Below are 144179 nucleotides of genomic sequence, written 5' to 3'. Positions count from 1 at the left end.
ACTGGACTCCTTGTGGATGTACACCTTTTCTGGGGTGCATTCTGCCTGATTTCGTTGTTATGGATAACAATCAGCAACCGCACGAAACTGAGCCGGTGGAGGAACTCCTGGAACGAGACGGTATGCTGCGAATGTTTGGGCATGACAGTTACTTCGCCTTAAATCCAGTCGAGTCCTTGTGGCATGTGTTGGGGAGACGTACCACAGCGCGTCAACATGCACCGACCATCACCCAGCAGTTGTCACCGACGGTGTCAGGATGGAACGCCATGCCACGATGAGTCCTTACCAACCTTGTGGCTGACATCACACGGGAGCACGTTGCAGGAGACGCATTTAGTCCTTAATGGCCACTGAGCCTATTGATAACTATGCCTCGCCTTTTGTAATGTCCAAGTTTCATTGAGATATGTTTCTTGTCAGTGACACCTAATGCGAAAGTGACTTTCCCTTAAGTTCTGCACACTAGTATCTATCGGTGATTTCCTAATAACACAATTTTCCTTAGGGATTTGTGACAATATGTTTATTTATTACTGAAAGACTGCACTAGACGCATAAGCAATTGTGGCAACAGCAATGGAGACTTCTCATGTTTATTACAAACATAATTTCGGTTTAAATACCATTAATTAAGCTCGTATTGTTTTATAAATTTCTATGGATTCATAATAGGTTAAACATTTATCACTTACGTTAGAAAAGTTTGCATTCGTGACGGTAATACTCTGTAGCTATGTGGTTCAGGTATAAAGCATAAGTAATCAGTTGGTTGAGTACCAGAGGAAGCAAAGTGTTCACAAGAAGTAATGGTTATACAACAAAGACATTATTCAGTGCGCCAAATCACTGAAACCAAATTAAATTCATGAAGTTCAATAATTTCATTCAAGACAATATACAACAATAAATTTACGGTGGTAAAAGTACAGTCATTGATAGTTATACTAGCACTCATTGTTCAAAATATTAGTAAGTCCCGAAGTACTACACTGAAATATTCCTAAACCCCGAATAGGTTCACATCAAAATGATGCTATGTCACAACCAACTAGTAACTCAGACGGTTCACCGGCCATGCGAACTTTACCAAACCATCTCATCCACCAAGACTTGTCCATCAGAAGCCCCAAAAAATACAGTGGTCAAAATAAGTGTTGCATATTGCTTTGTTGTCAATAATGGACGTAACAGGAAAAAATATGGCTTTATTCTGTCAGATACGGGAAACTAAAATAAAGAAGATAAACACATTTCCATTTTAAAAACACTTACAAAAGATTCCACTGCAGACACCACAGTTTCTTCTCACTGTCTCCTTGCGTACCACATAGTTTATGAACCAAGTAGCCAGCTTCGTAACTGGACACACTTTTGAATGCGGTTAGGCATACTCCTCACCAAATTTTCCAGATAAGACTGTGGGATATTGCTCCATTGCTCCACAGCGGCCTCTGTGTGGTCTCAGGTAGGACAGGACGATTGCCATCCGCTCGTTTTAGCGTGGCTTATGTGTTTCCAATGTAGCTGAGATCTAGAGAATACGAGGGCCGCTCCATCCGACTGTTTGTATGCTCCACTAGGAAGTGTTCACAAGATTGTGACGATTCAAGCCCCTATTGACCGTCCGTCATTGCGAATACCGCTCCAGTATGTTCACCAACAGGAGCTACAATGCGTGCAAAGATGTCGTCTCGATACTTATTGTTATGCGCAGATATCGGTCGTGCACACCTTTTTTCTTCTGCGGCCGTTACGACGATCCTCAACTGATACTTTCGCGAGAAACTTGTTCCAGATTCTAGAGACATTACTTTGGCTCACAGCAACATTCACTACGACGTCCGCTTATCTCTTTCGCTGCCCTATTGGAGTGAAGAGTGATCGTACGGAGCCTCTGATCGTACATTATTGTTGTTCAAACCATCCTGAAGCAACACAACTCTCGTGATGATATACTGCATAAATACTGCAATGTTAACAGGTGACGCGGTTGCCGTAGACTGCACATACTGACCCTTCCGGTAGAAAGCTTCCGCTAGAATTACATTACAAACCAATTTCTTAATATCACAACTTGTATCTGGATCAAAACTTCCAATTTTAAAGATTCGGCAATGTGCAATATTTATTTTGATCTTTGTATTTTGAATGCCTATTTAAAAACTAAGACATGTGACCACCCACTCGAGTCAAGTGCGCAAATTACCACTAGCCCACCTTTCTTACGATTGTATATTTTACATCCTTTACATACATTACATATAATTTTATATAATTTACTATTTGATATAACATTACACATACTAAAATAATATAATGTCCATCTTTTATTTACACTTTATACGTCATAAACGGAATGGCAAAGCAGTAGTCTAAATGAGGTCTTTATTCAGCTTTCCGAGTTTACCCGACCGCCACGAGAATTCCATGCAGCCAGCCCACTGTAGCCTTTCGGTCAAATACCTCTGCACTCTTCAGGCTCTGTGCTGTGATATGGAACGCTGCCCAGTGCCGGCTTACCTGCCTGGGTCAGCCATTTCACTGCAACTTGCTGGCCTCACGAAACTCAACGAAACCCCGCCGTATTAGAATGCCTTACATCTATTCTTCCATGAAATCCAGACTGCCGTACACGAAGGCACCCAGGTTGATGCCATGTTTCCCTGACTTTTGGAAGGCATTCGTTACAGTTCCACAATGTCAATTAGTGAGCAAAATATCAGCTTTACGAGCATCGGACCAGGTTTGTGACTGGATTCATCCCATATAGTTCAATATGGCGTCCTTAACATCGCAAAATCGGCCGATATAAAGGTGATTAAGGAAGTACTTCAGAGGGGTGCAACAGAGCGTTTACCGTTTGCAGTATACGCACGTGAATAACGCCAGGGTACTCCCAGACGATGCTGCTATGCAAAGGGTGATTTAGGTGCCCCTACCACTGACTTTTATGCCACTCGCGACGCCTTCAAGTCACATATGTATGACTTTTATGTTCTGTCACCCAGTATGCACGAACTATTAGTCTTACAGTAAAAAAGAAGAGGAGCTTTTTGTAGGAAATGGTTAAACACGCAGTTGAGCTTGAACGTGAACAAATATAGCGTATTCCGCATAATTAGGCAAGAGACTAATTAGATTCCGATCAAGGTAGTAGCGACAAGCAGCTGGAAAAGGTACCAACATTACAACACCTTGTAGTAACCATCCGGAGCAGCCCGACCGGTTAGCCGCGCGGTCTAACGCGCGGTTTGCCGGAGTGTGAAGGAGTGCCTGATACTCGGCACGGATCCGCCCGGCGGCCTTGTGTCGAGGTCCGGTGAGCCGGCCAGTCTGTGGATGGCTTTTAGGTGGTCTTCCACCTGCCTCGGCGAATGCTGGCTGGTTTCCCTTATTCCACCTCAGCTAACTACACTCCTGGAAATGGAAAAAAGAACACATTGACACTGGTGTGTCAGACCCACCATACTAGCTCCGGACACTGCGAGAGGGCTGTACAAGCAATGATCACACGCACGGCACAGCGGGACACACCAGGAACCGCGGTGTTGGCCGTCGAATGGCGCTAGCTGCGCAGCATTTGTGCACCGCCGCCGTCAGTGTCAGCCAATTTGCCGTGGCATACGGAGCTCCATCGCAGTTTTTAACACTGGCAGCATGCAGCGACAGCGTGGACATGAACCGTATTTGCAGTTGACGGACTTTGAGCGAGGGCGTATAGTGAGCATGCGGGAGGCCGGGTGGACGTATCGCCGATTTTCTCAACACGTGGGGCGTGAGGTCTCCACAGTACATCGATGTTGTCGCCAGTGGTCGGTGGAAGGTGCACGTGCCCGTCGACCTGGGACCGGACCGCAGCGACGCACGGATGCGCGCCAAGGCCGTAGGATCCTACACAGTGCCGTAGGGGACCGCACCGCCACTTCCCAGCAAATTAGGGACACTGTTGCTGCTGGGGTATCGGCGAGGACCATTCGCTGAAGCTGGGCTACGGTCCCGCACACCAGAGGTGTCGCGACAGGCGTGAATGGAGGGACGAATGGAGACGTCTCGTCTTCAGCGATGAGAGTCGCTTCTGCCTTGGTGCCGATGATGGTCGTATGCGTGTTTGGCGCCGTGCAGGTGAGCGCCACAATCAGGACTGCATACGACCGAGGCACACAGGGCCAACACCCGGCATCATGGTGCGGGGAGCGATCTCCTACAATGGCCGTACACCTCTGGTGATCGTCGAGGGGACGCTGAATAGTGCACGGTACATCCAAACCGTCATCGAACCCATCGTTCTACCATTCCTAGACCGGCAAGGGAACTTGCTGTTCCAACAGGACAATGCACGTCCGCATGTATCCCGTGCCACCCAACGTGCTCTAGAAGGTGTAAGTCAACTACCCTGGCCAGCAAGATCTCCGGATCTGTCCCCCCTTGAGCATGTTTGGGACTGGATGAAGCGTCGTCTCACGCGGTCTGCACGTCCAGCACGAACGCTGGTCCAACTGAGGCGCCAGGTGGAAATGGCATGGCAAGCCGTTCCACAGGACTACATCCAGCATCTCTACGATCGTCTCCATGGGAGAACAGCAGCCTGCATTGCTGCGAAAGGTGGATATACACTGTACTAGTGCCGACATTGTGCATGCTCTGTTGCCTGTGTCTATGTGCCTGTGGTTCTGTCAGTGTGATCATGTGATGTATCTGACCCCAGGAATGTGTCAATAAAGTTTCCCCTTCCTGGGACAATGAATTCACGGTGTTCTTATTTCAATTTCCAGGAGTGTATGTCGGCGATTTCTGGGCAAACAAGTTCTCCGCTTACGCTTACACCACAATTACTCTACTACGCAAACATAAAGGTTACACTCGCCTGGTGTGAGACGTTCCCTAGGAGGGTGGGCAGGAGGCGAAACGCACAACAACCCTGAAAGAGTGGTTCGGTGTGGGGCGGCGGAGGGGTGAAGTGGACTGCGGTAGTCGTCGTGGGGTTGTGGACCACTGTGGCTGCATCGGGGACGTAGCCTTTCTGTCGTTTCTAGGCCCGCGGCTAACATACAATACAATACAACCGTCCGGAGCGACCAAAAATATGTTGTAGAAAAACAGACACAAGGCTGAGATTAACTGGAAGAATATTAAGGAAATGTGACTGAAAATGTTCAAATGGGTGTGAAATCTTATGGGACTTAACTGCTGAGGTCATCAGCCCCTAAGCTGACACACTACTTAACCTAAAGGATCCACACACAGACCCATGCCCGAGGGAGGACTCGAATCTCCGCCGGGACCAGCCACACAGTCCATGACTGCAGCGCCGCAGACTGCTCGGCTAATCCCGTGCGGCCTCATCGGCTTAGGGAAGGGTGGGGAAGGAAGTCGGCCGTGCCCTTTCAGAGGAACCAACCCGGCGTTTGCCTGGAGTGATTTAGAGAAATCACGGAATACCTAAATCAGGGTGGCCGGACGCGGGATTGAAGCGTCGTCCTCCCGAATGCGAGTCCAGTGTCGAACCACTGCGCCAACTCGCTCGGTAAATGTGATTCATCGATGAATTGTGTTGATTAGGAAACACTTACGAGATAGAATCTAGAATATTCCGCATTGGGAGTCTTATATAGTTGCATTAATAAAAGAGATGTAGAAGATCTTAAGAAGGGCGGCGTTTTTTGTCACGCGATCTTTAAAAATAAGTACGGGAACACTGCCTGTTATGTATCATTAAGAGCTTTGCTGTTGAAATTCTGAAAGTGTACTTTTCAAGAGCAGTCAGACTACATGTGACTTTCCTCCACATATGTCACACAAAATGATTGCAACAAGAAAATCAGAGAAATTTGAGTCCATAAGGCGGGTTATACTGTATGCAAATGGTACAGGGAAGAGGGAAACTGAATTTGTAGTGGTATCAGAAATACCAACTGATACATCCCTTGGCGTACTGCGAATAAGATATTTATTTTAAGAGGTTCGCTACTTGATACGCAATCTGAACTGACTGGTTTGATGTGAGCCATCTAGAACTAGATGTGAGCTACTTGTGTGGTGGAACTAGTGGATTACGGTACAGGATTTTCGGTACAGTGTCATACTACTGTGACCATTTTACTCATGACTGAGGTTTGTGCATTGTGTACTAATATGCAGTGACGTTATATTGAAGTATCAAGAGCGTATTTTTTGTAGTGCACTGAGGTATTAAGTTCCGTAAACGTATTTTAAAAAAACGGTGAACAGAATTGGAGTGCATAACTGTGCTGGAAACCGAATATCGTCAGTGAAGAAACAATACCGCGTAAGTAGCAAAATAAGAATTTTACACGAGAGACTAAAAACTGTCTAAAATGCCTAATACATTTCACAGCGCTGCTAAATTTACATCGTAGCACTACAAGGAAACATTGGATCAAATAAAAATGTGAAACAGGAAAAATACGATTTAGAAAGCTTAATTACGGGACATACGCGGAATTGTTTCGGTATTTATGCGATGATTTGTTACTTACGTGGTATTTGTCAGTCTCCCTTCACGACTTGACACATTTACTTTGGTATCTGGAGCTGAGAAAGCTGGTAAGAACACCTTTTGGAGCATTAATAATTTTTTATCGAAAGATTTCATAGAAACATTTTAAATAAACATAATGTTCACATAGTTCCGATAATGTCTGCACATTTCTTCAAGAAAAATCCTAAACGTCACTCAAAGCAGCAACAGAGAATTGCACAGCATTGATACTCGTCACAGAGTTACCTCCGCGATAATTTTCATTCATAAGGAATGTTGTCATAATAACTATGAAAATCTTTGGGAAGAACAGATTTAAGTTGTTGTAAATGATCCCATTTGGATTTCTTGATTTTCTGTCTTTCGGGAAGCAAACATCTCCAAGAATTTTCCACGGACGCCTCGGTAATTCTTGCCACACCTGGTTGAAAGAGCACTTATAGTAAATAATACCATTTGGGCGGTACTGCAGTGCCCTCAGATCGGTAACTGTAGGCACATTTTTTACAGCTCTTCCAGGCCTAATTGAGTGATACAGCCACAAACTTTTCTCTGCGTAGTTGATGAAAAAGGCAATGGCTGTGGCTTTTTTCCTTCTTCTTTAGACATCATAGCGTAGGAAGTGTAACTTCATATCCTTTAAGCTTGCACTCAATGTAACTGTGAACTGAGTCACATTCCATCTGCGTATCGCCTTTCTCCAAAAACTTTTGTGTAACCAATACTCCAGTATCAAGTGCTAATCATAAAAGAGCATTTGATAATATCACATTTCTATTCTGATATATGCAGCCGTCAGAATACAGAATGACTTGAACGCGATTTTACTTAATCGTTCTGGATAGGGTGTCCACGATGCATGAGGCAAAACATGATGCAACCAAATTACCTTGCGTTTCATCGAACCAATAACATACTGCATCACGACTCTGTAAATTATACATTGTACAGTTATGAACAGCCAACTTTGTTTTATAATAAACTGCACTTGCACTTAAAAATGGAGCTGTTTTCACGGCCTGTAAGTCCATGGTGTACACTGAGCAGAGCTTCTGCTGGGCTTCTTTGTTGTCAGTATCTTTTTGCATCCTTGCGTGCTCTTTCTGTTCTGTGTGTTGCTTCCACACGTCTTCACTCAACTTACCAAGCCTGCAACTACAACACAAGTCGCACTGGTCTCTCTTGGGGGAAAATAAGCTGATATCACCATCTTCAAAAATCAAGTTAAAGGTAGCCCGACTTAATGGTGAAACCTTCTCCGCATGACATTTTTCCACATAGAGTCCATACAGTTGTTGTTTGGATTTTAGAATAGGCTCGAGGTACAACTTCGAGGAGGATTTCCTGCAGTAATGCGACGGAAGTTTCGGAAGAGAGTCCAGGAATTCTTTCATGAAGGTTCTTTCATCGTTCTTCTTCGTCTGTTTGATTCGAGGTCGTGACGATTCTGTATCAGGACTCATCCCATGTCTGGAATTACCCAGCCAATATCCGACAGTCCATTCTTTAATCCCAAGAGTACTGAGAAACATCTTTTTGCATACTTAATGTTTCCCCAGCTCATTTGTCAAATGATAAATGAGCGTCCCTTTTCTCCTGGATTCGCCAGTGTTCTTCCCTGGACGTTTGGTTGGAATTACGCCCACAAGGTTGGTAACGTAAACCTTCCTTTGATCCCATGACATCGTTTCCCAAAATATGTTAAATACTGCCTGCCTATCAGCAGCAGAAAACTAAGACACTTCCTTTGAAAGGATTTCTGGCACACCTTCGAAGTACATGTTGGACCTAATTTTCGTGCCTCTCTTAGAGTATCATGAGTGATTTTACCAATTCGACATCTTTTGTATCCAATATACGTCTGTTCACGCGTTCTCAGAATTATATTGGCATTTTTCTTCCAATCTTCAGGATGTGGTTTAAACTTCCTTTTTCTGTCACTGCTTACGTCACCACAAAATTCTTGGCCTTCACTGTCAGCATCATTATTGCTCTCGTGATCTTCCGATAATTTATCTAGAGTGTTTGGCAAACAATGAGCACCATCGCACATGAATGAGTGTGAAGTACTGTCGTCTGTAGTGGAAACTGTGACTGTGGTTTCATTTTGAGAATTGGTGGCTACAGCCACTGAAATTTCTAGGTGGAAAAATATTTATAAATTAATTTAGAGCAGACAAAGATAAAGCTCAAATTCATGTATTTATGAGAACGACGGCATCAGTAATACTATTAACAATAAGCCCAAGAACATTTACCTGCGTCCTTAGATGTTGCAGGAACAGTAACCGAGAAACCCATATACGAAATTAATTCATCTTCGGTAAATGTAACTTCAGCGTTAAGACTTTCCTCGCCTGTTGTTAGTTCTGCATTTACGGTAGATCCTACAAGAAAGTAGACAGTCTAGAAATCTTTGGCATAAATGAATAAAGCACAGAACGAGTGCAGTGGGGGCGTTCTGATTTATATCACAATAAGACACTTGCGGTGCTACTAACATTCAAAGGTGAATAATAAAATATTTTTCTTACCGCTGTCAGTCACTCTCAGCTTTCATAAGCTGATTTCAGTTGAGAAACAATTTCTTCTTCGGCAAAACGTTCGTCATCTATTTCGCTGTCCATTATCACGAATGAATCTACACTCATGGAACCACTTTCGAGCACTGTTAAACACGTAATAAGCCAGTAACAATGTGCTGTGGCTGCGCGCGCTTTTGTATTTACGCGATATTGTTTACAGTATCCATAGATTGTAGATACGCGGTATTTAATTCTCTACAGTTCACAGTTAACACTCTCTGCCCTACCTTCCTATTCATAACGAATCCTACTTCCGCTATACCATTTTCTGCCGAAGTTGATATTATCCTATACTCATCTGACCAGAAATCCTTGTCTTCTTTCCATTTCACTTCACTGATCTCTACTATATCTAGATGCCTTTGTATTTCCCTTTTCAGATTTTCTAGCTTTCCTACCACATTCAAGGTTCTGACATTCCAATGCCCGACTCGTAGAACGTTATCCTTTCGTTGATTATTCAATCAGTTTCTCAATATCATCTCCCCCTTGGCCGTCCCCTCCCAAAGATCCGAATGGGGGACTATTCAGGAATCTTTAGCCAATGGAGAGATCGTCATGACGCCTTTTCAATTACGGGTCACATATCCTGTGGATACACGTTGTGTATCTTTAATGCAGTAGTTTCCATTGACCTCTGCATCCTCATACCGCTGATCATTGCTGATTCTTCCGCCATTAGGGACAGTTTCGCACCCTAAGGGCAAGAGAGTGCCCTGAACCTCTGTCCGCTCCTCGGCCCTCTTTGACGAGGCCGTTAGCAGAATGAGAGTGAGTTCTTATGCCGGAAGTCTTCAGCTGTCAATGATTATTATCAATCAAAAGTTAAATAGTGGTGGGTTTCGAACGAAAGACTGAGCATGGTTTGGTTATGAATCAAAGACGCTACCCCCCTTTTTTTATCTCATTTTGTTCTAGATAGTTCGTTGAATTTGTTCGTGGCAGACGTCCGATGATACCCGTTTAGGTTCTTTGTTCATCCGTTCACTCAGTTTTTTTATTACAGAGGGTAGCTACCACTATGACCGAGCTCGCTGAGCTACCACGCTGGCTAATTTGTTTGTAAATACAGTAACTGCAGGTGCATCCACACGATCTGCGGGGTGCCTGAATTCGCGCGCCGGCCGGGGTGGCCGAGCGGTTCTAGGCGGTACAGTCTGGAACCGCGCGACCGCTACGGTCGCAGGTTCGAATCCTGCCTCGGGCATGGATGTGTGTGATGTCCTTAGGTTAGTTAGGTTTAAGTAGTTCTAAGTTCTAGGGGATTGATGACCTCATAAGTTAAGTCCCATAGTGCTTAGAGCCATTTGAATTTTTTTGAATTCTCGTCCAATACATACATAATAATATTGTTAGTTAGTTACTTAGTTAATAAGTTAGTTACATATTCCACAGGTAATTTAAACAACTTTTTCATCCAAATAATGTAGAACGAGTCCGTTACAGGATAGGCATGTACGATTAGTGTCAACATTGATGAACACGTTGTGATTTTATTCCTACTAATGAAACTACACATAAAAATATTTTTTTTACTAGTTTCCAGTTTTTAAGTAGAAATTTCTCAATGGAATAAAAGAAGTCGTTCAGTAGAAATGATTGTAAGTTAGATTTAAGCCTTGCTTCGCTATCTATCAGACAATTTATGTTACAGGGCAAATGATCAAAAATTTTTACTGCTGTATATTCAACTGACTCTGCGCCACTGACAGCTTTAACAATCGATAGCAAAGATCTGCTTACAATTCCATTCTTTTAACTGTTACGCCACGGGAAGCAGACGACAGAATAGTCTCTTTGAATACATGACTCCATATGTTACTGAATAGATAATTTTGTGACTTTACTTTTCATTCCAAGAATGTCGAAAAAGACGAATATAAGCGCTTTCAGAAAATAAAAAACTTGCTGCTAAAATTATTAGCTAGACGGCGAACATCTGTAAGCACATTCTTGGAAGCCTCCTATCCTCTCTGCGGTATATCTGTTGGTGTCCTGGCGATGTCGCAGTCAAGTGCATAATCTGTGTCATGAAGTAAACAGTCCTTAGCACATGGGGCATATGTGAAGGCAGGCTGAGCATCGAATATCTCACATTTATTGACATTATGTTCCACTTGCACCATCTGAAGTCATGACCTGGCCCGTTTTTTTATGCTTATATTGACAAATGGTCCGATTTCTCTGCCTTTCTACAATGGCCAATTTTTTTAACTGTTGAATGTACACAGTCCAGTCACATTAATGTGAGTACGAGCTATGTTCGACGTCAGTGTGCAGGCTGCAGCACTAGCAGTGGAGGGTGTGTAAAGCGTGTCGGGAGGATGCGGAAAAAAGTGAATTCGCTGTCGTAATGCGGAAACGGGGTGATTTGTGTGACGTCCAAAACCGTGTGATCATTGAGTTTTCGGCCAAGGGTGGAAGCATTTCCGAAATGGCTGTGTGTGTAATCTGTTTGCGTGGCGCTGTGGTCAATGTATACTGTGCGTGGCAAAATGGCGCTATCCAAAACTGGTACCAAGGCAACAGTGGTGAACCAGGGGCGTAGATGACAGGGGTGAATGACGGTTGTGGAGACCTCAACTGGCTAATAGACATGTAACAACTTCGCATGCAAAATCACATTCTTTATTCAACAGTTATCATGCGACTCTTAGTGGGTCGCTTTAGGACACTAAAATGAAATCTCTTTGGAGCTCTTGGAGTATTTCTATATCTTCACCGTGGGCCGTGGTAAAAATTGCTGTTTTGAAGATCGCCCGCAGCGCGTCGTGTGAAGCAGTCGCCCTCCGTTTCTGGCGGTGGCGCCGCTGTGGCAATCGCAGCTTTGGTGTCTCCCTCTGGTGGGAAAGGGGAAAGGTTGCCTGTTCACGTGAACATAAGGGGCGCTATGAGCTCTCCAATCGGTCAGTCTGGGTCAGACTTTCGTACCCAGTTTGCTAGTCTGTCTCTCGTCGGCATTTGTTAGGCAGTTAGTGTCTGAAACTTCCTGGCAGATTAAAACTGTATGCCCGACCGAGACTCGAACTCGGGGCGTTTTTGGTAAACATTTTTGGAATACAGTGACCAATAGATTATTATATTTTGACTAAAGTTCAGTCTTGATCACACCATTTATGTCTCAATGACATAGGTAACCGATTTCGGTTATTTTTACATAACCATCATCAGATCTGTGGATTAATTTTAGGAAATACTAGAAACCAATCTTTAAATAAAATGAAAATTTCTAATGACGTCAAATTTTTTTTGACAAGATAAAATAAAATTAATTGTACCCCGGGACCTCTGCCTTTCGCGGGCAAGTGCTCTACCATCTGAGCTACCCAAGCACAACTCACGACCGGTACTCACAGCTTTACTTCTTCCAGTATCTCGTCTCCTACCTTCCAAACTTTACAGAAGCTCTCCTGCCAACCTTGCAGAACTAGCACTCCTGAAAGAAAGGATACTGCGGAGGCATGGCTTAGCCACAGCCTGGGGATGTTTCCAGAATGATATTTTCACTCTGCAGCGGACTATGCGCTGATATGAAACTTCCTGGCAGATGAAAACTGTGTGCCCGAGCGAGACTCGAACTCGGGACCTTTGCCTTTCGAGGGCAAGTGCTCTACCATCTGAGCTGTCTGTCGTTCGGAGCTGCCTCTGTCATATTTGTCGGATTTTGTGTGTTAACGAATTTATTGCTTGGAGTGTAACGGCCTAATTCCTGAAATATGTTTTGATCTTGCCTATCATCTTGAGAGGCGGTATCTGTGTACTGTAGAGCAGAGGTCTCCAAACTTTTTAGCGTGCGGGTCACATTGACTCCTCCACGAAGTCATAAGGGCCAAGATCTATCTAGTGGGGTTACGATCACCGTAATGTAAGGCTAAACGAAAGATGCAATCGCAAAAATCTAAGGTTGTGAGAATAGCTAGCACTGAAACGAACTACGATTTTTATTTAATTACATAATTTTGATTGGTGGACATACCTGACCGAAGTTCTGGCGTATTTTGTTCTGGAAAATTTCACCGACAAAAAAGTATGTCACTGCAAAGTTAACGAAATCTCAAAATCATTGTTAGCAACACTATTACTGCAAGACGTAACAGAGTATGTCAACGCATTGTTACTTCAAGCGGCGCAGCCTCGCGTGATTAGCCGAGCGGTCTTAGGCGCTGCAGTCATGGACTGTGCTTCTGGCTCCGGCGGAGGTTCGAGTCCTCCCTCGGGCATGGGCGTGTGTGTTTATCTTTAGGATAATTTAGGTTAAGTAGTGTGTAAGCTTAGGGACTGATGACCTTACCAGTTAAGTCCCATAAGATTTCACACACATTTGAACATTTATTTGAACAAGCGGCGCAACAATAAGCTTATTTATGTAGTCTTCTAGCGAGTAGCAGAGCCAATGTCGCTGTGTATTGGTCGCGATAGGCCTCGAAACTCAATTGTTGGCAGTATAGGTACCACCTCAAATATTTAGCGTCCCGGATACCGGGGATGTCTGACCAGCTAACGCGGGCCGGTTTGCCGGCCCTCGCGGGCCGATTTCGGCCCGCTTGCCGTAGTTTGGAGACCCCTGCTGTAGAGCATCTTAACTTGTTTGGTCAACATTGTAGAATTTTATATAAGATTGCATTTTATGGGCTTTGATTTAAATGATCATTTTAGTGTATAAAGTTGCCACCCTTTCACCTAAGACTTTTCTTAGAAGTCAAAATCAAGTTGCGCTTTCGGTGGCAAAGTTAATATTTTAGAAATGGCTCTGAGCAGTATGGGACTTAACTTCTGAAGTTATCAGTCCCCTACAACTTAGAACTACGTAAACCTAACTAACCTAAGGACATCACACACATCAATGTCCGTGGCAGGATTGAAATCTGCGACCGTAGCGGTAGCGCGGTTCCAGACTGTAAGGCCTAGAAACGCTCGGCCACCCCAGCAGGCTAATATTTGAATTTTAGTGTTTTGTACCATTTCCATCCCTCCTACGGGGGTGCATAGTTTGTGTGCTTGTGTAAATTGTTAAAACTTTTAGTTAAAGTAATCTGGTGGGTTGCACATTTGCACCAGTGTGGTCTTTCAGAGGCTGTTGTGAGCGGTCGTAACTACGGCAGTGTCAAAAGGGAGCGGCAAGGTTCTCTCCCCGGAAGCTCATACACTGAAAACTTGTTTCTTTCTGCCTCTGAATAAATTGTAACTTGATATTTAAAGGGTGCTTTCTCATTATAATTTTAAATCTGTTTTTTTAATGCTTTTAGGCACTATTAAAGTGAATAAAATTCCCATTTGTTAAAGGAATTTGGTTATAATTTCATCAGTTACTCCCTGGGAACTACTTCCACGCTTACATAGTGTGATTAAATGTGTTAATGTCCTTGATGAATCGCTAGTAAATAAAATAAATTCTTAAGAATATTCTTTGAAAATAAATCACGGTTCATACCGATTGTACGAAGTTCATGACGTGATAATAGCTCAGTGAAGTTGTGAACACACGATTATATCTTGGGTGTTTTTATATTCATACTGTACGATAGATCGGAAGCTGGACGACACTTCCCAGAAGCGTTGAAAAGATTTAGCAAAAACAGCGATCGACAAGTGGAAAATAAGTGTATTTGCTGCAAATAAGAATCGCAGGTACCTCCCTGCTGACAAGAATGTGCAGTTTTCTAAGGGATAGTACAAAAATGTTTACCGTGAATTCAACATTAAATATTAATTATATTTATTACGGTGGCACTTTTTGTTTGTTTGAGATGTTTAGTAGACCTGAAATCCATGAAGTTACTGTAAAACTGTGTCTCATTCAACACTTCCGCCAGGCAAGGAGCGCTGTGTGTGCTAAATTGTAAGAATGGCTTCATCCCAGGAGAATGTCTTGGAACAGTAGTGTGTAAAGGTAGGAAGAAGGAAACAGCATGGTGGAATGACACAGTCAAGGCAGCCTGTAAAAGGAAAAAGAAGGCGTATCAAAAATAGCTACAGATTAGAACTCAAATAACAGAGAAAGTTATGTTGAAGAAATAAACAAAGCCAAAAGATAATTGCAGCATCCAAGAAGGCAAGAAGGAATCTTGGGAAGACTTTGGAAACAGGTTGGAGACTTTGGGTCAAGCTGCTGGAAAACCATTCTGGAGTGTAATTAGCAGTCTTCGAAAGGGAGGTAAGAAGGAAACGACAAGTATTTTGGACAGGTCAGGAAAACTGCTGGTGAGTCCTGTTGATGCCTTGGGCAGATGGAGGGAATATTTTGAAGAGTTGCTCAATGTAGGTGAAAATATGATCAGTAATGTTTCATATTTCGATGTGCAATGGGATAGGAATGATGATGGGAATAGGATCACATTTGAGGAAGTGGAGAAAATGTTCAATAGATTGCAGTGCAATAAACGGATGGGGTGGATGAAATTAAGTCGGAAGTCATCAAATACAGTGGAATCATGTCTTAAATGGCTACACAGGATAAATGAAATGGCGTTGGAGTCGGGACAGGTTCCATTACACTGGACGAAAGTAGTAATCACACTAATCTTTAAACATGGAAACAGAAAAGATAGTTAAAACTACAGACGAATCTCTTTAGTCAGCGTTGTGGGTAAAATCTTCTCAGGTATTGTTGAAAGGAAAGTGCGAGTATTAGTTGAGGACAAATTGGATGAAGATCAGTGTGGGTTTTGGCCTCTTGGAGGTTGTCAGGACCAGATCTTTAGCTTACGGCAAATAATGGAGAAGTGTTACGAGTGGAACAGGGAATTGTATCTATGCTTTATGGATCTATAAAATGACCGAGTTCCTAGGAGGAAGTTATTTTCTGTTCTACGAGATTATGGAATAGGACGCAAACTTTTGCAAGCAATTAAAGGTTCAAATGGCTCTGAGCACTATGGGACTCAACTGCTGTGGTCATCAGTCCCCTAGAACTTAGAACTACTTCAACCTAACTAACCTAAAGACATCACACACATGTATGCCCGAGGCAGGATTCGAACCTGCGACCGTAGCAGTCTCACGGTTCCGGACTGCGCGCCTAGAACCGCGAGACCACCGCGGCCGGCCAAGAAATTAAAGGTCTTTACAGATATAGTCAGGCAGCAGTTAGAGTTGACTGTAAATTGAGTTCACGGTTCAGAGTAGTTTCAGGAGTAATACAAGGCTGCAACCTATCTTCACTGTTGTTCATATTATATATGGATCATATGTTGAAAACAATAGAGTGGCTGGATGAGATTAAGATATGTGAACCCAAAATAAGCAGTCTCGCTTATGCGGATGACTTAGTTGTGATGGCAGATTCGATTGAAAGTTTGCAAAGTAATATTTCAGAGCTATATCAGAAATGTAAGGACTATGGTATCAAGATTAGCATCTCCAAAACGAAAGTAATGTCAGTGGGAAAGAGGTATAAACGGATTGAGTGGCAAATAGGAGGAACAGAGTTAGAAAAGGTGGACGGTTTCAAGTACTTAGGATGCATATTCTGACAGGATGGCAATATAGTGAAAGAACTGGAAGCGAGATGTAGCAAAGCCAATGCAGTGAGCGCACAACTACGATCTACTCTCTCTGCAAGAAGGAAGTCAGTACCAAGACTAAGTTATCTGTATACCGTTCAATCTTCCGACCAACTTTGTTGTATGGGAGCGAAAGCTGGGTGGATTCAGGTTACCTAATCAATAAGGCTGAGGTTACGGATATGAAAGTAGCTAGGATGATTGCAGGTACTAGTAGATGGAAACAGTGGCAGGAGAGTGCCCACAATGAGGAAATCAAAGAAAGACTGGGAATGAACTCTATAGATGTAGCAGTCAGGGCAAACAGGCTTAGATGGTGGGGTCATATTACACGCGTGGGAGAAGCAAGGTTACCCAAGAGACTCATGGATTCAGCAGTAGAGAGTAGGAGGAGTCGGTGTAGACCAAGGAGATGGTACCTGGGTCCGGTTAAGAATTATTTTGAAGTAAAAGGCTTAACATCAGAAGAGGCACCAATGTTAGCACTGAATAGGGGATCACGAAGAAATTTTATAAGGGGGCTATGTTCCAGTCTGAACGCTGAAAGGGATAATCAGTCTTAAATGATGATGATGATTATGATCCGAGGAGAAAGCTCAGTGTGATGTGTGGCTAGCAGAAAGCAAATCATCGATTACTGTGCAGGGAAGTTTATGTTCCATTACGGAAAGAAGAATGGGTGGAAACGTTTTTAGCGACGGGGTCGGTTCAGAAAAGGACAAGTAGCGGCAGACAATCTGTTTCGGAGAAAACTGTGCAGACAATTCAAACCGCATTCACGAGGTCGCCACAGAAGTCGATTAGGCCAGCTACGCGGGAGCTTCAAGAGTGCAGTACCTAACGTGGTTCACAAACGTCTTAAATTCTGTGTGTATGAGGTCCAGAACCAGATGATCGCCCAAAAAAGTGAAGTTTGCAGTGGACACGCTGAACCGTATGGATTAGGACAATGATTTCTTGAAGAGTGTATTTTTTTCTGATTACATTACGTGTTTGTGGCTAAGGTACTCGCCATAATGTCCATATTTTGGTATCAGAGAAGCCTGATGTTGTAGGAGAACGCATTTGGGACAGTCCAGTGGTTAATGTGTGGTGTGACTTAATGTGTGATGGACTGATTCGCATTTTTCTTCCTCGAAAGCAGTGCAACTGTGTTGTAACGGCAACCGGACCAGTCGCGGGGTTGAAGTGATGGCAAATGCGGCGGGACCGTCGGAGCGGCGCGCAAACAACAACACAATGGGAGAGGACTGACACGACCAACGAAGGACCTTACAATAACAACAATAACAAAAGAACGGAGTCAAGAATACCTGACTAGACAATCACGTCCACTCATAAACAAAACAGGAATGTAAATACGCTGTCTAAGGCGGGGCGATATATCCTGAGACGTACGCAAGGTTAGACTGGCAGGCTGAGCTTTTTTTTTCCTTTATTGTAATTTCATTCCCCTGCCCCATATGGGCAGGGGAGGGCTGTCAGCGGCACAATCCGCCGCTCTTCAGTCGAGTGACACAACAACTAAAAAAATAAAATAAAATGATACATACATAAGGAGATAAAAAAGGGAACATAAAACAGAGAAATGGAAGAAAATGGACGTAAAAACACACAGACAAGGAGACATTCATGGGGGACAATTAAAAAAGTCACCAGAACGTTAAAAAAACACAGTTGGCGATTCTTAAAACACAGAAGACACTGAATGCACATGCACAGGTTAAAGGTCGGCCACAGTATTAAAAACACTTCGGAACAACACACTTAAAACTCACTCAGAACACACATGCTGAAGAATAAAATTGCCAGGTGGGACCTGCCGAGGGAAAGGTCCGAGGGGATGGAAAAGGAGGTGAGGGCATGGAGCAGCTGGTGAAGTGGCGGGATGAAGAGAGGCGGGGGCAGCAGTGGGTTCACGAAGAGGCAGGAGACACGTGGGTCGGGAGAGGAAGAGGGAAGACAGGGCAGAGACACTGAAAGGAAGCCAAAAGAGGAGGGGGAGTAGGAGGGGGAAGCTGCTCAGGAGGAGGGAGGGAGAGGAGAGGGAGCCCTGAGGAGGAGGCAGGAAGATGGGGTTAGAGTTGGTAGGAAGGGTAGATGTCAGGGCGAAGCTCATCATCCGGGAGGGACAGACAGTGGAAGTTGTGTTGGGAAAGGAGATGGAGGGTGTGGAGATGGAGAGAGGGTGGGACACAACGGTAAAGGCGCGGCAACTGGTTAGAGGTGGAGACACCAGGGGGTGAGGGGGATCAAGGCGACGGGAAATATACAGGGTGAGTCACCTAACATTACCGCTGGGTATACTTCGTAAACCACATCAAATACTGACGAATCGATTCCACAGATGAAACGTGAGGAGAAGGGCTAGTGTAATTGGTTAATACAAACCATAAAAAAAGCACAGAAGTATGTTTTTTAATACAAACCTACGTTTTTTTTAAAATGGAACCCCATTAGTTTTGTTAGCACAGCCGAACATATAAGCAAATACGTAATCAGGGCCGTTTGTTGCATTGTAATAGTTAATTACATCCGGAGATATTGTAACCTAAAGTTGACACTTGAGTATCACTTCTCAGCTGTTCGATCGTGTGTATCGGACGGCACCGAATTACGTAGGGATCCATAGGGAATGGTGATGGACCTTAAGTACAGAAGAGACTGGAACAGCGCATTACGTCCACATGCTAACACCTTTTTATTGGTGCTTTTCACTGACGCACATGTACATTACCATGAGGGATGAGGTACAGGTTCGACGGGCGTTTCATAGGACGTGGAGGACGCATAAATTGCCCAGCCCATTCTCCTGATCTTACACCTCTGGACTTCTTTCTGTGGGATACGTTAAAGGAGAATGTGTACCGTGACGTGCCTACAACCCCAGAGGATATGAAACAACGTATTGTGGCAGCCTGCGGCGACATTACACCAGATGTTCTGTGGCGTGTACGACATTCATTACGCCAGAGATTGCAATTGTGTGCAGCAAATGACAGCCACCACATGGAACATCTATTGGCCTGACATGTTGGGACACACTGTATTCCACTCCGTAATTGAAAACGGAAACCACGTGTGTACGTGTACCTCACCCCTTATGGTAATGTACATGTGCGTCAGTGAAAAAGACCAATAAAAAGGTGTTAGCATGTGGACGTAATGTGCTGTTCCAGTCTCTTCTGTACCTAAGGTCCATCACCGTTCCCTTTGGATCCCTACGTCATTCGGTGCTCTCTGATACACACAATCGAACAGCGGAGGAGTGGTACTCAAGAGTCAACTTTAGGTTACAATATCTCCGGATGTAATTAACATTTTACAATGCAACAAACGGCACTGATTACGTATTTGTTTATATGTTCAGATGTGCTAACAAAACTAACGGGGTTCCATTTTTTAAAAAAACGTAGGTTTGTGTTAAAAAACATACTTCAGTGCATTTTTTTATGGTTTGTATTAATCAATTACACTAGCTCCTCTCCTCACGTTCGGTCTGTGGAATCGATTCGTCAGTATTTGATGTGGTTTACGAAATATATACAGCGGTAACGTTAGGTGACTCACCCTGTATAGCGTGCGGATGTATTCAAGGAAAAGGGAAAGTGGGGGAAGGGGATGCGCGTGGGGGACGGAAGGCGGATGCGGAAGGCGAGGGGGAGTGCATGGCGTTTGAGGATTTGGAGGGCTTTATGGAACCGGGGAGGGGCGGAAATCCAAGCGACGCTGGTATAACAAAGGATGGGGCGGATCAAGGATTTGTAGGTGTGAAGGATGGTGGAAGGATGCAGACCCCACGTCCAGCCAGACAGGAGTTTCAGGAGGCGGAGGCAGTTGTGAGCTCTGTTTTGGATGGTAAGGAGGTGGGGAGTCCAGGTGAGGTGGCGGTCGAGTGTGAGGCCAAGGTATTTGAGGGTAGGAGTGAGGTGGATAGGACGGCCATAAATGGTGACGTAGAAATCATGGAGGCGGAAGGAGCACGTGGTGCGGCCTATGATGATCGCATGGGTCTTGGAGGGATTAACATGGAGGAACCACTGGTTGCACCAAGTGGTGAATTGGTCAAGGTGGGTTTGGAGGGTACGTTGGGATTGTTGAAGGCTAGGATAAAGGGCTAGGAAGGCGGTGTCATCAGCGAACTGGAGAAGATGAACAGGAGGGGGAGGTTTGGGCATATCAGCAGTGGACAGGAGATAGAGGAGAGAGGAAAGGACAGAACCTTGGGGCACGCTGGCAGAGGGGTAGAAAGTGCGGGAGTTGGAATTGTGGCAGGCTGAGCGAGAGGGAGGCGCTTAAGTACTCTATCAGGGACGTCGCTATTGGTCGCTGCAACCACGTGTTCCACTGTGGCGTCCTCACTCTAAATGCGGGCAAGGAGACGCGCGCCGCCACAGCTTACAGCGCGACGTTGCAGAGACCTCTAGGGGTCTTCGACTTCCATGACGTCTGGCGGGGACTCAAATTCCGCGGCGCGCGGTACCAGAAAGTGGGTGCGTTTACCTACACTTGTTGGTCAATTACGCTATTCCGCAGCTACAGAATATGAATGATACTATCATCTGTCAGCATGGGACTTCCCCTCATTGTGCTCTAGGAAGTTCGCGATTTTCTTAATGAAACTTTCCCCTACACTTGGATTGGCAGAAATTTCTTGATCTCCGAAATCAACTGACATAACTCCCTTGGTATCTTTCTTTGGCGGTATACGGAAGACACTGTATACATAACAGCTGTGCCTGACATAGTGTCATTGAAACCAACGTCAGACATGCCACTGGCACAATCACATCAGACATGTTGCAGAATGTGTGGCAAAAAAATGAATACCAGCTTGATATTTTGTCTGTTACATGCTAAAGTGATTTAAATGTTGAAGTGATTTAAATGTTGAAGTTGTAATGGTACTTGAATTACGTAACCATTACAGCACCTCACCTCAACCTCTCGATACCAGCAATATTCTACTGTGTTTCTGTAAAATAGTTAACATGTTTTTGTGACAACATTCAGATTTGATTTCATTAATGTAGAGGTACTTCAATACATCGATATGTAAATATAGCAATGATATTATTCCTATGTGTATTCTTTCTTTTGTCACTATGATCACTGACGTACTTGTAACTCTGCTTTTTGGACGCGTAAGCGGTTATTAGAGATTCAAGCCTTGTTCGTCATGTTAAAAACACGCAAATGGTAGTCAGATTATGATATGTGAACTTTAACAGTGAGGAAGATATTTTCAAGAATGTTTAATATTGTGAAGTGATGTTGTGGAACGAGTTACGTGATATTGGAACAAAAGTAATAAAAAAGAAGTGTAACTCAAATTCGGAGTGCTGATTACTTTTTTACATCACCATTGTCCTAACTTGCAAAAGTTTAATCTTCAAGAATGGTTTAGGAAACACATCTATAAAACTTTTGAATATCGCAGATAACACCTAGGCGTCTTTGCATCCGAGCTTGGAATCATCACTACCTAGATTTTCGACGATTGAGCCATGATTTCATAACTAGACTAGTGTGGGAAACACGAAAAGATGAGTGCCTAGATTATCCATTATTTCAAGAAATCACTTTATTAACTGTGCTCTAATGACACCTGACACATAATATAACTTTGTTGTTGCCCGAAAATGCAATTATTAGCAGCGTGAGCAACACTACAATCATAATTAATTTTTGACCTTTGTTGTGGTATGGTTGTTAGAAAGTGTAATACTTTAAAGTTTAAAACTTAAAGACTAGAGGCATCTATGGTACAACACATATTTTATTTACTGTATGTAATAAAGTAAATAAAACATGTTTTACTTACTGTATGCAATAAAGCGTCCTCCCCCCCCCCCCCCATGAACCATGGATCTTGTCGTTGGTGGGGAGGCTTGGGTGACTCAGTAATACAGATGGCCGTACCGTAGGTTCTACCACAGCGGAGGGGTATCTGTTGAGAGGCCAGACAAACGTGTGGTTCCTGAAAAGGGGCAGCAGCCTTTTCAGTAGTTGCAGGGGCAACAGTCTGGATGATTGACTGATCTGGCCTTGTAACAATAACCAAAACAGTCTTGCTGTGCTGGTACTGTGAATGACTGAAAGCAAGGGGAAACTACAGCCGTAATTTTTCCCGAGGGCTTGCAGCTTTACCGTACGAAACCTTTGAAAATGTTGACTGGAATACTCTCTTTCAAATTCTGAAGGAGGCAGGAGTAAAATACAGGGAGCGAAAGGCTGTTTACAATTTGTACAGAAACCAGATGGCAATTATAAGAGTCGAGGGACATGAAAGGGAAGCAGTGGTTGGGATAGTGTCTTGAAAGGAGGATATAAGATAAACATCAACAAAACCAAAACGAGGATAATGCAATGTAGTCGAATTAAGTCGGGTGATGCTGAGGGAATTAGATTAGGAAATGAGACACTTAAAGCAGTAAAGGAGTTTTGCAATTTTGGAAGCAAAATAAGTGATGATGGTCGAAGCAGAGAGGATATAAAATGTAGACTGGCAATGGCAAGGAAAGCGTTTCTGAAGAAGAGAAATTTGTTAACATCGAATATAGATTTAAGTGTCAGGGAGTCGTTTCTGAAAGTATTTGTATAGAGTGTAGCGATGTATAGAAATGATTCATGGACGATAAATAGTTTCGACATGAAGAGAATAGAAGCTTTCGAAATGTGGTGCTACAGAAGAATGCCCAAGATTAGATGGGTGGATCACATAACTAATGAGGAGGTAGTGAGTAGAATTGGGGAGAAGAGGAGTTTGTGTCATAACTTGACTAGAAGAAGAGGTCGTTTGGTAGGACATGTTCTGAGGCATCAGGGGATCACAAGTTTGGCATTGGAGGGCAGTGTGGAGGGTAAAAATCGTAGAGGGAGACCAAGAGATGAATACACCAAGCAGATTCAGAAGGATGTATGTTGCACAAAGTACTGGGAGATGAAGAAGCTTGCACAGGATAGAGTAGCATGGAGAGCTGCATCAAAGCAGTCTTAGGACTGAAGGCCACAACAACAACAACATGCAACAAAGAGTTACACTGTTTTGTTACCAGACTCGTTGTATTATTATAACCTGCACTGAGCAGTTACCTTTTCAGTTTGTTGTGGAACAATTCAGTCTGGAATGCAATAAAATGTTCCGTAAGAATTACGACCAACAAGCGGGGATGTCAGTAGGTGTGTCAGCAGGTGGCGCCAGTCATTCCGGGGGCCGGAAGCCAGTGGTAGGCAGAGTCTGAGGAACGGCAATTTGCGGAAAAACGGGGCGCAGCTGTGCGGGCTTCCCCGCTCTTCCCCTCCCGTTCCCTCTCCCCTCTCGTGCAGTGCCGGCGACGGGCCGCCACCGTAATGCAGTTTGCGGACGCAAAAAGAGGAGAGGCCACCCACCCCACCCCACCGCGGCACGGGCAAGAACTGGCGCGCCGTCCAATCAACTAACTCTTAATTGCTGCGGCCCTCCGAATCCGTCGCGCCCCACCGGAATCCACGTTCCTTGGCCGGCTGCCGGTGCCGCTGCCGGGTCCCCCCGGCGGAAACGAGCCCACAAAAAGCGCGGCGCCGCGCGCCCCTAGCAGCGTGTCACGCACCCACCAAACCCACTTACCCTTGTTGGCTGTTTGCTTCTTACCCCGCTGAGCCGTGTCCGTCTTTTTGTTAAGTGTCACAGGCCTGCAAACGCCGCCCGCTTCCGCGCAATTACGGGCCGGCAGAGCACGCGGCTCTTTCGCCGTGCACGTTCGAATTGCGTTTAGCGCAGTAATTGCGTAGTTCTCGTTCCTCCGGGCTCCGTCAAACGGACGATAATAGTTTTTTGGCGTCCCCTCAGAGCTACCCCATGTACTTAATGGCGTGCTTCTGAGTCTTCAACAGAGCCGTTGATTCAATTTTTATGGGCAATACTAGGCCAGAAGACCGGCGTTGCTCAGGTATTTGTTTCTAGCTGTGCCGTACCACGCACCGTGTGGCAGTTCTTCACGCGTCTCACTGATTACGACGTCACATCTCGTGCACTACACTACTGGCCATTAACATTGCTACACCACGAAGATGACGTGCTACAGACGCGAAATTTAACCGACAGGAAGAAGATGCTGTGATATGCAAATGATTAGCTTTACAGAGCAGTCACACAAGGTTGGCGCTGGTGACGACACCTACAACGTGCTCACATGAGGAACGTTTCCAAGCGATATCTCATACACAAACAGCAATTGACCGGCGCTGGCTGGTGAAACGTTGTTGTGATGCCTCGCGCAGGGAGGAGAAATGCATACCATCATGTTTCCGACTTTGATAAAGGTCGGATTGTAGACTATAGCGATTGCGGTTTAAAGTATCGCGACATTGCTGCTCGCGTTGGTCGGGATCCAATGACTCTTAGCAGAATATGGAATCGGTAGGTTCAGCAGGGTAATACGGAAGGCCGTGCTGGATCCAAACGCCTCGTATCACTAGCAGTCGAGATGACAGACATCTTAACGGCATGTCTCGATCCCTGTGTCAACAGATCGAGACGTTTGCAAGACAATAACCATATGCACGAACAGTTCGACGACGTTTGCAGCAGCATAGGCTATCAACTCGGGGACCATGACTGCGGTTACCCTTGACGCTGCATCACAGACAGGAGCGCCTGCGATGGTGTACTCAACGTCGAACTTGGGTGTGTGAATGGCAAAAAGTCATTTTTTTCGGATGAATCCAGGTTCTGTTTACAGCGTCATGATGGCCGCATCCGTGTTTGGCGACATCGCGGTGAACGCACATTGGAAGCGTGTATTCGTCATCGCCATACTGACGTGACGTGATGCCATTTTTTACACGCCTCGGTCACCTCTTGTTCGCATTCACGGCACTTTGAACAGTGGACGTTACATTTCACATGTGTTACAACCCGTGGCTCTACCCTTTATTAGACGGCTACGAAAGCCTACATTTCAGCAGAATAATGCACGACCGCATGTTTCAGGTCCTGTACAGGCCTTTCTGGATACAGAAATTCGACTGCTGCCCTGGCCAGCACATTCTCCAGATCTCTCACCAATTGAAAACGTCTGGTCAATGGTGACCGAGCAACTGAATCATCACAATATGTGAGTCACTACTCTTGATGATCTGTGGTATGGTGTTGAAGCTGCATGGGCAGCTGTACCTGTACACGCCATCCGAGCTCTGTTTGACTCAATGCCCAGGCGTATCAAGGCCGTTATTACGGCCAGAGGTGATTGTACTGGGTACTCATTTCTGAGGATGTATGCACACAATTTGCGTGAAAATGTAATCACGTGTCCGTTCTAGTATGATATATTTGTCCAATGAATATTCGTTTATCATCTGCATTTCTTCTTGATGTAGAAATTTTAATTGCCAGTAGCATATGTGTCTTATAGTAATAAAATACTAGCTTGGCACCCAATGCTTCGCTCATGGAGATTGTACTTTCTGCACAAATTATTTTTTCTCTTTAATAGAATTTTCATGTCATTCACAAAATGCCATACCTTCTAAACTTTTCACGGTAATTAACTCCCCTGGGCTCCAGCCACTTGTTTCGCACGAGAAAAATGGTCATGCTGTACAAGGCTAAAAGTAATAGAGGAATAACATCCGTTTCAGGATCTTTAGGGTAGATTGCAGTTCATATGAAGGCCAAAGAAGCATGATCTTTTCCGAATGCACTTCTGATAAATAAGTGATTCCGGTGGCTGGAGTCCAAGGCTTTAATTAATCATACCTTTTACGTTCTTGTGGTGACATTTCCACCGAAACGTTTATCACTTAACACATATTTCTACATTTGCACCTCATTAGGGGTAGAATTTCCAAAAACAGCGAAAGACGTAGTCGTTATTTCTAGCAGGGAAAAACCAAATACAAATTCTGTTGGATTTAGTTTGGAAAATGCTTTCGTAATGAAGTAATTTCATAAAACATTTCGTCCCCTATTTCTCTCCGTCGGGGATTTGAATTTCAAAAAACACTGATACACATATTTTGTATTTCGAACGGAGAAGACCACTAATAATTTTCGTAGATGTAGTTTTAAAAATACTTTAGTAGTGCGCTGATAATGATTTATCTTCAAAAACTTTCACCCAGTACTGTATCTCTTTTGAGGCTGAATTTCCAAAAATGCTGAAGCAAGTATTTTTTATTTCTGACTGAGAAACCAAAAGCACTTTGCCTAGTCCTAGCCTCAAAATTGCCTTGATAGCGACATTTTATCCCCTGTTTCACCCACTTAGATGTGGAAGTTCGAAAAATCCCGTCTTAAGCGACGCCTATAGTATAAGATCAATACCCACTCCAAATTTGAAGTTAGTATCCTCAGCAGTTTGGGGTGGGCGATGATGAGTCAGACCGTGAGGATACTGCCTTTTATATGAATAGATTGCAGTTACATTCAGAGACTTATGTGAACACTGCCTGCGAAACATATTGAGAATAGATTTAGTATCAAAGAAGTAATAAATTTTGAACTTCATGCATTATTCTGGAGTTTTTCGCGCATCTTATTTGTTATGACGTCATATCTCGTGAACTATGTGTCGTACAGTGTTATAATTTTGCACTTATATTCAGTGCTATATGTGCATACTGTCTGCAAAAAGTGTCGTGAATACAGTTAGTAACAAAAAAGTAATAAATTATAATGATGTGTCTCATGCGATACTTTTACTGCGTGACCAGTGAAAAAGTAGTGAGCTGTAAGCTTTTTTCATTTAATTATTTTATACGGGTTGTCATCGAAAAAAGTAGTAAAGGTTGGAGATTTTGTATACAGTTCGTAGCAAGTCGCTGTGTTGTCTTATTCTCAAATTCTGGGTAAAAAAATCTGGGAGTGCACGACGTGCAGGCTACTTTGCGTTTGCACCTCCACCCCACCCGTTTGCCCCTTTGATAGGTATTTGGTTCTTATCACCACAGCAATTGTTGCCTGACAGTAAGGTATACTTAAGTGCACGAAGTTTGGTTGAAATCGGTCCGGCAGTTTAGGAGGAGATGTGGGATACACATCTGCACATACACGCACACACATATAGTGCGTGTCCCGCAAAACACCAACCAACTTTAGTAACAGATTCCTTACACAGAAATAAGTAAAAACGCCTAGTAAATATGGGCTTTAAAATGTGTACCTTTAGAGGTATGAGCCCTTGTTCATCTTCAATGCTTTCAAACAGATCTACTGCATGGTCTTTGTTTTCCATATTTTGCTAGGAGAAAGTATCGATCAAAACAAAAGAAAAAATGTATAGTATACATGAAGCCTAAAGTGCATACTTTAAGAGCTTTGAACACTTTTTCATTTTCGCTAGTTTGAAACACATCTCTTCTACCGAACTTGTGTTGATAGATCGTAAAGTGTGCACTTCGAAGCCCAGATTTACTAAACTTTTTTTCTTGTTCATACTACCTGCTCCCAAAATATAAAAAGCAAAAAGCTTGCAGTAGAAGAGATGTGCTTCGTAGTAGATGAACGAGTGCTCATATCTTGTAAGGTAAGCGCTTAAGAGCCCTTGTTCACTGAACTTTTTTTCTTGTTTTGGTGTAAGGAATTGTCCAAAAGTTTGTCGGTGTTTTTTTGAGACACTCTGTATACACCCAATATATGTGTACGGTTTCCTACATTTATTACGTAACCGCAACTTACAAAAATTTATTGTAATTCAAATGGTCATGATGAATCGGGTACTGAAATGAAACACTGCTTCGTTCAGACTTAGCTTATTACAAAGCCAACACATGAATTCCACGGGGATATTCATATCTTCAAAATCTTTCACGAAGATGTATCGTATTCTGTGCTGTTTTGCACAATATATCCAACATACATTGTCCAATTCCTTCATCTAGTGTTCCGCCAGGTTTGTGCTCGGGTGACGAGATGATGTTTTTTAAGCATCGCCTGCCAGTCTTGAATTGATATTGTGGCCCGTTATCGGAAATTATGCTTCTCACGTGCCCTATCTGAAGCAGAGAATGTTTTCTTCAAGCCTTGCCACTGTTATTCCCATTTTCCAATTTAGAGGAGTCAGTGTGACATTTTTGACGACAGCTTGACGACAACCATAATGCAGCAAAATCCCCATTGGATCTTAGGGAGGGGGTCCAATCAACTCCATCTAACTGTTTCAATTTGTTTGCCATTACCAAGTACAGTGGGGTTTTAACATCAATGTGGTGTGCTTTGCCTTTTGGCAAGACTTTTGTATTGACAATATCTTTCGTATCCTTTTTTCCATGTTGTTAAAATAGCACAGTTTCTGCAAGTTTGCATAACACACACTTTGTCCGAAATGGCCATATGTGAAAAGCGTACGCCAAATAACTTTGCTTATCAGCCCCTATGGTATACGTCGTCGCCAAACAAAATCATTAATCTTGTTCTGCTGGAACAAAACTCCCTTCCTTGAAAGGTAAAACTGCCGGATGGTAGCTTGTGACTTCTACTTCCACTTTTGTTTCAATGTGACAAACGCAAGGTGCCTTTCTTGTTTATTCCTAATATCCTTCATGCTATTGATCAACTAGTTCTCAAATACAACTTCCTGCGAATAGTGTAAACTGAAATGGTTTCCTTTTGAATCATCACTGCCATTTTCAACAAGGTCAGCAGGTGAACGAGATAGCACATACACAATTAAGTTGCTTTTGCCTGGTACATGCTTAATCATAAAGTCAAATTCCTGGGGGATGAGAAACCACCTGGCCAACCTTCCATGGGTTAATTTCGCAGTGAGAAGAATTTATAAAGCCTTGTGATCCATATATAATGTTATTTTTTTCCCGAATAAAAAGAATCGAATTTTTTGAAAGCCTCACATGATTTCCAGCGTTTCCAGTTCGGTTACTGGGTAGTTCTTCTCTTCTATGGTAAAAACTCAGCTATCGAATGCGATCGTTTTCTGTGTGATTATCCCTTTTCTTTGTATTCTTGGAATAACGTAATTACAAATCCCTAATAGGTTCTGTCTGAGGTCATACAAAATTCTCGGGAAAGGTCAGAGTGTACAAGAATCGGTACATTAACTAGTGCAATTTTGAGAGACTAAAACTCCCATTCTGCATCGTTATCCCAGATCCAAGACGCTTTTTTCCCCATGAGTTGACAGGGTGGTGAGCTGCTGAAGTATCAACACTGATGACTTTTTTTTTACAAACAGACATTTATGCTTCCAAGAAATCCTCTGCTGCATCTTATTTGAGGGCGGTGCAAACTGTGTGAAAGTCTCAGTTTTTTCTGGGTTTGGGATGTGCCTTCAGCAAAAATGATGTACCCAATGAACTGTACCTTCCTGGGCCGAAAACGTGATTTTTCTATGTTAGCCATCACACCACGTTTTCGGAATGTCCACAAAACACCCTCAAGACTGTTTGGTATTCATTTCATTTTCTTTCGGCTGTTAGCAGATCGCCTATATAACAGGGAACTCTTTGTCTCAGTGCTTCTCTTGAAATACAATCTAAACCAGGAATGAATGCAGATGAATGCACTTTGAACCCAAATGCCAAACATTTAAAGTGGTAACAACCCCCAAATGCTCGAAATATGACTATTGTCTGCACTCAGGGTGAAGTTTGATCTGCCAAAAACTGGTGCATAAGTCTGTTGATCAGAAAACTGACACCCCCTGGAAATTCTATTGCATCTCCTCTATTTCTTTTGCCTATTTGTCCTTGGGTCAATAATTGTATTGATTTGCCAGGGTTCCAACACCAGTTGAATGGAATCATGCTGGTTTTCTACTACATGTAGAAGGCTGTTGTATGTCGACCATGCAGTCTCCAGAACCCCGTTTCCAACTTTATCCGAATTTCTAAAGAAACCTGATGTCTGTATGCAAGTGGGACATCATACAGAGGCACGAAAAATCGACAGTGTTCGGTAGTAGAAGTTCTTTATTTTTCCAGGCATTGGCAACAATACCTCAGAATTCTATAATAAAATATCACACATTTCTTCCCTCTCGTTATCCCCCAGTTTTAGCGTACACTGAATTGTCTGCTCTATTGTAACATTAACTTCTTGTCTCAACAGTTTTGTCTCTTCTAGATGGACGTCCCGATCATGTCACATCCGTATCATTTCTCCTTCTTCTATTATATCAGAGAAACTAAGTTTCAAATAATTCTCTGGAATTTGTGCCTTGATTGCTTGTTGCTCCTCAAACTCAATTCGAATTATGAGTCCCTTCTGTAGGACATCTTTGTCAATGTCTAGTATGGCCTTTTCATTAAGGAAATCCATTTCAATCATAAGATCGATTCCCAATTCTGAGACCACCAAGAATTTGGCCTTCTAGTGTGTGTCCTTGACATACAAATTCGAGTCGAGTTGGCCAAATTACTTCAGTGTGTTTACTTACGAACGCTCCATTAATGCTCGTTGTCTTGATAGACAGAATCTGCCATCTTTCAAATGCTGATTCCGATATGGCAGTTATGCGGCTTCTTCTGTCTGCAATGCCTTTTAACAATAAGCCTCCTACTGTAATTTCGATTAGGGGCTGCGTATCGTCTGTCTGATCTTCTCTTTTTTTTCTGACAACAATCTTCCCATATCTTCATACTCTAACAAGTTAACATGGGTCACTGTGATGTTCTGTGCGAGTAAATTTCGAACTGTATCTGCTCCATTAATCAGCTGCTTCGTGGGTGGTCGTTTCGATCCTCATTCCTTGCATTTTGGGGCCTAATTTCAACTATATCTGCTGGTGGGTTGCTCCTGTTCAGCCCACACAAGTTTCTATAATCATCTTCCTTTTTTTTATTACGCCCGCCGTTAAAATCTTCCCAGTTTCCTCATGTTTTGGGTGCTGGTCTGATAGCCCATTCTGACCATCTCTTCAATCATTTTTGGCTGACTGTTATTATTTTGGGATTCACAGGCGTATTCCAGCTCTCAGTGAATACTTTTAAACGCCTCTGTATCGTCTCCTCATCTATCTGCTAGAACTTACTGGTACCGGATGGAGAGCTTCATATAACGAAATCGTGAAATGTCACTTGAACTCCATGTTCAATCTAGAGACTGATTCTTCTTCATTTCTGACTCTGAAAGTTTCACTAGGCTTTGGAATCCTGATGACTCCAGGTCCCTGTACATCATTATATCCTGCTTGAACTTATCCTGCGTCTGTTTCGACTTCTAGATGTCGAGGAATGCCTCTCTGAATTCCTCATACGATAGATAAGTGGCCGCGATATCTCTCATAGTAACCACCACCGAACCCTCCATATGTCCACAAATAAATTCAAGCTTGTAGCATAATGGCAAGCGGGAAGCAAAGATTTAGTATACTGAGCTATCCAGGCTGTGGGATGTAGTGTTTTTCCACTACCCCATTAGATTTGAAAATTTTGCACCAATATAAAATGTTTGTTTCCAAACTCAGGTCTTCAATAGCGTGTGCGCTCATTCTCATTTCTGTGACTCTCATGAGGTCGACATTTTGTGAAACATCGTCCCGTCGTGTGTCATGGCCGTCCATCTCGCTGCTCCCATACGCGACTGCTCCGCTACTGTGGCATGGACCGCCGCCTGCGTAGCACACGCTCATGGTGGGCAAACGTAACTAGATCTCTGCTGCTGGGATTCAACGATATTTACCGGTTCATTAATATCGGAGTGAGTGCCAGACCTATTCGTCTCTGGCTCGATGTGCCTCTGATGTTCCCGTCCCCCTTCTGTGTATTAGCGCCCTGTATTTCCAACTTTTTAGACGGCCACTGGTGTACATAATATCCTTCATGATCTAAACTTGTCGGTCGGCGATACCGCTCCTCCTACGTCTCCCTTGTCTGCTGGTCTTTCAGTGTCTGTTTTCCTGGATGTGGTAAGAACTCTCCGAGTTTGATGGGCGACACGTTGGGCTGTCCTAGCATAGTTCTTGGCCACCAAATAGTCTTCCCATGCACGAATTGCCTCCATTCTAGTAACAAGAGAATCCATCCCTTTTTGCTTTTTCTGTCACCTCTTTTGCTTTCCCTGCTTGCCTCTTACACGTAGCTACCTCTCCTAGCCCACCCTTAATACTTTGTGTTAACCTACCTTCGAATTCTGCAACCGCTCCTTTTGTTTCTTCTGCTTCTGTGCATCTGTCTTCTGCTTCTCTTTTCCAGAACTCAAGGATGATGTCCGTCGCATTGCTACTTTCAGTATTTGCTCTCAGAGACTGGACTACCCTTCTATCGTTAGTCACTGACGGGTTTCTTCTGTGAACTGCTACATCAACATGACATGTGTCTTGCAGATCTTCACCTTGGTTTGCTTCAGTGTCGGCTTCAGAGTCCTCTAAACGTGATACTGAATAGTGCCTATTATGTACCACTGAATTTGATTTTTCCTTGGGAAAAAAATAATCTAGTCTCCTGATTCGTCCCGATGTATATTAGGATTGTTCTCCATGGTAAGGGAGCCCGCTACTTCGCGTTTTGGATTCGTCTCTCACCGTGCTCCTAGTTATCGTTCAGACGTCAAGCAAGCATCTTAAAACAGGAACCTACAGTGAGAACAGTTCCTCTAAATGCCTTCGCTATTCAAACACGCCCAGACGATAACTCTCCGAAAATTCATAACGCCGTTGTCATATCCAATAATCAAAGAATACACGTGGTGCAGAAAACACAAAAGACAAACATACGAAAAAAATTGGAAACCTGTGGTAAGTCCTATGGGACCAAACTGCTGAGTCATAGGTCAATATGCTTACGTACTACTTAATCTAACTTCAACAAACTTACGCTGAAGGCAACACACACACCCACGCCCGAGGGAGGACTCGAACCTCCGACGGGGGCAGCCGCACGAACTGTTACAGGGTTCCCAAGACTGTACGGCTACCCCGCGCGGCGAAACATATAAAACATACAATAAAGTAAACACCTGGCAAGAGAGTAGGTATATTAGTACATGTCATGCCAGAAACTTACGGTTGTATTGTATAGTATTGTATTTTATGTTCACCGGGGACCTACGGAGGGCCTCCGTTCCCGCCACAGCTGCAGTGTTCCACAGCCCCACGACGACTACCGCAGTCCACTTCACCCCTCTGCCGCCCCACACCGGACCCAGAGTTACTGTGCGGGGTTCGGCCCCTGGTGGAACCCCCCCCCCCCCCCCCCCCCCCAAGGATGTCTCACACCAGACGAGTGTAACCCCTATGTTTGCGTGGTAGAGTAATGGCGGTGTACGCATACGTGGAGAATTTGTTTGCGCAGCAATCGCCGACATAGTGTGGCTGAGGCGGAATAAAAAGAACCAGCCCGCCTACGCCGAGGCGGATGGAAAACCGCGTAAAAACCATCCATAAAGTGGCCGGCTCACCGAACCTCGACTCAAGCCCGCCGGGCGGAATCGTGCAGGTGCTCCTTCCCATTCCGGAAAACCTTGTGTTAGACCTCTCGGCTAATCGGGCGAGCAACGCACGGTTATTGGGAATCTAATTTGCTCACAATCTATGAAATGTTAAAAAGCAAACGCTACCTGTCTAACAGCATATCATTAGAGCCTAGCTGTAAGGTCCTCACAGACGTTCCCAATTTATAAAGATTCCTATCTTTATTATGTACCCTCAGCTAACAAAAAAATTTATTATAACTCAAATGATCAAAATAAACGTTGTAATTGAATGAAATATTGGTCCTTTCAGACTTAGTCTTAGTCACACGTGAATTCCTAGAGTTAGCATACAGATAAAATTTTTAAAAAATACAAAGAAACAGGAAACAAAATACACGGCGAGAGATGACGTTTATGGTTGGCAAAATTATTAAAGAGGAAGGGGGTCAAGCCAAGCCAAAACGATGCCTTCCTCAAGGAAATAGCAACAACGCTTTCTGACTGTATGTGAGGTACTGGTCGAGACCGTGAACCACTAGGTGAACGTCCGTACGACATGGGATGGTTGAAATGCAGGACTGAAGGTCAGATGGACTCGCTGCAGTGAAGGCTAAGTCTTCAGAGATTGTTTACTGGCCCAGGCTGCCAATACGCTCATCACTGAACTGCCCAACAGGTGATGTGGACACTGGCCGTAGGTTCGCAACTGCAAAGGGTACGGCAGGCGTACCATCGCACCGAGATGAGCAGAGAATCGTGGTTGGTGGGCCAAAGAAACAAGACTGTCCTCAGTGGTGGCTCTCAGCCAATTTGCCTAGCATACAGCGTACATCGACTGAACTTCCCAGACCGTCCACCGAATGGCACAAAAATCCCTTCTCTCTTCCCTCCTCGACTCCAAATCCACGTGGAGTCACCAAAACATCTGCCCTCCAACGGCCAAGCTGCTCGCGCTGATTGCGCCAATGGCGTACTTGCAACACCCGCCTAGAAACAGCACAGCGGTATTCTTCCATTAAGATAGGTTGCCTCCAAAATCTATCCCCTCTCCCGCTGAACTTGGCGCCAGAGAAACGTGCGTGCATTCCACGCCTGTGGCGGACAATTCTCTCCTTCCCAGAGCAATCATACAGCTCGGCGCCCGTCTGTCAGTCTCACACCGAGGTAGACAAACTCCTCTCACAAGCAAAGCAGTCAACCTTTTGTAGAAGTCCGGATGTTTTCCCAGAAGAGCCTATGGCTGTTTCTTTGACTGCTGCCACCCTGGCCACGTCTCCCTGGCGTCTTCGACGACAGACAAAAAAATCTAGTAGCACAACTATTACTGTTAGCAGCAAGCAAACTCTGTAATTCCCTGACGTACATCAATTACTTGTCCTGATGCTTCGCTACATAGCTGAAATTGCTGCAGTTCCTCTGGAGGTACTACGTAATTAACAAGGGGTGAACGATAGCATGCCCAAAGGGTCGCCACCTTTAAGGATGTATGGATATCGACACCAACTTCATGTTCTTCAGGTGCTGCGAGCTACATTTGCTATGTGTAGTGATGAGGGTTGTACCTAGAAGATAGTGTACACGGGAATACATACTGCTCTTTGACTGGTACTTCAGCTGTTGACTGATTTTAGAGTAACGTGAAAGAATTCGCGTTAGAGATCGCCATACGCAGTTTCCGCCATTTTCCGCAGCTTTTGCTGTCGTTAACAGACGTGGTAGTGTTTTGGCAGAATCGGTAAATATTTCACGCACCTGCACATTTAAGTGCTGCATAATTTATTAAAGCTACTAAGAACACATTGTTAATTCATCAGGTACAGTATTATATAGTGTGATGAATGTGATATACTTTGAAATATATTTGTACATCATGGAGAAAGTCAAGCCGCACTTCATCGGTCGTGCACCACCTTGTACCCTGCCGCCCGAAGTAGCCGCACGGTCTAAGGGCATCTTGTCATGGTTCGCGCGGCTCTCCTCGTGAGGTTCGGATCCTCCCTCGGGAATGTGTGTGTGTTTGGTACTTAGCGTAAGTTAGTTTAGGTAGTTTGTAAGCTTAGGGACCGATGGCATCAGCAGTTTGGTCCCGTAAGATCTTACCACAAATTTTCATATTTCTTGTAACCTGAAAAAGGTCTTTTGCCATAGTATGTGTGATTTTTGCAAATGAACTGAGTTTCTTTAATGCCTTAACAATTTTACCTCTCTTGAAAATGGAAGTTTGTGTTCGCTCCCAATATCTCCTACTTCAGAATGTATTTAACTTGTAATTAGTTTTTGATAATACATCTGAATAATTTGTTTTTTCGTATTCATTATTGGTCTGTAATACAGTGATAATGTAACAGACAGACTATTCTACATATTAGGCTGGTGCAAAAGTTCGTAGCCTTTTTTGTTTTGCATGTTGGTATTCTGGTTGCTTTCGGTTTGTTCATCGATTGTCGTTTTTTATTTGTAGTTCGCTGTTTTTTGAGTATAAATATTGTTATTTTGTCATTTGGAGACAGTGAGTGGAGCTGTGGACGCTAGAAAATAGAATGCCACGTGGAGAAATCGTAACATTTCCGACATGTTCTTGTAGACGAGGACAGCAGCTGGGGGGGGGGGGGGGGGGGTCGGATAGCGCAAGCCAAAGAAAATGGTTTTCGCGTTCGAAGGAGGATCGTTGTAGCATTTGTGACTCTCCACGTTCAGGAAGACCTTCGGCGTTTTAATAAAGATTGCTTCAACGCATTAATCCACAATGGTCCACATTAGTGTAGTCTAGAACTGGATAATGTGATGAACCGTGAACATTCTACCATCGTACGACACAAGCATGCAACGGGAGGGTTCAAAAACACAAAAATCAGCAGGTGGCCACTGTGCGTCTTTGGTCGCTTTTCATCAATTGGCTCCTGAGCAATAGCGACCATTCCTATACTGTATCATTGCTAGTGAGATGGTGTCTTTATGTTGACATAAGGAAAAGGAAGCAATTTCTGAACCAGACAAAGCAGGAACTCGCCGTACAAAGCCCTGAGCGCTTCCACAAAAGATAATGTTATGCATCTGGTGGAACAACAACGGTGTGGTGTTCTACAATTTGCTTCTCCGAGGTGTAACCATCACTGCTGACATTTGTTATCAACTGAGGTGTTTTGCAGACGCAGTCCAAGAATAACGACCAATAAAACTACGTAAATGAGGTTACTCCATGTCCGCGTTCTGCTAGGCTGACAAAAAGCACTATACTGGAACTTGGTTGAGAAGTCATTTCGTGCCCACCTTATTCATCTGATCTTGCGCCCTCGCGTTTTATCCTTTCCCGCTCTCTATCGAACAAACTTCAGGGAACTTCCTTTCCGAATGAGAATGCGCTCCGAACATGGCTCGACGTGTTTTTCGTCTGAAAGCTACAAGGTTTCTACAGTCAAGGAATCGGCAAGTTACTCCAGCGTTGGCAGATTGCTCTATATAGTGAAGAATAATATGTTATTGATGACTGAAGTCTCTGTTATGTGTATCCCTATGGGAAAACGCAAGAACCTACGCACCAGCCCAATAGTAATGGCAAGAATTTTTCAACTGCTGAGCTTTCAAATTTCAATCGACGTTTGTTCCTAGGTACGTGACCTTCTTGTACGTTGGAACATATATTCACACTTGGGAAACCAGACTAATTTTTGTAATTTCAGAAAAAACTAAAACACATAAATAAGTGAATGCCATAATTTAAAGTGGAATAAGAAAATATGTTAAACTTTTATAACAAGACCGGCTGAAGGCGAAAGTATGAAAAATTTTACAAGGCGGATAAGATGCCTATCATCTCGACTGATAGTGATACGAGGCCGTTGGGATCCAGCACGGCGTTCCGTATTACCCTGCTGAATCCACCGATTCCATATTCTTCTAATACTCATTGGATCTCGACCAACGCGAGCAGCAATGTCGCGATGCGATAAACCGCAATCGCGATAGGTTATAATCCGACTTTTATCAAAGTCGAAAACGTGATGGTAGGCATTTCTAGTCCTTACACGACGCATCACAACTGCTGTTTGTGTATGAGAAATTGGTTGGAAACTTTCCTCATGTCAGCACGTTTTAGGTGTCGCCACCGGCGCCAACCCTGTGTGAATGCTCTGAAAAGCTACTCATTTGCATATCACAGCATCTTCTTCCTGTCGGTTAAATTTCGCGTCTGTAGCACGTCATCTTCGTGGTCTAGCACTTTTCATGGCCAGTAGTGTAAAACAAATAAGTTCCCCTTTCGAACTGAACAATTTGGCAAGAAACAGAAACAATCAGTCGAAATCCAAGCTCTGAGACTAACTGCAAGGATTACATACAAAATCAGTGTCCATACATACATAGACTACGGTTCTGTTTAGATTGGACTAAAGCTTATGAAGAAGTCTGGTCTGAAAGAATAATTATAAAATGAATGGTAAGAACTAAAATCTCCGATTGTTATGTTAAGACTATTAACAATTTCTTTAGGAACAGTCGCGTACACCTACATCTACGTGACTACTCTGCCTGCAGAGAGTTGATTGAACCACCTTCAGACTATCTCACTACTGTTCCACTCTCGAACGAGCGCGCGCAAAAAACTAACACTTAAATCTATTTCTGCGAGCTCTGATTTCTTTTATTTTATTACCCCGATCATTTCACCCTACGTAGGCGGGCGCCAAGAAAATACACTAACGGAAAAATGTCGCAACACCAAGAAGGAGTTGAAAGACATAAAAAAAATTTAGGCTGTTTCTACATCAGAAATATGATGTGTACTCAAATTTCGATGTAGTCAGTGGTCACAGGAATATACGATCGCAAGAACTCCGGGCTCCGAATGGCCACGTGGCACTACCGATAGGCTCAAATGGTTCAAATGGCTCTGAGCATTATGGGACTTAACTTCTAAGGTCATCAGTCCCCTAGAACTTAGAACTACTTAAACCTAACTAACCTAAGGACATAACACACATCCATGCCCGAGGCAGGATTCGAACCTGCGACCGTAGCGGTCTCGCGGTTCCAGACTGTAGCGCCTAGAACCGCTCGGCCACCCTGGCCGGCGCACTACCGCTAGGGAACACCATCGTGTTCAGCGCACAGCTCTGGCACAATGTACTACATCTGCAGTAGCATTTTGAGCAACAATTGGCAACACAGTAACAGCGCCAACTTTTATAAATCGGTTATGTCAGGGATAGTTTCGAACCAGATGCCGTGTAGCGTGTATTCCAATGACCCCAAACTACCTCCATTTGTGGCTTCAGTGGCGTCAGCCGAGCGCGCTTTGAAGGGAAGGTTGGAAGTCTGTTATATTTTCTCATGAAAACTCGTTCTGCCTTGGTGCTAGTGACAGTCGTGTGTTGGTTAGGAGACCAGTCGAAGGTCTGCAACCAGTCTGTCTGCGTGCTAGATAGACTGGTCCTACACCTGGAGTTATGGTCTGGGGTGCGATTTTGTATGACGGCAGGAGCACTTTCGTGATTATGCATCGCACTCTGACTACAAATTTGTATGTCAGTCTGGTGATTCGACCTGTTGTGCTGACAGTCATCAACAGCACTCCAGGTGGTGTTTTCCAACAGGATAACGCTCGTCCACATACCGCTGTTGTAACCAAATATGCTGTACAGAGTGTTGACATGTTGTCTTGGCCTGCTCGATCACCAGATCTGTCTCCAATCGAGCACAATATGGCACATCGTCGCACGAAACTGCAGCGCCATCCACAACCAGCATTAACCGTTCCTGCATTGACCGACTAAGCTGAACAGACTTTTAAAACTGACGTTGGTCACTTCTAAAACACAATGCATGTACGAAACCACCTAGCAAACTAATACTGTGTGGCGGACCGATACTCTAACTCGGGACCTTTGCCTTTCGCGGGCCATTGCTATACCATCTCAGCTATCCAAGCACGACTCACTAACCGCCTTCACAGCTACAGTCTTCTGTGAACTTTGGAAGGTAGGAGACGAGGCACTGGCGAAAGTGAATTATGCTTGGGTAGCTTAGTTGACAGAGCACCTGCCCACGAAAGGCAAAGATCCTGAACAGGAGTCTCGGTCTGGCACACAGTTCTGCCCCTAAGTTTCATATCAGCGCACTGTCCGCTGCTGAATGAAAATTTCATTCTGGAAACAATGCATGTACGTTTGCATGCTTGCATTCAACAGTCTATTCGTTATATTGGTTATTAATGTACCATCATTTCACATTTGTTATGTCTTACCTCACACCTACATTAACCTGTGATCTTGCAATGTTAGATCTCTTGAGCCGCTATGATCCCCTTCCTGCAAAAACACATTAGCAAGGTCAGAGACCGACAAGAAGCTGAAAAATGCATTGTCCGTCAAGTGATCCTCAGAATGACTTTATTTTTAGTTGTGCGCATGATATCAGGTCTGCCATCTTGTTACCGAGAGAAAATGAGAAGTTTTATACAATTATTGTTGATGCAACTCCTGATTCAAGTAATTTTAAACAAACTTTTATCTTGCGTTACACTTATTGATAAATATTAAGCAAATGAACTGCTTTTGGATTCGTAAACTGTAATTAGAAAACGAGAGCTGCTATTGCACAACTAATTCGATCAACACTTACATGAAACGTTCATTTCCTATCAGGGAATTCCGCGGACAAGGCTATGATATATCTGCAAGAAACATTTATTTCCTTGTTCGTCCACATCAGTATTATTTAGCTACATTGACAACCTAATGTGTACTTTTGATCTGATTTTGTAATCACTGAAATATTATCACATAACACCCAACTACACAGAAGTGGCAACACGGTAGGATGCTGAAATTTGTGCTGGAACTGATTTTTCCACTTGTGATTCTGTGCTAAGTATATAATCACACTCATAAATTAATGATAATACTGATACATGATGAAACAGCGCTCTTGTGGGAGGTTTGCGGGTTTAAATCATGTCGGTGTATGACCATGCGGTGCATTTGACCTGCGGTCTTCACACGGTGGCTCTGGCAGCAGTCCACATATGCGAAGTGTGTTCGTGCATGTCAGAGTACGGTGCAGCGAGTAAGTGTACAGACGTTTTCAGACGTGCTAATGGTGACTGTGTGTTGAAAATGGCACAAAGAACACGTATTGATGACATTATGAATGGTAGAATACTAGGGCGACTGGAGGCTGGTCAAACACAGTAGGTCGCAGCACGGGCCCTTCGTGTGCCGCAAAGTGTGATCTGAAGGTTATGGCAACGATTTCAGCAGACAGTAAATTTGTACAGGGATTACAGTACGGGACATCCACAGTGTACAACACCACAAGAAGACCGATATCTCACCATCAATGCCCTCAGACGGCCACGGAGTACTCCAGGTAGCCTTGCTCGGGACCTTACCGCAGCCACTGGAACTGTTGTCTCCAGACACACAGTCTACAGACGACTGAACAGACATGGTTTATTCGCCCGGAGACCTGCAAGGCGCCTTCCACTGACCCTGGTCACAAGGAAGTCCTTAAAGCCTGGTGTCAAGAACACAGTACATGGTCTCTGGAGCAGTGGTCCCAGGTTATGTTCACGGGCGAGTGCAGGTTCTGAACAGTGATTCTCGCATGGTTTTCATCTGGCGTGAACCAAGAACCAGATACCAACCTCTTAATGTACTTGAAAGCGACCTGTCTAGAGGTCGTGGTTTGATGGTGTGGGGTGGGATTGTGATTGGTGCACGTACACCACTGCATGTCTTTGACAGAGGAACTGTAACAGGTCAGGTGTTTCCGGACTTAATTTTGCACTAGTATGTCCGCCTTTTCATGGGTGCAGAGTGTCCCACCTTCCTTCTGATGGATGATAACGGACGGCCCCACCGAGCTTCCATCGTGGAGGAATACCTTGAAACCGAAGATATCAGGCGAATGGAGTGGCCTGCCTGTTCTCCAGACCTAAACCCATCGACCACGTCTGGGATGCTCTCGGTCGACGTATCGCTGCACTTCAAACCCCTACGACACTTCAGGAGCTCCGACAGGCACTGGTGCAAGAATGGGAGTCTATACCCCAGCAGCTGCTCGACCACCTGATCTAGAGTATGCCAACCCGTTGTGCGGCCTGTGTTCGTGTGCATGGTGATCGTATCCCACATTGATGTCGGGGTACATGAGCAGGAAACAGTGGCGTTTTGTGGCACATGTGCTTCGGGACGGTTTTCTCAACTTATCACGAATACTATGGCCTTACAAATCTGTGTGGTGTGTGTTTCCTATGAGCCTATGTTATTAGCGCCAGTTTTGTGTAGTGCCACGTTGTGCGGCACCACATTCTGCAATTATCCTTAATTTGTGAGCATGAGTGTATTTATAGTCTACTGATAAAGATAGTGCAGTGTAAACGTAAAGGCCGGATGTTGAGCATAGACTCATCTTTACGTTTCTAACCACATTTGGTCTCATAGACTTACGTAGGTAGTGAACAATACTGACGCACGCAATCCACCTAGGCAAAATGTATCTCTACAGGCGGGGCAAGTGCAAGAAGGAGTCGCGCTCTGACAGTTCCGCACACACTTAATTGTGTGTATGTTGTTGTTGTCTTCAGTCCTGAGACTGGTTTGATGCAGCTCTCCATGCTACTCTATCCTGTGCAAGCTGCTTCATTTCCCAGTACCTACTGCAACCTACATCCTTCTGAATCTGCTTAGTGTACTCATCTCTCGGTCTCCCTCTACGATTTTTACCCTCCACGCTGCCCTCCAATGCTAAATTTGTGATCCCTTGATGCCTCAAAACATGTCCTACTAACCGATCCCTTCTTCTAGTCAAGTTGTGCCACAGACTTCTCTTCTCCCCAATCCTATTCAATACCTCCTCATTAATTACGTGATCTATCCACCTTATCTTCAGTATTCTTCTGTAGCACCACATTTCGAAAGCTTCTATTCTCTTCTTGTCCAAACTAGTTATCGTCCATGTTTCACTTCCATACATGGCTACACTCCAAACAAATACTTTCAGAAACGACTTCCTGATACATAAATCTATATTCGATGTTAACAAATTTCTCTTCTTCAGAAACGCTTTCCTTGCCATTGCCAGTCTACATTTTATATCCTCTCTACTTCGACCATCATCAGTTATTTTACTTCCTAAATAGCAAAACTCCTTTACTACTTTAAGTGTCTCATTTCCTAATCTAATTCCCTCAGCATCACCCGATTTAATTTGACTGTATTCCATTATCCTCGTTTTGCTTTTGTTAATGTTCATCTTATATCCTCCTTTCAAGACACTGTCCATTCCGTTCAACTGCTCTTCCAAGTCCTTTGCCGTCTCTGACAGAATTACAATGTCATCGGCGAACCTCAAAGTTTTTACTTCGTCTCCATGAATTTTAATACCTACTCCAAATTTTTCTTTTGTTTCCTTTACTGCTTGCTCAATATACAGATTGTGTGTATAGATAGTAATAATTCGTGTAGCTCAATGGCCTGGTGCAGTGCTGCTAATGGACTCCACTTCGGCGACTTGTGTGTGCCAAAACTATTCCGATTATCCAGCCGGGAGTAGGGGACTTACTGTTCAACGTGGAATTCGAACCATGTGGTGTTTATGGCGACTCCTGAAAGCGTTGATATACGAAAGCTAGGTTCAAACGTAGACTGAATGTTGAGAATCGACCCCTCGACCTCTCGGTTTCCATGCATCTGCTTCACCGCTTTCTAATTTTTTTAAGGAATCAAGTAAGTAGAGTGGGCAGTTTCAGACACGTGGAGACGGAGAGGGTGGGTTTCGAAACCCGATGCACGGCCACGATGCCTACCACATCCCGCCTCTGAACCGCCCCTCCCCGTCACATTTATTTTCTTGTTTTTGGAACAGGGAGCAGGTCAAACAAAACATCTGTATTCTTAAAAGAATAAATACAACGAAAAGGCCGCCCTTAGAGAGAAACTAACATTAGACGCTACTTTCGGGTCTACTAGCGACATGACGTCTAAGAATCCTTCTACCCCATGGGTGCTGAGTGGGTGGGGATAGACATGCGGGGCCTGGCCACGATACCCCCGACACCACCATTACTGGGAAGGAGTGCACGAAAGGAGGACGGACGCCAAGGAGAAGGGGACACTGGAATTGGGATTGGCCTGGTATAGTACACAAGAGAAATGTGGACGTGTCCATGCGCCTAGCCTGCGGTGGGATACGAGATATAAATGTAGCGCGGGGAGTCTCAGACGTCAACAGGGGGACGGGAATGGCGACCACCATCCAGTTGAGCGCTGGGTGACGTGAAAATCCCATGAAGGTAATTGTACAGTAACGTGTAGTAACGCTGGCAGTGCTCGATTTCATTGTGGGCGCTTTATAAGTACTGTCAGAAGTCAAGGTGTGATTTATTGCCATCGGTATACAGGTATCTGATCGTCCACACCTTAACACACAAAGGAACGTGATTTTTGGCGCTGTGGAAATAAATGTCCTCAGGATGGGTAAAAGTCCATGGGTTAATCGAATCCGGTGGAACACGGAGGTAGCAGGCAACTAACTGCCGACCCAGTTTACAAACGTTACGGGTGGCAATGCAACTCAGGTGATGCTGGTTGTTGTGCACGAGGTGGAAAATTGTAAAAAGCGTAGCTTCCGACAATCCGATTGCGTCAAGACGTTGATTTGGGGTGCATTTTGCACATGCGAGATGGTACCATGTCCCCGGACACAGGAGAGAAGGAAAGGCTGGTGGATATGACGCCAAACTATAGGCCACTGCGTCGATGGATGTTTGAGTTTGACATTGTTGTGAGATGTACAACGCAGTAGTGGAGTGCAGAAATCTTTGGTTTGAGGAAGGCACATACCTGGTGAGTGAGTGTTAGTGTAACTGAAGTCGACGATGTAGTCAGACATGTGCGCCAGACGGGAGTGATGTAGCCAGCCGGCGCCAGCGGGGATAAGGACGTGGGCATAAGAATTTCCATCAAGCTGCGGTTATGTATGGTGGCCGTGTACAAAGGCACCGCTCACAGTCTAACCTTGGCTAGGCCGAGGCCTCCGGCTCCATGGGAGGAGTTTCGTAACGGACCTTATAGGACTTACCGGCCTTAAGAAAGTACCCGAAAGCGTGTCCAGTGGCTGACAGTGGGAGCTCGCGTGCTATGTGGATCGTCTTGGACGTCACGTGTTGATTGAGGCATTCGACGATTTACGTGGAATCAAGTCTGTGGACGAGATATTTTCGCACCGCCATGCAGCTAAGTTGGAGGGTGTTGCGAAAATTGGGGCATCGGAATGGCAAACGGTGGAGGCGAAAATGATGCCAAGGTATCGGAATTTCTGTACGCACGGGAGAGGTGCTAAGTCGTAGTGTGAGTGGCCGCGTGCAATGTGCGTTTGTTTATTAATTTATTTATGGACAACTTAAAGACCTGTTACCTGATGTTTCAAGACAGGCAGTACATCTTAAGCTTTCTTGTGGCCTCTGTTTTGTAGATTTTTGTTTGTATCTACAACGATTGCTAAAGAATAATATTTTTTTAAAGTAACGATAGTTCGAGGTGGACACAGAAATAAAAGATTGTTGTTTTAATAAGAACATAAAAAGATGATAGAATAGAGAAGACATGTGTTAGTGCCATCACCGATTGTGACTGGTGGTGAATACTTCGGAGTGGTTTCTTGGAGCTGTTGACCACCAGTCACCTCAAAGAAGTCTACTTAGCAGTAGAGAAATACTATTGCTAACCTATACATTAACATTAGGTGCTCATCCATGTAAAACACTGGGTACTTTCTTGGCTAGATCGGCAACACCATACTCTTATTTACTGTTACATCTCGTCTTCCCCATCCTCTTGTTCCTCTTCAGTGTCGCTGGTTCGCTCTCAGAGGGGGTGTTGCTGTTGCTTATTACGTTGCATGTAGGCATGTCGGTTACGTCGTCTCTGCAGGTACTTTCCGTGTGTTGTTTTTGAAATACTGTTTTTGTCAATGCATTTATTTATGCCCATTGTTCTTCGTCTGTTATTGCTGTGTTCGTTTGTTATACCCCAGAAGATGAGGCAGCAGATCGACCCTTGAGGACAACCTCAGGTAATTCTTGTTATTGCTTTCAAGCTGCCCGTATGCCATTCTATAACTCGGTCTTTACAGTACTCTAGGAAACTCTTCTACAGCGATTGGCGTATTTTCAGATGTGTGAACCTTGGATACATTCAGGGGCACCAGAGGTTACAGAATGCTCCGGCAATGACAATCATTATTGTCATGATGTATTTCTGTGTTGTAGTGTTAACTATGTGTAGAACATGATTGATGGCATCAACTATGGATTTACTGGTTCTGAAGCCGAATAGGTGTTGGCTTATTACCCCTGAGAGAAATGAAGGATCCTTGTCTTCTGAGTTATTAATAATGACTGCCTTAGAGGTTTTGCATGCTGCAGATATTTTGTCCAGCCATACGGCATTCTCCAGTAATGTCTTTAGGAAAGACAGTGCTAGTTTTTTTCAGTGTTTTCGAGTAGATACCATCTGGTCCATGTAAAATTTTTGTTTTTGAGCTCTGAGACTACTAGCACAATCTTTTCTTGTGCGAAAGGACACGTAACAGTTGCAGTGTAGCATGATGTGTGTAAGTCTTATTTTAGTATTGTGTGATATTGTATGACTGAATCAATGATATCCTCAGGTAACAATATATGCAGCAGAAACTCCGGTGTATTCCTCCATTCCCTCGTCATCATGCCATCATTCTGCCATAGCGTTTCCAGAATTTCCAGAATGTTTCATCTCGTATGCATCTTTCTCTATCTAACACCGCCCTTTGATATAATTTTCTGTGTGTCTGGCATCTTGTTTTGAGTCGTGAGTTCGTTGGTCCATGGTACTGGTGAGCATTTTGTGCTCTTTGCGTCCGTATTGGTACATATTGTGTAAATTGTTTTACCTGTGTTAGTTAGTATATTCTGTAATCGATACCTCAATTGATGTCTTCTAGATCGTGTTTTTGGATAATTTCTGTTAATCTGTTCCGGTCTACTTTGTGGAGCAATAAGTATCTGGTGTGTGTTTTGGTAATTATGTTCTGAGTGTTAGTGCATACGTTATGACATTGTGGCCACTATTGGTTAAAATGTCATGAATGGTCCAGTTTGTTACGTATGATATTGCTGCATTATTTGCTAGCATAAAATCGATATTACTTATTACTGCTCATACCATCAAACCCAGAGTACGTTGGTATAGGTCCATCTGTTTTCATTACACGTAATTGTTTTTCTTATATTAGGTCACTGGTTATGCGTCCTCTGTCATCTGTTCCATCTGAGTTCCAACAGGTGGATTTTGAATTAATGTCATCACTTATCTCGGATTTTTTGCCTCTGGCATAACTTGCTAGGCCTCTGATGTGGTCACCGTAAGTTTCTATTTGATTGCAGTATTGGGCATGTATGGGTGCAGTCACCCATGTAACATTCTTGTTAATTATGTCTTTGGTAACTAAATGTTGATAGCATAATTGTGTTACCTGAATTGCATTATTAGGTCTATTTAAAATTACTACTGCAGACTTACAGTCATTGCTCTCTGTTATCATGAAGCATGTTTTGGTAGACATATTAGTTACCTGTTTCCATTAAAAGGTTCTTGTAAGTACATAATGTCCGTGTCCAAGTCTTATGTTATTTTCCGGATTTTCGCCCTAACTAAAGTACTGTTTTTATGTTATGTTTTAATATATTCCTTTTGTGTTTGTGTGTTCCAGGTGTTTTAAGTGCACATAAAATTTTCTACTTGTCTGTATAAGTAATCGAAATATGTTCATCTGTGTGCTCTTACATGATCTGCATATATTTTGTACAAGTCGAACGATTCCAAGCAGACCTGGACAATGAGATCGAGCAGCAGTTTACCTGATGTAGGAATATTCTCTGTCCTTATGATGACTCTGTCATTTGCTCAGTCACTGGAAAACAGAGAGACTCACCATTTGGATGGTGCAATTTAAGTAACATCCGCTGCCCTGTGTGCAATATCTGTTTTTTATCTAGTCTACTTAAAAGTAAGTTAAATTGTAAATTGTCATAATTAAGTATAGTTGGATTCTTGGTGGTGCCGGTTTCTGTTACGGTATCTGCTGTGGAAAATATTGTAAGTTGTTTTTTAGGGTGTCACATGGTAACACTTCATTGTGTCACAATCTACTTCAACGCTTTTTTGTCTTCACATGTTCCTCGTGTTGGTGGCGCCTGCTGGTGTAGTGTCAGCGATGGAGGTGATCTGTCTTCGACTAACTGTATGTGTTATGGTGTCTTTCTTGATGTTTGAGTTGGTAGTTGTTTCAAGACGCACGTTGACATCGTTGCAAGTGTCACTTGTGTCTCCCTCAAATTTGTCTTCATCTAATTTGTCTAGTTTTATAAGTTTGGAGTTTTGTATTTGTTTGCTGTATGATTGTTCCGGCGCCTACTGATTCAGGCTCTATATGTCTGCCTATTCTTCTTTTCTTTTCTCTAGGGTGGAGACAGTCTCCTGAGACAAATTTGGTTTGATGTATTGTTTGGTTTCCATATGATGGTGATTCTGGTTTGTATGCCTCTTCGGTATGCGTGATGTGGTGTACTTCGATTGGGTGAAATTGCATGTGTGTACATCAGTTTTGTTTGCAACTCTTTTTGTGTGCAGTATATATAAGCTAATCTTACAACTCCTATATCCTCTGCGATAATGTTATTCGGAGCTTTAAACCCAGTGGTGTAATAGATTGTTTTTGTATGTTCTGGGATACAAGGACAAATTTATGAAAAATAAAATATCTCTCATGACTGCATTTTCTAATTTTTCACAAAATTATCCCAACCTCTCAGAACATACAAAATCAATCTATTATCCCCTTTAAAATAGTAATAATAATCAAATACTATTATATATATATATATATATATATATATATATATATATATATATATATATATATATATATATATATATATAAAAAATAAAAATCATTTACTTTACATACTTTTCCCATAGGTGAATGTAATGTAATTAAATAAATTAGAGAATTAACTATTAATTTAAAAAAACGATTTTGAAAAAAGGCATTTTACATCATTTTCTTAACCCTAAAAATTATCCTATTTTTGACTTCTCTGTTTTTTGAACTATATTTAAGAACAAATATATAAAATTATTTACTTTCTGCTTTAGCAGCCAAAAGATTATTATGAGTTGTTGTTTGTAAATGTTTTTTGGATAAACACTTATTTACAGTTCTATCACATTCAAAAGTAACTTTCATTTACTACATTCTTTCCAGCATTCTTTACATAGATAACAATGTCCATCTGCTCGTATTTATCGTTATAAAATTCGTCAGTACTTTTTTAATCATACATTCACTACACTGTTTTAACTGTGGCCTGGCACAGCCTGAAGTAATGTCCATTTAAATAAAATAAAATTAATTAGAAAAAATACTTTTTTAAAAATTGCACATCATGAACTCTATATCATGAAATTCATTATTGCTATTTTTAAGTTTCTTCATTCTTTTATATTTCAATTTCATTTGTCCTTTTCTAATTACTTCAAGTTCACAAGGATCAATTAATTTGTAATATTTGTTTTGTAAAATAAAATTTGTGTGGAACTTAAGAATGGTTTTAAAGTTTTCTCCATATCTAGTATTTAAATATTCACAGTGAGTAACATTATATAAAACATTAATCTCTAGTTCAGTTACTTTTCTACTCTCTTTCGAGACACTAACGTCAAAGAGTTTATTGATTATAGTCGCCATTTATATAGAAAATATTTTTTTAGATTAAGGATAACAACAACATAAATTTTCAATAATGAGTAATGACCATATGGGAATGTATGTATTTTATTTTGCATTACATATCTTTTATTATCCTGAGGACTTAGTGCTTTTTTATTTAGTCGAATTGTATATATCTCATGTTTTTCACTTTTAATTAATCCAATTTTCTATATTGTTCTATATTGTTAAAAAAAACAATCTTTATAATCTTCGAAACTTATTTTGTTTTTAACAACACCTTTTTTAAATTAGTTTATATTTCTTTGCTATTTTGTCACCAACTTCATAAGCATACACCTTTGCTCTTAAACCACAAAATTCTTCCATTACATTTTAATTTACCAACAACTTTCTTGTTTACTTGTGGAATATTATATATATCATCTCTTGGAAAATCACTTGTATCAAAATAATCAATCATCGATTTCATATCTTCACAGAAATCTTATTTTTTTAAAGTTATAAATATAACTATATGAATCTTGATAACATATTTCAATATTTTCTCCAAATTTAGGTCTCATAATTCTGTATTGAAAATCATACATTAATTCTTTAGATAAATCAAGTATACTTTATCTGACATAAATAGGTTTGTGAAATATTATTTTAGTTTTATTCATATGAATAGCAGCTAGATTTTCATTAAATATAAATCTATGTGCAAAGTTTGGTTCAGCTACAAGTTTAATACATATTTTACTAACTGAAACTAATTTCATATCTTGTCTATTTCTTATATTTTCCATTCTTTTACCAAACACAAAATTATTCATTAAGTTATAGAACTCTTTTTCAAAAACATTTGTAGCCTTAGTTCTTAACTGTTTGTTGATATCTATATATAAATTTAACCAATTACATTGTTTAAATTTTAATACTTTATGTATTTTCCTAAGGTTCATCCCTAAGGATAATATTGTTTAAGTTTTTAATAATGTGCTACATAATTACATTTTTTATCTAAAGTAGTTCTTAATTTACTTTTATTTGTACCTGGAACAAGTTTTGACTCTGGAGCTAGTGGTAAATCTCTATGTAAATCATGCAATTGTTTTAGATTTTCTAGATATACCTCAAATATATATCGATCTTGACTATTGTTTGACATTTTACTTATTTTTGTACAGTTAAAATTATTTGATTCTTCTCATTTTAATCCGACATATGGTAAATATTGATTCACAGCATAACCATATAACTTATTAGCATCTAGATACATCATATCATCTAATATTTCTTTATTAATATAGTCTTTTAAATATCTATTAGTTGCTTTTACATATCTTTTACAACATTGTGAAATTCCATGTCTTATTCCTTTATCAGCCATTAGACGCATATCATAATTATATAATAATTCAGCTTTTTGATTAGTAATTTTTAACATTGCATCCCAAGATAAACCTGGTGCTGTAAAATACCAAGAAGGATCTAAATTATTTGTATTTAGCCATGTTTTGATAAAATTTTCAAAAACATGTTGTTCACCAAGATATCTCATACTGAGTTTTTTCCAAACTAATTTTGCATTTTCATAATCTTCATCACTTATGTCATAATCATATAATCCACTATAAAATGTATCTTGTGTTGGTAATTGAGTCCCTCAAATTCTTTCCAAGAATGCATGTAATCAGATGGTTAAACACCTTTTATAATTAATAAGATAATAATTCTGGAGAAACATACTTTTTAATATTTTTCATTTGATTTTTTTTTGTATTTGATTAAAGTTTATCAAGTGGAGAAGCCATAAAACTAAATGTATCAATAAATCTCATTTTTAAAATTTTTGTGTGTTTACTAAAAGTAATATACAGTATTTATTTTCATTGATTGGTATTAATTCAATTTCTATATTATCGTAACCCTCTTGTTTTACAAAAAGATGTGAATCATATCTAGATAAATTACGTAAATAAATAGGTACAAATTACACAATGGAGCAATATATTTTCCAGTTAAATTATCATGATGATATGCTTTTTTTCTTTTTTGTATAAGGACATTTACCTAGTGTACAAACTGTAGATTTAAGACATATTTTGTATTCTTCAAAATCAAGTGGTTTCATTACTTCAATTACAGAATATTTTCTTCAAATTTCGTCAACTTCTTGTTTTATACATTCTATAAATTTTTATTACAATTGGTCCTCTATAAACGACAGGATCTTTATAATTTCCATATATATATATTTACTATAAATAAAATCCACTTGGTTCATGTTTTGATATTTCATTGTATATGGTTTTTAGGGATTTAGTTCACAATTAAGCATTTTTAAAAGTGATATTTCAAAATCAGCATAAATAACAACTTGTTGTGTAAATCGATAATTATGATAATATACAAATTCTCCTGTCATTTCAAATTTTAATGGTTTATTAAATGTAGTAAACATAAATCACTAGTAGATTTCACTTCAGTGTTTGACTTGATCTAAGTCTGGATAAATTTTTTACCAATAATGTGAATTATTATCTTTCTTGAAATAAAGTAGATTTACATGATTTTCCTTTTTAGATTTAGTTATTTTTAATGGATACAATTGATAACTTTCACATTCATCATCAGATGAATAAACATTAATTATATTTTTTTTATTTTTCGAGTATGATCAGCTAAAACAGAAAATTCAATATTTTCATTTTTTTATTCAAGATCAAGACCAACATTTTTATATTTTGTTATTCTATCTCGATGTTCATCTACAGGAAACAAAGCTGATTTATAGACCACAGAAAACATTTTTGATCCTTATTTTTCACATTAATACATAGTTTTTAATCTTTATATTATCTAGTAATTCAATATTAGTTGGTCCTCTTAGTGGAAGATATTTGTTAAGTGCTAGCTATAAACCATTAATTCTATTTAATGACCTTCCTGATTCTTGTGCTTCAAAATTATATATATTTTTGAAGTATGTCTTTTACTATATTTAAATTTTTTATTAAAATCTTTTTCTGTTAAACTAGTCTAGTTTGGTGTTTGTTGTCGAAATTCTTGAACTTTTTGATTTGTTTCATCTGTTTATAGTTTATTTCACAACATAAATTTAAATTTATTTTTACACCATTAAGTTTCTTTCAAATAGACATTAAGAATCTTAAAAATTTTCTTTTTTCTATATTTAAGAAATGATTACGATCAAGTATATCGATATTATTTTCTAAGTTTATAGTTTGTAATCTGTCGGCATTTGCTTTTTCAACTAAGTATTCTTTATCGTTTTTCTGTCTTTTGGTTTCTGAAAAATATTTGTAGAAAATGGAAATATCCCCCTTAGTGGTTTACCTTCTTTAGTTAGAATTACATCATAAATATCATGAAATAGTAACTTTATCCAAGGATTTTCACGAAATTCAGCTCTATTATTTTAAAAAAATATTTGTTTGATTGTTACTTAGTTCTTCAGGTACGTGCATATTAACAATATTTTTATATTTTTCTACTTACTTTAGTTAAATAGTTTTTATGATTTTCACTTACTTCAGATGTATTAGTATTTTTTTAAATACTTGTGTTATTTTCAGATGTATCTTTTCACTACTTACAGGTGTGTTATTTCTAACATTATTTGGATGATTAACTGCTAATTTATGAATTAATTGTGTAACACCATTTAACCAAAAATATTCATTGGGTTTTTCTCTATATTTCTTAATTAAACCTTCTCCTATTTTTTCGGGGGAACTTGGTTCTGAATCATCTATATTTTGCAAAATAATCATCAACAATTTCTTTTATTAAGTATTTATACTTATTACCTTTACTTGATCTTTTTTTAATTTGGATTATTATCAGGATACAATGCTCCAGAATTATATAATATATCTAAATAATTTGATAAATCAACAGTATTAAACTTGTCATTTCAATCATCTATAGTAATTTGTTTTTCAGTTAAATGTCTCATTAATCCATCTGTACCTTCATATGTGTTTTCTCCAATTTTTAATTTATGTCCACTGAATTCAACAGCTACAATTACCGACTTATAAACATACCAACAGTTTTAAACGAAAACTTTTTCCTTCACTATGATTAATACACTTTAACATACTTTAACTAACATTTATCTTTTTAGTTTGATTTTGGCGACTACTTGTTCTTTTTCTTCTTGGTAATTTAGTCAATACATCTTGAACTTCTGTTTCACTTAATGTATCATCATATTTTCCAGGAATATCCTCAGACCAATCTGTAAATGGTTTAATTGGTGATAAGTCTCCAAAATCTTCTATATCATGATGATATTGCATCATTTGTGTTTCAACTTCTCTGTTTTCTTCAATTGCTTTTAAAAGATTATCACCTAATCCTTCGAATCCATGTTGAACTTGTTCAATTGTGTGAATAACATTTTGATCTTCCTTTCTATATTTCTCAAATTCTGTTCTTAGTTGCTTTTTCCAAAGCTTAAATTGTTCTTTCAATTGTTCAGCTTTGTTTCTATTTCGTTTACCTTTTCTAACATACTCTTCATCATACTTTGCAAACATTTATTAAGGAAGAAAAAACATAAGTTATGTTTAACTTTTATGTTTGTGTTTAATGTTTATGTTTAATGTTTATGTTTATGTTTATTATAATGTTAAAGTTTATGTTAATGTTTAATGTTTATGTTGTTAAGAAATGTATTTCCTTTCTAAACTTATCTTTATTTGGATTTCCTAGTCATGTCTATTTGAAAAATCCAAATTCGTTATTCCAACATTTACAACACATATCTTTAAAATTATCAAACTTTAAATCTCCACCAACAAACTCATGGTAAATATGATTTAAATTTGTATCATATTGAGGAACTATATTTAAAAAAATTTAAACTTGCTCTAACTGTTTTGGTATTTTTGAATGCATTTGAGCCAAATAAAAGTTATTTATACCTTTGTGTCTTCCTCTAGTAAAATATTCTCTTACAATATCTAGATTATCTAAAATGAAATCATCGAATACCACAGCTGAATTATTTTTGCATTGATCTAATGGAATAATTTCTTCATTTTTTCGGTAAAAGTAACAATTTGGTGATTAACTTTATCTTCAATTTCTTTACCTTTTTTTATAAATACTTAATATTCTGACTGATCTAAACTTTTTCAATATATATATATATATATATATATATATATATATATATATATATATATATTATTTTTTTCCAATTTAACCAACCTGGAGCTAAAATATAAATAACAATCTTTAATGTTGTTTTTCCATAACCACTTGGTCCAATTATTGCACATCTTATAGAATTCAGTAAAATATTGCCATGTTTGTTTTTGAATTCTTTTTGTGGAATTCTTACTTTAGGTCCCCAATCTGTTTTATTCATTTATTAATAATTTTTTCCGTAGTAAATGAGACACCTTTTACAACTTAGTGTTAAATCTAGTATTCTTAGAACAAGATTAACTGTTCCAATATGTGATAGTTATATTAATTAGTTTTTATTCAACTTTTTTAATGTCAAATATCACAGCAAAAAAATTATTGTGTTGGTGAAACAATAGAAATTCGTGTAGGTCTATATAGTTCTAATTTTTTTTTTTAAATTATTCATTCTAAAAAAACTACTACTACACACATTAAAGCAGATGAAATTTTAAACAGAGTAACTATTGAAAGTGATGTAAAATTGTATATGGATATAGAGGATAGTATTGGAAGTTTACTTGGTTTTAATAATCAAGTAGTTTTACCTAATAAAAAAGCCTTAGCTAAAGATGTTCCTAAAATAATTCCTTTTGAATTAATAAATATAAATTTTAATCTTGCTGATGGAATGTATGTAAAACATAATGATCATTTTCATACAGAAACTAATGTTATTGCTTCATTTAAACATAAAGCAGAATTTGTAAAAGTTCCTATTTTTAATACAATTCAAGATTTAGATGTTACTATAACTAATGAAAATTAAAATTTAATTGTCTTTAATGGTGTTACTGTAACATTGTTTTAGAAATAGCTTAATAAAATATTTTCTGTAATAAATCAGCAACAAACTAAAGTTGTCTTAAACCATGTCATGAATAAAATTGAAAGTTATCTGATTTACTCATTCTCTGTGAATGAGAAAACTAAAAATAATTTTAATGTTCCCAACAAAAATACAGAAATTGAAATAGATATTGGTGATGGTTGGCTTCATCCAAATCATGCACAATTATATATGAATTTTAATATTATAGGAAATAATGGAACAGATTATCAAACTTATGATGGAAAATCAAATAAAAAATTAATTGGTAAATATGTAACAAAATAGTTTGACTATGTAACAATAAAAAGGGGGGAATATTATTTTATCTAGCTTTACCATCCTTTTATTTCTTCATCTGTTTTACAACATCAAACTTCATCTGTTACTGACAAAATAATTTTATAAGGACATATAATTAATACAGGAAAAATAAATAGTAAAAGAAATGAAGTTCTTTATCCATTATCATTACTTGGAAGATTTTTAAAGATTATAAAGAAATTATGTGGGAAGGAGATTTAACTGTAATTTTTACACATAGTTCATCTTCTGGAGATGTAATTCTACATTAGTCTGGTACAAATGATGCTGGTATTAAAATAAAAGTAACACTCCTGAAGAAGGTAAAATTATTATTTATCTATGGAAATTCGTGTACCTCTTGTTAAATATGAACCAAATTACAAACTTGAACAATGTGAAAATATTTTTATAAATCCTGAAATTCCTATTTCCTTTTATGAACTTCAAACAAAAGAAGTTGCTGTATTATCTGCTAAAATTAATTTTGAACTAGATATAACAAATTACTATAACACTACAGAATTTGATATGCTATATTTTGTTTTTGTTGTATTTCAGACAAAGCACAAAAATAATTTGTTAGTTTATTCATCATTATCTCATCCTGATAAACTAGAGATTATTAGTTTAAAAATGGTAGAAATGAAGTTTTTCCTTAAGAAATATGGAATATTAATCTGCCAAATAATTTTCTGAAAGCATATGATACATTTTTAGATTTTGAACCTATTACTTTACTAAAATTCAGATATTGTTATTAGTCCCTTTAGTTTTGTAAGTAATTATCCATATATGCACATAGAAAGAAAGTTTTACAACACAGAAAAAAACTACGAAACTTTGTGCAACCTTTAATAATAAAATTCCAATTGATACACTTGCTTATGTAATTATGTAAGGGAAAAAGAATCTTACATATGATACACAACATAGAATACTTACTGAAAATTTTTAATTATTATCATTTGCTTCTATATAAATAAATGAATAACTTAAAATAATTTATAAAAGATTAAACTTCATGTTCATATACATTACTGAAACTGTGAAGAAGCATAGCAAAAATAAAAAATAAAAATTTTAATGTAATTTACTTTTGTTAAATAATATATTTTAATTATTTTCTTATGTTCTTATGTTCATATTTTTCTCATTAATTTTATTTTATTTCGATGGACAACACCAAGCCACAACTAAGACAACGTAGTAAATATATGATTAAAAAAATATTGATGAATTTCATAAAGATAACATCGAAAAATGGATATTTTTATGTATGTAAAGAATGTAAGAAAATTACAGTTACTTGTGAATGTGGTAAAACTGTAAATAAGTGTTATCTCAAAAAACATTTACAAACAACAACACATAATAATCATATGGCTGCCAAAGCAGAAAGTAAATAACTTCATTTACTTATTCTTTAATATTAAAAAAATGATGTAAAAATGACTTTTTTTAAAATAGTTTTTTTAAAATGATAGTTAATTCTCTAATTTATTTAATTACATTACATTCACCTATGGAAAATGTACATAAAATAAATGATTTTTTATAACTATTATTATGTTATTTTATTATATTACATTGTTATTAGGTAAATGGATAGTTGATTGTTGTTGTATATTCTTGGAGATTAGAACAGTTTTGTGTAAAATAAGAAAACACTGAGAGATGCACTCATGAAAGATTTTTTATTTTTTTATAAAATTGTCCTAGTGTCGCTGAACATAAAAAAACAATGTACTTGTAATTGTCATTTTATTTGCTTTGCAACCTCGTAGTGGGTGGAGCCACTGACAGTCATGCCATCTATACTTCTATTGTACAAGGTTTGTAACTTAAATAGTGGCAACTATTTATTCACAACCGATACAAAAGAGTTAGATGTTTGGACCTCTTACTGACATTCACTGACCTTGAAATTAGTCACCAGTGTTGTGTCGAAACTGTTGCCAGTGATGTGGAATGTGTAGTATACTGTTAGCAGAGCCTGTTCTGTTGATGGTGCGAATGGACCTAAGTCCGGGGAGTATGGTGGATGGTACAGTACTTCCCAGTCCCATCCACCGAAGAGAGTAACCACAGCGTGAGCTGTATGTGCCCGCGCACTGTCGTGCAAAATAATAGGTGGGTTGCACAGAAAGTGTCGCCACTTCTTTCGCAAAGCTGGTCCTTTTTGGAGCATCACCTGTGACCAGTGGGAGTGGGAAGTACTGTACCATACGCCATACTCCCCAGACTTAAGTCCTTGCGACTTTGATTTGATTCCGAAGATGAAGGAACCACTTGGTGGGATTCGCTTCAGAACTGTTTCAGTGATTCGGCAGGCAGTAGAGTGCTCTGTTCGCACCATCAACAGAACAGGCTCTGCTAACAGTATACTACGCCTTCCACATCGCTAGCAACGAGTTCTACTCAGCGCTGGTGACTACTTTGAAGGACACTAACACACAAAAGCATATAACTCTTTTGTATCGGCTGTATATGATTAGTTTCCACTATTTAAGTTCCATCCTACATATTAATGTACCTAGTCTGGGATGTGGTTGAGTGTGGCAGGGGCGGGATTAGTTCATTTTTGTCGTAATTCTCTGGCAAAATAGTCAATTGCCTTCTCTATGAAATTTCTCTTTGGTAGCTTCTATGTATTGTTAATGGTAATTTGCATTTCTCTGTTTTGAGTGACTGGCTTTGGATATTCATGTTTGTTATATGTTGATTTTAGTTGGCGTAGTCTATAATGTCCAGGGGCTTGTCGTCGTGCAGTGGTATATAGGTTTGAAAATCATCTCCTTTCGTTTTGTTGCAAACGCGGCCTCTGTATTTGCAAGGAATTCAGATGCAATCATCGGTGGACGTGCACTCAGTGTGAGAGGTGGTACACTGCTCTCTTAGTTTAACTACACCGTCACTCAGTTTAATACTCAAGTTTTAGGTCATTATCCCGGTGTTCTTCAGTACAACATTTGGTGTGTGTGGTTTTGACTTTTTTACTTGAGGAAATTGTAAGCAGAGTGCATGTGCAGCTGTAGTGGAGGCGACAGGGAAAACGGAAAAAGGTGGACTGCGGGCCATAAATGTTGTATGCAGTGACCTGGCTGTGCGAGTGACTCAGGAAAGCAACGCTCTGTGAACTGTACCTGCAGAGAGACTTCAGGCATTGGCACTCCACTCTTCCCACTTAGGTTCAGAGCAGGTGGACGCCAGTTCGCGAAACAAACGTGGCCAGTTGGTGGAAGGTGAATGGAGAAACCATTTACGAAAGACTGCTGTAATCTCAGTTTTTGTGCAAAAGTTGGGACGCTCATAAAACTACAAGCATCCTTAGAAGTAGCATGTGACGAACAGAATGGTTGCTGCCCATAGTTCTGAAAATGGTCTCATCAGTTAACAGTACAAAAGTTTGGAAGTTTGGAATCTAGCTTCAGGAGTGATTCTAGTCTGTACAACATCTTCACCTCCTGCCTGATGAACATGGATGTGATTCAGATATAAACGGTGTTTGGTGGACTGTAACTCCCCTGACGCCATGAAGTCCCAGGTTCTTTTAGCTAGCTGAAAAAATGTATATTTCACAGGGATGACTGTTTAAGGAGTTTATCAGCCTTCTTTCGGAAATTGGAAACGATCGTCCTGGAAAGATTAGATCTTCCCATAAATCAGGGACTGTGGTCCCCTATAGGTGGACGGTTTTTCGCCGAGCCACTGACATACTTGAGAGCGACGTCTCCCTAGTCTAAAATCTTCTTTCTTCAGAAAAGAGAATTTGAATCACTGATGGCTCCTCACGGACGTGCAAAGCAGAGGCTTGCTCCTCCAGCATGTAAACACTGTGTTGTGTCTGCATTAGATACCAGGCAATTAAAACAGTGAAGAGGGAAGATTCAATGAGCAGATAATAGTTCGATTGGTTCGTACAACTTGGAGGCGGTTTTTATGGCTAATTCGCCTCTTGCACAGTGCTTTGGTGGAAACTGATCCCGATCCTTTTCTTTCTTCGTTTTCTGGTCGCCCCTGGTGGAGAATTTCGTGTCTTTCCGTACTGGGTGAGTCTTGTGGTCTGCGACTTGTGGTGGTGTAAGAGCCAGTGGCAGTTTCCAACTATACGGACAGTGGAACTGAATATCATCTAGGACATATTGTGTGTCACCAGGGTGAAATTTTTCGTCCTGAGTCGGCCGTCAAATTGGATGACCAGACTAGCGAAGGGGTGCATCTCACACTGAAATTGCCGGGATTTCAGGGCTCTGATAGGGAGGTTTCCCGCCCTCTAATAATCAGAACGCCTGTCCGCATAGGTTTCAAGTTTCGGTGGATGCTTCAGAACATTACAGCTACCGCAGCACGCCGCTCATCGCCCACAGAATGCAGTTTGCTGCTGCTACCTGAATCAAGGTGACAGGGTGAAACCTTCCCGTCTCCTCTATATCTCTTCTGTTATTACGCAGTAACCATCTCTTCTGTGTCTCTTTTGTTAGGCAACCTTCCTTTTTACAATAAAGTATGAAACCTTTCCTTATCATTTCTATCTCTTGCTTAATAATAACAAATGAAATCTGCTCTTTGAAATTTATTCTCGTTCTCTATCTTCACATACAAATTTAATTGCTGCTTATTAAAAGTGATTTTCTGATTACTTCGACGAAACATAGAATGTGTCGTCGTCGTGGCCCTCAATCGTTATCTGCAATAACCCAAACCTGTTCCTTACCTTCTTTACTGTTACTGGATCGCCATCTGACTGCTACATCGAACTGAAAGATGAATGTACTTACTCTGTTTTACTATACTCTATTAGCTGCTGGTGGACTTTCATAATAAGTGGCTGTATTTACTAGCAAAGCTGACATTATTCTTTAATAGCATAGATGGCGTTATTCTTTAATTAATTTGACAGAAGTTACGTATTTCAAAGTTGAACTTTTTCTTGACAACAATAAAATTTTGCAAAGTTTGATGGTTTTTGGGATGGATTATAATTAGAAATGAAATATTGCTGGCAAGAGTAAATTATATTCTAAACGAAATGATACTACAGACGTTCAAATGAGACTTACTTTTTACAATAATCTTACAACTAGCAATGCGCAAACATACCTTCAGTAGTCTTGAGTTTCTCAGAAAGCTTTCTGGTGCAGACAATCCCTGCTACCATTACAAAATGTATCAATGCGCGGTCTTTCCCGCTCTTTCCTTAAAATGTATCCTTACGCGGTCTCTCCCGCACTTTTTAAAATTATATCAATTTTCGGTCTCTCTTGTTAACAATACTTTGGTGCTGACATTCCCTGCTACCACAATTATTTCCAAAATGACAAATATTAATTATTCCTACTTAATCCTATTAATAAAATATAAACATCTTTCATAAATTGTGATTTGACAGTAAACAATAGAAAGATACATGTCTTACATAGCCTTCCACTGGGTTTCCTTAAAATTTTCCTACGTTGTTAAGTCATTTAGACTTGACATAAGGAGAAAATTTGATTATAGAAATATGTGTAATAATAAGTAAGTTAATGATAGAATATTTTGTTCAGCAAAGCACATACATATACTGTCATAAGACTTTTGTTTTCCTAAGTCTAACATAGAGAATATTCAAAAGAGTATACATCAAAATATACAAATAATATGAGTCAGTAAGTTTGAAGTGTACATCAGGTAGTAAAAGTTATTTGTATTTCTAATAGTAATGAACGGCAAAAATTAGAACATAGTTTATGTTTCATTATAAATTGGCATCTATTAGTACCATATTTAAGGAAGAGAAAGAAAGGAATTGGATAGCATGGTCAAAGCACTGGCAACTGTCTGTGAATACAAAGTCCATTTCTTACCCTCATATGGCACAACACCAGGATTCGCCATGTGATTCCATTGTATCTTTTATCCATAGTTTTAGTGTAACCAAACACTAAGTTAATCATCGAATTGCCTGAGTTGCCACAGCTACATCAGGTACAAATTCCGACTCCAATTGTCCATTAGTAGTGATGGTGCGTACCTTGGTATGCAAGCACCTGTTGACGTACATCATGAATGTGGTGTGCATCTTCGTATGAAGACACATATAGAAAACATCGTAGACTGAAGTAACGTGGTTCACTTTTCACTTTGTTTGTGCTCCATAACCATGGGGATGCACAGGAATTAAGGTGCAGGTATAATCATTTTGTAAAAAGGTTCACGGATATGGTTGATAGCGTTATTACCAAATTTTACATCATCTCTTTCCTCTGTGCTCATAAAATTATTTATTTTACGTTTAAAAGGACAAAATATTCCACCTTGTGTAATTGTAGATAAGGTTTACAGTTCTAAACAATTACATAAAAAACACATTTTCCATCTGTAGTGAATTCAGCCTACAATACATATTACATTACATGACAGTCAATAACGTAAACAAATATTTCGGTAATTGCAATGTAGTAGTACATTTAGGCACCAACATTTTAAATAAAATAGACAAGTACCTTTATTCAATCTATGTCACTTTCTGTGACTCTAAATAAATCATAAATTGGTGCTCATTAAATAATTACATAAAGACACTGTTATATTACTTCATAGGTTGTGAATTCACAATTTTTTTCGAAATATGAAAGTACATTTTGACAAAATATGTCACGTTCTGTGACTTCAGTATGTTCAGTAAAATTTGTTCTTCAGTTACAAGTCATATTGTCAGTCGACTATATATTATGATTTAGTTGTGTAACACACATCGTCATTGTCATTTAAGAGAAAACATTTGTATTTTACGTAGAGTGCGACTCGGTATGCTGACATTTGGTGTGATCTGTTTTTCCTATGTATGTATCTGATGTAAAAGATATCATGTTCAATCCAGAAAAATTTTTTCGATTAGCAATATACATATAGTAAGCAATTTAATGTGATTTCTCTATCCATAGTTCTGCACTGTGTGTCACCTGTTACCAAAATAAACCATTACTAAATTATATTCCTTAGATATGAACATCTCCATTCTCCTCTCTCCTTTGTACCTCGTGTCATCTTTCTACATAGCCTATAATAAAATATTCATGATTAATAATCATCAGTGTATAACATGACTTCAGTATCTCTCTTTATTACCTATAACAAAATATTCATGGTTAATAATCGTCAGCGCATGACATGACTTCAAAATCTCTCTGCATCTGGAAAATCAAGTCAGCTCCTGCCATGACCTGTAAAGCATTTATACACATTTCTCCATATTCAGTACTTGTTGTTGTTGTTGTTGTCTTCAGTCCTGAGACTGGTTTGATGCAGCTCTCCATGCTACTCTATCCTGTGCAAGCTTCTTCATCTTCCAGTACACACTGCAACCTACATCCTTCTGAATCTGCTTAGTGTATTCATCTCTTGGTCTCCCTCTACGATTTTTACCCTCCACGCTGCCCTCCAATACTAAATTGGTGATCCCTTGATGCCTCAGAACTTGTCCTACCAAACGATCCCTTCTTCTGGTCAATTTGTGCCACAAACTTCTCTTCTCCTATTCAATACTTCCCCATTAGTTATGTGATCTACCCATCTACTCTTCAGCATTCTTCTGTAGCACCACATTTCGAAAGCTTATATTCTCTTCTTGTCCAATCTATTTATCGTCTATGTTTCCCTTCCATACATGGCTACACTCCATACAAATACTTTCAGAAATGACTTCCTGACACATAAATCTATGCTCGATGTTAACAAATTTCTCTTCTTCAGAAACGCTTTCCTTGCCATTGCCAGTCTACATTTAATATCCTCTCTACTTCGACCATCATCAGTTATTTTGCTCCCCAAATAGCAAAACTCCTTTACTACTTTAAGTGACTCATTTCCTAATCTAATACCCTCAACATCATCCGACTTAATTCGATTACATTCCATTATCCTCGTTTTGCTTTTGTTGATGTTCATCTTATATCCTCCTTTCAAGACAATATCCATTCCATTCAACTGCTCTTCCGTATCCTTTGCTGTCTCTGACAGAATTACAATGTCATCGGTGAACCTCAAAACTTTTATTTCTTGTCCATGGATTTTAATACCTACTCCGAATTTTTCTTTTGTTTCCTGTACTGCTTGCTCAATATACAGATTGAAAAACATTGGGGAGAGGCTACAACCCTGTCTCACTCCCTTCCCAACCACTGCTTCCCTTTCGTGCCCCTCAACTCTTGTAACTGCCATCTGGTTTCTGTACAAAATGTAAATAGCCTTCCGCTCCCTGTATTTTAACCCTGTCACCTTCAGAATTTGAAAGAGAGTATTCCAGTCACCATTGTCAAAAGCTTTCTCTAAGTCTACACATGCTAGAAACATAGGTTTGCCCGTCCTTAATCTAGCTTCTAAGATAAGTCGTAGGGTCAGTATTGCCTCACGTATTCCAACATTTCTACGGAATCCAAACTGATCTTCCCCAAGGTTGGATTCTACTAGTTTTTTCATTCGTCTGTAAAGAATTCGCGATAGTATTTTGCAGCTGTGACTTATTAAACTGATAGTTTGGTATTTTTCACATCTGTCAACACCTGGTTTCTTTGGGATTGGAATTATTATATTCTTCTGGAAGTCTGAGGGAATTTCATCGATCTTCTACATCTTGCTCACCAGATGGTAGAATTTAGTAGAGTCCCAAGGCCATCAGTAGTTCCAATGGAATGTTGTCTACTCCGGGGGCCTTGTTTCGACTCAGGTCTTTCAGTGCTCTGTCGAACTCTTCACACAGTATCGTACCTCCCATTTCATCTTCATCTACATTCTCTTCCATGTCCATAATATTGTCCTCAAGTACATCGCCCTTCAGTACTTATATTATAATAAAAACTACATTTATTTTGGTGACCTATGATAGCAATTCTACATGCGCGGGTTAAAGAACACATCTAATTGCTACTACTATATGAAAATTATTTGTATGTGTTATAGATTTACTTTTAAAGTAGCCCTGTTAATTGCTTACTTACCTTGCATAATGTGAAATAAATGTCCTGTGAGAACGCTTCTAAGACTGCTATTAATGTTGAGTGTATTTATCTTTGGTCAAATCAAGTTGACCTGTTGTGCACGTAAATAACCCATTAGTAGCTCACTGTATTCGGGCTTGCCGGAATGTGTCAAAAAGCTCATTGTTATACTCTGTCTACATGTATCCCTCTAAGAAGGTTTTTTTGTTTATGTTCGACATTTGATGGTTTACTCTTGATTTTTTGTTCTGAGTGTCTCAATGTGTACTACATTAGGATGCAGAATATTTTGAATTCTGTATGGTCCTGCATATAGAAGTTCAAATTTTTTGACTAGTTTCTTCCCTTTGTGTGACAGATAATGTGTACAAACTAGTACCTTGTCGCGAATCTTGTACTTGTGTAATCTACTTACCTGCTTCTGCTGTCTCGTCCGATGATACGCTGCTCGTTTTATTTTCTCTAGTGGCATGTCTGTTATCTTACAATGATGAAGTCTACGCTTCTTTGGAAAAGTAATAATTTCAGTAAGTTTATTCGTTGGGTCTTTATTCGTCAGTATTACAGTTGGTGAGAGCATCGTTGACTCATTAGGTATTTCATTTATTACTTCCTGAAACTGTGAAATGTATTCGTCCCATGTTGTATGCTTTCTGTGGCAATAAATTCTACAAAGGTTCCTGATCTCTTTCATTATTCTCGCTGATGGGTTAGCAGAAGTGTGATATCTTGATATGTAATTATGTTCTTACTGTCTAACATTTGTTTCCATATGTCTGACCTAAACTGCGGTCCCTTATCTGAAATAACCTTCTGTATATGTCCTACTATTAATAGAAAATCTCTTACAAATGCTCTTGATACTGATCTAGCTGTTGCATTCCTTAGTGGAGAGAATGTTACAAATTTGGATGTCAGTTCTACAGCTACTAGATTATAACTATAACCTTTACTTGTTCTGGGGATTTGACCGAAAAAATCTACTGCTGCCATGTGTCTTAACTTACCCAGTATGATGGGATACAATGGTGGAGTATGTTATACTGTAGATGATTTAGATTTTTGACATATCTTGTAGGATGATATAACTTTGCGAATGTGCTTTTCCATATTGTTGGTGTGACAATTTTGTCGAAGAATTAGAAAGTATTTCCTAGCTCCGGAATGTGCATAGCTTAGGTGTGTATACCATATCAGTTTGTTTCTGATCCCTTCTGGAATGCATAAAAGCCAATTGTTGCCGTCAGGGTACGAGCGAATAAACAGAATATTTTGATGTATAGTGTAATTATGTCTGATTTTTGCGTTGCTCTTGTGTCGCCAAAGCGTTAAAGTCTCTTTTAGTGTTTCATATTTCTGTTGTTATCTCTCTATGTCCTGCAATGCTGATGATATGTTTTCGAAAGCTACTTGTTTGATATACATAATGCTATGGTTCTTGTAGCAGAAGGTGTTTCTTTCAATAGTCGTTTATGCTGAATAGATCTCGATAGTGCGTCGCCAACAATATTCTGCGTGCCTGGAATGTGTACAATAGTAAAGACGAACTCTTGTAGATATAATTTCTAGCAGCTTAATGTATCATGCGTAAGTTTTGCTGATAATAAAAACTGGATTGCTCGGTGATCGGCATATACTGTGGTGTGTCTTCCATATAGATAATGACTGAATCTCTTAAGTGCCCATACTACATATAGCGTCTCTAATTCTGTTACCGAGTTATTGCGCTCTGCTAGAGAAAGTATCCTCCTTGTAAACGCAATATGTTTAACGATTGTCTTACCGTCCTCCTCTACTTCCTGGAAAATATGTACTCCTAGTGCTGTAGTTGAGCTATCTGTTGCAATGGAAAAGTTTTGTGTGGGGTCAGGATGTGATAACAAAGGTGTCCTTAGTAAAGCTTCTTTCAAATTCTCGAATTCAGCTTCAGCGTCTTCATTCCATGACCAAGTTGTGTTTTTACTTGTGAGCTGGTATAGCAAGAGTGTGTCTAATGCTTTATAATGAATGAATTTTCTAAAATAATTAATAAGGCCTAAAAAGCTCCAAAGTTCCTTCTTATTTGTTGGCACGTCGATATCTTTCAATGCTTGCAATTTGTCAGAGTCTGGTGCAATATCAGTTTGTGAAATGATTTGACCTAGAAATTTTTTGAGGCTTTTCCAAATTCAGATTTACGCAGGTTTATAGTTACACGGTTTTGCTCGAATGTATTTAGTATTTGTGGAAGAGTGTGGTTGTGCTGCGATTACAATGTCATTTACATATATAGTAAATTTGTTTTTAAGATGCTGTGGGAGAACTATTCATGCCTCGTATAAAGGCTGCAGACGAAATCGTTAGTCCAAACCGAGGTTACAAAATTGGTAACATTCACCAAAGAAAAGGAATGTCATATAATTTCGGCAATTTGGATGCAACTGGATTTGCCAAAATCCTGATTTGAGATCGAGGGTGGTATATATATATAGAGGTGCCAAGAAACTTTTGCAGTAACTCTTCTAACGTCTGTGGTCGGTCAGTTTCTGTAATGATTATTTTATTAACCTCACGTGAATCTAAAACTAAATAGAGTGATCCATCCTTCTTTTCAACGATGTGTCATGTATTTATATATTGGCTTGCTGCTGGTTCAATTATAACTTGATCAGTCATTGCTCATAACTCTTTCTTAACTGCTTCTGTGTATATATGCGGGATTGGATAGTGTTTCGCTTTGAAAGTCTCGTGTGGCTTCACCTGAAATTCGTACATAAATCCTATCGTCGTTCCTGGAACATTGTTAAAAACTGTTTTATTTTGCACAATAATATTTTCTAATTCTTTGCGATCTGTGTCGTCTTTTGCTATACTGCCTCCAACAATGCGTGTAATTGTCTATAATACATTAAACTCCTGTTCATCTGCCATGTCGTTATTATGTGTATTCGTGTATAGTGCGAGATAATAATCGTTATCTCTAGAATCTGCAATAATCTCGATCCTGTGCATATTTTGTTCTTCTGAGGATACTGTGTTTTGAAATTTCACTACAATTCAGTGTCTTCCTTCTGTAATGTTAAGTATGAAGATGTAAAGTCGATCTTCGCGTCGTAAGGCACGAGAAAATTCAGTCCTAATATTATATCAGTTGTAAAATGTGGAACTATCCAACAATAGCTGTGGAAAGTTTGCCCTGCAAAAACAAACGCTAATTGTGTATGTCTTTTGACTTCAATGATTTTTCATGGAAATGCTCCCTTAATTTTAGTTTTGTGTAGCGGTAATACTGGATAATAATTATCCTTATTGCACCTGTTAAATGTGTCTCCGTTAATTACGTACATTGGTGAGCCTGAATCAATTATTGCTAAAATATTTTGTGACTTTAAATTTATCTGGATTATTGGGTGGCATATAGTTTTGTGCATGATCGGTTTTTCTTGTAACAATGTGTCTCACATGTCGTCGAATGTAATGGCATTCTTTATCGTTATCGTTTCTCTGTCCTTATCCATAGTGGCGTCATTTAGAGATTCATCACAGGCTATCTCTTGTCATTAATGTTCTGACATTTCTTCTTCTGTTGGGGGTGCTGTGTGTTTTCTATGATCTATACTGTTCTACCATTTCGATTATTAGCGGTAGGTAGCAGATGAAATCTTGTGTCTCGTACATTCATACGATAACCTGGTTGTTGTGCACTGTTTGAATTTCTATTAAAATTGTCATTGTAGAATGTCCTTTGCGATCGGTGTTTGTTTTCTCTCCTGTCGTCATAGCCATGGTTATACGGCGAGGCAGGCGTGTTTCTCTGAAAAGGCTGTCTTTGTTCGTTTTGTGTATTTTGCGGATGTCACATGTAATTGTTTGCACTTGTGGCCTTTTCTTGGCGACGAGCCATGTGAAAGTTTGACCGGTTTGGCATCTCCTGTCGTATATGTATCGTGTTATTTGGATGGCTTTATTGTTGTCTTGAATTGTTAAGTACATTGTTATTATACTGCTGTTCATTGAATTCCTGTGTGTATTCTCGATTTAAGTTTTCATTTTCGCTGCGAAATCGTTTATTATGATTGTTATTGCCAAATCGTGTTTGCTCAAACTTATTATTGTTTGTCTTGTTTGCCTTATATCGAGAAAAGTTCTTATTAAAAAAACGCATAATCTGCCTGGTGTATCTGTAGCAATTGCAGGATGTCACTAAATGCGTACATGCTGCCCTTTTGCTGGCCTGTTAATAATGACACTTTCAATTCTCTGGGGAGTTTTGAAATACACAGCTGTATTAATGCACATTGACTGTATGGCTCATTGAGGTATTGGTTTTGTTCAACCATATACTCGAAAAATTGTGTGATTGTTGGGAAAGTAGAATTCTCGAAATTTGGTAGGCTAATTAGCAGATCTTTAATGCTACTCTGTGTGGTATCTGACCAACATGCTGCCAGAATTGCTTCCTGGAATGCTTCTACTGAAAACACTGTCTAGCATTAGTCGCATTCTTCTCGCTGGTTCCTCTTCAAGAAAACTAATAATAAATTCTAGCTTATGTTGAACTGGCCATGATGGTGGGAGTGCCGCTTTGAATTTTTGGATCCAGTCCAGTGGATGTATTTGCGTCTTGTCATTTTTAAATGTTTTAAACTTTCTCACTGAAAGGAAATGCTTGTGGTCGAAACCGTCATGTCTTTGTGTGTAATTATGTTCTTAATGTTGTGAATATGAAATTGTGTGTCTTTCTACCTGGTTAAGATCTCTTACTCTCCGAAGTCTACCGACTTTATATGTATTGTGCATCTGAGGCATGTCGTAAAGGTGTGTTCTGTTGAAATTGGTTGTTTGCAGTTGTTTCTTGTGTGTCAGCTATCCTTTGCTGTAAAGAATTGATTTTCGGATGTAACAAATTATTATGTGATTCTAGGTCTGCGATTGTTTGTTGCACATTTGTAATTTGCGTATCTTTACTATTATAAATCTGTTGAACTGAGACTGGTGTAGTGTCATCTGATTTTCTCTCATTGGTAGTATCTAACACGTCTATCTTGTAATGAGTTCGTTGATCTTTTCTGTCAACTTGTTTCGTAATTTACGATTACTTTTGGTTACTTTCTTAAAATATGCTTTCAAATTTTCTGAGCCTTGATTGATTTCTGTGTGTTCCATTTTGACAGTTAGTGTCAGAACTTCTTCTGTTAATTTATCCCTAATATTCTGGATTTCAGTGTGTGCAGAAATTTTCGCCTCAATTGCATGTGACTGAATTTCCGTGAGCCTCTCTAATATTTGAAAAATTGTCTCCTTAACCGTTTCGATTTCTTCCGAAATCGAGTGTATGTGATTGTCCACGTAAGTTTTTCCCCGAGCAAACACTTTCTTTTAGTCGTCCTGTTGCTGTTTATTAAATGTTTGTGATAGTTCTTTTCGTTCTTTATTCTGCTATCGCACCAGTTTGTGGTGACATATCAAACAGCTTTCTGTGAGATTGTTAAAATGTTCATCAATGTGAGCGTTTTGTTTAGAAAAGTTTTCTGTAATTGTTTCTCATATGCTTACCACGAATGCATGTAATTCTTGGTTTGACTTTTCAGCGACTACTTGAATTTCTACTTTGATTTTGTGTTTTAGATTTTGGTGCATTTTGTCTAATTTCTGATCTGTGTGTGTGCGTTCTGCCTTGATTTCGTTTTTTAGGTCTGCTTATTCTTGTGCCTTTCTGTTAAAGTTTTGATTCATGTCTTGTCTCATTTGTAGCAAAACTTCCATTATTAAATACGTTTCGGATTGACTTCCATGTGTATTTGTATTTGTTGTTAAAGGTTGTACATCTGTGTTCATTTGTACATCCTCAGACGACTGTAATCGTGTCGCCTCTTCCGTGGTTTCGGAATTTTGTCAATAAAACTGTGGTATCTGTTATCCAGATTGTGTAGCTGTACACCGTTTGAATCTGTTTCGCCACGTAATCACACTATTTGACTGCATTATAGTGGTTTCGTTACTGAATCTATTATGTCTGCTATGCGTAATTTGTGACTGTGTATCGTCTGTTGTATTTAATAACAAATTATTTTGTACTAATGTCTCATTATAAGTTGGCATTTGTGAAGCTGATTCTTCGTCAAAAGAATCCATATTATTACTGCTCTCGAATGTCTGTTCACCTAATGTTTCACTACCGTGTTTTCCACACATATTATTTCTGTCTATTCTTGAAAAGAATTTCTCGTCACTATTATCTACACTTTTAATGAGTAATTATTCTATGGGACATTGTCTACAATTAACACACGCAACAAAATATATCACTGTTCAAAGCGGATTTAATACTGAACAAACACTTTTCAACGCACAGTCAATAGAGCAAATAGAATTGTCGATGGGCTGTGAATTAAAGGTATACTGTTTAGTATAAGGGTTGCGCCACTTAACAATATCTTATTCATACAATTGTCAGAGTCAGTATATACATGTTCACAGTAGATTTACTAAAGAGTCTTACCAATTGGATGTCACTAAGTGAAACCTTCCCGTCTCCTCTATGTCTCTTTTGTTATTATGCAATAACCGTCTCCTCTGTGTCTCTTTTGTTATGGAACCTTCCCTTTTACAATAAACTGTGAAACCTTTCCTTAGGATTTCTATCTCTTGCTTAATAATAACAAATGAAATCTTCCCTTTGAAATTTATTCTCGTTCTCTATCTTCACCTACAAATTTAATTGCTGCTTATTAAAAGTGATTTTCTGATTATTTCGTCGAAACGTAGAATGTGTCGTCGTCGTGGCCCTCAATCGTTATCTGCAATAACCCAAAACTGTTCCTTACCTTTTTTACTGTTACTGGATCGCCATCTGACTGCTACATCGAACTGAAAGATGAATGTACTTACTCTGTTTTACTATACTCTATTAGCTGCTGGTGGACTTTCATAATAAGTGGCTGTATTTACTAGCAAAGCTGACATTATTCTTTAATAGCATAGATGGCGTTATTCTTTAATTAATTTGACAGAAGTTACGTATTTCAAAGTTGAACTTTTTCTTGACAACAATAAAATTTTGCAAAGTTTGATGGTTTTTGGGATGGATTATAATTAGAAATGAAATATTGATGGCAAAAGTTAATTATATTCTGAATGAAATGATTTTACAAAAGCTCAAATGGAACTTATTTTTTACAATATTTTTACAACTAGCAATGTGTAAACATAGCTTCAGTAGTCTTGTGTTTCTCAAAAAATTAATTCAATAATATTAGTTCCTCTTATTATAATAGTTAGCTGATGTCTCTGTACATCCGTTTATAATCTCTTGTAAATCATAGCCAGTGGCTGGCAGGCACATCACTTCTCTCGACCTCTCGCTTCAGACTTGCTACCGACTCGCTTCACTTCTCGCTTACTACTGACTTCCTACGAACGCTAAAGTGCGGTCTCTCCTGCCAACATTGTTTTCTGGTGCAGACAATCCCTGCTACCATTACAAAATGTATCAATGCGTTGTCTTTCCCGTTCTTTTCTTAAAATGTATCCATACGCGGTCTCTCCGCCCTTTTTAAAATTATATCAATTTTCGGTCTCTCTTGTCAACAATACTTTCGTGCAGACATTGCCTGCTACCACAATTATTTCCAACATGACAAATATTAATTATTCCTACTTAATCCTATTAATAAAATATAAACATCTTTCATAAATTGTGATTTGTCAATAAACAATGGAAATATACATGTCTTACAAGGGTAAAGTATTGCTGCACTGACGTCGGGTTGTTAAATAATATTCACAATTCCATGTTCTCTGTGAACCATATTTTGCGGTGCACTCCGTCGTAGCTGATTCCATTTGAATAGAATTGGATCTCAGTGTGGATTCATGTAAACAAAGTCAGATTGCGCTGTAAGAGTGATTAATTCATGGGTGAATTTGTACAGGTACCACCCCAGTACATGCTTTGTCTCTCAAACACCAACTCTTTTCTAATTTATGTTTCTCATTTTTTTGTAAGAATTAGCAGCTCGATTATAGTTATAAAAGGGTGAATAAAAAGTTGTTATTATTTTTGTAAACTCCAATATACGCAACTGTACTCATACATATCGGTCCCACTATTCCCTGTTTTCAGTTTACTGCAAGGACACACCAGCAATTCAAAATTCAATCGTATTAAATTAGTTAATTTGATTATTAACTTGAGTTTTGTAAGTTACTACAGACATAGGCAAGTGCCAAGAGTAAATTCACTAATTTCATATATAAAAATTTGAAGACTGTTGAGAAGATAATACTTTACTTTATGTGAAGATAATATCTTGTAGCATCACTTGACGTATATTTATGAATAAAGTAAGCAACCGCTTGCAAATGCGCTTGTGTCCTTGGTTGCCACATTTGGCACACGTAACCTCGGCCTTTCCGCAGGTTTTAGTGCGATGTCCAAGGTCGCGATACTTAAAACACTGATTTACTACTGTATAGTATTTCACAGTGATTCGAAGTGTATGTAGACTTTCTGTCTTTGTGTTACGACTCTGTGCAAGTGGGGGCTGATCTCCAGTACCTGATGATTGAAAACCCTTCCCTTGGGACCTATTTTGAAACTCATTATGACTTCTCTGTCGAAGTCTTCTTTCGAGGTGTGTCCACTCAGATTCTGCCCATAAAGGTTTTATTCGTCATCGATAAGTGTTTCGGGCACGTAATATACTGCCACAAGTGGCTTTTCGTTTTTGCGGCCCTTCAAAGAGGGCAATTTGTTGCTCTTTCGTATTATCTATTACTTTTCGACAATCTTCCGATGTTGCTGTTTGTACTATAGCTGCAGTCTGAATAGCTCTGATTGACTTGATATGTACATTCCCTTTCCTGGGGTTAATGTTCTCGATGATACTTCCTGGCAGATTAAAACTGTGTGCCCGACCGAGACTTGAACTCGGGACCTTTGCCTTTCGCGGGCAAGTGCTCTACCATCTGAGCTACCGAAGCACGACTCACGCCCGGTACTCACAGCTTTACTTCTGCCAGTATCCGTCTCCTACCTTCCAAACTTTACAGAAGCTCTCCTGTGAAACAAGCAGAACTAGCACTCCTGAAAGAAAGGATATTGTGGAGACATGGCTTAGCCACAGCCTGGGGGATGTTTCCAGAATGAGATTTTCACTCTGCAGCGGAGTGTGCGCTGATATGAAACTTCCTGGCAGATTAAAACTGTGTGTCCGACCGAGAATCGAACTCGGGACCTTTGCCTTTCGCGGACAAGTGCTCTACCATCTGAGCTACCGAAGCACAGTCAGTGATTTTCATATAGAGCGCTACATGGCGTTACTAACATAAAAATCTAAACAGTCTAAAGAAAGTTTTGTTTTCAAAATACTTTAGTAAAACAAACCCTGTCTTTTCCTTTTGTATTATTCAGCTTTGTGTTTGTGTACCCTTGTGTATTTGTGTCCTTCCTGTCTTTATATGTTTATCTGATAAGACTTATGTTGTAGAATTTTTCTACTACTCAGCTACATTCACTATGATGAGGAATACTGTTATCCTCAAATATAATTTGAATTAATTATATGTTATTTACTTTGTAAAGATATTTAGACATTATTAACTTCGTTCTGTTTAAATGCTCATATGTGAAATTAATGTTTCGAAAACCATTCTCATTATTTTATTTGTTTACTTATGTCATAATTCCTGAAACACTAATGTGGATGTTTATTTCTATTCTTTTGTAAAGCCTGTATTACTACAAATGTACTATAATGTTCCTTAATGATGTATTTTGTACGTTTGTAATTGTATTCTGTATATGTTGTAAATTTATAATTGTATAGAGACCAGTTCATCAAATTAAGTTACATTTCACTGCACACGTTTCTGTTGGTCGTAGTGTATGCACAATAGATGAGAAGTTGGGACTGTTAGTGTTTGCACGTCTGTTAATAATTCAGCAAGGAACTGATTAACAGAATTGCTGGTTCTAAGGACAATTGCAAAAACTTTGTGAGTGCACAAGTGGTGGTTTAGGAGTTGATATATTGTCCGCAAGACTCTTCGATGGTGATTGTGCACTTGCACAGTGGCAACAGATGGCTGCTGCCCATCTCTACAAGGACTACTGTGGGTCTGAAGCTTGGTGGGCCACAAATACCATAATTTCTACAAGGACTGCAGTGGGTCTGCACCTCTGGTGCCCCACCAATACCATAACCTCTACCAGTAGTACAGTGGGTCTGCTCTGTGATGACATACCTACCAATATTCTTTAAAACGTCGACTGACTCTGCCGTGGGTTTGCTCTGTTGTGGCCCATTACCTGTCTGCATGTCAAGAGTCAGCACTGTCTTTCCGTTGGAAGGACAACACTACTTCTTCAGGACTCCATGGAAATGCACTACTTCCGTAAGCATTTTCTTTTACTGCTCAGACTTTGAGAAAAAGAAAAACCACTGCAATTGTACTGTGATGAATGATCAGGACTGTCTTTATAGACTGTGAGAAAATTTTAGCTTTTGACCAACACTGTATCGATAAGTGTGTGCATCTGATATATTTGTTAGCGTTAATATAAACAAATTTAACAAATATGCATTGGCCATTGCCCAAAACAATATGTAAAATTTTTTGTGGGTAGCATGGGGGCTATGTAAGTAGGCTGTTTAGGTTTTTATGTTGGTTACGCCATGTAACGCTCTATATGAAAATCACTGACTGTGCTGTATGAAGGCTGTGGTTGGAGGAGGAGATTAGTGTTTAACGTCCCGTCGACAACGAGGTCATTAGAGACGGAGTGCAAGCCTTGGTGAGGGAAGGATGGGGAAGGAAATCGGCCGTGCCCTTTCAAAGGAACCATCGCAGCATTTGCCTGAAGCGATTTAGGGAAATCAGGGAAAACCTAAATCAGGATGGCCGGAGACGGAGTTGAACCGTCGTCCTCCCGAATGCGAGGCCTGTGTGCTAACCACTGCGCCACCTCGCTCGGTGGCTGTGGTTGGTTTGCATTCTTGTAATTTTCTATTGTAGTGTTGGGCAGTTGGCTGTTAACAGCACGTAGCGTTGCGCAGTTGGAGGTGAGCAGCCAGCTGAGGTGGATGTTGGGAGAGAAATGGCCGAGTTTTGAGTGCGGATAATCTGGACGTGTGTCCATCAGAGACAGTAAATTTGTAATATTGGATACTATGGACTGATATATGACTTTTGAACACTATTAAGGTAAATACATTGTTTGTTCTCTATCAAAATCTATCATTTGCTAACTATGCCTATCAGTAGTTAGTGCCTTCAGTAGTTTGAATCTTTTATTTAGCTGGTAGTAGTGGCGCTCGCTGTATTGCAGTAGTTCGAGTAACGAAGATTTTTGTGAGGTAAGTGATTTGTGAAATGTGTAGGTTAATGTTAGTCAAATGGTTCAATTGGCTGTGAGCAGTATTCAACTTAACTTCTGAGGTCATAAGTCGCCTAGAACTTAGATCTAATTAAACCTAACTAACCTAAGGACATCATACACACATCCATTCCCGAGGCAGGATTCGAACCTGCGATCGTAGCAGTCGTTCGGTTCCAGACTGTAGCGCCTAGAACCGCACGGCCACTCCGGCCGGCTAATGTTAGTCAGGGCCATTCTTTTGCAGGGATTATTGAAAGTCAAATTGCGTTGCGCTAAAAATATTGGCTGTCAGTTTAGTGTTGATCAGAATAGTTAAAGAGCGAAATGTCTGAATACGTAGAGTTCTGCTCAGCTGTTTGAACATCAAATAATGTAAGAGGTTTATCTGCATAGTAATTCATTAAGTTTTCTAAGGGGATGTTTCATAGTTTAAATAGTTCTAAGTTCTAGGGGACTGATGACCTCAGACGTGAAGTCCCATAGTGCTCAGAGCCATTTGAACCATTTGAACCTTATTTTCCTATTGGCCTCTAGTGTATTTGTGTCGCTGCTCCGTCTGCTGGAATCCAGGGCCAGGCAGGGTTGTTTATCGACAGCAGGGGTGACAGCAGGTGACTGCTACTGCTGACGCCGAAGGCGGGGCTTGGAGCAGCCAACGGCTGCTGCCGACGAGTCGGATGCCGCTGCGGCTCGGCGCTGTGCGGTTTCCTGGCTTGCAACATCCGACCCGACCGAATCTCGAAGACGACACCCGCTCGACCAGCGGGAGGCAACGGCCTCTCCGCTCACGCGCGAAACAGAGACAACGCACTAAAAGTACTTTAATAAACTCTCTGTTCTATTAACAATACCTAATGAGTAAACGAGAACGCACTATGTAAGAGAACACTCCCATTAGCAAACACCACTGTGTTAATCAAATTTTTACTCAGGAAAACTGCGTCTGAATGCAGAGCTACATTACTATGTAACCGACTCAGGGCGGCCTAATACCCAACGGGTATTGTTGTGTGTTTAGACACATTCATGGTACTGCCTGATGTGGTTCCGTAAGTTGATACCAAATCATGCAGTATGTGTGTTTCAGTCTAGCAGCAGATTAAGAGGAGGAGATTGTGCACAGGCGTACGACAACTAATAGTGTGCTGTCGTAAGAGTAGCGCTGAAAGTTGGCAACTTGCCCTATGGAGCGTCGTATGGTCACTGGTCCCATCACACGCCCCTTGACCTGAATCAGGGATTCAGCGCTGCCATTGAGTTGTCGGTTGATAACAATACATTCGGCCCATGGAGAAAATAGAAAACGACGCCACATCTTGTAGAATGCACTGTCAAAGGCAATGCCATGGTATCTGACCTGTGTTTGAAATTAGTGTCATGATGATCTCTCTATTGACGAAAGATTCTTGAATAGTCCCCCATTCAGATCCCCACGAGAAGACTGTCAAGGTGGAGGCGACCACGTTAAAAAGACAACGTTCCGTGATTTGGGGCATGGAATGTTACAGGCATGAACATGGCGGGGAACCTGGAAAATCTGAAAAGGGAAATGCCGATGCTCAGTCTAGATACTGGAGGGGGGGGGGGGGGGGGTCAGTGAAGTGATGGAAACAAGACAGGGATTTCTGGTCAGGTGAATATAGCAGCAGAAAAGAGTATAACAGGAGTAGGATTCATTATGAGTAGGAGGGTAGGACAGAGAGTGAGTTACTGTGAACAGTTCAGTGATACGATTGTTCTCATCACAATCAACAGCAAACCAGCACCAACAATGATACTTCAGATGTATATGCCTATGCTGCAAGCAAAGAATGAAGAGACACAAAAAGTAAATGAGGATACTGAACAGATAATTCAGTATGTAAAGGGAGATGAAAGTGTAATGTGCTTGGAGAATTTGAATGTGGTTGTAGGGGAAGGAGTAGAAGAGAGGGCCTTGGTACTATGAATGATGGCCAGGAAAGATTAATTGAGTTCTGCAATGAAGTTCTGCTGGTAATAGCGAATATTCTGTTCATGAATCCTAAGAGGAGCAGGTATACTTGGAAAAGGTCAGGAGATAATGAAAGATTTGCTACAAGAATTGATGCATAAAAAGTGTCCAATGTTTCAGTCTCCTATGCAACAGTCTGCATTTGGTAATAAAAGTCAAAGCCTTATAATCCGGAAAGACTATCACCTTGTGTCCACAAAGAAAATTATGAAACTCTTTCTGAATCCCCAGATGCCTCCTCTCCTGATATAAAATAATTTCTCTCACATTTACTTACAGTTCTATATACAAACACTGTGGTTCTGTGTTCTTCATCTATGTCAGTTTCTAACATTTGGAAAAGTTGGCAAGCATTGTCATACTCACTGCTGTTTATGCTCATAAAAAATGGTTGGCTCAAATTAGGGTGACATAGAATCTTATCCTCACACAAAGCACTGTTCACCTTTTCAGAACTGTCTTGGCGCTCTGGTGTTTAAACGTAAGTCTTGTTTTTATCCAGCAATTCATCCAAGACAGGACGAATTTCCTATAAAAACCACTTAGCCTAAGGAAAACTTTGAGATGTTTTTTACTCTTTGGAGCTCACAATTCGATAATAGGCTTTACCTTGTCAGGCTCCTGTTCAATTCCTTCAGTTGCCACAATATAATGTTATTAATTCTGACTTCTTCAATTTCAAGGTTATCCCACTTTTTTCAATACTTGCTCCAAAATTCTACAGTGAGTCTTCAGACACTACTAAAATATCATTGACATAAATGGTAATTTTTTAGTTCTGTCCATTCCCTAAGACCAAATCCAATGTTTAATGAAAACTGAAATGGAAATATTTAGTTCAAAACTGATAATATAGTACTGGTAACTTTTTTCTGTAAACAGGAATATGGTGCATCTATGTAACTCTATAGCTAATGGTATTTGCCAGTAGCCTCTATTAGATACGGGCTTGTCATAAATTTAACACCATTAAACCCTTTTATTGTATCTTCTATACTTTCTGGTTATCACATTTGCTAAGCACTATAGTTTTCATCTTCCTAAGGTTTAGTTCTACTTAGACATTTCCATCTATCTTATTTATAATCGCTTAAGAATTATTATATTAACTGTTACTACTTTCTATAATATGTCTCTTTTTCACATGAGACAACCGCCACAGCCTCTCTTGTAGGCAAAGGTATGAGATAAGGTTCTGCAAAAAAGAAAAAAAAATGGAGTATGTGGTTCTATCTCCATATGACATTCCAGATTTTTTACTCTTACTGGTTCACCAGAAAATAACTCTTCATTGTTAACCAATATGTTATACAACTACTCATGAAAACCTTCACTACTGCCTTGGGGTTGATTTACCTTCATCTTAAACAGTTCCATTTTGTTACTAATCGATTCAGAAAAATATTCTTAATTTCTAATATATATTCATCATTTCAGGTAGCTATTGACATCACAGCCATCCCCACCCATTCACTGAACTCTACTGACACTTCAACACCACTGTGAAAAAAGTACTCGTTTCCTCTCCACAATCAATTTGACACTAAACCTACACCTCAAGTCCATCCCCACAGTTAGAGTTATTTCACAAATTGGGTACAACTAAGAAGTCATAGTCTACTTCGTGTCCTTTAGTTCCAAATGTCAGATCAAGTTGTTTCTTTATTGGTTTATGTAGCTCCAACCCCCATTACTCCAGATACCGATACCTCTACAATCTAATTATTGTCCTTTAAATGTTTCCATTATGCCTCTGACACAGATGTGATTTCACTCTCCAGCAAAATCTTTTCCTAAACACGTAAATAATGACTGTTATTAAGAGTTGTCCCCTCTATATACAGTTCACCTTTATTTTCCTCACTCAATCAGCCCTGTTCAGTAGCCTCTGATGTCCAATTATATTTCATTAAGCTATTCATTTCCACAGTAGCCTTTACATCCTCTATAAACTATCTTCACCCTCCCTTAGCCTTGGTTCATCTCTCACTTCCTCCATTTCCACTGCTTCTACAGAATGAAAATCTTTTTTGCCCAACTGATCTTCTCCCTTCCTAATCCAGAATAGATTAAGCCCACTTTTTGGCTCATCACTTTCAACTTGAACTACTTCTGTAATGACTGCTGTCTGTCCTTCACTAATTTCATCAGTGCCAACATAACCTCCTACTTGACTATCTTCTCCATTCTCTTCTTCGAGATTATCTTCTGATTCTTCCTCTCTTTCACTCAGTCTACCCTCATCACTATTCTATTGTACTTTATCCCCTTCACTAACAGCACTATTGTCCACTAAATATCTTTCAAACCTTCCTTTCATTAATTCTCCCTTTTCTTCTGAATATGCCTTAAGACCCTCATTTAAACTATTCATTTCTGCCACATACTCATTGCACATCCTTTATATGAGGAAACATTTGCACAGGTAATATAAACATTTACATCACAATAACTATTTACTTCATCGAGACTGCAAGTCATTATACTCCTATCTTCACTTTTCTTGTAGCTATCAAACAATCTGTTTTCCTTATTGCTATCCTCTTGCATACGAGTTCCCTCATTACCTTGGCAGCCACTGTCCACATTATAGAATCTGTTTGTTATACTCTCTTTGTCTCTCTTTGTTGGAGACTGAACATTGTTTAAACTATAACTCATCTGTTGCTTGCTCCATCTACTTCTATTATTATTATTATTATTATTATCTTAAAACTGACAATTCATATCTTCATTCCCATTATTTCCCCCATCAGTTGATTGTGCACATATGCAATTCCTGGACCTCTGCTTACAACCCACACCAGCTAGGCCCCTCACTCTTGTGGGCCAGTGTTTTCTTCAGTACCCCTATCTTGAAATTGTCTACCTGTGCCGCTTCAGGGCCTTGAAGCTCTTCCTCTTCTATCTACTCCTGCCATTCACAAATTGTAACCTTGGTTTTGATTTCCTTGACTGTGGCACCCAGGATTGCCAAGAAAATTTTGATCACCAAATCTCTATTCTAGGTGTCTCCTTCAATCAGTTTTCTCAGAAAGGTTACCAAATTACAATCTCCCACACAAATGTATCTTCTCACATCCCTTGGCAACATTTTACACATTGTCATCAACAAATGTTCTTCAGGGACTGGCAAATTAATACGTTCTAATTTTCTATACGATCTTTACAGTACTCTTTCATTCTTCTGATATCTTCTTACATATATGGAGGTTCGCTCAAAAAATTATTATATAATTTCATCTGTCTACTTTTTGACCAATGTTTTTTCCAGAAACTTCCCTAAAAATCTTCCAAAGTGTTACATCATACAACAGCTTTGGTTCCCCCACTTCGTGCATATGTGCAAGTCTCTGACCAGCAATTTTAATTTTGTCTGTCTTGGAATATGCTTTCTGAATCACCTTCCTAGATGAATTCAGGAAACTCACTGGATAAAGTGTTCTCTTGAGGTCAAATTTTTCATTAACGATACTTTTATATCACTTCATGCCCCTCTAACCGGAAAAGTATTTTGCATTTGACGACAACTCTCTAATATTCAACTTTCTCTGAACTATTTGAAATAATGGTTTTTAACTTTTCTAACTTCTGTACCTTCAGTTCGGAAAGCAGCTTATTGATAGTCCTCTCATGATTTATTTCTTCTGTCAACATCCGTTTTAGCTTAAGATAATTTACTATTCATCTTTTTGTCAAGTCGCGTTTCTAAACTCTGCATCTCTTCATTGATATTACTATCAGCCAAATCCGTTTTCGGTTATTGTTTATTGACTGAACAAATGCTAGATGAACTTCGATTTTCTTTGTTTTCAGTCGTTTATCTACGGCTTTCATTACGAAATCAACCCTTTTATTTAAAGTGTCCACGCTTTAGTCCATAACTTTCATATTTAGAATTAATTTACATAGCTGCCCATGTAAAACTTCCTTATTTTTATTCAACAAAGATTCTAAATTACAGTTTGTGTATCCTATGTATTTTGCTACTTATTTCAAATCTCCGTGTACTCTCACTACTGAGACTGTTCTGACTCACATCCAATTCTGTCTTTATACAGACATCACGATCTCCAATCCTCATCTAAAAATTTACTTCCTTTTGATCAAAATAATAAAAAGAATTGAGCAGAGTATGCGGGCGGAAGTTTGTGATCTCTGGACCTCGGGACGCTTTATGCATTGGTATTAAAATACCAGCCACAAATGCCGTTGGCACTTGGAAGTTGGGAGTGAGGAGCTCGTGCTACATCTCGCTACACCGGTGGCTCATCAGGTCATGAAACGTCCAGTAGAATTCAAATGGAAGGCCATCTGTGCCTGGCGATTTGTTCGTCACGCCCTTGGCGATATTGTCCGCCACCGTGACCGTACTATTTGCCTAATTGTCTCTGTAACGCCAAGAGTACGTGTGATTGTCGAAGAACGTCCTCAGATGTCGCAGTTCCACCCAGCCAGTTCTTTCTCAGGTTGAACCAAACCCCTTGTGATCATTGGTCTGGCAAAGTTGGAGCCACTACATCAACGAGGGGGGTACCTGGGAACGCTGCATTCACGGGAAATCCACACTGCTCCAACGCGCTGTCGACAAATTGTGTCGAGAAGGAGTTATGTGTTAAGCTTCCATGTCCCACTGCTGTATGCGTGGGAAGTAGGAGGGATCTGATGAGCACACAGTAGTCGGAAAAGGCGAGTGGCTACTTTTCTGTGGCGACCACTCTGGACTGGAGGGTGTCAGAATGTGTACTTTGTGATCGAAAGTTTCCGAACACCCCAAAAATATACGTTTTTCATATTAGGTGCTGTGTGCTGCCACCTACTTCCAGTTATCCATATCATCGACCTTATTATCGTCATATCAATTTTCTTCTCGCTTGATAACCATACAGAGCAGTTACCTCTTGTGGCCTCTTGTACTAACCGTTAGTATACTTAACCGACTGTGTCGGAAGGCGAACAGAGGAGCTGCAAGACAGTGCATACAAACCAGACGAAGCGCATTTCAGGTCGTTCGGATACTTTTGAGCGCGATAATTCATCTGCAAGCGTATATAATTTGTGAAGCTCGTTCTCCTAAATAAACCATCCAATTACTCTGAAATTGTAATCATTTGTTTGTTCGTACATGTACATCATATCTTCTGGTTTCCGTAACCTTGGGATAATTCCTACGTGATGCTTCGTTCTTTTTGTATTAGTGTGCATACACATACAGATTGATTATAATTTCAGAAATATTTGATGATTTATTCGAGAGAAATACATTCGCAAATTGAGCAAGTCAGTCACACTTTGGCCCACTCTGGCCCTGATGCAAGCAATTATTCGTCTTAGCTTTGGTTGATATTGTTGGTTGTCCTTCTGAGCGATATCACCCAAATACTGTCCAGTTGGAGCACTTTATCGTCAAAATCCTGAGCTGGTTTGTGAGCCCTGACCATAATGCTCCAAACGTTCTCAATTGGGGGAGAGATCTGAAGACGTTGCTGGCCAAGGTAGCTTTTGTGAAGCACGAAGACGGGCAGTAGAAAGTCTTGGCATGTGCGGGTGGGTATTATATTCCTGAAATGTAAGCCCTGGGTGACTTACCACGAAGGGCAACGAAACGGAGTGTAGAATATCGTCGACGTGCAGCTGTGCTGTAAGAGTGTTACGGATGAAAACCAGAATGGTTCTGCTATGAAAAGACGCGGCACTCCAGACCATCATTTACGGTTGTCTGGATGTATAACGGGTGACAGTCACGTCGATATTCATATCCCACCACTGTCCGAGGCGTTTGCAAACACGTCTTCGCTGGTCATCAGGGATCACTTGGAAGCGGGTGTCATCACTAAAGATAATAGTATTCCACTCATCGAGATTTCAGGCAAGTTTCTCTGAAATTGCAGTCATTTGTTTATCTGTACATGTACAAAACATCTACAGGTTTCCGTCCCTTTCGGATAATTCGCTTGCGGCGGATCTTCCCTGTTTATTTATTTATTTTTTGCCTTAGAGCATGTATGTTAGCCCAGTGTAACTCTAATACAGTGGGCACTTTGCAGGAGAATTTTACAATCGTTGCTCTGTCTAAAAGTGTGTGCTACGGTGATTGTAAATATTATAAAGTCTTGTAGAACATTATATGCTATGTGTTTGCTTACATGGTGTTGTGCACATAGTTCCGCCTAGTCAGCGCGTACACAACTTTCCCACTAGAGCGCGCCCCGCTAAGCACAAAAGCGCAGGCGCAGCGCTCGTCCTTCTCCGCACTACGAGATGGCGCTGCCTTAGAGACGGACCAAATTCTGCTTCCGCCGATCCACGTATTAATATGTAACGCAGCCAATGAGATTACTACTAATGTAGAATTTTTTCTCCTCGCCGATCACACTCGCGCAGTGATACCTGAAAGCGTGAGGTATTATAACAAGTGTACAGACCTCCAATTAGTCAGTCTGCACCAGTCTGTACCAGTCTGAATTAGTCTGTACGAGTCTGTATGAGTCTGCAATTGTCTGTACCAGTCTATAGTCAAGTTTCACTCTGTGCCTAATAAGATAACTATATTCCTGTACATAGCCATGAAGATAGTTATAGTTACTTTCATCAAGTATCAGAGATATATGTGAGAATAAGGTTAACGTACCAAGACCAAAGGAATTTCAGATTGTCAATTGTAAATAGCATCCAGAACCAACTTAAGTAATGTTTATGCTTGTTATTATTTTAATAAATGTGTGTGAAAATTAATCAAGTTCTGTTTCAAGTTGTCAGCGTCAATCTGCTACTCTAAGCGTGCAAGTGGCATTTCTATCGTCTGACCTAACGGAAGAAGATAAACATGACACAATAAGACCACGAGACATATTGCTGACACTCGCCTATTTCGTTAGAGTGACAAGTCAAATAATCTGATGGTGTGTGTACAGAAGGTCTTACAGTACGCACACCACACATGGCATTTTGTCCGGAGTTGGTAGAGCTTGTTATGATGGTAGTAGTTAATAATAGTTTGAGAGATAATTTAAAGTGCTATGAAATTGTGGTCATTTTTGCATGTTAGGTTATTGCCGGCACAATAGTAAATGGGTGAGGATGGTCATTGCTTGTATGAAAAGGCATAAAATGTCATTTATCTTGATAATATGAATATTTATATATGTGTTTGGAGAGAGAGAGGTTGATTTTGATTGAAACTTTACTTTAAGTCGTAACTGGTACCTGAATTTTGGCTGCTGCCTCCTTAAATGATAAGCTTCTGCACCAGTTGGTGATGTATTATAATTTGGAGGAAGTTATTGTTATTTAAGTTTTAAAGCATGGCTATGTTGGTTACTTGGCCGTATTGCGGATAGCTGTGAACCTAAGTTTTATTAGCTTATCATACCTAAGGGACCACTGTTGTAGGTAAATACGATCAAACAGCAATTTGCTTTTCGTGAGAAAAGGACGTTGCTTCGCACACAAACTTCCTTCAAACTACGCATCCTGCTACATCAAAATTGGTCAGTGGAGTTCAGCACCGTATTGTTGAACAAGATCATAAACCAATTACTGTAATTAAGAAATTATGAAAGGTTGATAGACACTGAATGGAAACTATAGAGAATGCATTTCCTTTCTTGTATTTTAGTGAACTTTGTACACTTGCAATTCTGTCGACTGATAGCCGGCGACAACAATGAAGTTCACCTCCTTTTCCAAAAACACGATATTTCTATTCTTCACTTCCAGAAAATTTGTGTACATAAATGTTTGGCAACTCTCACACATACTTGACTCAGTTTTATCACTACAGCAGCAATTTTCATTACATGTAACAATACGTTCTGAGAGACGGCCTAAGAACTCGTCCTCTTTCCACAAGATACAGATTAACAGTTGTCTTTTTTTAATAAATAAATTGTTTTTTTAAAATTTTTTTTACTGCGTTGCGGGGATTTCGCGGTATAGAGTTTCTAGCTGCCTAATTGCGCTTCATTTGGTATTTACATACATTACTGAGCTTCTCAGACTAAAATTAGGCATAAATGAGCTAAGAAAATGGCAGTGAGGCTAACATAACATTACAATGGCATTAATTCGGTTTTCTTTGCAGATGTGCATATTTTGGGCATTTAATTTAATTAAGCCGTCTACTGTCTGCTGGCAGTGAGATCATGGCCCGAAGCATACTTATATTGACGAAGCGACCAAACGGAAAAGATTGTTATGTAAATGAGCCAGTCATTCTTTACTGGAAAAGATAAAAAATATTTTGTTTGGCCCACATGATTGTACTGTATACCAGTAACTAACTGTGTCTATAAAATTTATGGCTTATTCTTCAGGACTGTTAAATTAAATTGCATTTGTGGGTATTTTTAAATAACAAATTATTTCAAATCGTTACTCTGTGCTTGCTGTAATCAAAGCCTGCTTCACACGATCTAATGGTATATGGTAACATCTTTTATATAAGGACTACTTGGTGCACACTATGTGAAGTGGCCTCAATGCTCTCCACCAGCCACCATAATAATACTGTATTGCGACAGCCTTTGAGGTTGCATCAAGCACACACTTTGCCCGTCTGTGGGGGGCACCTGCATCTTTGTGGTATGTGTACATCTACAACCTGAGCGCCGCAAACTCCACAACCTCTGACCCATTCAGCTTATCTTTCTTCAGGCCGATAACCTCCTTTTTTAGTTGTTATACCGTAAAGTTTATTGGCCGCATACCCAGACATAAGGGATAGGCAAACCTACGTTCCTAGCATTTGTGGACTTAGAGAAAGCTTTTGACAATGTTGACTGGAATACTCTCTTTCAAATTCTGAAGGTGGCAGGGGTGAAATACAGGGAGCGAAAGGCTATTTACAGTTTGTACAGAAACCAGATGGAAGTTGTAAGAGTCGAGAGGCACGAAAGGGAAGCGATGGTTTGGAAGGGAGTGAGACAGGGTTGCAGCATCTCCCAGATGTCATTCAATCTGTATATAGACCAATCAGTACGGGAAACAAAAGAAAAATTCGGAGTAGGTATTGAAATCCATGGAGAAGAAATAAAAACTTTGAGGTTCGCCGATGACATTGTAATTCTGTCAGAGACAGCAAAATACTTGGAAGAGCAGTTGAACGGAATGGACAGTGTATTGAAAGGAGGATATAAGATGAACATCAACAAAAGCAAAACGAGGATGGAATGCAGGCGAATAAAATCGGGTGATGCTGAGGGAATTAGATTAGGAAATGAGACACTTAAAGTAGTAAAGGAGTTTTGCTATTTGGGGAGCAAAATAACTGATGATGGTCGAAGTAGAGAGGATATAAAATGTAGACTGGCAGTGGCAAGGAAAGCGTTTCTGAAGAAGAGAAATTTGTTAACGTCGAGTATAGCTTTAAGTGTCAGAGAGCCATTTCTGAAAGTATTTGTGTGGAGTCTAGCCATGTATAGAAGTGAAACATAGACCATAAATAGTTGGGACAAGAAGAGAATAGGTCTGTGGCTGGTTGGCATTGTTGTAATACTCGCCATTGTAGTGTTGGGCAGCGGCAGCTGGATGCTAACAGCGCGTAGCGTTGCGCAGTTGGAGGTGAGCTGCCAGCAGTGGTGGACGTGGGGAGAGAGATGGCGGAGTTTTGAAATTTGTAAGAATTGGTGTCATGAACTGCTATATACACTCCTGGAAATTGAAATAAGAATAACGTGAATTCATTGTCCCAGGAAGGGGAAACTTTATTGACACATTCCTGGGGTCAGATACATCACATGATCACACTGACAGAACCACAGGCACATAGACACAGGCAACAGAGTATGCACAATGTCGGCACTAGTACAGTGTATATCCACCTTTCGCAGCAATGCAGGCTGCTATTCTCCCATGGAGACGATCGTAGAGATGCTGGATGTAGTCATGTGGAACGGCTTGCCATGCCATTTCCACCTGGCGCCTCAATTCGACCAGCGTTCGTGCTGGACGTGCAGACCGCGTGAGACGACGCTTCATCCAGTCCCAAACATGCTCAATGGGGGACAGATCCGGAGATCTTGCTGGCCAGGGTAGTTGACTTACACCTTCTAGAGCACGTTGGGTGGCACGGGATACATGCGGACATGCATTGTCCTGTTGGAACAGCAAGTTCCCTGGCCGGTCTAGGAATGGTAGAACAATGGGTTCGAGTACGGTTTGGATGTACCGTGCACTATTCAGTGTCCCCTCGACGATCACCAGAGGTGTACGGCCAGTGTAGGAGATCGCTCCCCACACCATGATGCTGGGTGTTGGCCCTGTGTGCCTCGGTCGTATGCAGTCCTGATTGTGGCGCTCACCTGCACGGCGTCAAACACGCATACGACCATCATTGGCACCAAGGCAGAAGCGACTCTCATCGTTGAAGACGACACATCTCCATTCGTCCCTCTATTCACGCCTGTCGTGACACCACTCGAGGCGGGCTGCACGATGTTGGGGCGTGAGCGGAAGACGGCCTAACGGTGTGCAGGACCGTAGCCCAGCTTCATGGAGACGGTTGCGAATGGTCCTTGCCGATACCCCAGGAGCAACAGTGTCCCTAATTTGCTGGGAAGTGGCGGTGCGGTCCCCTACGGCACTGCGTAGGATCCTACGGTCTTGGCGTGCATCCGTGCGTCGCTGCGGTCCGGTCCCAGGTCGACGGGCACGTGCACCTTCCGCCGACCACTGGCGACAACATCGATGTACTGTGGAGACCTCACGCCCCACGTGTTGAGCAATTCGGCGGTACGTCCACGCGCCCTCCCGCATGCCCACTATACACCCTCGCTCAAAGTCCGTCAACTGCACATACAGTTCTCGTCCACTCTGTCGCGGCATGCTACCAGTGTTAAAGGCTGCGATGGAGCTCCGTATGCCACGGCAAACTGGCTGACACTGACGGTGGCGGTGCACAAATGCTGCGCAGCTAGCGCCATTCGACGGCCAACACCGCGGTTCCTGGTGTGTCCGCTGTGCCGTGCGTGTAATCATTGCTTGTACAGCGCTCTCGGAGTGTCCGGAGCAAGTATGGTGGGTCTGACACACTGGTGTCAATGTGTTCTTTTTTCCATTTCCAGGAGTGTATATTATGACTAGTGAGGTAAATACATTGTTTGTTCTCTATTAAAATCTTTCATTTGCTAACTATGCCTACCAGTAGTTAGTGTCTTCAGTAGTTTGAATCTTTTATTCAGCTGGCAGTAGTGGCGCTCGCTGTATTGCAGTAGCTTGAGTAACGAAGATTTTTGTGAGGTAAGTGATTTGTGAAACGTATTGGTTAATACTAGTCAGGGCCATTCTTTCGTAGGGATTTTTGGAAGTCAGATTGCGTTGCGCTAAAGATATTGTGTGTCAGTTTAAGCACAGTCGTGTATAATTTTTCTAAGGGGACATTTCATATGTCGACCCTTAGCCGAGGGTACCTCACTGGAATCTTCTGATTTTTTCTTGTAGTTTGTGTAATTAGTGTAGCTTTTGTTTATTGCTAGTGCGTAATCATAGAGAGAATTTCCTTCGTATTTGCAGTGTTTCATTGTTGTACAGTAAAACAGTTGGGGCATGCATGTAGATCTGCACCAAGTATTTCGCAGCTGCGCTTGCAATTAACGAGATATTATTTTCAATGTTATGTTAATGTGTTTTCTTGTTTTTCTCTTCAAATTGTGCTTTTTTGTGTTGTCGTGTGAAATATTGTGACTATAATGGCGTGTGAAAAACGTAATACTAGGCTCCAAAGTAAACTGAGAAATGACAGTGAAGACGAAATGGTGTAGACAGTGAAACGATTAGTGAACAGGGAAGCATTATCGATCGATCGGTCGGCAACAGCTCGCCTCAGGATTCCGAAATGACAGGACACATTCTTGCAAATACTGTAGATTCAGGTTTTGCGTCCTCACCGCTTTCTCAAATAAGTCAAGACACATTTTCTGTTTTTCAAACTGCGAATATTGCCGGTTCAAATGCATTGCCGAATATCACTAAGGAATATGTTTCAGACACCAGTGCATTGTATTACAATTAATGCAACAAATGGGACAAAAGCTTCAAAAGTTAGACACAATGGAACAAAATCAGAGACAAACACAGCAACAGTTGGACACAATGGAACATAATCTTCAAGAGTTAGACACAATGCAACAAAATCAGAGACAAACACAGCAACAGTTGGACACAATGGAACGTAATCTTCGGAAGTTAGACACCACACTTGAACAAACACGTGAAGATTTAACTACTGAGTTACATAACATTGAATTGAAATGTCAAAAAATCTGTAATGAAGTAAAAACACAAATTTGTGAGCATTTTCAACCTATTTTTTCGCGGCATGAAAACTCATTACAGAATCACGAAGCAGCCATAAAAGAATAGCAAATCACGGCACCTTGCAAGCTAAAATGGACTCAGTTGCATCCACCGATTCCGTTACGCAACTTGCAAGAATTCTGGAAAACTTAAAGGACACAGTAGATTCGATTTCAACACAAATGGACACTCTGAAACTTGGTTCAGAAAAACACACTGAGGAAATGTGTTCACTATCGGAGAAAGTAGCCGAACTTTCGGATCAGTTCACTAATTTATCTGAGAAGGTAGATGATAATCTGAATGACACAAAACCGGTAGTCTTTAATGACACAGAAGAGTTCGAACAAATTAGGAAATTCAAACAAAACCAGAATCAAATTAATACGCAACACCAAGGAGAAATCCGGGAAGTACAAGATCAGTTGACACAGGTAATACAAGAATTACGTATTTCAGAGGACACTCGCACTCCAATACGGGAAGAGGGACATAAAAATACGGAACTGCCACAAAATAACAACACAGGGCACTTTGAAGATTATGAAAGAAATTGACAAAGTACACCGAATTTTGAGATGGAACCGCCGAAACGACGTAACAATGACCGATATGCGACCCGCCGACACGATGATTTTGACTATAAGCTGTTCATTACTACACGTAAATTCAAAACATTTAAGAATTCTGGCAACGACATTCATCCACAAGCGTGGCTCCATCAATTCTCTCATTGGTTTCCTCCCGACTGGTGACTAGAGCACAGATTAGAATTTATGTGTGGCTACTTAGAGAATGAACCAGCTGTAAGAATGCTATCGGTCAATCACGATTGCCACAGTGAAGGAGAATTTTACCATGCCTTCCTCTCAGCATATTGGTCTCTAGCCACACAAGACCGAGTAAAACATGGCATCATAATGATGAAAAATTTCGAACAATCCGAATTTTCAAGTCTTGTGAAATATTTTGAGGACATGTTACATAAGAATCAGTATCTTTCAAACCCATACAGCCCGTCAGAACTCATCCGCATTTACTTAATCAAATTGCCTAAACATTTAAGAAATATTATTTTGGCAGCACGTTGCAAAGATGACACTGAGGCTTTTCAGGAATTCTTACAAGAATTAGAAATTGACACTGACCATAGCCGGATACGAAAACAGGAAAACAATCACTACAGGTCACATCCGTCACAATTCCGTGACGACAGAAACAATAACTGGACACGACAAGGCTATTCTCACAATACAAATCTTGACCAAAACAGACACCACCCGTATGACAACCGTTGGCAGAGTAGTAATAATTACAGAGAAAGATCGCATTTCCGTAGTAAAGAATATTACACAGACAATCATAGAAACAGACAATATGGCAACCACAACTATTATTATCAAGGGAGACAATAATTTCAGACGCAAGGGTCCACCGCGCAGTGATAATTCAGAGAGAAATTCTCCGCCACTTAACCCACAAGAAAGAAACTACAGGAACTACCGACATGACGACAGACGATATAATCATAACGACAGAACGGAATTTCATCAGAACTGGCGGGATTCAAACAGAGCAGGGCCCTCTCGACAAGTTAAATTTGCAAAAGTTAGGTCTCCCAATCCAAATAACGACGCACGCCAACAAAGAGATAGCAGACAATGACTCGCACCGCAGGCAGCCACGTTCACCGGCTGGCTCAGAGAAAAATAACATAGGCGCAAACCTTGAGAAAAATCCAGTATTCTTTACCGACGTATACCACATGATAATTGCGTTGAAGTTGAAACTCTGTGTACTAGAAAGTGTAAAGGTTTACACCACATTTCACATGTAAAACCGTTTATTGAAATATAATCTGCTTTTTAACTTAGTCTTTGCCATAAAACATTTCACTTCACATTTCTAGTATGCTTTGTCACACTTAGAAACTGTTAACATGCAACAATGTTTTGAAGTTCACTATCCAGTCTAGAACCTACGGAATATATTTAGACAGTTATTACGAATGCATTGTTATAGTGAACAGACGACACAGTGTTGTATTTGTACATTCTTGCTTGTTAGTTGCACGATTACCTAAAGACTATAAGGCTTACATACTTAGAACATTTACCAATACTGCTAATTAGATTTTAATGCAACATTTTGGTTTACGTGAAAATACATTCTTTATTTGAAGTACTTTCTGTGAGATTAAAGATGACTTATCATTTGGTTTCTTTGATAGCTACACGATTATATCATGACGCTACTAATGTGTGACACAATTTACATTGTGCTTTTGCGGTGTATCTGTTTTATATCTGCACACTTTTTCTGAATTTTTCTGGAAAGTAAAACATGTTTTAGTAGTAATGTTTGTGGTACAGCTACAATGAGACAGCCTTTTCTGTAGCACAACAATAGGTACAGTACAGTACTTACTTCATCACGGCAATAAGCGTAATAACTAAGATATCTATACGCAAAGCATTTCAATTTCGTTTATCATGAGGTAAGTACATTGACTTCTGTAGAACTTAGCTTTCGGAGGACAATAACTACGACACTTCCACAGAGATTGTCTTACAGCAAGACGCACATTTAGCGCTACAGGACACGCATTAAACTATTTATTTTTCAACGTATTTGAATTACAAAGAAAGTTTTCCGTGATACATTTCATTCCATTGCTGTAATCTGTAACACCTGAGGATATAATTACATTATTCCTCAGGGGGGTACGCGCTTACTTTGTGTACCATGTGTTTGGCAAGCACAAGGAGCCCTAGCTAATATGGTATTTGTTTATACAACTTTACACATCGGTACCATATTTCTCTAACACATAAATTACACAGCTATCTGATCATTTAACTGAGAGAGACAAACATTTACTTTACTACATCAGTGACAGATGTTTACGTAATTAAACCATTGGATAACTTCACACTTACGAAGTTGTATTTTGTCTGTACTTTGTGAACTGTTCATATTTTTTCAGAACCATTGTGATACTATGAGAGCTTTGAATGATGTATTTGGTATGGGGTCATGATTTTTAAAGTACGTTTGAGGTAGATGACACTTTTGACATGAGCAGAGAATTTTATTTAGGTTTTGAAATAGGAAGCCACGACTATTTTGAGATTTGGCTGAGGTTTTATGATGTTATGATGACGATGTGTATTACGCTGTTGTGGTATGTTTATGATCAATAGGCTGATGCTATGTGAGGAATTTGATTATGCTATGTCTTTCTTATGATTAAATATTGAAGAAGTGTCGACAAATATGTATATGTGTAATAAAGCAAGGAATAATGAGTAGTGGTTAGGGACTCTGGTTTGTGCAAAAGGTTGTTGGAAACCAAGAATCGTACTTTAAGAGCTGTGAAATGTATGTAAATGCGTGAATGTATTACAATGCCGACGAAAATTTTTTGGACACTGTTATATTTATAGGATTTTATTTTCTACACATTTGTAACGCAAACTCTCAACCTGTGAAAATATTTTTATATGAGACTGCCACTGTAGCGGAAACTGGTGTCGTAAATATTTCGGTAAGACAATTAAGTGACCACCTGCACGTAATGCGTCGTGGGCACCCAACTGTGCGACAACCACCTGACAAAAGGAAGCCATTAGTGTGTGCCTGTCAGAGGCACAGGTGGAGAAAAAAAAAGAGGCCATTATCCTCGCTATTGAGATTCCTTTGTAGAAAGCATTGCAAATACTACACGCCCAAACTTGAAAACATATGATTACACTGTGGAGTTCTTAATTTATGATATTTACTAAAATGCCTAATGAAACGACGAGAAACATTTCATGGCTATTGTCCTACTAGTTGAGAGAAATGCCATGTGGCTTGCTTTATGCACTTATTTACTCATTTTGTTTAATATCTAGTTTCTAACTGCACTGAAGCATTGGTTAAAATAAATTTTATGGATGTACTAATATAAATATTTTATGTCTACAGATCCAGTAAATAATAACATTATGATGTACTTAAAAAAAACGAAGTAGCACAAAAAAGACATTTCCCTTCACAGAAATTGCATACAGAACTGTCTTTTCAAGTACATGGTAATATTTTTTTACAATAAATTTTTGTGGTGCACCACTTTAATTGCATAGACATTAAGATGTGAATAGACATTGTCCTTATCTGCATTGTTGTCTTTAGTGTAACATTTTTTCTGATTGAGCTTTGTCATGTTTAGGTATAAGTTATAGCATTTGCTGCGGCTGTTTGCCATTCATAGTGCTACTGAATGTCAGTTTGTATTACTAGGTTAAGCCAATTTTATTACTGATTTATTTTTCTTGTTTGCTGCGCATTGCCTTATATTAGTTGTAATATTGCTGCCTTTTTTTGCCAATTTCAATTTTTTAACATTGCTGTTTGTGTAAATTGTTTTGTGCTGCTGCATTGCCTCATCCCTTAGTTAAGCATCTGAGCTCGGTAGATTTAAGTTAGCTTAAGAGGGGGTAGCAGAATGATTTGCGATGGATTGGAAGAAATGCATTGAGAAGTTATACGAAAAAAGTACAGAAATCAGGTATAGATAGGACTTTTTGGAAATAATGAAGAACGAAGAGAGATCTCCGAGAAGTAAAGACAGTTTTGTTTGCAAAATACTGCAGTAAAACAAACCCTGTCCTTTCCTTGCGTTATCCCACTGTGTGTTTGTGTACCCTTGTGTATTTATGTTCTTCCTGTCTTTATATGTTCATCTTATAAGACTTATGTTATAGAATTTTCTAATATTCAGCTACATTCACTATGATGAGGAATACTGTTATCCTCAAATATAATTTGCGTTAATAACATGTTATTTACTTCGTAAAGATGTTTACACATTATTTATTCTGTTTTGTTCTAATGCTCATGTGTGAAGTTGATGTATCAAAAGTTATTCTGATCTTTTATGTATTTACTTATGTCGTAATTTTTGTAACACTGATGTATGTGCTATTTCGATTCTTTTGTAAAGCCTGTACTGCTGCAAATGTTATCTGTAGTGTTATGTTCTTTAAAGATGTATTTTGTACCTTTGTTTTTATATTCTTATGTTATAAAATTGTAATTGACACCAGTTCATCAAATTAAGTAACTTGTAAATTACATTTCACTGCACACATTTCTGTTGGTCATAGTATATGGACAATATGTGAGAAGTAGGGACTGATAGTGTTTGCACGTGTGTTCATAATTCAGTAAGGGACTGGATAACAGCATTGCTGGTTGTAAGGACATTTCAAAAACAATTTTTGTGAGTCCACAAGTGGTGGTTATGGACTTGCTATATTATCCGCAAGACTCTTCAGTGGTGATTGTGCACCTGCACAGTCAAACAGATGGCTGCTAGCCATCTCTACAAAGACTACAGTGGGTCTGCATCTTTGATGGCCCATCAATACCATTATTTCTACAAGGACTGCAGTGGGTCTGCACCTCTGGTGGCCCACCAATAGTAATCTCTACCAGGACTACAGTGGGTCTGCTCTGTGATGACCTACCTACCGATAGTCTTCAATGTCGACTGACTCTGCTGTGGCCCATTACCTGTCTGCATGTCAAGAGTCAGCACTGTCTTTCGTTGGAAGGACAACACTACTTCTTCAAGACTGCTTAGAAATCCACTACTTCCAAGTGCAACTTTTTTTATTGCTCAGACTTTGAAAAAAAACACTGCAATTTTACTGTGATGAACGATCAGGACTGTCTTTATGGACTGTGAGAGAATTTTAGCTTCTGATCAACATTGTATCAATAAGTGTGTGCATTTGATATCTTCGTTATAGTAATTATGAAATTTTTTATCAAATCATTATTGGCCACTGCCCAAAACAATTTGTAAAAATTTTTTGTGGGGAGCATGGGGGCTATGTAAGTAGACTGTTTAGGTTTTTTTATTCGTAACGCCGCCGCCACGTAGCGCTCTGTATGAAAATCACTGGCTGTGCCGTGTGCAGTCTGTGGCTGGTTGGCATTGTTGTAATACTCGCCATTGTAGTGTTGGGCAGCGGCAGCTGGATGCTAACAGCGCGTAGCGTTGCGTAGTTGGAGATGAGCCACCAGCAATGGTGGACGCGGGGAGAGAGATGGCGGAGTTTTGAAATTTGTAAGAATTGGTGTCACGAACTGATTGAGATATATATTATGACTAATGAGGTAAATACATTGTTTGTTCTCTATTAAAATCTTTCATTTGCTAACTATGCCTATCAGTAGTTAGTGTCTTCAGTAGTTTGAATCTTTTATTTAGCTGGCAGTAGTGGCGCTCGCTGTATTTCAGGAGCTTGAGTAACGAAGATTTTTGTGAGGTAAGTGATTTGTGAAACGTATAGGTTAATGCTAGTCAGGGCCATTCTTTCGTAGGGATTTTTGGAAGTCAGATTGCGTTGCACTAAAGATTTTGTGTGTCAGTTTAAGCACAGTCGTGTATAATTTTTCTAAGGGGACGTTTCAAAGCTTTCGAAATGTGGTGCTACAGAAGAATGCTGAAGATTAGATGGGTAGATCACATAACTAATGAAGAGGTATTTTAAAAAATTGGGGAGAAGAGAAGTTGGTGGCACAACGTGACAAGAAGAAGGGATCGGTTGGTAGAACATGTTCTGAGGCATCAAGGGATCACCAATTTAGTATTGAAGGGCAGAGTGGAGGGTAAAAATCGTACTGGGGGACCAAGAGCTGAATACACTAAGCAGTATGTAGGTTGCAGTAGTTACTCAGAGATGAAGAAGCTTGCACAGGTTAGAGTAGCATGGAGAGCTGCATCAAACCATTCTCAGGACTGAAGACCACAACAACAACAACCCAGGCATGTTGAATATTTCAGGACTGGAACTAATTATTACATGATGGGCTTATTTCAGTAGTGGTACAAATCCATTTTTGTTTATATTGAGATACAAAGTCCTAAAGTTAGAAGAGCGCTGAAAAATCTGCAGTTGAGATACCAGAAGTATACAAGCATATGGCTTCATGTAAGAGATGAACCTTTCTTTCTGTTTGGCTCATTACTATCTGGAGCATTATAGGCATTATAGGCAGAAAAGTGTAGATAATGGACTTGTACCACTATTGAAATAAGCGCTTCACATTTGGGTCGCCGTCTTTCACCCAGTTGTTGCCATCGGCGAAGTTGGGCTTCGGAAACTGTTAGTGAAAATGGTACATGTAAAATTTATCAGGATGACTCATTGTTGGAGATGCTGCGCGTAGTTCAAACGTTTCATCCTCAACCTGAGACATTGTTGGAGACTTCTGTAGTGGAGAATGTACCTCTGTTTGTTCCCCACCGTTGTCATCAATTTGGAGACAGGACTGTTGTGCGGGATTAGGCGCTTTGGAATCAATGGCAAGCCCCTGTGAGTGCCATACCAGTGGGTGAGATATTTCCGGTCTGCCTCCAGGACATAACCCTTACAGAATCCTCAGCCACATATCGATCTTTTCCTTCAGTCTGGCGATTTCCCCTTTGAACATCCCTCAGAACAATCCATTCGGAGAGTTTACTGCATGGCTTATCGGTAGAGGTTGTTTACTTTCAAGTAAAGGATGTAGCTTAACTCGTCAGATGGTCTGTACTCTTCCTCGCTCCCATGTAGGTAATTCGCTTTGGCGTACCTGTGCCCGCGCTGGTAAAGTCCCCCGACAATCGCTTATTGGAAGAAAATCAACATAGCAACACTGGTCAACAGTTAGATGCCGACAAGCATCTTTCTTAACTTTGCGTCCCACGAAACTCCTGCTGCAGTGAAATAATATGCAGACTTCAGAAACTAAGGCATACAAGCATACAGTCCGGTGCCTCTCAAGATGTCTGCAAGCAGGTGTACTTCAGTGTCCATCTATAATCTTACATATTTCCCTAAATCATGGTTATTGAAAACCCGCCAAACATTCAGCGTATGTTCATATTCTGCATCTGTTAAGGTAGTTCCTGTTAGTTTACTGGAGAATGCAGTTATGTCAGGCAACGTGATTGTATATCGACGTCTCTATTCTTAAAGCCACTTTATGGTGTGTGGCGAAGTGTCACTTCTCAATATTCTTGTTCCTGTCATACATGGTTCCCAGGCAGAACGAGTGCTGGCTAGCCTCCGGGGGCCTCGAAACTACGTAGTTGTATCTTGATGGTCTTTTTTTTAGAGATATGTGTAGGGGGAAGCAATATACTGATTGACTGTTCCAGGAATGCTCGCTTTCTTAACTTCAACAGTTGACATATAACGTAATGCAGAACGCCTCCTTTGCACCGTCTGCTGGAGTTGGCTGTGTGTCTCTGTGACGAATTCATGGTTAATAAATGGACCTGTAACGAAGCGTTCTGCTTTCCTTTAGATCTTCTCCATTTCCCCTATCAGTCCTATCCGGTACGGATCACACGATGACGAGCAATATGCAAGTATGATCGAATGAGTGTTTTGTAAACTATTTTCTTTGTTGATGCACTACTTTCCTCATAATTCTTCCTGTGATTCTCAGTCTGGCGTCTGCCATATGCGCGATTAATTTTATGTCGTCGTTCCAGTTCAAATCACTCCATAAGCATACTTCCAAACATTTTATAGAATACTTCCAGTGACTATTCTGCAATGTTGTAATCATACAATAAAAGGTCTGTCTCTCTATGTTCGGAGTTTGAGGGTCAGTTGCCAATCCCTGGAGCGAGCGTCGAGCTCTTCATGTCTTCCTGCATTTCACTACAATTTTATAGCATCGCAATTTCGCTGTATAAAACAGTATAATCAGCGTAGAGCAGCAAGGAACTTCCAACGTTATCTACTAGGTCATTTATATTTATTGTGAGCCGCGAGGGATTAGCCGAACGGTCTAGGGCGCTGCAGTCATGGACTGTGCGGCTGATGCCGGAGGAGGTTCGAGTCCTCCCTCGGGCATGGGTGTGTGTGTTTGTCCTTAGGATAATTTAGGTTAAGTAATGTGTAAGCTTAGGGACTTACGACATTAGCAGTTAAGTCGCATAACATTTCACACACATTTGAACGTTATTTAGTGTGAAAATTAATGGTCCAATAACAGTCTCCTGTGGCAAGCCCGAAGTTACTTTTACGTCTGAAGACTCTCCATTCAGAATGACTTACTGCATCCGTTTTCTAGAAACTTCTCAATCCAGCCATTTGTATATTGTTCATTAGGTGAAGGCGCAGAACTGTATCGAACGCATTTCGGAAGTCAAGTAACACGGCATCTACTTAGCTGCCTGTATTTATTGCTTTCAGTGTCTTGTGGACAATCAAAGACATCTGCGTTTCACACAATCGTTGTTTTCAGAACCCATGTTGGTTCATACAGAGGAGATTTTTCGTCTTCTACAACAGACCGACTTCAGAGATAAAGGCCTGTAATGTTGTGCGCCCTTGAATGATCTGTACTGTTTTCCAATCATTAAAAACACTTTGCTGGTCAAGAGACCTACGGAAAATTGCTGTAAGAAGAGGGACCAGTTTTATGGCATACTCTGAGTAGAGTCGTATTGGTATCCTGTTAGGTCCAGTGGCCGATACTCTGTTGAGCGATGTTGCTTTTCTGTTCCTTGTTCACTATTTCAGTATTTGTCATTTCGTATTTCATGCGAGAATTTAAAGGAAGAATACAGTCCTCCTTCCTCTGTGAGTTTTCGAAAAAGTTGTTTGCTGCGTCGCCCTCCTCAAAAATGGCTCTGAGCACTATGGGATTTAACTACTGAGGTCATCAGTCCCCTAGAACTTAGAACTACTTAAACCTAACTAACCTAAGGACATCACACACAACCATGCCCGAGGCAGGTTTCAGACTGTAGCGCCTAGAACCGCTGGTCCACCCCGGCCTGCTCGCCCTCCTCTCCGTCATCCTTCGTTTCGATGCCATTATGGACACAGAGTGTCTGGACAGTGAACTTCGATCCGTATACTGGTTTGACATCAATACAAACCTCCTTAGGATTGTCTGTCATATCGAATTCATTGACCGCTTTTGGCACGGGTCTCGTTACGGTAATTTTAGCTTCTTCTTGAAGTCTGAGGGTATTTCGCCTAATACCCGTATGTTCTGAAAATCTGATCGTTGCAACAAGCCAGCCGGTGAAACGTGTCGCAGGGCTGCCAGATTGAGACGGCATTCGGCGCCCTTTCCCAGCCACGTTTCGCAGCGATGAGCGAGGGACGCCGGTAGCTGCTGGAGGGGCGGATCGCCCCTCGGCGGGGGCGGGATTAGGGCTGAGCCCGTCCTGACGGCGCTTAATTCACTCGCTGCGGGGATCAGCGCTCCCCAGCCTGCCCGGCCAGACAGCAGTCACTGCCTCGGAGTCGCCCCACGTGGAGACCCGACCGCCCTTCCACGGTGGAGGAGCATCCAGCCGCCGCAGTCGCAGGGCCGGCGTTTGTCGTCTGCAGCTGTACAGTACTTGGCCATCTCCCTACACTCTGCCCATTGCTGCATCGCCTTAGAACCTACAAGTGGCTTCCTCGTGTGCTATTCAAATTCTTCTACTAGTTGCTAGAAAATTTCAAGATAAGTAATGAAAATAACTTCGCAGGGTTTAGTAATGCTGCTCTGCTGTTATAGAAGGCTTAGTTATAGCAAGCAAGTTCCTATGCGCAGACGTGAAATTTTGCTCGAAGCTGCATATCAGATAACTGAGGACGTAGGTTGCAAGTGCTACTCTGAGATGAAGAGCACATGATTCTTGGCGGGCCGCATCAAACCAGTCAGAGGGCTGATCACAAGAAAACAAACGGACAAGCGGAAATGTGGGGATGAGCATCTTTGATTTTCTCTAGAAGGCTACGTCCATTGTTATTCCAGGAACGGAAACAGCATTCATTCGTTTTGGTAGTGGTTTATTGTGTAAATTTATTTTATCTTTACAGATTTCTCAGTAGAACTCATAATCGGTCGTGGATTTTCAATAGAGTAATGTGACATCGAGATAATATTGTAATGTATGCTTAGACGCAACGTCGTCAATATACACTCCTGGAAATTGAAATAAGAACACCGTGAATTCATTGTCCCAGGAAGGGGAAACTTTATTGACACATTCCTGGGGTCAGATACACCACATGATCACACTGACACAACCACAGGCACATAGACACAGGCAACAGAGCATGCACAATGTCTGCACTAGTACTCTGTATATCCACCTTTCGCAGCAATGCATGCTGCTATTCTCCCATGGAGACGATCGTAGAGATGCTGGATGTAGTCCTGTGGAACGGCTTGCCATGCCATTTCCACCTGGCGCCTCAGTTGGACCAGCGTTCGTGCTGGACGTGCAGACCGCGTGAGACGACGCTTCATCCAGTCCCAAACATGCTCAATGGGGGACAGATCCGGAGATCTTGCTGGCCAGGGTAGTTGACTTACACCTTCCAGAGCACGTTGGGTGGCACGGGATACATGCGGACGTCCATTGTCCTGTTGGAACAGCAAGTACCCTTGCCGGTCTAGGAATGATAGAATGATGGGTTCGATGACGGTTTGGATGTACCGTGCACTATTCAGTGTCCCCTCGACGATCACCAGAGGTGTACGGCCAGTGTAGGAGATCGCTCCCCACACCATGATGCCGGGTGTTGGCCCTGTGTGCCTCTGTCGTACGCAGTCCTGATTGTGGCGTTCACCTGCACGGCGCCAAACACGCATGCGACCATCATTGGCACCAAGGCAGAAGTGACTCTCATCGCTGAAGACGACACGTCTCCATTCGTCCCTCCATTCACGCCTGTCGCGACACCACTGGAGGCGGGCTGCACGATGTTGGGGCGTGAGCGGAAGACGGCCTAACGGTGTGCGGGACCGTAGCCCAGCTTCATGGAGACGGTTGCGAATGGTCCTCGCCGATACCCCAGGAGCAACAGTGTCCCAATTTGCTGGGAAGTGCGGTGCGGTCCCCTACGGCACTACGTAGGATCCTACGGGCTTGGCGTGTATCCATGTGTCGCTGCGGTCCGGTCCCAGGTCGACGGGCACGTGCACCTTCCGCCGACCACTGGCGACAACATCGATGTACTGTGGAGACCTCACGCCCCACGTGTTGAACAATTTGGCGGTACGTCCACCCGGCCTCCCGCATGCCCACTATACGCCCTCGCTCAAAGTCCGTCAACTGCACATACGGTTCACGTCCACGCTGTCGCGGGATGCTACCAGTGTTAAAGACTGCGATGGAGCTCCGTATGCCACGGCAAACTGGCTGACACTGACGACGGCGGTGCACAAATGCTGCGCAGCTAGCGCCATTCGACGGCCAACACCGCGGTTCCTGGTGTGTCCGCTGTGCCGTGCGTGTGATCATTTCTTGTACAGCCCGCTCGCAGTGTCCGGAGCAAGTATGGTGGGTCTGACACACCGGTGTCAATGTGTTCTTTTTTCCATTTCCAGGAGTGTACAATGGCGCACGCCGAGAACGGGCCTGGCTGCTCACTGTAATAGTAACACGCCTGTCCGAACAGCTCTTTTCTGGCCACAGGCGAGGGACTCTCTGGAGGATCCGCACAGGTTGGAGACTAAAATTTCTTGGCGCCCTGCGAACGCACCTCTTCGGTTGAGAAGTCCGCGGCTCGTGGTCTTGCGGTAGTGTTCTCGCTTCCCGCGCACGGGGTACCGGAATCGATTCCCGGCGGGACCAGGGATTTTCTCTACCTCAAGAAGACTGGGTGTTGTGTGTCTTTCATCACCATTTCACCCTCATTCACTCGCAAGTCGCCGTAGTGGCGTTAAAGAACCTGTGGAGCGGCGGCCGAACCGCACCGCGAGTGGTCTCCCGACAACCAATGCCATACGCTCATTATTATTATTATTATTATTATTATTATTATTATTATTACTATTATTATTTGGTTGAGAAGAGTGGAAAGGTCGCACACACAAACACCCTTTAAAACAGAAGATAAAAGATGTTCGTAGTAGTTGTAGACGAAGGGACTCTTGCTACAAATGAATTGTTAACATCCGTGTGTGGCGTTCTACTGCGAGAATTGTGGGAGTGATATCGGACCCAGTAAACTGTCAAATAGAGTGAAAGGAAGCGTTAGCAAAGGAGCAGGAGGAAGAGGAGGAGATAATAAACAGACGAGTCGACAGGGCACAGAGCGTCAGTCGTTAACTGGAAAGATGCAGAGGGAAAGCACTGGGAAGGAATCGTACTTATGGGCGTCCAGCCGTGGGCAGTGAAAAATATTTCTTGGGTATATTGAACAATAATTTGGTCGGCCAGAGAAAGAACGTAGGCAAGCCAATTAGGTGTGTGGGTACATCCAGGGAGACAGCTGTGGAAAATGCATCTTAGAGATTGTTTGTAGATGATACTATCATTTACCGCCTTGGAAAGTCATCAGATGACCAAAATGAATTGCAAAATGATTTATATAAGATATCTGTATGGTGTGAAAACTGGAAATTGACCCTGAATAAAGAAAAGTGTGAAGTTATTCACATGAGAACTAAAGGAAATCCGGTAAATTTCGCGATGAGTCACACAAATCTGAAGGCTGTAAATTCAACTAAATATTTAGGGATTAGAGTTACAATTAAACAAAATAGGAACGATAACATACATAATGATGTGGAGCAAATTGAAGACCATTAGATTGCTGTGTTACGCGACAAAAATTAGGGAGGAAACGCGATGGTAAAATTTTTCCTAAATTCAGAGCAGCCGGCATTACTCAAACGCGCGGTTACTAATTCAGTAAAACAGCCATCTGATCACTCTCAATAGAGACTGCGACGAGTTCAGCAGAAAACAGAACAGTGCAGACCGAGCTACTTTCGTCATTCCGTAGCGTTACAAAACACCAGTAGGCACAGCGCAGTAACGAGTAGAGTGCTGCAACGCTCGGTGTTTGACCGGTCACGGCTCGCCTATTGACGGGGAACCGAGCCGCTAGTGTCCGGGCCCACACGACTCTGCCACGTACTCGCCCCATGTCTGTTGTCCGGATTCCGGACACGCGGATAACCGAGCATGACCGGTCACCGCTGACGTCTCACCTCGCCTCGCCCCGACTCGCTGCACTGTACTGTATTGTACAAATCCAACGCCCCCCCTCCCCCCTCTCTCTCTCTCTCTCTCTCTCTGTCTCTCTCTCTCTCTGGAAAGTAAAATGATATTTCAATACAATCGCGGATAGAAGACGAGTGGTCGGCCGCGGTGGTCTCGCGGTTCTAGGCGCGCAGTCCGGAACCGCGCGACTGCTACGGTGGCAGGTTCGAATCCTGCCTCCGGCATAGATGTGTGTGATGTCCTCAGGTTAGTTAGGTTTAAGTAGTTCTAAGTTCTAGGGGACTGATGACCACAGCAGTCGAGTCCCATAGTGCTCAGAGCCATTTGAACCATCTTAGAAGACGAGTCTCATTTCCAAACAAAAGATATATTTTTCCTTTCATTTTTAGGAAACATTAAATAAGAGCTTTCCCTGTAATCTAGAAGACAACCAGTCTTCATAAAGAAAACATGCAAAGAACATTAAACATTTACAGACGTAACTTATCATACTTTTCAATTGTTTGCGACATAAAAAAAATTATAGGCATTATTGGACAGCAGTAAATCACTAACGCGTTCCGGATTTAATTGGCTGCGGCAGTTTGTTAGTAACATGCCGGTTTACTAAAGCATCTTTCACTTGGTGCGCTTGTTGCTGGTATACATAAAATACGTCTTGCAACTGCAGCAAGGCCTGGCAGATCTGTTTCATGTCTGCTCCAGCACTTTAAGATGTCATCATCGTCTCCGGGGTGCATTAAATTTACAGGTATACTTCATCTGCTGCGGATGATCCGTTGTTCCTCCATTCCTTGAAACGATCTCTCTTTCTGGGTGGTGATGACACAGTACTTGAAGGATCTATGATGATAAACGAAGGAGACAAGTAATACAGAACTGATATGGAAATCATCGAAACGTTCCCGTAAGAGACCGATGACCTCGCTGTTTGGTCTCTCCCCCCAAACAACCCGACCCCCATTACCATAAAAACGAGTTTTTTTTTTACGTTAAAGGAATATTATACGAGTCACAACATTCCCGTTTCTCTATAACTATGCAAAAACGATTATGTTAATGACTGCATGTTTTACCTGCGTACGTAGCACACACTTGTCTCACATTGCTAAGAATTCCTGCTTTTCACTTATTTCAAGCATATTAAGATCACGGAAGGACGTCCAAAGAAACGATCTTTCTTGCAGCTGTGTTTCTTTAAATGAGTGGTTCCCGACTGGAAAAACAATAATGTGGAGCAGTTTATTCACGGTACGTACTCAGTAGACGCACTGTTTTCATCTACAACCAACAGAAATGTACTCCATACTTGGCTTTTTAGACCTTCCCGTTTCTTTAATGTGTAAACATTGGTTTCAATCTTACGTCTTACTACACTGTCTTCCCCGCGCTGCATGATTACAGAGAGAGACACACCACAAATGAGAAGCCCGTACTGGCTGCAGTGTCACACGGATAATAACACGTATTCGGTCACGGCTTCTATGCTCGGTCAAAGGTTCTAGTGCGGGTAGCCTATCCAGTTAGGGTGTGCTCGCCCCACCTCATATTTTGTGCTCGCTTACTCGGTCGTGCAGGATTCCAAATTAACGAGTAAGGAGAGTTTGTGTAAGCGGTAAAAACCCAGTAACAAAGTCATTAAGCAACTGTTGCGGGACTGAAGACGACTCGACTCGGGAAGAGCAGAATTAGTTCGGTCATTACGAGTGAAGTCGTAGAGTAGAGCCTCACCTCAGTCGCACTCGATTCTGCGATTGTGGTGTAGTAACATTTTGTGTCTGACAACAGTCTCACGTTCATCTTCCACTTGCCGCCCTAGGAGACGTTGAGCGAACTGAAGGCACGTGTGATGGAGTCCAGAGTGCAGTAATGATGTCAGCACAGCAGCCACCACTGGTTGGTAGACTGAGAGTCTACCAGCACCACTGACCACTCCCGTCCAGGGCAGAATCTGCGAACAGCATAGGGACTAACAAGATTAAATACACTATTGGCCATTAAAGTTGGTACGCCACGAAGATGTCCTACAGACGCGAAATTTAACCGACAGGAGGAAGATGCTGTGATATGCAAATGATTAGCTTTTCAGAGGATTCACACAAGGTTGGCACCGGTGGCGACACCTACAACCTACAACGTGCTGACATGAGGAAAGTTTCCAACCGAATTCTCATACACAAACAGCAGTTGACCTGCGGATCCTGGTGAAACGTTGTTGCGATGCCTCGTGTAAGGAGGAGAAATGCACACCATCACGTTTCCGACTTTAATAAAGGTCGGATTGCAGCCTATCGCGATTGCGGTTTATCGTATCGCGACATTGCTGCTCGCGTTGGTCGAGATCCAATGACTGTTAGCAGAATATGGAATCAGTGGGTTCAGGAGGGTAGTACGGAACGCCGTGCTGGATCCCAATGGCCTCGTATCACTAGCAGTCGAGATGACAGGCATCTTATCCGTTGGCTGTAACGGATCGTGCAGCCACGTCTCGATCCCCGAGTCAACAGATGTGGACGTTTGCAAGACAACAACCATCTGCACGAACAGGTCGACGACGTTTGCAGCAGCATAGACTACCAGCTAGGAGACCATGGCTGCTGTTACCCTTGACGCTGCATCACAGACAGGAGCGCCTGTGATGGTGTACTCAACGACGAACCTGGGTGCAAGAAGGCAAAACGTCATTTTTTAATGATGAATACAGGTTTGTTTACAAAATCATGATGGTCGCATCCGTGTCTGGTGACATTGCGATGAACGCACATTGGAAGCGTGTATTCATCATCGCCATACTGGCGGGATAGTATGGGGTGCCATTGGTTACACGTCTCGATCACCTCTTGTTCGCATTGACGCCACTTTGAACAGTGGACGTTACATCTCAGATGTGTTACGACCCGTCGCTCTACCCTGCATTCGATCTCTGCGAAACCCTACGTTTCAGCAGGATAATGCACGACCGCATGTTGCAGGTCCTGTACGGGCCTTTCTGGATACAGAAAATGTTCGACTGCTGCCCTGGGCAGCACATTCTCTAGATCTCTCACCAACTGAAAACGTTTGGTCAATAGTGGCAGAGCAACTGGCTCGTCACAATACGCCAGTCACTAATCTTGATGAACTGTGGTATCGTGTCGAAGCTGCATGGGAAGCTGTACCTGTACACGCCATTCAAGCTCTGTTTGACTCAATGCCCAGACATATCAAGGCCGTTATTACGGCCAGAGGTGGTTGTTCTCGGTACTGACTTCTCAGGATCTAGCCACCCAAATTGCGAGAAAATGTAGTCAGTTCTAGTATAGTTTATTTGTCCAATCAATACCTGTTTATCATCTGCATTTCTTCTTGGTGTAGCAATATATATATATATATATATATATATATATATATATATATATATATATATTGTAAGTAGGCTGTTTATCATTTTTAATTGGTAACGCCGCCGCCACGTAGCGCTCTGTATGAAAATCACTGGCTGTGCCATGTGTAGTCTGTGGCTGGTTTGCATTGTTCTCTGCCATTATAGCTTTGAGCAGTTGGCTGTTAGCGGGGCGTAGCGTTGCGCAGTTGGAGGTGAGCCGCCAGCAGTGGTGGACGTGGGGAGAGAGATGGCGGAGTTTTGAAATTTGTAAGAATTGGTGTCATGAAGTGATGTATATATATTATGACTATTAAGGTAAATACATTGTTTGTTCCCTATTAAAATCTTTCATTTGCTAACTGTGCCTATCAGTAGTTAGTGACTTCCGTAGTTTGAATCTTTTAGTTAGCTGGCAGTAGTGGCGCTCACTGTATTGCAGTAGTTCGAGTAACGAAGATTTTTGTGAGGTAAGTGATTTGTGAAAGGTGTAGGTTATTGTTAGTCAGGGCCATTCTCTTGTAGGGATTTTTGGAAGTCAGATTGCGTTGCGCTAAAAATATTGTGTGTCAGTTTAAGCACAGTCGTGTATAATTTTTCTAAGGGGACGTTTCATATGTCGACCCTTAGCCGAGGATACCGCACTGGAATCTTCAGATTTTTTCTTGTAGTTTGTGTAATTAGTGTAGATTTTGTTTATTGCTAGCGCGTAATTGTAGAGAGAATCTCCTTTGTATTTGCAATCTTGTTGCACAGTACAATCATTGTTGTACAGTAAACAGGTGTGGCACGCATGTAAATGTGCACCAAGTATTTCGCAGCTGCGCTTGCAATTAACTAGTTATTATTTTCAGTGCTATGTTAATGTGTTTTCTTATTTTGCTCTTCAAGTTGTGCTTTTCTGTGTTGTCGTGTGAAATATTGTGACTATAATGGCGTGTGAAAGACGTAATACTAGGCTCCAAAGTAAACTGAGAAATGACAGTGAAGACGAAATCAGTGTGTTAGCGCCACCATGTAATGAATTAAATAATGTTCAAAGTAGTAATTTGGTAACTGTACATAGGGAAATGGAGCGGGCTGCAAACAATGGTGTAGACAGTGAAACGATTAGTGAACAGGGAAGCATTATCGATCGATCGGTCGGCAACAGCTCGCCTCAGGATTCCGAAATGACAGGACACATTCTTGCAAATACTCTAGATTCAGGTTTTGCGTCCTCACCGTTTTCTCAAATAAGTCAAGACACATTTTCTGTTTTTCAAACTGCGAATATTGCCGGTTCAAATGCATTGCCGAATAGCACTAAGGAACATGTTTCAGACACCAGTGCACTGTTATTACAATTAATGCAACAGATGGGACAAAAGCTTCAAAAGTTAGACACAATGGAACAAAATCAGAGACAAACACAGCAAAAGCTTCAAAAGTTAGACACAATGGAACAAAATCTTCGAAAGTTAGACACAATGGAACAACACCAGAGACACACACAGCAACAGTTAGACACAATGGAACAAAACCTTCGGAAGTTAGACACCACACTTGAACAAACACGTGAAGATTTAACTACTGAATTACATAACATTGAATCGAAATGTCAAAAAATCTGTAATGACGTAAAAACACAAATTTGTGAGCATTTTCAACCTATTTTTTCGCGGCATGAAAACGCATTACAGAATCACGAAGCAGCCATAAAAGAATTGCAAACTATTGTTCGTGAAAATCACGACACCTTGCAAGCTAAAATGGACTCAGTTGCATCCACCGATTCGGTTACGCAACTTGCAAGAACTCAGGAAAACTTAAAGGACACAGTAGATTCGATTTCAACACAAATGGACACTCTGAAACTTGGTTCAGAAAAACACACTGAGGAAATGTGTTCACTATCGGAGAAAGTAACCGAACTTTCGGATCAGTTCACTAATTTAACTGCAAAGGTAGATGATGATCTGAATGACACAAGACCTGTAGCCATCGATGACACAGAAGAGTATGAACAAATTAAGAAATTCAAACAAAATCAGAATCAAATTAATACACAGTACAAAAGAGAAATCCTGGAAGTACAAGCTCAGTTGACGCAGGAAATACAAAAATTACATATTTCAGAGGACACTCGCTCTCCAACACGGGAAGAGGAGCTTAGAAATACGGAAAAGCCACAAAATAATAACACAGGGCATTTCGGAAACCATGAAAGAAATTGGCAAGGTGCATCGAATTTTGAGATGGAACCGCCGACACGACGTAACAATGACCGATATGCTACTCGCCGACACGATGATTTTGACTATAAGCTGTTCATTACTGCACGTAAATTCAAAACATTTAAGAATTCTGGCAACGACATTCATCCACAAGCGTGTCTCCATCAATTCTCTCATTGTTTTCCTCCCAACTGGTCATTAGAGGACAGATTAGAATTTATTTGTGGCTACTTGGAGAATGAACCAGCTGTAAGAATGCGATCGGTCATTCGCGATTGTCACAGTGAAGGAGAATTTTATCATGCCTTCCTCTCAGCATATTGGTCTCAAGCTACTCAAGACCGTGTAAAACATAGCATCATGATGATGAAACACTTTGAACAATCTGAATTTTCTAGTCTCGTCAAATATTTTGATGACATGTTACATAAGAATCAATATCTTTCAAACCCATATAGCCCTTCAGAACTCATCCGCATTTGCATAATGAAATTGCCTGAACATTTAAGGAATATTATTTTGGCAGGGCGTTGCAAAGACGACATTGAAGCTTTTCAGGGACTCTTACAAGAATTAGAAATTGACACAGACAGTCGCGGGATGCGAAAACAGGAAAACAATCACTACAGTTCACATCCGTTACAATTCCGTGACGACAGAGACAATAACTTGACACGACAAGTCTATTCTTACAACGCAAATCGTGACCAAAACAGACACCACCCATATGACTACCGCTGGCGGAGTAATAATAGTTACAGAGAAAGATCGCATTTCCGTAGTAATGACTGTCACAGAGACAATCAGAGAAACAGACAATATGGAAACCAAAATAATTATTATCAAGGGAGACAGAATAACTTAAAACGCAACGGTCCAGCGCGCAGTTACGATTAACGGAGAAATTCTCCACCACGTGACCGAGAAGAAAGAAACTATGGAATCTACCGACATGACGACAGACGATATGATCGTAACGACAGACCTGAATTGCAGCAGAACTGGCGGGATTCAAACAGAGCAGGGCCCTCTCGACAAGGTGAATTTGTAGAAGTTAGGTCTCCAAATCCCAATAACGACGCGCGCCAACAAAGACACAATAGGCAATGACTCATACCGCTGGCAGCCACAAAACGTGCGCATGAAACTGACGACGCAGCTGCCGTAGCTAGTAATTACGTGAAAATGGAAGACATTAGGGACATCTTACTCCAGGAACAGGGCGTAAAACATAACAACATCTCATATCCTGTGATTCACATTACTGTAAATGACTTAAAATTTACGGCAGTACTTGAATCAGTCAGTCCCATTTCAGTACTTAGTGAAACAGCTTTTAGCAAATGCAGCAAATCGAAGGATTGCCACACACTTCCGTTACGCAAGATCAAATTACAAGGTGCAGTCATTGGAAAAAGTGTAGATGTACGCCAACAAACCAACTTAGAATTCTTTTGTCAAAGCCACAGCTTCTCTATGAACTTTCTTATTGTTCCATTATTGTCGACGGAAATTATACTGGGAGTAGACTTTTTGAATGAATACAAAGCAATCTTAAACTTTCACGATGCTGAAATAAGTTTAGAGAAAGAAGGTAAGTCAATAGCTTTGAAATTTGAAGATTGGCTCTCAAACCATGGCGAGGAAAATAATCGGCTTTACCTTCTGTTAGACAACAGTTCGGAGTTTTCTACGGAACTAGACACTAACAATCACTCTGCAAGTACTGACAGGGATGATATCGACGGCACAAGTGAAACTAATGAGTTAATTCAGAATAAAATTCAAAAAAATTGAGAATTGCAATGACACTGATAGGCAGGACCTTTTTGAAATTTTACAAGCACATTCCACAGTTTTTACTCACAAAACAGGAACAATCAAGGGATTTCTATACCAATTTCGTGTTCGTGAGCATACTAAATTTTGTGTTAGACCATACGTAATTCCAGCACATTATAGGGACCGTTTTAGAACAGAAATACAAGCTATGCTTGACGAGGGCATTATTGAGCCTGCAGTAAGCTCATACAACAATCGATTACATGTTGTTGAGAAGAAAAATGGATCGATCAGGCTTGTCTTAGATTCGAGACAAATCAATACTATCATTATTCCTGAAACAGACAGGCCGCTAGCGTTGGAAGAACTACTTCAAAATTTTAATGCTGTAAAAGTGCTATCTTCCATTGATCTCAGATCCAGCTTTTATCAGATCGAACTTGACTCAGAATGTAGAAAATACACAGCTTTCCTTTGTTTCGGCGTTTGTTATCAGTTTCGGAAACTTCCTTTTTGTTTGAACATTTCTTCGGCAGCATTCATTCGCGGGCTAAATTCCATATTACCTGAGTTCTTAAAACGCCACATCACCTTATATATGGACGATATTCTGATAGCAGAAGTCTCACGGGAACAACATAATCGCATCCTCATCAGCGTGTTACATATTTTTGCAAAATCTGGAATTACAGTTAACTTGGAAAAGTCTGAATTCGGTAGGACAAAGGTGAAGTTTTTGGGACATATTATTTCTTCTGAAGGCATTCAGCCGGATCCTGCAAAGTTAGAAGCAATCAGAGCCATTCCAGTTCCATCCACAAAAAAACAAGTCCGTAGTTTTCTAGGCCTAGTAAATTTTTACCGTCGTTTTCTGAATATGCAAATTCTAGTTACACCAAAACTTTGTTCTCTCACTGGAAAAAATACTATTTGGAACTGGGACGAACAAGCACAGTTGGAATTCAATTCTTTGAAAGAATCGCTATTTAACGCGCCAATACTAGCTCATCCAGATCTCTCACAAGATTTTTGCCTTAGCACGGATTCTTCTAAAGTCGGTCTTGGTGCCCATTTATTTCAAGAAGCCACAGAAAATGACATTACTGTTCAGAAAACCATTGCTTTTGCTAGCCGAGTGCTAACAAAATCTGAAAAAAATTATTCCGTTACTGAATTAGAAGCTTTAGCTATCGTTTGGGCATTTAACAAATTCCGTTTCTTTCTTTATGGTAAGAATGTAAAAGTATACAGTGACCATCGTTCATTACAATTTCGTATGTCTTCAAAATTAAATCATGACAGGTTAAAACGTTGGGCATTGTTTCTGCAAGAATTCCACTTCACAATAGTCTACATTCGCGGCAAGGATGACATTGTTGCGGACGCACTGTCACGCGCACCGGCTGGGCTCGAGAAAAGTAACACAGAAAGCAACCTCAATAAAAATTTCAGTATTCTTTACATTCAGAAAGTCGCCTTTGAAAACTTCATCACCACATCTTTAAGGGCATTGCTCATGAACAAGATAAAGATCCGATTTGGAAAGACATCAAAAGTAAATAGCATGAAAAGACACACACACAGATTCGGCATTATTATCTGGTTAGGAGCAACATACTGTTCAAACGCTGCACTGTTGATGACAAGCTATGGGTACTTTGCATTCCAGACGATTTTGTTAATAAGCTCATTTGGTACATTCATTTCAGCTATGCACATTTTGGTCCACGAAAATGTTATCATATTCTTCAAACGACTTGTTATTTTAACAATATGGAAAAGAGAATTCGAAGAGTCTTGTCTATTTGTAAACTTTGTCAAAAGGCGAAACCATCTACTGTCTCGCATCGTGCTCCATTGTTTCCTATCATTCCTACTAAATTAAAAGAATTTACTGCTGTTGATCTCTTGGGACCGATTGTTAGAACATCTAATGGATTTTCGTACGTTCTAGTCGCTGTTGAACTTACTTCAAAATTTGTTTCTTTCACTCCGTTACGTAAAGCCACTGGACGGTCTATGTCCAACGCCTTTGTTAAAAATTTCTTACGTGAAGTTGGACACGTTAGTAAAGTAATTTCAGATAACGGACCGCAATTCAGATCTGCTGTATGGTCACGCATGCTGCGTAACCATAAAATCAAATCTGTTTTTATTTCATTGTACTCACCACATTGTAACCCGTCTGATCGGATTATGAAAGAAATCAATAAGCTTTGCAGACTTTATTGTCACAGAAAGCATCAGCATTGGGATAGATATTTACACTTATTTCAAAACGTGCTGAATGAAATGCCTCATGACTCCACTGCTTTACCACCTGAAGAATAAAGAACCACAAAACAGAATCAGAGAGCTTGTACCTTTTCCGAATACACGTAAACTTCGACACAAAGACATAATTGATTTGACTATTAAAAATATAAATTCTGCTGCAGACAAAAGGAGAAAATTACACGGTAAAGCAAATGCAAAGAAATTATATATTGGTCAGAAAGTTCTCATTCAAGCTCATTCATTGTCACATAAGAAGAAACACTAGAGTCACAAATTCTTTCTAGTTTACAATGGACCTTACAGAATTCGACGTATACCACATGATAATTGCGTTGAAGTTGAAACTCTGCGTACAAGGAAGAGTAAAGGTTTACACCACATTTCACATGTAAAACCGTTTATTGAAAAATAATCTGCTTTTTAACTTTGTCTTTGCCATAAAATTTTTCACTTCACGCTACTAGTACAATTTGTCAGACTTAGAATCTGTTAACATGCAACCATGTTTAAAGTTAAATATCCAGTCAAGAACCAAGAGAACTTATTTCAACAGAGATTACAAATGCATTGTAATAGTGAACAGACGTCACAGTGTTATTGTGCGTGTACATTCTTGCTTGTTTGTTGCACGATTACGTAACGACTATAAGGCTGACATACTTAGAACAGTTACCAGTACTGCTAATGAGATTTTAATGCAACATTTTGGTTTACTTGAAAATAAATTCTGGATTTAAAGTACTTTCTGTGAGATACCAGATGACTCAGTGGTTAGTTTATGTGACAGCTACACGATTTTATCACGACGCTACTAATGAGTGACAATTTACAATGTTGCTTTTGCACTGTATCTGTTTTATATCTGCACAGTTTTTCTGTATTATTCTGGAAAGTAAAACATGTTTTAGTAGTAATTTTGTGGTATAGCTACAATGAGAGAGCCTTTTCTGTAGCACAACAATACGTTACAGTACAGTACTTACTTCATCACAGCAATAAGCGTAGTAACTACGATATCTATACGCAAAGCATTTCACTTTTGTTTATCATGAGGTAAGTACATTGACTTCTGTAGAACTTAGCTATCGGAGCACGATAACTACGACACTTCCACAGAGATTATCTTACAACAAGACGCACAGTTTAGCGCTACAGTACGCGTATTTGAGTGACTAATTTATTTTTAAAGATATTTGAAATACAATGATACAAAGGTTTTCCGTGATACATTTCATTCCATTGCTGTAATCTGTAACATCTGAGGATATAATTACATTAATCCTCAGGAGGGTATACGCCTACTTTGTGTACCATGTGTCTGGCAAGCACAAGGAGCCCTAGCTGATATGGTATTTGCTTATACAATTTTACACATCGGTACCATATTTCTCTAACACATAAATTACACAGAGATCTGATTATTTAACTGAGAGAGACAAACATTTTTTTTTACTACGTCAGTGACAGATGTACACAACTGGATAACTTCACACTTATGAAATTGTATTTTGTCTGTACTTTGTGAACTCTTCATATTTTTTCAGAACCACTGTGATACTATGAGAGCTTTGAATGATGTATTTGGTATGGGATCAAGATTTTTAAAGTACGTTTGAGGTAGATGACAATATTGAAAGGAGCAGAGAATTTTTTAGGTTTTGACATTATCGCAGAAAGCTACGGTGTTTTAGAGATTTGACTGAGGTGTTATGACGTTATTTTTACGACGACGATGTGTATTATGGTCTTGAGGTATGTTTATGATCAATAAGATGATGCTACCATATATGAGGAATTTGACTGTGCTATGTATTTCTTATGCTGAAATATGGAAGAAGTGTCAACGAATATGTATATGTATAATAAGGTAAGGAATAATGAGTAGTGGTTAGGGACACTGATTTGTGAGAAAGGTTGTTGGAAACCAAGAATCGTACTTCAAGAGTTATGAAATGTATGTAAATGCGTGAATGTATTACAATGGTGACGGAACTTTTTTGGACACTGTTATATTTATAGGATTTTATTTTCTATACATTTGTAACGCCAATTCTCAACCTGTGAAAATATTTTTATATGAGACTGTCACTGTAGCGGAAATTGCTGTCATAAATATTTCAGTAAGAAAGGTAAGTGACCTTGACGTAATGCGTTTTGGGCGCCCAGCTGAGAGGTAATCGTCTGGCAAAAGAAAGCCATTAGGTAAAAAAGAAAAACATTATCCTCGCTATTGACATTCATTCCTCTGTAGAAAGCATCGCAAAAACGACACGCTCATTACTTGGAAAGCTATTTTCTTACATCTGCATACCTGACAATGACAAGAGTCTTTCTACGAGAGTTGAGAGAATTTGTACTAACTTATGAAATGTCACATGACTATTGAATGATATTTTTACGCTTTGCCTTTCATAGTTGCTTGTTTCGTTTGATATCTGTTTTCCAGCTGTGTTACAGCATTGGTTTTATAAAAAAAAAATGGTTCAAATGGCTCTGAGCACTATGGGACTCAACTGCTGTGGTCATTAGTCCCCTAGAACTTAGAACTACTTAAACCTAACTAACCTAAGGACATCACACACATCCATGCCCGAGGCAGGATTCGAACCTGCGACCGTAGCAGTCGCACGGTTCCGGACTGCGCGCCTAGAACCGCGAGACCACCGCGGCCGGCTTGGTTTTATAAAATAAAATTAAATGCATTTGCTAATGTGAAAACTTTCTGTCAACAGATAGGTTAATTAATAATTTTATGATCCACGTTCTTAAAAAAAAAGGAGCACTTGGAAAGGAAAGAACAATAAGAAGGGACTAGTAACAGTAAATGCATATATAACTTTCTTTTCCAGTATTTGGTAATTTTTTTTAGAATTAGTTTTTGTAGTGTGCCACTTTAATTACATAGACATTAAGATGTGATTATAACTTTCCCTTATCTGCATTGTTGTCTTTAGTATACTATTTTTTCTGCTTGTGGGTTTGTCATGTTTAGATATAAGTTATTACATTTACTGCTGCTTGCTTTGCAAATCTGCATTTTTTTGGGTCATTGCTGTTTGTGTTAATTTATTTTATGCTGCTGCATTGCGTCGTCCCTTAGTTTAGCATCTGAGCTCAGTAGGCTTAAGTTAGCTTAAGAGGGGGTAGACTATATAAGAAACTAACTATGATGAATTGGAAGAAAAGCATTGAGAAGCTATAAGAAAATGGTTTGGCCAGAAAAAGTAGTGTACAGTGGAGAAAAACTATTTTCGAAAGAGGATGTGAACAGAATACAGAAAGCATGCTTGGATAGGATTTATTTGGCGGAAACAAATTTTGAAATAAGACGAAAGATCTATGGACTGCAGTTTTGGGTTGGACTGCAGTACCAAATGTTACAGTGAAAACAAACCCTGTCCTTTCCTTTTGTGTAATCCCACTATGTGTTTGTGTACCCTTGTGTATTTGTTTTCTTCCTGTCTCTGTGTACTGTTTCATAGATTTTTTTTACTTCTAATACTAAGCTACATTCACTATGATGAGGAATACTGTTATCCTCAAATATAATTTGCGTTAATAACATGCTATTTACTTCATAAAGATGTTTACACATTATTTATTCTGTTTTGTTCTAATGCTCATGTGTGAAGTTGATGTTTCAAAAGTTATTCTGATCTTTTATGTATGTACATATGTCATAATTTTTGTAGCACTGATGTATTTGTTATTTCGATTCTTTTGTAAAGCCTGTATTAATGCAAATGTTATCTGTACTATTATGTTCTTTAATGATATATTTTGTGCCTTTGTTATTGTATTCTCATGTTATAAAATTGTAATTGACACCAGTTCATCAAATTAAGTAACTTGTAAATTACATTTCACTGCACACGTTTCTGTTGGTCATAGTATATGGACAATATGTGAGAAGTAGGGACTGATGGTGTTTGCACATGTGTTAATAATTCAGCAAGGGACTGGATAACAGCATTGTTGGTTCTAAGGACATTTCAAACAAATTCTTTGTGATTGGACAAGTGGTGGTTTATGGACTTGCTATATTCTCAGCAAGACTCTTCGAGGGTGATTGTGCACTTGTACAGTCACAACGGATGGCATCTAGCCATCTCTACAAGGACTACAGTGGATCTGCATCTTTGATGGCCCACAAATACCATTATTTCTACAAGGACTGCAGTGGGTCTGCACCTGTGATGACCCACCACTACAATACTCTCTACCAGGACTACAGTGGGTCTACTCTGTGGCGACCAACCTACCAATATTCTTCAAAACTTCGACTGACTCTGCTGTGGTTTTCCTCTGTTGTGGCCCATTGCCTGTCTGCATGTCAAGAGTCAGCACTGTCTTTCCGTTGGAAGGACAACACTACTTCTTCAAGAGTGCTTAGAAATCCACTACTTCGAAGTGCAATTTTTTTTATTGCTCAGACTTTGAGAAAAACACTGCAATTTTACTGTGGTGTACGATCAGGACTGTCTTTATGGACTCTGAGAAAATTTTAGCTTTTGACCAACATTGTATCAATAAGTCTGTGTATTTGATATCTTTGTTATTGTAATTATGAAAAGTTTATTCAAATCATTATTGGCCAGTGCCCAAAACAATTTGAAAAATTTTTTGTGGGGAGCATGAGGGCTATGTAAGTAGGCTGTTTAAGATTTTTTATTGGTAACGCCGCTGCCACGTAGCGCTCTGTATGAAAATCACTGGCTGTGCCATGTGCAGTCTGTGGCTGGTTTGCATTGTCGTCTGCCATTATACCTTTGGGCAGTTGGCTGTTAGCGGGGCGTAGCGTTGCGCATTTGGAAGTGAGCCGTCAACAGTGGTGGACGTGGGGAGAGAGATGGTGGAGTTTTGAAATTTGTAAGAATTGGTGTCATGAAGTGATATACACTCCTGGAAATTGAAATAAGAACACCGTGAATTCATTGTCCCAGGAAGGGGAAACTTTATTGACACACTCATGGGGTCAGATACATCACATGATCACACTGACAGAACCACAGGCACATAGACACAGGCAACAGAACATGCACAATGTCGGCACTAGTACAGTGTATATCCACCTTTCGCAGCAATGCAGGCTGCTATTCTCCCATGGAGACGATCGTAAAGATGCTGGATGTAGTCCTGTGGAACGGCTTGCCATGCCATTTCCACCTGGCGCCTCAGTTGGACCAGCGTTCGTGCTGGACGTGCAGACCGCGTGAGACGACGCTTCATCCAGTCCCAAACATGTTCAATGGGGGACAGATGCGGAGATCTTGCTGGCCAGGGTAGTTGACTTACACCTTCTAGAGCACGTTGGGTGGCACGGAATACATGCGGACGTGCATTGTCCTGTTGGAACAGAGAGTTCCCTTGCCGGTCTAGGAATGGTAGAACGATGGGTTCGATGACGGTTTGAATGTACCGTGCACTATTCAGTGTCCCCTCGACGATCACCAGGGGTGTACGGCCAGTGTAGGAGATCGCTCCCCACACCATGATGCCGGGTGTTGGCCCTGTGTGCCTCGGTCGTATGCAGTCCTGATTGTGGCGCTCACCTGCGCGGCGCCAAACACGCATACGATCATCATTGGCACCAAGGCAGAAGCGACTCTCATCGCTGAAGACGACACGTCTCCATTCGTCCCTCCATTCACGCCTGTCGCGACGCCACTGGAGGCGGGCTGCACGATGTTGGGGCGTGAGCGGAAAACGGCCTAACGGTGTGCGGGACCGTAGCCCAGCTTCATGGAGACGATTGCCAATGGTCCTCGCCGATACCCCAGGAGCAACAGTGTCCCTAATTTGCTGGGAAGTGGCGGTGCGGTCCCCTACGGCACTGCGTAGGATCCTACGGTCTTGGCGTGCATCCGTGCGTCGCTGCGGTCCGGTCCCAGGTCGACGGGCACGTGCACCTTCCGCCGACCACTGGCGACAACATCGATGTACTGTGGAGACCTCACGCCCCACGTGTTGAGCAATTCGGCGGTACGTCCACCTGGCCTCCCGCATGCCCACTATACGCCCTCGCTCAAAGTCCGTCAACTGCACATACGGTTCACGTCCACGCTGTCGCGGCATGCTACCAGTGTTAAAGACTGCGATGGAGCTCCGTATGCCACGGCAAACTGGCTGACACTGACGGCGGCAGTGCACAAATGCTGCGCAGCTAGCGCCATTCGACGGCCAACACCGCGGTTCCTGGTGTGTCCGCTGTGTCGTGCGTGTGATCATTGCTTGTACAGCCCTCTCGCAGTGTCCGGAGCAAGTATGGTGGGTCTGACACACCGGTGTCAATGTGTTCTTTTTTCCATTTCCAGGAGTGTATATTATGACCATTAAGGTAAATACATTGTTTGTTATCTATTAAAATCTTTCATTTGCTAACTGTGCCTATCAGTAGTTAGTGACTTTCGTAGTTTGAATCTTTTAGTTAGTTGGCAGTAGTGGTGCTCGCTGTATTGCAGTAGTTCGAGTAACGAAGATTTTTGTGAGGTAAGTGATTTGTGAAAGGTATAGGTTGTTGTTAGTCAGGGACATTCTTTTGTAGGGATTTTTGAAAGTCAGATTGCGTTGCGCTAAATATATTGTGTGTCAGTTTAAGCACAGTCATGTATAATTTTTCTAAGGGGACGTTTCATATAGACCAGACTTGTATAATTTTTCTAAAGGGGCGTTTCAATATATAAATAATATAACAGTAAATTACTGACTCGTGTACTTCAACAGTGTGCTTCAACACTTAATTACAGATTTGTGTGACGTAATAGAAGTGATTTTCAATCTCAATTGACTTACGTGCTGATTATAGCATATTTTGTAAAAAAAAATTACCATTATTAACACCGTCATGGCCCAACATTTATAATATATGTTGTTGTTGTGGTCTTCAGTCCTGAGACTGGTTTGATGCAGCTCTCCATGCTACTCTATCTTGTGCAAGCTTCTTCATCTCCCAGTAGCTGCTGCAACCTACTTCCTTCTGAATCTGCTTAGTGAAGTCATCTCTTGGTCTCTCTCTACGATTTTTACCCTCCACGCTGCCCTCCAATACTAAATTGGTGATCCCTTGATGCCTCAGAACACGTCCTACCAACCGATCCCTTCTTCTGGTCAAGCTGTGCCACGAACTTCTCTTCTCCCAAATCTTATTCAATACGTCCTCATTAGGTATATGATCTACCCATCTAATCTTTAGGATTCTACTGTAGCACCACATTTCGAAGCTTCTATTCTCTTCTTGTCCAAACTATTTATCGTCCATGTTTCACTTCCATACATGGCTACACTCCATACAAATACTTTCAGAAATGACTTCCTGACACTTAAATATATACTCGACGTTAACAAATTTCTCTTCTTGAGAAACGCTTTCCTTGCCATTGCCAGCCTACATTTTATATCCTCTCTACTTCGACCATCATCAGTTATTTTGCTCCCCAAATAGCAAAACTCCTTTACTACTTTAAGTGTCTCATTTCCTAATCTAATTCACTCAGCATAACCCGACTTAATTCGAGTACATTCCATTATCCTTGTTTTGCTTTTGTTGATGTTCATCTTGTATCCTCCTTTCAAGACAGTATCCATTTCATTCAACTGCTCTTCCAAGTCCTTTGCTGTCTCTGACAGAATTACAATGCCATCGGCGAACCTCAAAATTTTTATTTCTTCTCCATGGATTTTAATACCTACTTCGAATTTTTTCTTTTGTTTCCTTCACTGCTTGCTCAAATTTCAGATTGAATAACATCGGGGAGAGACTACAACCCTGTCTCACTCCCTTCCCAACCACTGCTTCCCTTTCATGTCCCTCGACTCTTATAACTGCCATCTGGTTTCTGTAGAAATTGTAAATAGCCTTTCGCTCCCTGTATTTTACCCCTGGTACCTTCAGAATTTGAAAGATAGTATTCCAATCAACATTGTCAAAAGCTTTCTGTAAGTCTACAAATGCTAGGAACGTAGGTTTGCCCTTCCTTAATCCAGCTTCTGAGGTAAGTCGTAGGGACAGTATTGCCTCACATGTTCCAGTATTTCTATGGAATCCAAACTGATCTTCCCCGAGGTCGGCTTCTACTAGTTTTTCCATTCGTCTGTAAAGAATTCGCGTTAGTATTTTGCAGCTGTGACTTATTAAACTGATAGTTCGGTAATTTTCACACCTGTCAACGCCTGCTTTCTTTGGGATTGGAATTATTATATTCCTCTTGAAGTCTGAGGGTATTTTGCCTGTCTCATACATCTTGCTCTCCAGATGGTAGAGTTTTGTCAGGACTGGCTCTCACAAGGCCGTCAGTAGCTCCAATGGAATGTTGTCTACTCCGGGGGCCTTGTTTCGACTCAAGTCTTTCAGTGCTTTATAATATATATGGCACTTCATTATTGCAAAGAACGGCAAGTGCGTATTCATGTATGTGTACTTGTGTTTATGGGCATCAGTGTAAAGGAAGAACTGTAAATTGATTTCCTTTGTTATTTTAGATGTTGCTTGCCTCATGGCCGCGCCGAACATTTTCGGAACTGTTACTACGAGGGAGTGATTTCTGATTAATTACTATCTTACTGTGAAGTAAATACTCAATATTACATGTAAATTTTGGTTAAACGTCTGTCTCATGAAGCACTTAACGCAGATAATAACTAATCGAAATTTTGGATTTAGTTGTTGAAATTTCTGCATAGATTAAAACTTATGCCCGTGAGAGATTTCCGACCATAATATTACATTACTACAACAAATAGTTACATATTCGTGTGATTAACAGAAATTATTTGCAATCCACATTGTTTTATACACTGATTACAATATGATTTGGAAATGAATTACGGCCAAACTTTTGAAACATAAGACCACACACAATTTGTACAGTAGTGCATATGAGAAGTGAGTTACAGTCTCTGCTGATGCGGCACTTTGTGCGAGGTAAGGTTAAAGATAATAGTGCGCGTAAGGATGCATTAAGCCAATATTCCAACCAGTTTCTTCTTGAATCCGAGAATGATTCACATACGAAAAACCAGTGCCACACACTACTTTCGCTCTTGATCAGTTTTAAACTTATAGACGTCCTCAACGCTAATGTTAAGATAGATTTGCAGTTATTCCATTAGTGCGTTGTCCAGACGCGGTGTCTTCACATTTATTGATTGAGACATTTGTCATAATAAACCCGATCTACGTACACAGCGGTTCCACTGCACGACTCAGGACCTACGTAAGCAAACACATTCTCGATGTAGTTTCCCTTGTCTCTGTAACGTAAATTTCCGAGGTGAAAATCTTCCATTTGGGCCAGTATTAGCACACCAAAATCCCCATTTTCGGTGCGTTTTGACACTGTGATTTCTTGCCGGACGTACAAAACAGTTATACCACAGATTTATCTCAACCAGATCTGTTCTCCCGATGCAAAAGGCTAGGACAACACCATTTAAAAACTCGAAGTTGTTTCCTATACCCTGATGATCAACGCAGTTTCATTTTATAAGTCCCGGTAGCTGTCAGTCTAGATACAAGTTGTTACAAATGGTTGAAATGGTTCTGAGCACTATGGGACTTAACATCTGAGGTCATCAGTCGCCTAGGACTTAGAACTACTAAAAGCAAACTAACCTAAGGACATCACAAACATCCATGCCCTAGGCAAGATTCGAACCTGAGACCGTAGTGGTCGCGCGGTTCCAGACTGAAGCGCCTAGAGCCACTCGGTCACAACGGCCGGCCAAGTTGTTACAAATATTAGTGGATAGTATTGTGATATCTAACGGCATTAAAAAAACAACGTATACAAAATTTTAGGGTGTTTAGAAGAGAAAAATGAAACTTTTGTGTGACGAAAAGTCGCTGGTGCGCTTTTTCCTTACCTTGCATTCATGAAGATTTCCACTCTAGTGATGTTCAGAGACGGTGTTCAAAATGACGTGTGATGAACATTGTTCTAGAGATGATGCTGAAGATGTCCATGTACACTAATGTTCAAATGGCTTCCGTGTGCTAGATGACTTTCTAAGACGCCCAGAACAATGAGGTGCTCGCGAATAATGGCTGCAATTTCAGCAATCAGTTCTTCTGGAGTGTGACTGACGAACATCAGAATGCAGCTGCCAGATCTGTAGTAATGTAAACGAACGACATTATGCTTTAAGTAGTTCTAAGTCCTAGGCGACTGATGACCTCATATGTTAAGTCCCATAGTGCTCAGAACCATTTCAACCATTTGTAACAACTTGTATCTAGACTGACAGCTACCGGGACTTAAAAAATGAAACTGTGTTGATCATCAGGGTATAGGAAACAACTTCGAGTTTTTAAATGGCGTTGTCCTTTTGCATCAGGAGAACAGATCTGGTTGAGATAAATCTGTGGTATAACTGTTTTGTACGTCCGGCAAGAAATCACAGAGTCAAAACGCACCGAAAATTGGGATTTTGGTGTGCTAATACTGTCCCAAATGGAAGATTCTCACCTCGGAGATTTATGTTATAGAGACAAGAGGAACTGCATCGAGAATGTGAAACAATTTTCATCACGCGGCCTTTTGAACACTCTCCGAGTGTCGCTGGAGAAAATTCCTGAATGGAATCCTATTGAGGAAACGGTGAACCTGAGACATTTTTGTCACATTAAAAAGTTTTCTTTTTATTTCCTCTAAATACTACATAATTTTGTATAAGTGGTTTCCCTTCCCTGTATGTGCACATTTGTACCATTTTATCACTTCGTGTGTTATTCTTCAGTTACCGCATTTTTCAGAGTCAAAGATGCCATTACATATGAAATAGGTATATATCTCTACAGCTATGTTGCATGATACCAAATAACAAGGTAAGATAGAAAGACCACGTGTATTGCACTTGCAATCGAAGCGCTGGAGAAGAGCTGTATGATTCACTCCAGCCCTTCATGGTGCTGACTCGGCAAGCCCCCTGCAGTGTAGTTATCAAATTATTGGCAAAACTCATTCCGGTAGATTGTAGGGGGGGGGGGGGTCGTAAATTGAGCCTCATATACTCTAGACAAACGAGATTAACTTTCGTAATGAAAGTCGACTCTAATTCAGCTTAATCAGTCTAACTACCTTTAACCTTGCACGCCACGTTCATATGTACACACTCACAAACACACACGTACAAACTTACACACACATTTTATATATTTTCTCAGTCACTCAAATGATGTGACAGAGACAACTGGCAAAGCTTATATAAAAGCTTAAGAATATGGAAAATAATGCAATAAATATAGACTAACACAAACAAATGACGCTGCACGGAGGCCTACAGTGTCACATCTTCGGCAGAATGCTTTGAGTTTTTTCTCTTTCCTACTTTAGTTCTTTAACTGGAAGAATCAATTTGGAAAGTCGCGGGGTACTGAGGAATGGCGAAGTCCATTTGAATATTGTGAGGGTGTAGATGTAGCGTCAATGAATACCATTAAATTGAAGAGATATGGACATCTCTTAAAAAGGCAGTCACAGAAGTTGAAAGGACAAAAATAATTACGAGGAAGGTAACCTGTGCTGGTAGAAGAAATAATTCCATTAATCGACGAAAAAAGGAAATACAAAAATATTGAGGGTAAGAATGGAACACAACAATATAAGTCATTTAGAACTGATGTACATAGGAAATACAGACAAGTCACTGAGATATGGCTGAAGAAAAAAATTTGAATAAATCGCAAAAGAAATGGTCGCCAGGAGGAATGATACAGCGTAGTGAAAAGTCAAAACAACCTTCGATGAAATGAAAAACAAGGGTGGAAACGGTTAAGAGTGCTACGGGACTTCCACTGTGAAGCACAGAGGTGATTGCGGATAGACGGAAAGAGTGAGTGGGGGCCTTGTCTGACGACGTGTTATAAGAAAAAATTGGAGTCGATAGAGTGACATGGGGGTTTTCGTGATCGCCATACTGGCGTATGACCAGGCGTTATGGTATGGGGTGCCATTGGTTACACGTCTCGGTCACCTCTTGTTCGCATTGACGGCACTTTGAACAGTGGACGTTACATTTCAGATGTGTTACGACCCGTGGCTCTAAAATTCATTCGATCCCTGCGAAATCCTACATTTCAGCAGGATAATGCACGACCGCATGTTGCAGGTCCTGTACGGGCCTTTCTGGATACACAAAATGTTCGACTGCTGCCCTGGCCAGTACATTCTCCAGATCTCTCACCAATTGAAAACGTCTGGTCAATAGTGGCCGAGCAACTGGCTCGTCACAATACGCCAGTCATTACTCTTGATGAACTGTGGTATCGTGTTGAAGCTGCATGGGCAGCTGTACCTGTACACGCCATCCAAGGACAGTTGGACTCAATGCCCAGGCGTATCGAGGCCGTTATTACGGTTCTGGGTACTGATTTATCAGGATCTATGCATCCAAATTGCGTGAAAATGTAATCAGATGTCAGTTCTAGTATAGTATATTTGTCCAATGAATACCCGTTTATCATCTGCATTTCTTCTTGGTGTAGCAATTTTAATGGCCAGTAGTGTAATTCCAAAAGTCCAAAGTGCCCTTCGGGCCGTCTGGAAACAAATAATGCACTGCGTGTCCGCGAAGCCATGTCACAGCATTAGTTTTGTTACGCGGGTATTATGCCTCATCTGGGAATAATAGAGTCTTAGGTGTCAATCTAATAAAGTACGCCATCATCTGCTTCAGCAAGCGCCACACTGCCGCCGAAGCGCCACAGGTTGGGAGAGGCACAACATTGTCTTGCACTCACACAGCTTCGGCAATCCGGACCGACTCAAGTTTCCATCTTAACCACACACTGCAATGCAGTGTCCCACTTCAATTAAACAGCTACTCGCAAATTATTAATTCCCGTAGGTGTTCTGACGATAGTAGTGCTTCCGCACTGAAACAAATGTCAAGGGGCCTTGCCCTCTTACAGAAATCTGAGTGGCGTCTGTTCTGTCGGACGTGGCCGACATAAGTCTCCACTCAGGTATACGCATTTCAGATATGCACGGCTTGGTATCAACGTTCGATACCACACTTGTTAAGGGTTGCAGTTATCGACCGCGGTCTGTATTAGTATCGTTGGAACCGCGAGTCGCGACCAACGCCGCTCCGCGGCTTGTATCAAGTTTCTAGATAGCTCTCGTGAACTCTTGCTCGGGATGTCAAGTAGTAAAGTAGCATAGCCCTCAGCTGATAGGAAGCCACCTCTAACAAGGCGCTTAGTAATGTATGGCATAAGTGAGGCTTCAATAGCTATCTGTTTGTAATTATATCTATTCAGCCAAGAAGAAACCTGTACCACCAGTTAAGTTCAACATATATTATATTTTACCAACGATTTCTAATTATTTTAGTCATTGCAGATTCAGACCATGCAGCCAGCACCTTATCTACGTTACTGACAAACCTGCTGTGATTTATATGTTTTTGCTTAGCATTGGCCACCAGTCAACATTGGCGACGACTCGTTCGTCGTCACCATAACACACGATTCTGAGGACGATACTGAAGAAATAGTAAAAACGTTCAACGATGCCCATAGGAAAACTGAGTTTACCATGGATCAAGAAATTGACTGCAGTTAGGAATTTATCGGTTTCAACATCAAAAAGGAGGGCAGTAAGCGCTCATTTACCGTTTACGGGAAACCGACAACAACTGATCATGTGATTGCTAGTGATTCAGTCATCCACAGGCTTATAAAGTAGCTACCTCCTGTTGTTTAGTGCACAGGGCAGATAACATGTCGATGAGCATGAAGGATACGGAGAAGATAGTGCTTAACAACAGTTATAAAGTAGGTATTGTTAATAAATTTCTGCACAAAGGTAATAAGAACAGAAGGAATAAATTCACTGAAGAAAAAATGAAAAGGGCACTGTGCCGTATTATAAAACACTCTCGAATGTTTTTAAACAGCGCGGAATTAAAATAGTGGTCCAGACAAATGATCTAATGAGGTGTAACTGAAGCATGATGTCGATGAAAATATAAATAAGTTAAAAAGTCGTGAATTTATAAAATTAAGTGCACATTCGGTGATGCAAACTGTTTTGGGCAGACTGGAAGAACATTTTTGATCAGATATAAGGAGCATAAATATGCTTTCGTATTAAGTAAATATAAGAATTCAGCTGTTGTGAATATCCTTGGAGAAATAGAAGATGACTTCGAAATCTTACACACAAAAAGGATAGGAAGAAACTCTACTAGCTGGAAGAAATGGAGACCGCGTTTCATGAAACGAAACTTCGCATTACTCTGAATGCGGAAGTGAATGACAACGGAACAAGATTTATTAACAGCTTTGTGGAATTATTTTAAGGCAGATTTATAATTATAAATTTCCAATGTCTCTTTAACGAAATAGCTAAAGGCTTCTCTCAGCTGTATGTAACACAGAAATGCGGTTGAATGCTGTCAGTTATTACTGTAAAAGCATAACAACCGTTATCTGACATCCTTAATGGATAATATTAGGTTCTTAAAAAATATCTTAATTCCAAGAGCTTTGCACTCTTCTTGTCAACGGAAAAAGAACCCGTGTGCGGCTCGCGTTCATGCCGTTCATAGCTTAGCATCTCGTAATAGCGTTAGTGACGTCTCGTTTTCTTAGTGTGTTCACCGGCGCCACTACATTTGCTCGCCTTGTCAGTCTGTGAGTAGAAGCGCTTATCGATAGCGCGTACTGTGGTACCATCTTTGGAGCGGCCTCTAGTATTTCTGGGTCGTTGTGTGTCGAGCTAGTTGAGTTGGGATGGAGCAGCAGTGAGGTCGGGACAGCCAGTACTCTCCCGACTTCTGGCGACACACATCCACTGTCCGACGGAGGCATGTGGTCGCGAGGGTGCTCTACCACGTCAAGGGCGGGATTCAGCGAGTTTTAGTTGAATGGACCGTGATATTAAAGTAGCGCAACTTTCGCCTGTGTGTGTGTCCGCCCGTCGAAGTGACCTCATGGCAATAAGTTGTCAGTCGACGATTTACACTCGGATCTTTCCCGTGCCTGACTTTAGTAGAGACGACCGTTGGTTGGTCGTTCGGTCGGTCGTTGCAGCGGACGACGTGCATTTGTTCTGCCGACTGCTTCTGGCTTCTCTGTGTTTGTGCCGACTTATAATTCGTATGTGTTGTTTCACTGTGACTGGTTTTACTGTTGTAAGTTGTTGATGGAATTGTTTTCCTGGATCCGTGTGTATCTTGTGGTTTTGAATGAGCAGTTATTTTAATGCTGTCTGCGTTCTGGATTTGGCGGGGAGCGGCGAAAGGGACACCAGGTCTGTTTGGGGCGCAGAATCGAGCACGTCAGTGCAGTGCGAGGGGAAGCTGGGGCCGCTGGCGGCGTGCTGCGACTGCCGGATCGAGGAACGGTAGCTGAGAGAGTGACTTCGTTGCACACCGTGTGTGTGGGTTTTATTCTGTCAAGTTGCGCAACGGATTGGTCCAACAAGTACCCTTTGGCTCCTGCTAGAAACAATTTCCACCGCACACTACTGCAGAAGTCAGACAGACGCTCCTAATGTACCAACAAGAACTGCTTGAAAAACATTCAGCAACAAATATCTTCTGGAGTCGTCCACTGTAAGGAAAAGACACAAAAATATTTTGTATATTCTTACGTAATTAATGGGATACTTGGCTAAGGGAGTATTGCTAGTTAGTCTAAGAAAAACATTAAACGAACGAAAAATATTATTTATTACAAAAAATTCTGAGAAATCAAGTGAAACTTTTTCTTATAAAGAATAATAAATTTCCGGGTTCTTTTCGGAACAGTAGATTTCCTCTTATGGATAGGAATGCTATTATTTTACAATGTATGGAAAAGTTCTTTTCTCCCTTTTCTTTAAGAATGTTATTTACCCGGCAGAATGGCTGAGAGCCTCGCCTACACAACTTGAATATCATTTCTAGGTACGGTCAAGGCTGTCACGTGAAAAATGTAATGGAGTGTAATGTTATGGAGGACATATGGGGCTTGCATAAGTTGTAGCGCACAATACCGTGAGCTGCGACGACTGCAGTCTGCGCCGCTCACTGTTGACAAATAACACAACTATCTCTTTCTATCTGGATTGACCTTCGCCAATCAAACTCTCCCTATGCCTTGGTGAAGTAAAGGACTCCTATCCATCCCCTAGTCTAACTATTGGCGTGGTACACTGGTTTGATAACCAGTCCACAGTGATGCCACTCAATACTCGCTCGCATGGCGTTTAACTAGTACTCTGTCCATGTTCACACCACACAATAAATGTGGTGGCCAACACAGTGAACAACAGTCACTCGAATTTGCTAACAACAGAGGTGCTCTCCCACTGAAGTATTGAGGACAGACTTTGTTCCTCGCTCATTGCGTACACGTTACATGTTCCCACTCCAAGAGCGACAACGAAACAGACCCTTTATGTGGAAAAGTTGCAAGGGTGTATCATTCGCTGCCTTCCCTCACTCCTCTGACTCTTTGCGTCAGAATTGTTCCGCTAATCAGCGTTGCTCTTTTAAATGGGAGAATGACGTTTCGTTTAAGTCGACCTATCCGGAAATCTGTAGCATCTCCATTAGGCGTATACTGTCCTGTGAGAACTACGCAGCTGATCTGTGAAAAAATGTGTCTTCTCAGTGCTCCCACACAATGTAGCGGAATTTGCTTTTAGGTCTAACACGGGAGTCGTTATTCCTTATCTCTGGCAAAAGCTGTCTTCTCTCTGGGTGGTCACTTCGGCCAAAGTAGGTCTGTTGTTGACCCAGCCCTCTGAAGGGGTGGTCTTCCCAGCAGGCTGGTTTCCTATTTAGAACGAAAATTCCTGTGGCCGTCATGTTGTGTACGCCAGCCTCGACTTTTATACCCTCGGTGCGCACTTGCGATTTACTTATTCGATTTGCATATCGCTTACATGAATTCATACAAAATTGACTCCACCCTATCGAGTTTGGGTTCGAATCAAGCGTCTTGATACGCAGAATACGATTGTAAGGACGGAATATGTAAGCAATGAAGGTCAGGAGACCACAGCACCTTACAACCGTAACCTGGACGTTTAAGTTCAGTGAAGAGTTAAATACTATGCAACCTCAACTATTCTGAGATCTCGCCTTTGGTCAGTGGGTTGTTGCTCCAAGGGCTGCTGAGCTTGGTGCCAACGAGTGAAGTGTTTTCTCTATTTGTTATTCCTCATTGAATTTAGTATTATTCTTATTAGTGAAGTGATATCAGAGGTATTTTCTGCCTTGTGACCGCTAACGCCCCAGTTACCTGCTCTGGAAGTTAGCGCACTTTTCCAGCAGTGTACCTTTCCTCATTGTGTTGATGCTGTCTGACACGGTGTGTAGTTCGACAGCTTCTTGTAATGTACTGTGCATATTTTTTTGGGAGGTCTACCTTGGTTCTAGTGTTCCTTCGGCCTTGGGTGTCTCCTGAAGACGTAGTGATGTCTGTCTCTTCGCCGTTGCCTAAAAATAGTCCATCGTTGTACCCGTGATCTGAAGTTAGGTTGGCGCTTAAGCTGCTCCTAGATTGAATTGCCATCCTGTTACGTGAGTACAACTATTGGCTGCCTGCCTCACCTTACCTTATGTTTGTGTTACCTTCCCAGACCAACCCTTGGAACACTTGCTGAGAACCACTTGTCCTGATTCCTTATATTGTGATGTTTGTTTTAAGGATATTTGTAATTTTCTAATTGTGGTTGGTGTGGCCTTCAGTAGAGCAATAATTTAACTTCTTTGTTGCCGGACGCTGTGGCCGAGCGGTTCTAGGTGCTTCAATCTGGAATAGCGCTGCTGCTATGGTCGCAGGTCCGAATCCTGTCTCAGGCATGGTTGTGTGTGGTGTCCTTATGTTAGTTAGGTTTAATTAGTTCTAAGTTCTAGGTTACTCATGACCTCAGAAGTTAAGTCACGTAGTGCTCAGAGCCATTTCGTTCACTTCTTTGGTGATAAGGCCTTCAGCCGTGCTACTGTAAGTTTTTTTTTTTTAAAGCAGACTTGTTGTAAAGCCAAAGTATTTGTTGAGATGTGTGCTATTTGGAATTGTTTTCCTGACTTCTAATTCAGGCTTTCAGCCATTTGTTATTTGAAATTGTTTGTGGCCTTCAGCTGAGTAATAATTTCTTCAGCCGTGTTATAGTCGGTTTTAAAACGAAGTATTTGTATTAATATATGCTATTTGGAATTGTTATTGTGACTTTTAATTCAGCACTTCAGCCGTTTGTTGTTTGAGGTTATTGTTGGTGGCCTTAGGCCCTAAAATTGTGGAATTTTTTTTCTATGATAAGGCCTTCAGCTTTCATACAGTCAATTGTGTTTTTTAAGAGATTATTTTAAAATTTTAATTTCTTGAAATAAAATTACGTATTTGTTGTGCAACCGAGAGTAACTGATTATGTCCCCATCCACAATCGTAACCTCATCCTGCCCCATCCTGAGAAATGAGCTCTCAGTGCTAAATGGCATTACCTCAAGAACTTTCGCCTATCAGTATGTCTGTATCACAAGATGATCATTTTGAGAGGTCGATGAACCATCACCACTGCCAAGCAGAGCATCAATAAGAAGAAAGAAAAGAAAATAGCGGGAAAAATGTTGAATAATTTTTACAACTCGAAAAGGGTAAAATTACTTCGTGGTGTACCTGTTCGAATCCAATCATTTGCAGAACTTGAAATACAGCAGCTTGAATATAATAAATTGCAAGCATTGGGTTTTGAGAGTATCTTATGTAACTGTTGTACACAATTTTTCTTCTGCTGTTATATTCCTGCAAAAGGTTGTGTTTTGTTTATAAAGTTTGACTTGCATATTCTGTTGCACAGTGTGTGCGCATGTTCGGATTGTGATGGACATCTTTGGCTCGTGGCGGTGGTTCCACCTGTAGGCAGTTCCGTTAGAGGTGTCGTAAGCGTGAAGTGACAAGGAATATTTTCCATGTTGTGAGCAGGTTGAGAAAGAATGTTATGCGGGGCCAGGGTAGCCGAGGCGGCTACAGGAACTTTGTTATGGTTCTGCTGGGACCTGCATACCGTACCGGGACTTGGTAGTTAAGCAGCATACGTAGGTAGCAGAATTGGCGTTACCGGTCAGTGTTGACTGAAGAGGAATTAACGAAAATAACATGGTGGATTATACCAGCACCACTAAACTTCCAGGAGGGAAGTTGTTTCTTTATTGAACCACGGAAAAATAATGAATATTGAATATAGTGGTGTGTTTTCCCTCGAAACTTTGATGCTTGAGTTCGTTAAATGACACTTGGGTTCTGTCTTCCCCATTTCAAAAACTGCAGTTGAACCTTGAAGACGAATTCTACCGTTTGGATAAATAAATTGTTGATAAAATGCTCACAGGCGGCGCCTCCGATTTTGACACTGATAGATGGTGAGGTAATCAGTTAGACACCAAATCTTGTATATATGAACGTCGTGTCACGCGTGTAGTTAACGTTAACAAGTCGTCAAGTCTAATACGTAATTAATTTACGTTAGTTTAACTTTAATGAGAATTGTATTGAAAAAGGTGTTTTAGTAGTTATTATTTTAATCTGTGATTTACACACTTTATTGTGCATAACAATAATATAGAAGAACTCGCTGAAAATTTCTTGCCGTTATTTGGAGACTAATTTTTAGTTCCATTGGTGTTGTGGCATAGTCTGACAGAATATAATAGCGGAAGGTCCAGACGGGTGCGACAGCGAATGTATTAGCTGTTTGATGAAGCCTAATATTTGTTATTTTTCAGATGACCATACTTGTTGTCTTATTCAATCTGTTGTGATGACCATGCGGAAATTAAGCATTGAATCTTGTGTTCTGTGGATTCAATCCGTCTAAATAGTTCCCACCGTCATTTGTTTAGTATGACGCTGTACAATTTTCTATACTGCTTTCGTTGAGCAGCTAAACCTGGTTGCTTAAGACTATTTTATTGACTATTTAGGTTTTCCTAGACTGCCACATTGTGGCTTATTCTCATTATAATTTTTTCACTTTTTTACATAAGTTTACCAATCGATCCGTGAAATTATTGACTAGTAATATTTTTTTAACAGTAAAAATTTTGAGCTTATCTTTAACCGGATAAAATCCATTTTAAAATATTATATCATTTTATCAGACCTATGTTTTAAATAATAAATGTTTGTCATTCAGTGCAGTATTCACACAGACTTCACTCAGCATACTGCAATGGGTCAATACTGAAACTGCAATCTCTCAAGATTCATTCTGTAATACGAATAAATTTTTTCATGAAAGTTTCTTTAGTTCTTCATGTGAAGGAAAAACAGCTCTCCTAAATGTCAGTTGCTGTTTCAGGGATGAGCCCGTTACCTTCTGTTTGTTTTGTGCTTCAGAACTGGATGATTCGCTGCACTGTCAAAACAATGCCACTGAAGTAAAGAAGCCACTGTTTTATAACACAGACGGGACGGATTGGCTGGCGGCGAACAACTGCCGGCTGCACCTGTGTTATCTCTGACATTGTTTGTCAGTTGTCGAAGAATGGGGATCCCTTTGCGGGATTCCTAGGCTGCGGGAGGGGGGGGGGGGGGGAGTATGACCACCTGCATCGATCGATAGTACTTCATTTACCTGCCCTGCAGTCTTTTACACTGAACTTGCCCGTTGATCTTTCTGTTAACCTTATATAATGACATCGGCGTGGATAGGACGTTAACCTCTAAGCTTCCTTCCTTGCCTCCTGTTGCAACAGAAAAAATTCGCAGTGTGAGATTAAGCGATTCAGAGAAAAGTCGGTTGAAACACTGTTCCACTTTCCTTTGGTTCCATTTCCTAAACTAAATGATACACGTAAGAGCTATCCACAGCTCTTTGAAAGTAGAGGTAGGGCTGATCTAAACCACTTAATTATGTGCTGTTTGAGGTAGTAAACGTCTTCATAAATGTGAAAGTGAAACCTTAGAAAAGAAAATTTTTGCAAATTAGTCAGCTTAGGTGGTAAATATAATGCTATTTTTTTTTTGGCAGCTGATCTCTAATTAGAAAAGAATTAAGCAGAATTTTGCAAACTTTTACTACAGTCCATCCACAGCAGTGTCTCAGATTAAGTTATTCTGCTCTTCTAGTTCCAAATACTGATTGTGGGTTGTGGACAACCAATAATTGCTTGCCTTTTATAATGTAAAGTGCGGCCCAGTGTAAAACTATAGCAGATGATTGTTCAGTATAATCGGTCGTCGCCAAGGGATAAATTCGTATATATTCGGAGTTTTTGAACATGTGTGATTAAGATCACGCGAGTATCCGGTATTGCGCTGATCACTAGTAATTCGTTTTTCCACGTTGCAGCGTTACAGTGTGTGCTAAACACTCACGAACTCTGTAGGCTTGCCATCGCGACATTGGCACCACTCAATAACTTTCATTTACTTGTGAAAGAAGACAGGGTATCTGTGTCACTGCTATTTCAAAATTTCTTTTGTACTCTTTGCTGTACTTCACTTGCAGTAGTATCAAATGTATCAAACAGTAAGCTACACGCTATAAGAACTTTTTCATTATAAGATTTGTAAATCAAGTGCATCTGCTTGACAAATAGCATCATTTCACAATGACTGCTATGAAGTGTAATTTGAATTAGAAGCTAAGAATTTACATACTGTATGAACAAAAATTAAATTTTTGGGCCGTACACTTTCTTCAAAACCGATTGAGAAACGTTACGAAAGTGAAAAAACCTTGCATAATGTGAAGTAGATGTTTTCCTTCCTCACAAGGAAAGTAAAACATTCAAGGAAAAAATAAGTTCATAAAGCGACGTGTCGCAGTGTTGTATACCGTCAACAGTTTATACAAAGTGAAAATCGGAGAAGTGGATTACCCTCCTTTCCTCCGTCATGGGCCGGTGAATACCCTGCTTTACACAGCTTCTAATGGTCTTCCGTTTCTACTTGTGCAGTGTTGGATTTTTAGTTGACAGCACCTACGGCGAACCTGTGAATGAGCGCCTCTTTGTGGCTGGTAAGCCCATTCATTCTGGCAGGCCCTCAAGCAAGCAACTGACAGTTGTCACGTTAAACACACTCTGTAATTACTAGATTTCCTTATCATTTTCGAGAATGTTAGTTTCATGTTACCTTACGTCCTGATAGTTAACTGAAGAACTTGGAAATGGATGTACGTAAAAATGTAAATGCGTTCCTTAAAATGTTTTTGGGGCATGGGGGAGAAGCTTCATGACTGCCATGAACCTCATCCATTTGATCCGTGTCTGGTAAAGTAATATGGCAGGCTAATGGTGATAGGCGGTTATCCATGAATAGACACACACTGACCAAAAGTAACCAGAACCCCTATGTAATGCAGAATAGACCACTCGATTTCATGTGAGGTGGATCCGACAGTGTAAGAGAAGCAGTGACAGAAGAATGGTTGCGTGTGGAGATCTCATTGAACGTGGACTGGCCATTGCATGTCACCACCAGGGACATTTCATCCCTTATGTGTTGTGAAGTTATGGCGTTTCTGCCACATTGTTCGCCCTCATTTCATTTTTATTTTACTTCTGCTTGCTGTCAGTCGGGCAAGACTATTCAGTAGCAGCAAGGTAGGGAGACAGTACTATGCAGTGAGCTGCGTGACAGATGTTTTCAGAACGTAGGAACGAGCCTGCTAGTGGTGACTATATAATGTTGGAGTACCGTACAGACAGTCGGGAATCACATACTGAGCATGGCGCGAAGCAGCACATTGTTATTAGTTAATATTTATTGCTTGAATGTTGCTATGCGCATACAGTCACATCGTCTAAGACCCAGAACAAGGGTCTGGATTAATTTAAGGAAAATGCTTGGAAGGATGGTCCAACTTCATGATTCATCTACCATTTGTTATTAACAATCGGGAAGAATTCAAAAGTAATAGCAGTGTACATGGCTACAACACTAGGTGAAAGGATGATCTTCACTACTCTAGGTTAAATCTAACTTTGGCTCAGAAGGGGGTAAATTATGCTGCCACAAAAGTCTTTGGTCACTTACCTAATAGCATCAAAAGTCTGACAGATAGCCATATAGCATTTAAAGGGAAATTAAAAGAAATTTCTTCATGGAAACTCCTTCTACTCATTAGATAAAGTTTTGGATATAGTAAGTGGGTAATTTCCCAACCCCCACACAAAAATAAAAATAAAATAAATTAAAAATATTGAGCGTCATGTAATAATTTGTCTAATGTAATATCTTGTATACACCTTTTATTAACCTGACACGTTCCACATCATTACGAAGTGTCGTATTCATGATCTATGGAACAAGTACTAATCTAATCTAATCTAATCTTCCCAAATAAATATTTTCATTTAATAAAAATTCTGACATAAACCAACTAACAGTTGAGACAGCAACCAGCCACAGATTTATTTTCATTTTCTTTATTCAAAGGGTACTGTTACCGGTTTTGAACCGTTATGATTCATCTTCAGACGGTTCACGCTTTCATTACAATCGTAACTATAACGTAACATAATGAAGATGAACGTCTTCATGATGTTACCATATATCATAGCATCTTTGTCACTAATATCCTCGTAAGCACTTTGTATTGTATCAAAACATGCGGTGTGTGCTAGAAATCTTTTCTGTGACAAATCTAAATTGTTCAGCGAGAAAATTTACCTGCGCAGCGATAAGAATGCAGTGGAAATGTATTCACATCTGTTCGACGAATGTAATGAAAACAAACACTCCAAACTGACATTTCACGTAAGTCACATACAATGAAAACCTGTGCCACAACCAACTGTGTGGCGTGCTTATAATTAGGTATTATTTATATTTTAGGAGAGTTAATCTGTCAAAAAAGCGTTGTAACGAAAGCATGAACCGTCTTAAGATGAATCATAACGATTCGAAAGTGGTAACGGTACCCTTTGAATAAAGGAACTGAAAATAAATTTGTGGCTGGTTGCTGTCCCAACGCCATCAATATTTGTCTCCAAATAACAGCCACGGTCTCCAACTATGTCATCATATCACAAAATTGGAACTAACAGTTACCAAGATTATTGCCAACTTCATACAAATATTTACAGTTCATAAATTAACATCAGAATGTGTAAGAACATTTGCGTTATACACAAAATTACAAATGCTACTCGAAGAACACGTCAGATGTGCTAGACAATGGTGGTCCGTTAACAGACAGTTAACTGATTAAATAAACGTGCGCAGGCACTCTTGTCAGCATGAATAGCATTACAGCTGTGTTCTGATCGTACAACAGGACTTGAATATAATATCAGCGAACGTTAAGTAAAAAATATTTAAAATGGATACATCTTAAAGGCAACAGTAAACTCCAGGCGTACTCCAAGGCAAGAAACTAGACATGAGTACATATAATGCTGGTACCTCACTCTAAGAGGTACATAATAACGTTAAATTTTCCTGTAACCAACAGTACAAGGAGAGTAAGACAAATTACGACACGTTGTGGGCATAAGACAACGTTATTCTGCTCCCTCATAGAAAAGGTACGGCCAAGATGGCCAAAAGCTACCCACGTATAAAAACCGAAATAAACAGTAATACTTCACTGACTGGCCACGAGGCTGTTACATATAAATCAATCTAAGTACTTAAAAAAAATTACCGGGCCCTAAAACATGCCCCACAAGGACCTTACGATAATAGAAACACTAGAGCCAAGTCCCAATCTGGGGGCACCACAGCCCTGGCACGATACCAAAAGAATGACAATAAGCTACTCAACTTGAGGCTGGGACGGGAGATCCGCAGAAGCGCGTGTGACCTGCCAATAAGTAGACTTCGTGCGATGACGGTAAATCCACAGAAGCAGAAGGGAAACGCGTCCCTGCCCAAGACCATCAGAACAGCAATATATAATACGATGCGGGCGGAGTTGGCATCCCTTGACACCCTGCTTCAGGCAGTGTTGGCTTCGGTCACACAGCTTGAGGCTGTTGCCAATGGGCATCACTGTGGGGGTCCGGATGGGGGTTTGTCGGGGACGGCCAGCTCGTCCCACGCATCCCCCGATCGGACTACTGCTGTGGCTTCCCGGAATACTGCCGCATTCAGGCTGACCCCTCACCTGTGGTAAAGTGGGAGGTCGTCTCGAGGTGTGGCAGGGGGCGAAAGACATTCCGGAGGGCTGAACGGAAGGCCTCTCCAGTTAGTCTGACGAACCGGTTTCAGGCTCTTTCTCTGGCTGATACTGATCTTCTGCTGGACATGGCTGCTTGCCCTGTTCCATAGGTTGCCCCTGAGTCTGCAAGATCAGGGCGGTCGCAGAGGGTGGGCTTACTGTTAGTTGAGAGCTCTGATGTCAGGCGCCTAATGGGGCCCTTAGGGATATGGCAGCAAGAAAGGAGAAGAAAACCAATGTGCACTCCGTGTGCATACCGGGAGGAGTCATTCCAGATGTGGAATGGGTCCTTCCAGATACCACGAAGCGTACAGGGTACATCCATCTGCAGGTGGTCGCTCATGTCGGCACCAATGATGTGTGTTTCTATGGATCGGAGGAAATCCTCTCTGGCTTCCGGTGGCTATCTGATTTGGTGAAGACTGCCAGTCTCGCTAGCGGGATGAAAGCAGAGCTCAGCATCTGCAGCATCGTCGACAGGACTGACTGCGGACCTTTGGTACAGAGTGGAGGGTCTGAATCAGAGGCTGAGACGGTTCTGCGACCGTGTGGGCTGCAGATTCCTCGACTTGCGCCATAGGGTGGTGGGGTTTCGGGTTCCGCTGGGTAGGTCAGGAATTCACTACACACAGCAGGCGGCTATACGGGTAGCAGGGGCTGTGTGGCGAGGACAGGCGGTTTTTTAGGTTAGATGGCATCGGGAAGTACAGAAAGGGCAACAGCCTCAAAGGGTGCGGGGCAAAGTCAGGATATGAGGGGAGCAAGCAGCAATCGGTATTGTAATTGTAAACTGTCGAAGCTGCGTTGGTTAAGTACCAGAACTTCAAGCCCTTATAGAAAGCACCGTAACTGAAATCGTTATTGATACGGAAAGCTGGCTGAAGCCATAGATAAATTCTGCCAAAATTTTTACAAAGGCACAGACAGTGTTTAGAAAGCATAGATTGCATGCAACCGGTTTTGGCGTACTTGTCGCTGTTAGTAGTAGTTTATCCTGTAGTGAAATAGAAGTGGATAGTTCTTGTGAATTATTATTACAACCGAGCTAGTTTAATAATTGGCTCCTTTTACCGACCTCCAGACTCAGCAGCATTAGTAGCAGAACAGCTGAGAGAAAATCTGGAATACATTTCACATAAATTTCCTCAGCCTGTTATGGTCTTAAGTGGAGATTTCAATTTACCAGATATAGACTGGGACATTCAGATGTTTAGGACGGGTCGTAGGGACAGAGCATCGACTGACATTATACTGAGTGCACTATCTGAAAATTACCTCGAGCAGTTAAACAGAGAACCGACTCGTGGAGATAACATCTTGGACCTATTGATAACAAACATACCCGAACTTTTCGACTCTGTAAGCACAGAACAGAGAATCAGTGATCATAAGGCCGTTGCAGCATTCCTGAATATGGAAGTAAATAGGAATATAAAAAAAAGGAGGAAGGTTTATCTGTTTGGTAAGAGTAATAGGAGGCAGATTTCAGACTACCTCACAGATCAAAACGAAAATTTGTGTTCCGACACTGTGTTGAGTGTTTATGGAAAAAGTTCAAGGCAATCGTAAAATGCGTTTTAGATAGGTACGTGCCGAGTAAAACTGTGAGGGATGGGAAATACCCACCGTGGTTCAACAACGAAGTTAGGAAACTACGGCGAATGCAAAGAGAGCTTCACTGCAAGTTTAAACGCAGACAAAACCTCTCAGACAAACGGAGGCTAAACGATGTCAAAGTTAGCGTAAGAGGGCTATGCGAGAAGCTTTCAGTGATTTCGAAAGTAAAATTCTATCTACCGACTTGACACAAAATCCTAGGAAGTTCTGGTCTTACGTTAAATCAGTAAGTGGCTCGAAACAGCATATCCATACACTCCGGGATGATGACGGCATTGAAACAGAGGATGACACTCGTAAAGCTGAAATACTAAACACCTTTTTCCAAATCTGTTTCACAGAGGAAGACCACACTGCAGTTCCTTCTCTAAATCCTCGCGCAAACGAAAAAATGGCTAGCATCGAAATAAGTGTCCAAGGAATAGAAAAGCAACTGAAATCACTCAACAAGAAAAGTCCACCGGACTTGACGGGATACCAATTCGATTCTACACAGAGTACGCGAAAGAACTTGCCCCCATTCTAACAGCCGTGTACCGCAAGTCTCTAGAGGAAAGAAAGTTTCCAATTGATTGGAAAAGTGAGCAGGTAGTTCCATTTTTCAAGAAGGGTCGTCGAGCAGATGCGCAAAACTATAGACCTATATCCCTGACATCGATCTGTTGTAGAATTTTAGAACGTGTTTTTTGCTGGCGTATCATGTCATTTCTGGAAACGCAGAATCTACTCTGTAGGAATCAACATACATTCCGGAAACAGTGGTCGTGTGAGACCCAACTCGCTTTATTTGTTCATGAGACCCAGAAAATATTAGATACAGGCTCCCAGGTAGATTCCATTTTCCTTGACTTCCGGAAGGCGTTCGATACAATTCCGCACTGTCGCCTGATAAACAAAGTAAGAGCCTACGGAATATCAAACCAACTGTGTGGCTGGATTGAAGAGCTTTTAGCGAACAGATTACAGCATGATGTTCTCAATGGAGAGACGTCTACAGACGTTAAAGTAACCTCTGGCGTGCCGCAGGGGAGTGTTAAGGCACCATCGCTTTTCACAATATATATAAATGACCTAGTAGATAGTGTCGGAAGTTCCATGCGGCTTTTCGCGGATGATGCTGTAGTATACAGAGAAATTGCAGCATTAGAAAATTGCAGCGAAATGCAAGAAGATCTGCAGCTGATAGGCACTTGGTGCAGGGAGTGGGAACTGACCCTTAACATAGACAAACGTAATGTATTGCGAATACATAGAAAGAAGGATCCTTTATTGTATGATTATATGATAGCGGAACAAACACTGGTAGGGGTTACTTCTGTAAAATGTCTGGGAGTATGCGTACGGAACGATTTGAAGTGGAATGATCATATAAAATTAATTGTTGGTAAGGCGGGTGCCAGGTTGAGATTCAATGGGAGAGTCCTTAGAAAATGTAGCCCATCAACAAAGGAGATGGCTTACAAAACACTCGTTCGACTTATACTTTAGTATTGCTCATCAGTGTGGGATCCGTATCAGGTCGGGTTGACAGAGGAGATAGACAAGAACCAAAGAAGAGCGGCGCGTTTCGTCACAGGGTTATTTGGTAACCGTGATAGCGTTACGGAGATGTTTAACAAACTCAAGTAGGAGACTGCAAGAGAGGCGCTGTGCATCGCGGTGTAGCTTGCTGTCCAGGTTTCGAGAGGGTGCGTTTCTGGATGAGGTATCGAATATATTGCTTCCCCCTACTTATACCTCCCGAGGAGATCACGAATGTAAAATTAGAGAGATTCGAGCGCGCACGGAGGCTTTCCGGCAGTCGTTCTTCAAATGAACCATATGCGACTGGAACAAGAAAGGGAGGTAATGACAGTGGCACGTAAAGTGCACTCCGCCAGACACCGTTGGATGGCTTGCGGAGTATAAACGTAGATGTAGATGTCAACCGTTGCCAGTATAAGGCTGTAAACAATACCTAACAACAAATAGCAAACAAGAGTATAGAAATTAACATACACAACAAGGAAACCAATTATTAAAACTTCAGTATAGAAGCGCCCCTTGCATATACATTGCAAGTTGATCTTCCTAGCAATGACAAGAAACAATGTACAAAGGCATTTAAAAGAATGGCTACATAATAATTCAAACAAGATTAGTTAAGTTAAGGTATACCTCCACTGGGGCCTCTTAGGTACTAACGGACACTGTAGTTTGGATAGGCAACAAATGGCAGACGGCCGGTTAAAATATACACCTGTAGAATTGAGTAAGAGAGTGCAAAAACAAGCATACACACACACGTGATCGACACGTGCGTACCTTTCGCCTGAGGGCGCACAACCTTATTTACAGGCCAAAACTTATAACTCGTCTCAGGAAGGGCCATAAGATCTACAACAAACATAAATTACAATCGGTAGTGTCAAATACTCAATGATTTGAAACAATGATTTCAAGTACCAGATGAACATTACAAATACTAGCTAGGCGCTTACAGAAACCTCTAGATTGACACACATAACCCCAAAAGAGCTAATTTCAAGACATAAGGAAACCGGGTTCCTGGCCAGCTAACACCGGTCAGAAGTAACAATCATTAAGTATAGTGCTTACTGAACAGTATTCATACTTGATTTCCAATAAATGTCAAGGAGGCCAATAGCTTCTCGATTCCAGGTAGGTGCTGGATAATACTGCCGTCCTGCTCGAGGCTGCTAACAAGTTGTTGTATTTAGCACACTACAATTGCCTGACGCACTTAGCAACTAGGTTGCTCAAGACGAGATCCATTCCTTGCCCGCTAAATTCGCCTGTAGCAACGGTCAAGGGTTGCAGCTTGCTGGAATTGCCATGACGCCGGGTGCTCAAGCACACCCACCCGGCTCCGTGTCCCACACACCACTCACTACCACGGAGCCCCAGAGAGTACCACGCAAAGATGATACGACGAGTCCCATAGTGGATGGAACGCGTGCACAAGTGGCGCAATACGATTGCGCGCTCGCCCTCACAGAAGCCGGCACGGCACTGACAGATGCTTAATGATAATTTCATAAAGTCATGTAAATGAAAAGCACATCTTAACTAAGTCGTTAATAGTGGAAAACGATGGGGCAATCAGAAGCGCATACCGAATAACTAGCCACCAAA

The sequence above is a fragment of the Schistocerca gregaria genome, chromosome 2 (genome assembly GCF_023897955.1).
Source record: "Schistocerca gregaria isolate iqSchGreg1 chromosome 2, iqSchGreg1.2, whole genome shotgun sequence".
NCBI classification, from domain to species: domain Eukaryota; kingdom Metazoa; phylum Arthropoda; class Insecta; order Orthoptera; family Acrididae; genus Schistocerca; species Schistocerca gregaria.
This window is presented reverse-complemented; position numbering follows the sequence as displayed.